This window comes from Trachypithecus francoisi, unplaced genomic scaffold, assembly GCF_009764315.1.
Source record: "Trachypithecus francoisi isolate TF-2019V2 unplaced genomic scaffold, Tfra_2.0 Contig01705, whole genome shotgun sequence".
Lineage (NCBI taxonomy): Eukaryota > Metazoa > Chordata > Mammalia > Primates > Cercopithecidae > Trachypithecus > Trachypithecus francoisi.
In genome coordinates this window covers 161262-283157 of record NW_022681450.1, presented here as the reverse complement: position 1 = coordinate 283157, position 121896 = coordinate 161262, and the positions used below count along the sequence as shown (strand labels likewise).

At 48.5% G+C, this 121896-nt stretch overlaps 3 protein-coding genes and 1 non-coding gene across 7 annotated transcripts; 1 reads left to right on the top strand and 3 right to left on the bottom strand.

The window, feature by feature from the left end:
- Window positions 1-6533: 6533 nt before the first annotated feature.
- Window positions 6534-9736, bottom strand: CNFN (cornifelin). Of its 3 annotated transcripts, none has more exons than XM_033197566.1 (5): window positions 9585-9726; window positions 8847-9027; window positions 8294-8407; window positions 6855-6991; window positions 6534-6757 (listed from the first exon to the last, which is right to left on the bottom strand). In XM_033197566.1, exons 2-5 carry the CDS (start codon window positions 8881-8883, stop codon window positions 6668-6670), a joined length of 378 nt encoding a protein of 125 aa, XP_033053457.1. In that variant the 5' UTR covers window positions 8884-9027; window positions 9585-9726; the 3' UTR covers window positions 6534-6667. The 3 variants fall into 3 exon arrangements, with proteins under 3 accessions (XP_033053457.1, XP_033053464.1, XP_033053466.1); XM_033197573.1 differs by having other exon boundaries at window positions 8847-8926; window positions 9585-9725; XM_033197575.1 differs by lacking the exon at window positions 8847-9027 and having other exon boundaries at window positions 9585-9736.
- An 11748-nt stretch (window positions 9737-21484) lies between these two features.
- On the bottom strand, window positions 21485-47851 carry LIPE (lipase E, hormone sensitive type). Of its 2 annotated transcripts, XM_033197393.1 has the most exons (10): window positions 46716-47851; window positions 30054-30589; window positions 27986-28076; window positions 27730-27875; window positions 27360-27545; window positions 26928-27222; window positions 25915-26142; window positions 25133-25309; window positions 22597-23021; window positions 21485-22072 (listed from the first exon to the last, which is right to left on the bottom strand). In XM_033197393.1, exons 1-10 carry the CDS (start codon window positions 47614-47616, stop codon window positions 21839-21841), a joined length of 3219 nt encoding a protein of 1072 aa, XP_033053284.1. In that variant the 5' UTR covers window positions 47617-47851; the 3' UTR covers window positions 21485-21838. The 2 variants fall into 2 exon arrangements, with proteins under 2 accessions (XP_033053284.1, XP_033053291.1); XM_033197400.1 differs by lacking the exon at window positions 25915-26142 and having other exon boundaries at window positions 21762-22072; window positions 46716-47845.
- LOC117076056 lies at window positions 42031-42137 on the top strand. Its single transcript, XR_004434222.1, has one exon. It is a non-coding gene; the product is annotated as a U6 spliceosomal RNA (small nuclear RNA).
- Window positions 47852-48996: 1145 nt separating the features above from the next.
- On the bottom strand, window positions 48997-67511 carry CXCL17 (C-X-C motif chemokine ligand 17). Its single transcript, XM_033197538.1, has 4 exons — window positions 67216-67511; window positions 55696-55776; window positions 54335-54436; window positions 48997-49436 (listed from the first exon to the last, which is right to left on the bottom strand). Exons 1-4 carry the CDS (start codon window positions 67292-67294, stop codon window positions 49339-49341), a joined length of 360 nt encoding a protein of 119 aa, XP_033053429.1. The 5' UTR covers window positions 67295-67511; the 3' UTR covers window positions 48997-49338.
- Window positions 67512-121896: the final 54385 nt, after the last annotated feature.

The following is a 121896-nucleotide window of genomic DNA, read 5'->3' as shown; positions in this document are numbered from 1 at the left end:
GTGATCCTCTCCTACCTTGGCCTCCCAAAGTGTTGGGATTATAGGCGTGAGCCACCATGCCTAGCTCAGGCACAGATTTTATTCCAGGCCCCCGATAGAAGGGTTCAAACCAGACAGGGCCGAGAATGAAATGAGACCCTAGAACAATGAGCTTTCTCTACTTCGATGAGAGTCATGGCCAAAACCAAAAGCATTGTGAGAGCTGCTTTACCTGGCATGCACCTGGGCAAACAAAAGCCCTGATTCCTCCAAGGTGGGAGCTGGAGATCTCTCTCCTCCATCAGCCTCGGCAGCATAGGCATCTTGCTGGGTGTGTTAAACAATGTATCTTTTCTGCACAACCCGGCTCCTAAGTGCAAGCCATCAGGTGCTCAGCGGAGGACGATGTGTTGGACTCAGAGGGTGTGTGAGTCTCTGTTATGGGCCAGGAATAACACGGTATTTTTTTTTTTTTTTTCGGAGATGATCTTTATCACTCAAGCTGGAGTACAATGATGTGATCTTGGTGCACTGTAGCTTCAACCTCCTGAGCAGACGATTTGCACCATGACTGGGCCTTTTCTCTGGGATGCATAGCCACGCTCCCTGACTCTCACAAATGCCCTGTGGTACGTGTTCCTCCCTCCACGTCAGCCCTCCACCATCACTTCTGCCTGCACATACCTGAGTGCAAGTGGCGTATGTTGAGGCGGGAGAGAGTCTGGGCATGGAAGGCTGGATGCCTGAGTTCTAGACTATGTGCGGCTCCCAACCCCTTGGGGATTTCAGGGGTAGAGGGAATAGTTTACTGAGAGCCTACAGCCCTCCGGACACTGTGCTGGGTGCTTGGTGTGAGTCTTTTTTTTTTTTTTGAGATGGAGTCTTGCTCTGTCGCCCGGGCTGGAGTGCAGTGGCCGGATCTCAGCTCACTGCAAGCTCCGTCTCCCGGGTTTACGCCATTCTCCTGCCTCAGCCTCCCGAGTAGCTGGGACTACAGGTGCCCACCACCTCGCCCGGCTAGTTTTTTGTATTTTTTAGTAGAGACGGGGTTTCACCGTGTTAGCCAGGATGGTCTCGATCTCCTGACCTCGTGATTCGCCCGTCTCGGACTCCCAAAGTGCTGGGATTACATACAGGCTTGAGCCACCGCGCCCGGCCGCTTGGTGTGAGTCTTAATCTTCCCAACGTCATCGCTGGGAGGTGCCGTCTTGGTTTTCCATTTTGCCTATTCAAAAGCTCTGTCGCCTAAGAACTCAGGGCTAATTAAGAGATGATCCAGATTGTGACACAAGCCTGTCTCCGTTGCCCCACGCATTACCTCCAGAGTTGCTTCCCTTTTCTAAGCCAGTGTCTTCTGGTTGCCTACAATGGGCCCTGCATTGTGCTGGGAGCTGGGGACAGAGTAGTGAACAAGGTCTCTGCCCTCATGGAGCTGATAAGCCAGTGTGGTCCCCAATAATAAGTAAATGATGCTGCATGCTGGAAAGTGATAGAAAAGGCAGTGAGAGAGCAGGAGGTTGGCACTTGCTTTTTTTTTTTTTTTTTTTTTTTGAGACGGAGTTTTGCTCTTGTTGCCCAGGCTGGAGTGCAGTGGCGTGGTCTCGGCTCACTGCAATCTCCGCCTCCCGGGTTCAAACAATTCTCCTGCCTCAGCCTCCCAAGTAGCTGGGATTACAGGTGCCTGTCACCACGCCTGGCTAATTGTTGTATTTTTAGTAGAGAGGGTTTTACTATGTTGGCCAGGCTGGTCGTGAACTCCTGACCTCAGGTGATTCATCCACCATGGCCTCCCAAAGTGCTGGGATTACAGGCTTGAGCCACCACGCCCGGCCTGGGACTTGTTATTTAACATAGGTGGGATGGGAAGGCCTCTCTTGTAAGACGACACATGAGCAGAAATAAGGGAGTGAGCCAGAGGGACATCTGAGGGAGGGAGGAGCATTCCAGGCTGAGGGAACAGCCAGTGCAAAGGCCCAAAGGCCCTGAGGTTGGAGTGTGCCTAACATTTGAGAGAAACAAGACTCATGTGGTTGGAGCAGAGAGGGAATAAGGGGAGATAGGGAGACAAGGTCACAGAGGGAACAAGAGCCATGTCCTGCAGGTCCCTGCACCACAGTGAGGACTCAAGCTTCCGCTCTGTCAGGGATGGCACCATGGGAGGATTCTGAGCCTGGGAGGAATGGGCTCTGATGTAGGTGTTCACAGGATTCCCCTGGGAGGAAGATGCTAAAGGGGTAGGAGAGGGTGGGAAGCCCAGTGAGGAAGCCCTGTGTCCATGTTGAAGAGGAGAGTGACTGGAACAAGGTCGGGATAGCAGAGCAGGGAGAAGTGGTGAGATTCTGGATATATTCTGAAAGGAGAACCAGCAGCATTTGTTGACAGATTGGACACTGGGTGAGAGAGAGAGTGACTGAGCAACAGAACGGATAGAGTTCGCTGTTTCCTGGCATGGCAAAGACTAGGCGGTTTGGGGATTGGGGTACATCAGCAGTTAGGTTTTATATATGTTAGATTTGAGATGGTTCTTAGATATCCCAAGGGAAGATGTCACTCAATGACTGGATACAGCTCCAGAGAAAGAGAGAGAGAGAGAATAGCAAATAATAGTAATATATTAGTATTAGAATAGGCCGGGCATGGTGGCTCATGCCTGTAATCCCAGCACGTTGGGAGGCCGAGGCGGGTGGATCATGAGGTCAGGAGATCGAGACCATCCTGGCTAACACGGTGAAACCCTATCTCTACTAAAAATACAAAAACATTAGCTAATTAACTAAAAATTAGAATAGTTGCTATATTATACATATTATAATAATAATAACAACAATGATTTTGGCCAGGTGTGGTGGCTCGCCCCTGTAATCCCAGCACTTTGGTAGGCCAAGATAGGCGGATTGCTTGAGGTCAGGAGTTTGAGACCAGCTTGGGCAACATGGTGAAACACTGTCTTTTTTTTTTTTTTTTTTGAGACGGAGTCTCGCTCTGTCGCCCAGGCTGGATCTCAGCTCACTGCAAGCTCCGCCTCCCGGGTTTACACCATTCTCCTGCTGTGACTACAGGCGCCCGCCACCTCGCCTGGCTAGTTTTTTGTGTTTTTTAGTAGAGACGGGGTTTCACCGTGTTAGCCAGGATGGTCTCGATCTCCTGACCTCGTGATCCGCCCGTCTCGGCCTCCCAAAGTGCTGGGATTACAGGCTTGAGCCACCGCGCCCGGCCAAAACACTGTCTTTAATAAAAATAGAAAAATTAGCCAGGCATGGTGGCACACGCTTGCAATCCCGGCTACTTGTGGGGCTGAGGCATGAGAATTGCTTGAACCCAGGAGGTGGAGGTTGCAGTGAGCTGAGATGGTGCCACTGCACTCCAGTTTGGGTGACAGAAGGAGATTGTCTTAAGAAAACAAAAAGCAATGATTTTGTTTTGTTTTGAGACAGGGTCTCTCTCTGTTACCTGGGCTGGAGTGCAGTGGCGTGATCACAGTTCACTGCAGCGTTGACTTTCTGAACTCAAGCGATCCTCCTACCATAGCCTCCAGAGTAGTTGGAACTATAGGTGTGAGCCACATGCCCAGCTAACTTTTTTTTTGAGACGGAGTCTTGCTGTGTCGCCCAGGCTAGAGTGCAGCGGCAAGATCTCGGCTCACTGCAAGCTCGGCCTCCTGGGTTCACGCCATTCTCTTGCCTCAGTCTCCCAAGTAGCTGGGACTACAGGCGCCCGCCACCATGCCCCGCTAATTTTTTGTATTTTTAGTAGTGACGGGGTTTCACTGTGTCAGCCAGGATGGTCTCGATCTGCTGACCTCATGATCCGCCCGCCTCGGCCTCCCAAAGTGCTGGGATTACAGGCGTAAACCACCAAGCCCAGTCTTGCCCAGCTAATTTTTTTTTTTTTTTTTTGAGACGGAGTCTCACTCTGTCGCCCAGGCTGGAGTGCAGTGACCGGATCTTGGCTCACTGCAAGCTCCGCCTCCTGGGTTTACGCCATTCTCCTGCCTCAGCCTCCCCAGTAGCTGGGACTACAGGCGCCTGCCACCGCGCCCGGCTAGTTTTTTTGTATTTTTTTAGTAGAGACGAGGTTTCACTGGGTTAGCCAGGATGGTCTCGATCTCCTGACCTCGTGATCCGCCCGTCTCGGCCTCCCAAAGTGCTGGGATTACAGGCTTGAGCCACCGCGCCCGGCTTGCCCAGCTAATTTTAAGAAACTTTTTCTTGGCCAGGCGCGGTGGCTCAAGCCTGTAATCCCAGCACTTTGGGAGGCCCAGACGGGCGGATCACAAGGTCAGGAGATCGAGACCATCCTGGCTAATACGGTGAAACCCCGTCTCTACTAAAGAATACAAAAAACTAGCCGGGCTACGAGGCGGGCGCCTGTAGTCCCAGCTACTCAGGAGGCGGAGGCAGGAGAATGGCGTGAACCGGGAGGCGGAGCTTGCAGTGAGCTGAGATCTGGCCACCGCACTCCAGCCTGGGCGACAGAGCCAGACTCCGTCTCAAAAAAAAAAAAAAAAAAAGAAATTTTTTCTTTTCTTTTTTTTTTCTTAGACAGAGTCTCATCCTGTGAGCTCATTGCAGCCTTCACCTTCTGGGCTCAAGTGATCATCCTATCTTAGCCTCTCAATTAGCTGGGACTTCAGGTACACGTCACCATGCCCAGCTAATTTATTTATTTATTTATTGAGAAGGAGTCTTGCTCTGTCATCCAGGCTGGAGTGTTGTGGCGCAATCTCGGCTCACTGCAAATTCTGCCTCCCGGGTTCAAGTGATTTTCCTGCCTCAGCCTCCCGAGTGCTGGGATTACAGGCACCCACCACTATGCCTGGCTAATTTTTGTTTTTTTAGTAGAGATGGGGTTTTGCCATGTTGGCCGGGCTGGTCTTGCACTCCTGACCTTAGGTGATCCAACTGCCTCTGCCTCCCAAAATACTGGGATTACAGGCATGAGCCAGCACGCCCAGCCTCATGCCTGGTTAATTTTTGTGTATTTTTTGTAGACACAGTTTTGCCATGTTGCCCAGACTGGTCTCGAATTCCTGAGCTCAAGAGATCCTCCTGCCTCAGCCTCCCAAAGTGCTGGGATTATAGGTGTGACTGCTCCTGGCTCAAAAATTTTTCGTAGAGATATCTCGCTGTGTTGCCCAGGCTGGTCTCCAAATCCTGGCTTGAAGTGATACTCCTGCCTCAGCTGTCCCAACATTGAGATTAGAGGCAGGAGCCACCACATCCAGCCCACAGTGATTTGAGTTCACATTTTGGCCTTTCCCTCTGTTCCATCTCTTGTTCTCACAATAGCCATATGATATGCTAGGGATTGTTAGCCCCAGAGGGGGAATCAGGTTCAGAAAGGTTTATGAATTCACTAAGATAACACAGCTAAATGTTGGGGAGTCAAGATTAGATCCCAGGTCAGTCCAATTTTGAGACCTGAACATTTTTTGATCTGCTGTTGGTTGCTTTTGCAGGAAAGAGCATTGATTGAAGTACACAGTTCCTAAAAATTCCTTTTTAGGCCAGGTGCAGTGGCTCATGTCTGTAATCCCAGCACTTTGGGAGGCCAAGGTGGGAGGATCACCTGAGGTCAGGAGCTCAAGACCAGCCTGACCAACATGGAGAAACCCCCTCTCTACTAAAAATGCAAAATTAGCTGGGGATGGTGGCGCATGCCTGTAATCCCAACTACTCAGGAGGCTGAGGCAGGAGAATCGCTTGAACCCGGGAGGCGGAGGTTGTGGTGAGCTAAGATCGTGCCATTGCACTCCAGCCTGGGCAACAAGAACAAAACTACGTCTCAAAAAAATAAAAAATAAAAAAACAAGAAGAAGAAGGGGCTGGGCGCAGTTGCTCACGCCTGTAATCCTAGTACTTTGGGAGGCCAAGGCAGGCGGATCACAAGGTCAGGAGATCGAGATCATCCTGGCTAACACGGTGAAACCGTCTACTAAAAATACAAAAAAAAAAAAAAAAAAAAAATCAGCGAGGCGTGGTGGCGGGCGCCTGTAGTCCTAGCTACTCGGGAGGCTGAGGCAGGAGAATGGCGTGAACCCGGGAGGCGAGATCGCACCGTTGCACTCCAGCCTGGGCAAAAGAGTGAGACTGCGTCTCAAAAAAAAAAGAAAAGAAAAAAGAAAAAAAGAAAAAAAAAATTCCTTTTTAGCACCAGAGAGCCTTAAGCTTGGAAGTTCTCTGCTTTGGAGACAAAAGTCCCCGACGCCTGTTCGAATTGTGTGCAGGCCAAACAGTCCATAGGCATGGAGCAAGCAAGGGCGCTCTCCTGTGTTTTTCCTTTGAACTTCAGTGCCCCCGCCCTCCCAAGACTGACTTTCTGGTTTTGCTTATTTTCAGAGTGCAGGCAGCTTCATGCAGGGAGTCTGCAGCTAAAGCGTTAGTGGTTTTACTTTGTTAAGGTGAGGGCGCCTGGGGTTTGGGAGGGATAACTTGCCAAAGTCACACACTGCCTGGCGGGGTCACACGTAGGTATCTGTCGTGTCCCCACCTCTCTCACCAATCCTCTCTCTCCACCCAGATTCCTACCCTGGGACAAAATGGATGTAGGCGGAGTTGGTTTTCAGGTTTTTATTGTGGGTGTATTTCTGGCAGCGAGACAAGAGTGGTGAGGCAGTCCCTCCCAGGAGTGGCCAGAGAAGGCCAGAGGTGAGACTGGTGGAAAAGGACGGGGAAGACAGGGAACTTCCTTACTCTCGGATCTTCAGCTCCCGCGCCATCTGGCAGAGCGCGCAGGGCAGACAAAAGGTGAGGGCTGCCCAGTCGTGCCCGACGGAGCCCTAGAGGGTGAGAGAGAGCGGTCAGGAGCCCTGCCGTGGGTCCCAGGAGGCCAGTCCCCAGTTCCCTGCTCCCGCGGGTCCCCATTCCGGCGCGCACCTGGATGTGGTAGCGCTCCCGCATGCCGGTGCGGATGGAGTGCAGGCCTCCGGGTAGGTAGGGCGCGCAGCAGCACTCTCCGAAGTCGTCGGAGATGCGGCAGGCGAGGCACAGAGGAGCAAAAGTGCCGCACAGACCTGGGCGGGGCGCAGGCGGTTAGGGGCGGGGCCAGCCGGGGCCTCCCAACGGCTCCGCCCCGGGGAGGGGCACGGCTGATTAGTCGCAGAGGGGCATGAGGGTCCCAGCCAAGGAGAGGTCCCGGAGGGAATTAGAGGTCCGAGGAGAGGATGGCTTAGCGATTGGAAGATAGGGTTTTTCTTTTTCTTCTTTTTCTTCCTCTTTTTTTTAGAAATTGGAGGCCGCGCGCTGTGGCTCACCCCTGTAATCCCAGCACTTTGGGAGCCCGAGGCGGGCGGATCACAATGTCAGGGGCTTGAGACCAGCCTGGCCAACATGGTGAAACCATGTCTCTACTAAAAATACAAAGATTAGCCGGGCGTGGTGGTGTGCGCCTGTAATCTCAGCTACTTGGGAGGCTGAGGCAGGAGAATTGCTTGAACCTGGGAGGCGGAGGTTGCAGTGAGCCTAGGCTGTGCCATTGCATTCCAGCCTGGGCAACAGAACAATACTCCGTCTCCAAAAAAAAAAAAAAAAAAAAAAAGAAAGAAAGAAAGGAAGAAAGAAAGTAAGAAAGAAAAATAAAGTCTCGCTCTGTCATCCAGGCTGGAGTGCAATAGTGTGATCACACGGCTCACTGTAGCCTCCATCTCGTGTGCTCAAACAATCCTCCCGCCTCAGCCTGCCGAATAGCTTGGGACTACTGGTGTGCCACTACCCCGGGCTAATTTTATTTTTTATTTTTTTGAGATGGAGTCTCACACTGTTGCCCAGACTGGAGTGCAGTGGCGCGATCTTGGCTCACTGCAACCTCTGTCTGCCCGGTTCAAGCAATTTTCTGCCTCAGCCTCCCGAGTAGCTGAGTTTACAGGCGCCCACCACCATGCTTGGTTAATTTTTTGTATTTTTAGTAGAGACGGGGTTTCACCATGTTGGCCAGACTGGTCTTGAACTCCTGACCTCGTGATCCACCTGCCATGGCCTCCCAAAGTGCTGGGATTACAGGCGTGAGCCAGTGCACTGGGCTGGGAGTTAGGGTTTGAAGAGGGAGTTGGGCGTCACAGTGAGGAAAGCTGAGAGTGCAAGGGGGAGGTTGAGGGCCCGAAAAGTTGAGTGTAGGAAGGCATGAGGTAGTATCCTAAGGAGTGTTGGGAGTCTGAGAAAAGGGTGAGTGTTAAAGAGTGGGAATTCTGAGTCCAAGGAAGGGAGGTTGGAGTGGGGTTAGCAAGCGGTGGGAGGAGGTTGGAGGTGAGCTTCCCTCTCCTAATTTCCCCCAAACCCGCCTTCCACTGGGCCTGGAGAGGGAGCAGGCAGGCACTCACAGACGGGCATGTCGTTGCAGCAGTCCGTGAGACCTGTGTGCCAGTCACTGAGCTGGGTCTGGTAGCAGCTGGTGGTGGCGCACTGGGGCTGACTGGTCACGGGGTAGGACATAGCTGCAGAGGTGGGAGGGTAGGGGTCAGCTGGCAGCCTCGCAGCACCTCCTGCGCCCTGCACTTCTGCCGCCCTTCCCTCTGCCGGGCAGTCTGGGCGGGGCCACGAGGCCGCCACTGAAGGGGCACCACTGTGCCTCCCCCTTCCCTTCTGCCACATCTGGGTACCGGCAACCCCAGTCTGTCCCTGTTGCCGCTGGGTCCTGCACATCTGGTTAGGCTGGGGGTGGGGGTCTCCTGTACATCCAAGAAAGGGTGGGAACCACATCTGGGCGGGGCCTGGCAGTGCCTCCTCCTCCTCCACGTCTGGGCCTGGGTTCTGGGTTGCAGCATTTCTGGGGTGGAAGCAGGCGCCATCTGTCTTCGAAGCAAGGGTGCCCAGGGGAGGGAGGCGGCCAGGTTCCAGTACCGAGAGGGTTGCTGGTCCACCCAGTGATCCCACCTTTGCCTTTCACGTTGTCGTGCATCTCAAACTGCATCTTGCTGGCCCTGAGGAGGTGGCGTTGGGGACGGCAGAAGTGGCTGCAGCGACAGTGGCAGAGTCTGTCCAAGGGACGCTGGATACTGGGGAGGTGGGGGCAAGGGACTGGGGCATAGGGGCTGGTCTCTCAGGGGGAGAGGAGCTGGGGAGAAAGAGGCCAAATCAGCCTGCTGACCAGGAGAGATAAGGAATAGGGAATGGATAGGGTGGGGGCGAGAAACTCGCCCATCTCTTTCCAACTGCCCGACAGATCGCAGAGGACCCTCCCCATACCCGAGGTAGAGCTTGAGAGAGACTAAGAAATGGAGATGAACAGAGTCAGAGACAAGGGGAGAAATATCAGAGCCAGGTGCCCACAGCGATGTCACCAATAATGCCCACATGTGCCCAGCACTTTGACTCCTCTGCAAGCCCATCTCACAGATGAACACTGAGGCTCAGAGACATGAGGAGGAACGCCCCACGTCTGATGGCCCAGGCCAAGGGGGTTCATAGAGGTGATGCTGGGCCACAGGACTTCTAAATTCAGCTCAGCCCACCCCAGTTAAGAAGGAGGGATTTGGGGGCATTGGGAAGGACAGAGATGTCCCGAGAGACAGACAATCAGAGATACGAAAGGAGACAGAGTGATATGAGAAGGGAGATCAGAGCAAAGGCGCCCAACTTCAAAGAAGAGGGCTATGGAGGGGTTGCTCCTACCTGCAGGACCGCGAGGCAGTGATGGAGACAGAGGTATGGAGACACAGGCACTGACTTCTCCCTCTCAGCCCAGAGCCACTTATATGGGCGGCCACGCAGCCCTGGGCGGGGCTCTGACAGAGGTGCCCAGGGAGCCAAGCCGGTCCGGTCGACCCTCTCCCCGCACTGGGATTTCCCGCCCTCCCTCTCCACTCCCATCACCCCACTTCCCCTCCTGCCTCAGCTCCCAGGACTGAGGGGAGAGAAGGCGGCGGGGTGGGGTGGGGGTGTGGGGGGCCACAGCTGCGTCAGTGTGCAGAGACCAAAAGAGAGGGAGAGACAGAAACATAGTGTCAGAAGGGCAGGCAGAGAAGTCCCTCTATACAGAAGGGAGAGAGAGAAGGAGATGTAGAGAGATGGAGAGGTGCCAAGAAACAGAGGAGCACAAAAACGTGAAAAGAAATAACAAGAAGAGGGGAGATGGGCCACGCATGGTGGCTCTCACTTGTAATCCCAACACTTTGGGAGGCTGAGGCGAGAGGATCGCTTGAGCCCGGGAGTTGGAGACCAGCCTGGGCAATAATGGGGAGACCCCATCTCTACAAAAAATACAAATAAAATTAGCCGGGCATGGTGGCATGCGTCTGTAGTCCCAGCTACTTGAGAGGCTGAGGCAGGAGGATTGCTTGAGTCCAGAAGGTTGAGTCTGCAGTGAGCTGTGTTCCTGCCACTGCACTCCAGCCTCAGTGACAGAGCAAGACCCTGTCTCAAAAAAAAAAAAAAAAAGAAAAAATGGGGAGATGGGAGACAGAAGAGAGATGGAGATGGAAAAGTGGAGAGGTAGGTGGGGGAATCACTGAACAGGCTTAGAGGGTAGGGAAATGGGGAGAGGTGATGGGTGGGGAGAGAGAAAGGCTAGGTGGAGTGGGAGAGAGTGCTGTGTGGGACTCCCCTTTCAGGGTCTCTCTCATCAGACTCTCAGTGATGTCCCCACTTTCCTGGGAGAGGGGGACAATGTCCTCCCCATTCAAGCCAGGAGACATATGGGGGGCAGTGTGTTTTGGGGAATGACTCATGTTGGAACCAAAGTAAATAAACACACCTCACCCCAGTTCCAAATTGGAAAGGGAGGAGGCTGGGAACTGAAAAGCCGCAGTTCCTGAAGGACATGGACGTCATCCGGGACTCCTGGGTCCTAATGGAGCAAAGGACTGGCGGTTTGGACCCCTGGGTCTGAGGGAGGAGGGGCTGGGGCCCTGGACTCCCGTATCTCATGAGGCCAGGCACACATCCCTCAGTAAGGTAGGGGTCCTGGGATTCCACACTGCTGGGCTCCTGAGCAGGGAAGGAGCTGGGGGCCTGGGTGCCTGAGTCGCCAAAGTCTCCCCCCAACAGGCCTGACGGGGTTGGGAGGTGACTCAGTGAGGGAAGCAGTGTTAGAGCTGGGTGGGGTTCTCAGCACGGGTGTCACCCCAAAAATGTAGGAGGTACTAGAAAACTGGGGTGTCACCTGCAGAGAAGGTGGTGTCATCATCCTACGGTATGGGGTGATGGCAGGTGGATCGCCCTACTAGCCTGGGATCCCAGGTATCCCCTCCCTGCATGCAACACATTAGGACCCAAGCCTTGGTCTCCCAGCACCACCCAGATGGTTGGGTCTCCTTGTCCCCAGAACTCCCGGCAGCGCTCACTGTCTTGCCGGTGCACGTCCATCATTGGCCCTGGAGCCTGGATGTCTGGGGAACATCTCCTTCCCACTTGTGTCCTAACATCCCTGTCTCCCCATCTCTGAATCTTTGTCTCTCACCCTGCATCTTCACCTTTCCAGCTGTGAATCTCTCTTTCTTTCCTCATCTCTGCAAATCTCTTTCCAAATCTGTCTCTCCATCTCTGGGTCCCTCTCCTTCCAGGCTCTGTGTCTCTATGCCCTTATCCCAGGGTCTCTGTCTCCTAAGTCAAAATCTCTTCTGAATCTCGCTTCCCATCTCTCTTCATCTCCAGACCTGCCCCGTGGAGGCAGCCACAGGGCCCCATCCCCCCTGCTGTCCAGACTAAGGGTGCAGGTGACTCAAGGTCAGTCATTTCCGAGGACCCTAGGGCTCCCAGGATGACACTCTGAGTTGTCCTCAAGTTTCCTCTCTCACTCCTGACACAGCCTGGGGGCCCCAATTAGATCTAGCAATTCATGCAGGTGAGGAAATAGAGAATGGGGAAGCTGTGAGGTGGCCTGCTTGGGGGCGAGGAGGGCCGTGAGCAGGAGGAGGAGCTCCTGGGGGGCTGAGGAGTGATGGTGGCCCAGTCACCAGGCATCGGCCTACATCCTCCTCAAATAGGGTTGCCACATAAAATACAGGATGTCCTGTAAAATCTGAAATTCAGATAAGCAACAAACAGTTTTTTTTAGTATAAGTATGTTTCATGCAGTATTTGGGACATATTATACTAAAAAAAGTATTTGTTATTTATCTAAAATTCAAATTAAATTGGGCTTCCTATAGTTTTATTTGCTGAATCTGGAACCCTACCATCAAAGACAGAGGAAGCCAGGACTCCAGCCCCCTCTTTTCCCAGAATCTAGGAGTCCAGGCCCCAGCCTTCCATCCTCAGGATCTGAGAGTCCAGGTCTCAATCCTCCTCCTACCCCTTAGAAGGAATGGGGCACCCAACCCCCTCCTCCTTTGGAAATACAGGAGTCCAGGCTCCCAGCCCCTTTCTCCCCAGAACCCAGGCATCCAGACCAGGTCTGAGTTCAGTTGCCCAACATGGGTCAGTCATCACTTGGGTTTCACAAGGTGGGTTGTGCCATCTGTGGCCCTGGTGGAACCGGTCGGGCTGAGCAGACAAGTGGGGTGGCCCCCCTTCCCATCCTCAACCTGCTGTTTCCTTGAGGTCCAGCCCAGCGGGGCTGGGAGCGGAACAGGAGGGACTTGGGGAGCTCTGGGTGTGCCCCTGTGTTTCTGTGTGTTATGTCTCTGTGTGTGGTTGTGACCACTTGTCATGACAATCCTCAACTGTCATGATGTGTCTCTGTGCTTTTTCTGTGGTCTGTGGTGTGATATGAGAGGGCCTCTTCTATTTGTGTGTCTGTATTGCCCTCCTGTGAGACCACACACTGTGCACTGCCGTTTGGGTATGTTCGCAGTTACTGTGATTCTGTAATTCTGGTGGATTAAGGCAGCAATTATTTATTGAATGGTAGCCTTATGTGATGGACTCTGGAGCCAGAAAGCCTGGGAAAGCCTGGGTTCAAATTCTTTTTTTTTTTTTTTGAGACCGAGTTTCGCTCTTGTTTCCCAGGCTGGAGGGCAATGGTGAGATCTCAGCTTACCGCAACCTCCGCCTCCCAGGTTCAAGCAATTCACCTGCCTCAGCCTCCCGAGTAGCTGGGATTACAGGTATGCACCACCATGCCCGGCTAATTTTTTGTATTTTTAGTAGAGACGGAGTTTCTCCATGTTGGCAGGCTGGGTCTCAAACTTTCTTTTTTTTTTTTTTTTTTTTTTTTTTTTTTTTTTTTTGAGACGGAGTCTTGCTCTGCCACCCAGGCTGGAGTGCAGTGGCCGGATCTCAGCTCACTGCAAGCTCCGCCTCCCGGGTTTACGCCATTCTCCTGCCTCAGCCTCCCGAGTAGCTGGGACTACAGGCGCCCGCCTCGTCGCCCGGCTAGTTTTTTGTATTTTTAAGTAGAGACAGGGTTTCACCGTATTAGCCAGGATGGTCTCGATCTCCTGACCTCGTGATCCGCCCGTCTCGGCCTCCCAAAGTGCTGGGATTACAGGCTTGAGCCACCGCGCCCGGCCTCAAACTTTCAACCTCAGGTGATCCACCTGCCTCTGCCTTCCAAAGTGCAGGGATTACAGGCGACCACGCCCAGCCTCAAATTCTTTTTTTATTGAGACAAAGTCTCACTCTGTTGTCCAGGCTGGAGTGCAGTGAGTGGGAGGACTCCCTACAGCCTTGACCTCCCCAACTCAAGCCTCCTGAGTAGCTGGGACCACAGGTGTGCACCACCATGCCAGCTAATTTCTAAAATTTTTTTGTAGCGACGGAGTCTTGCTATGCTGCCCAGGCTGGTCTCAAACTCCTGGGCCCAAGCAATCCTTCTGCTTCTGCCTCCGAAAGTGTTGGGATTAAAGGCATGAGCCACTGTGCCCAGCCTGGGTTCAAATTCTGACTGCTGGCTTGGCACGGTGACTCACACCTGTAATCCCAGCACTTTGGGAGGCTGAGGCAGGCAGGTCAGTTGAGGTCAGGAGTTCAAGACCAGCCTGGTCAACATGGTGAAACCCCGTCTCTGCTAAAAATGCACACAAAAAATTAGCCGGGTGTGGTGGCATGTGCCTGTAGTCCCAGCTATTCGGGAGGTTGAGGCAGGAGAACTGCTTGAACCCAGGAGGCGGAGGTTGTATTGAGCTGAGATCGCACCATTGCACCCAGCCACCATTGCATTGCCTGGGTGACAGGACAAGTCTCCATCTAAAAAAAAAAAACCCCACCAAATTCTGACTGCCTGTCAGTGGCTGTGAAACCTTGGGCGAGTCACTAAACTTCTTTGGATCTCAATTTTCCCATCTATAAGATGGGTTGTTGCAAATAAGGTTGTTGAGAGCATTAAATAAAAAGTGTGGCTGGGCGTGGTGGCTCACGCCTGTAATCCCAGCACCTTGGGAGGCTGAGGCGGGCGGATCACCTGAGGTCAGGAGTTCATGACCAGCCTGGCCAAGATGGCGAAACCCCGTCTCTACTAAAAATACAAAAACTAGCCTGCGGTGGTGGTGTGTGCCTGTAGTCCCAGCCACTTGGGAGGCTGGGGCAGGAGAATCGCTTGAACCCAGGAGGCAGAGATTGCAGTGAGCCGAGATCGCGCCCCTGCACTCCAGCTTGGGCAACAGAGTGAGACACCGTCTCAAAAAAAAAAAAAAAAAGTGCTTGGAATTGTGCCTGTCACATAGGAAATATTTTTTGTTGCTGCTGCTGCTGATGATAATGTGTTTTTTCTGGTTGCCGGGGATACAGTAGGGAATTAACCCAGGTCTTTGCTCAGTTCCTTCTGGTAGGAGCTGGATGAGTGGCCTGTCAGTGACTGTTCATGTAATTTCATCCCTGGGGTGTCTGTTTTGCATGTGGAATAGGATATTTCTTGTGTGCTGTGATCACGGGTGATTCTGTGATTGTGTGCCTGTATTTGTGTTTGTGCTTATAGGTGATTGTATTACTGTGTGTGTGTGATTCTTTGTGTGGGTGTAAATGCAAGATCAAATCTAATACAAACTGTGAAGGCATGTGTTTGGTGTGATCTTGCATTTCTGACTGCGGTGCTGGGAGTGTGTCTGTAATTGGAATCTTGAGAACCCTTCTCTCAGCTGTGAGGCCACTCCCTTACATAATGTCCCGTACATGACCCCTGGGAGAGAGATCTTCCAAAATGAGCCTTGGTTTCTCCCTAATGGGGATAGTGGGCCCAGTGGCTCAAGGAGAAAGGTGAGGTTGAAAGGGAAGGTGGGAGGAGACTGGTGAGGCCAGGGGGAGGCTAAGAGACGTGATGGTGACACAGAAAAACGTAACTGGATGGGGACAGAGGAAGAGCTACGCAGAGATGGGGATCTCCATCCATTCATTCCATGAGCATTTCCTGAGCCCCTGCAATGTGCCAGGACCTCTGGTCGGTTCAGGGTCTGGGAGAAAGCAGAGAGACCCAGAGAGATGAATGCCCACCAGGAAAGCTGTTGCTGCTCCAGGGTGGCCCACTGCCTCCACAATGGGCCTCAGTGACAGTTCTGAGTGACGGAGATGCAGCGATGGGGAGGGACAGAAAAGGCCAGATCTGTCCAGATCAAAGAACAGAGGCCATGGGGGAAAGGTCCCTTCCAGGCTGAGGAAACTGTCATGAATCATTTTCTTATCATCTCCTAATAGGCTCATGATGCATCTGCACCTCCTAATCACTATTTTCGACCCCAACCAGGCTCACACCCACAGCCAGAAGGGTTGGACAAGCTTGGTATTATGGATTCGCAGGGGAAAATACCTGGGAGACCCCATCCTTGGCCCTGCCTTCCCTAGGACCCAGGAGTCCGAGTCCCCAGCTCTCCACTCCCCCAGCCCCAGGAGTCCCAGCTCTCGGCCCCTCCCCTTTTGTTTGTTGCCTGCATTTTCTTTTTTCTCTCTGGGCCTGTAACTCTTTGTTTATCTCCATCTGTGTTTTGTGTCTCTCTTGTATCTTTACATCTGTATTTTGATTCTCCCTCACTGGGCCTCAATTTTCTCACTTGTAAACTGGGGATAATAATAATAATAATAATAATCCAATCTCTCAGAGCTGTGACGAGGAAGACATGAGATAATTACGTAAAATGCTCAGCACAGAACCAGGCCACGGTAAACTCAGTACAAGAGAGCTCTATTATTATTACTGTTTTATTTTTGCTATTTCCCCTTTGGTATCTCTGTTTTTCTCTTGGTCTCACGTGAGTCTCCAGTCTCCTCCAGTTCTGGGTTCCTTTTGCACACAGCACCTGCCTCTGACTTCCCTTTTCGGGATGAGGAAAGGGCATATCCACGCCAGAGCTTCCCCTGAGCCTCTTCCTTCTCCCTCTCTATTCCAAGCTCCACCTCATTACCTCCACGTGCCTAGGGGTAAGGCCTGGCTCCCTTCCCATAAATAGCCTTATAAAATCCTGAACCCCAAACCTGTCATCCCTGGGCGGGCGAGTGACTCAAGATCCCGTAGTTTCCGCTCCTAGACATCAAACCTTTAGGTTTCCAGCCCCCTCCTCCCTCTGACCCAGGAGTCCGGGCCCCTAGTCCCTCCTTCCTCGGGTCCCAGGCTTCTCCTCCTTCAGAACCAAGGAGTCTGAACTCTCAAATCTCCAACCTTCCTGAAGACCCAAGGATCGGGTCAGCAAACAGCCTAGGTATTGGGGGCCAGAAACTCCATTCACGGTCACTCGACGACCGTCTACGCCAGGGCTCCCATCCAGACTCAGTCCCTCCGGAGGCGGGTCCGACACGCCAGGCGCCCCTTTGGAGTCTGGCTGCGATAAGCTATCCCTGACGTCAGTCACTATCTTCCAGTCAATGGACACTCGGCCTTCTACCTCCCTGGGCCACTCAGGACCCTTTGCCTAGTAGGCGGGGCCCATAGCCCAACGCGGTCAGCGATAGGCTTTCGGAGACGCCAGTCTCTGCCAGGCCCCATCAGTCGGCCAATAGACCCGGAACCTGAGAGATCGGAATCCGGGTCCACTCCGCAGAGGCCCGAGCGGGCTCGCGAGGGAACCGGTTCTGCGGGTCCGGCCGGGTAAGCCCTTTCCAGCACGCCTGGTATTGGGATTCTGGACATAGCTCGGGTGGGAAACCGTGAGGCTTGGTGAGGCTCGAGGCGGAGAGGGGAGCTCAGTCCCGGCGAACCCATCTTGCTTTCTTGGAGAAACTGAGACCGGGATGCTGGATCTCCGTTATTCATCCGTTCCTCCCACCCTAAGCCTGATTCTCGTCTGCTCCTGCCTTCCTGCTCCTCATCCGTTCAGCCTTTCCTGCCCTCCTTAATTCCCTCACTCACGGATTCCCTCGTCTAGCCACTCACTCACACACTCTCCCACCTATTACTTAGTTAGACAAACATTTCCTGAGGCTTCTGGTGTGCCAAGCCTTGTGCTGGGCGATGCTGGTGACCAAGATGAGTCAGGCGTGGGCCGTGCCCTCAAAGAGCCCGGGCCAGATGGGAGGACGGACATCGATGGGCATGGGTGTGCAGAGATGGTGGGGAGCCCAGGAGAGACTTTTTTGAGTTTGGCGTGGTCGGGAAAGGGTTTCCAGGGGAGGGGCCATTGGGGCTGGATCTTGGAGGAGCAGGAGGTGCCAGGCAAAGTGGAGGTGCCAGTTTGCAAAGTGGTTGTGGGGAGGGTGTTTCAGCGTGACCCAAGACAGGGAGGCATGCAGGAGTAGTACTGTGTGCAGGTGCCCAAGCGGAAGGCCAGTCAAGTCTGTGTGGCCAGCAGGGGAACTGTAAGGCTGGAGGAGGCTGAAGAGATGGGCAGAGGCCACGCTGAGGAGCTTGGAGTTTGTCCTGAGGGTGAGGGGGTAGTGGAGAGCCATGGAAGGACATGGTAGTGGAGAGTAGCGAAGGACAAGGTCGTAGTTGGACCAGAACTGGAGGAATGAGACTGGAAGCCAGTAGCCCAGGAGGTGGCTGTGGCAGGGATTCAGGCAGGAGAGAGTGGAGCCTGGATCAGGGAAGAGGCCAAGGGGATAAGACAGAGATTCAGGAGGCAAGACTGGGTGCCATGGCTCATGTCTGTAATCCCAGCACTTTGGGAGGTTGAGGTGGGAGGATCACTTGAGGCCAGGAGTTCAAGACCAGCCTGGGCAGCACAGTGACAGCCTCATCTCTACAAAAAATTAGCTGGGTGTGGCTGGGCACGGTGGCTTATGCCTGTAGTCCCAGCACTTTGGGAGGCCAAGGTGGGTGGATCACGAGGTCAGGAGTTCAAGACCAGCCTGGCCAAGATGGTGAAACCCCCTCTTTACTAAAAATACAAAAAATTAGCCAGGCGTGGTGGTGGGCACCTGTAATCCCAGCCACTTGGGAGGCTGAGGCAGAAAATTGCTTGAACCTGGGAGGCGGAGGTTGCAGCAGTGAGCCGAGATTGTGCCACTGCACTCCAGTCTGGGCAACAGAGTGAGACTCTGTCTCAAACAAACAAACAAACAGACAAAAAAACCGGGTGTGGTGGTGCGTGCCTATGGTCCCAGCTACTGAGGAGGCTTAGGCAGAAGGATCACTTGAGCCCAGGAAGTCGAGGCTGCAGTGAGCCAAGATTATGCCACTACACTCCAACCTGCACAACAGTGAGACCCTGTCTCAAAAAAAAAAGGAAAAAAAGAAAAAATAGGCTGGGCGCGGTGGTTCACGCCTGTAATCCCAGCACTTTGGGTGGCTGAGGCGGGCGGATCACGAGGTCAGGAGATCGAGACCATCCTGGCTAACACAGTGAAACCCCATCTCTACTAAAAATACAAAAAAATTAGCTGGGCATGGTGGCGGGCACCTGTAGTCCCAGCTACTCGGGAGGCTGAGGCAGGAGAATGGCGTGAACCTGGCAGGCGGAGCTTGCAGTGAGCCGAGATTGCGCCACTGCACTCCAGCATGGGTGACAGAGCGAGACTCCGTCTCAAAAAAAAAAAAGAAGAAAAATAAATAAATAAATAAGGAGATTCAGGAAGCAGAGAGAACAGAAAATGGGGATTGATGGGCGATGGGACAAGGGGGTGTCCAGGATGAGACCCAGAGCTCTGGCCTGGAGGACAGTGGAGCCATCCCTGAGGTGGGGACAGGAAAGAGGAGCAGGTTGATGGGTAGTGACTGTTTTGACAGAGGTGAGCAAGGGGTTCTGTGAGTTGGACAAGGGGAGCAGTGACTCAGGCCAGTGGATCTGGACCTTCAGGAAGAGTTCTGGGCTACAACTCCCTGCCCCAGCACAGGCCCTGACTCAGAAGTCACTTGCCGGGTGAATGAGGACCTCTGAGCTGAAGATCCCTTGCTTCTCACCCACCCACCAGGAAACCGCTTTCTTGTTTCTGCAGCTTCAGTCTCTCCCACCCCTCCAGCATTCAAACATGTCCATCATCTCTAAACACACGCGCCTTGTATCAGGCTCCCTTGTGGTGCCCACTGGCTCAATCCCTTACCTTCCACCACCCTCTTCAACCCACTATGTCTGGCTGCCCAACTGCCATGACCCTGCAGTGGCTCTGGACAAGGTCACTGAGGTCACCTGCTTATTGCTGAGACCTGAGGATAACATTTTAATCCTCATCTGACCTGGTCCACTCCCTGAAACTCCCTTCGCCCTACATCCTCCTTCCTGGGCAGCTTCCTCTCTCTCCGGCTGCTCCTTAGAACCCTCCAGCCTTGCCTTCCACTGCCCACCCTTGCCCACCCCTTTACTGGGGACATGATCCTCAGGGCTCTCTCTGTCCTGGCCCTCTTGTTGCTTGTCCTACCTGCCCAGGCTTCCTGGAAAGGTTCCAGTCCCTTGGCTCCACCTAGATTGCATTGTGTTATTTTTTTTTTTTTTTGAGACAGAGTCTCATTCTTTCGCCCAGGCTGGAGTGCAGTGGCATAGTCTTGGCCCACTGCAACCTCTGCCTCCCAGGTTCAAGCGATTCTCTTGCCTCGGCCTCCCAATTTGTTGGGATTATAGGCATGTACCACCACACCCGGCTACTTTTTGTATTTTTAGTAGAGACAGCGTTTCGCCATGTTGGCTGGGCTGGTCTTGAACTCCTGACCTCAGGTGATCCACCCACCATGGCCTCCCAAAGTGCTGGGATTACAGGCATGAGCCACCACACCCAGCCCCAGGCTGCACTTCTGACCCTTGTTGCCTCCTGGATTGTCTTCCTGAGACCTTCCAGCTCATCATGTCCAGAATGGCCCTCAGCAGGTCTCACCTGTCACACACACACCTGAGCCTCCTCCTATTGAAGAGACAGCTTCACTGTCCACCTGCTCCCATGGCTAGCCTGGATGTCATCTCTGTCCCCTTGCTCTCCTGTAACCTCATCAGTAAGTGCTGTTCTTCCCAGCGTTTATGGCTCTGGGATGCTCCACCTCCACTCCCTACCCTCACAGCTCCTGCCCCAGCTCAGGCCTCCTTCTTGGCCTGCAGGAGTCCAGTTTTGCCCTTCTCTGTCCATCCCCCAGTGTCCCAGCAGGATCTTTCAGTGCCCTGAGCTGACCCTGGCCCTTTCCTGCTCAAAGCACTCCGGTGGCTCCCCACTGCCCTCCAGTTTAGTCCAAATTATGAAGAGTCCAGGCTCTTCAGGCCCTGCTCCTGCTGACCACTCCAGGCCCTTCACGCCCCTCCCCACTTTGCACCTGACCTTCTGGTCAGGTGGAAGCTTTTTCTAGCCAGGTGGCAGCTTTGATCACTGCCAGCTGGCTGTCACAACCTGGAATGTTTTTTCTTCCTAGCAGACTTTTGTTCATCCTTTAGTGTCACGCTCAGATCACCACCTCTGTGAAGCCCTCCCTGACTACCACAGGTGGAACCCCGGGGACTGTGACAGCCTGTGTCTGTTCTTCCCCCATCTCTGAATCCAGGATCAAAAGCCCTTTGAAGTCACGTCCTGGCTATAAATCATCTCAACTCCAAACTCAGGGCTTACAAGGGGCCAGAGAGTTGGTCCAAGAGCTGATTGTCACAGCTGGACAGAGCTCGCATTTCCAGTTTTTGTTTTTTTGGAAAAAGGGTCTCACTCTTGCCCAAGTTGGAGTGCAGTGGTGCGATCATAGCTCACTGCAACCTCGAACTCCTGGGCTTAAGTGATCCTCCTGCCTCACCCTCCTGAGGAGCTAGGACTGCAGGGGTGTGCCACCACGCCCGGCTCATTTTTAAATGTTTTTGTAGAGACTGGTCTATGTTGCCCAGGCTGGTCTCAAACTCCTGGACTCAAGCCATCCTCCTGTCTTGCCTCTCAAAGTGCTGGGATTACAGGCGTGAACCTCTGTGGCTGGCTGCATTTACAGTATTTTGAGCGCCAGTTTGTTTCTGGTTTCCTGCTAACTTTGCTCCAGTTCTGTAGGGTGTTTGGGTCACTGGAGCCTTTGAGACCCAAGACATTCAACTTTTATTTCCCCCGATGTATGCTGAGCCTGGTCTCCCTGGGACCACCAGAGTGAGTCCAGCTAACCGAAGGTCTTCAAGGGGAGGAGCTGAGGACCCAGCATCTCCTGGCAGTGTACCTGGATGAAGTCCGAGGGGAGGTGGGTCTGGGTTACCAGGGAGTCCACTCCCTTCTGGTACCAAGAATCCAGGCCCCCACACTCCTCATTCCAGGTTTCTTGGTTCCCAGCCGCTTGAGTCCGATGCTGCCCCCTGGTGGGCAAATACCCCACCGTATTTGAGAGAGGCCAAACTAATTAAATACTTTTATTTACAACAAACAGACAAACCGACCTGCAAGGGAGGGCCAGTCCCCGTCCCTGCGGCGGTCACAGCAGCAGCAGAAGGTAGCGGTGGTGTGCAGGTCCAGCCGTCTCGGTGACCGGTGTGTGTGCGCGTCCCCCTCCCCGTGGCGGGGGTCTCAGCTTTCGGGCCCCCGCCTCGCCCCCTTGCCATCCCCGACTTAAGTAAGGCACAGCCCGCGCCCCCTCCCGCCCGGCCCGGAGCGCATTCATGACGGAGGCCGGCGCATATGGGAACAGCAGGCTTTTAGTGTCGCCCCCCGCAGCCCCCTTCTCCCCGCGCAGCCCAGATCCGGCAGGCGGCTCAGACCAGAGGCGGGGCGGGCGCGGGCGCGGGCGCGGCGGGCGGAGTGAGGATGAGGCGGATGCGCTCCACGCACAGCTCCGCGGCCTGGCGCGTCTCGCGGCACAGCGCCGCCAGGGTCAGGAAGCCGTGTGGCAGGTCTTCCACCACGCGCAGCGTCACCGGCTGGCCCAGGTTGCGCAGTCGCCGCGCGAACATGACCGAGTCGTCCAGCATGGGGTCCAGCGCACACGCCTACGGGACAGCAGGACGGACGTGGAGGGTGGGGGACCGACAGACCGGGGTCAGGTAGAGCAAGGAGGGGTTTGATGAACAAAGGGAGCAGGAAATATGGATACAGACAGGGGTGGACGGAGGCAGGAGACATGGTGGGTGAGGAGTTGGGGAGAGAATGAGGGAAGGCGGGGAGTGGTGGGAAGGAAGGGAGAATGACTTGAACTGCGCTCCCTGGCCTCTGTCCAGCCTCTCCCTCCCCATCCCGCCAAACCCACCTTTTTTCCCTCTTGATTCTCCAAGCCGAAGGGGCTGCCCCACTGATCCTGTCTCTTGGTACTCAAAATTGCAAAATAAAACGGAGGCCGCCCTGACTCCTGTCCTCCTCCCGTTTGTTTGGGGCATTGTTCTCTCCTGGGCACACGCCTGTCCCTTTCTCCCCATTCCGGAGCTCTTTCCCAGGTGCACCTGTGCACGGTCCCGCTCCTCCCTGGGTGCCCTGCTCCTCTCTAAATGCACCTGTGCCGGCCCCCTCTGGCGCTCACCACGATGTGCACAGGTGGCAGGCTCTTGAGCATGCTGTCGGGTGCCAACAGCGGTGACATGAAGGGGTTCTTGACTATAGGCGAGGAGTAGAGGGGCATCTGTGTGGCACCCTGGCTGGAACGTCGCGGGTGGAAACCCTCGGGGAAGGCGGCATTGACGCCCAGGCCTCTGTCCATGGGGCTCAGCTTATTTTTGGCCTCAGCCTCTTCCTCTGCATCCTCAGGCGGTAATAAGAAGTTGACATCGGAGGGTGTGGAGGGGCCAAGTGTCTCAGCTGACAGCGACATCTCGGGGGTGTCCGACAACATCTCGGAGTTTCCCCTCTGGCTCAAGTCCCTTAGGGTCAGGTTCTTGAGGGAATCCGTGCCCAGTGGGCCCTGGGGCTGGGCCAGCGCTGCTTCAGACACACTGCGGCGCATCGGCTCTGAGAGAGGGGGAGCAGATAGGCCTGGCTCCATTAGTTTGGGTGTGTGTGGCTGGCAGGGAATGCAATGGGAAGGGCAGTCACCTGTGGAGGGCTGTGAAAGGCTGTTTCCCCAGACTCGCCTAGGGAATGGGTGGAGTTCCAGATGCCCCAGGTGGTCATGGCGGGGGTGGGGGTGGGGTGGGGGTGGGGGATCGGGGGTGGGTCTTGGCAGTGGGGCTATGTGTCCTAGTGAAGGATGTGTGTGTGTGTGTGTGACTGGGAAGGTTAGGTGCAGTTTACCTCTAGGAACCTATTTTTTCTTCTAGATCAAGGAAATGAAAATAGTCCTTGGTTCATAGTTGGCAGGACTCAGTGGTTTAAGATGTGGGATTAGGTACTGCTACCCACTGGGAATTACAGTATATCAGTTTTTCATTTTTTGGAGACAAAGTCTCGCTCTGTCACCCAGGCTGGAGGGCAGTGGCTAGAACATGGCTCACTGCATCCTCCACCTCCCAGGTTCAAGTGATTCTCGTGCCTCAGCTTCCCGAGTAGCTGGGACCATAGACATGTGCCACCATGCCCGGCTAATTTTTGTGTTTTTTTTTTTTTTAGCAGAGACGGGGTTTTGCCATGTTGGCCAGGCCTCCCAAAGTGCTGGGATTACACTTACCACAGGGCGTAAATGGATCAAAGTGATTTGAATAGTGAGCAGGCCCAGTGGCTTGAAGGGAGGCTCTGTTCACAGGGAGCTAACAAGTCTCCAGGATGTATCAGATTCCTAGGGGTCTGGCACCTGTAGCCAACATGGATCTGCTTCCCCAAATTTCCTTTGTGTTCTTCAGTTTTATCCCTTCACATGACTAGGCAAGCAAGTGCCCAAATGATGCTAAAGATACACTTCCAGCCCACCTGGTGTGCCCAGCTTAGCCTCAGATCTGTTCATTTTATCAGACCCACACTGCCTACCACGAGGGCCAAGACCCTACAGCTTCAGTTTTTTACTTCTTTTTCTTTTTTTTTTTTGAGATGGAGTCTTGCTCTGTTGCCCAGGCTGGAGTGCAGTGATGCGATCTCAGCTCACTGCAACCTCCACCTCCCAGGTTCAAGTAATTCTCCTGCCACAGTCCCCTGAGTAGCTGGGATTACAGGCGTGCCACTATGCCTAGCTTTTTTTTTTTTTTGAGACAGAGTCTCACTCTGTTACCCAAGCTCGAGTGCAGTGGTGTAATCTTGGCTCACTGCAACCTCGCCTTCTGGGTTCAAGCGATTCTCCTGCCTCAGCCTCCTGAGTAGCTGGGATTACAGGCGCCTGCCACCACACCTGGCTAATTTTTGTATTTTTAGTAGAGACGGGGTTTCACCATGTTGGTCAGGCTGGTCTTGAACTTCTGACCTTGTGATCCACCCGCTTCGGCCTCCCAAAGTGCTGGGATTACAGGCATGAGCCACCGCGCCTGGCCAATTTTTGTATTTTTTTTTTTTTTTTTTTTTGAGACAGAGTCTTGCTCTGCCGCCCAGGCTGGAGTGCAGTGGCTGGCTCTCAGCTCACTGCAAGCTCCGCCTCCCGGGTTCCCGCCATTCTCCTGTCTCAGCCTCCCGAGTAGCTGGGACTACAGGCGCCCGCCTCGTCGCCCGGCTAGTTTTTTGTATTTTTTAGTAGAGACGGGGTTTCACCGTATTAGCCAGGATGGTCTCGATCTCCTGACCTCGTGATCCGCCCGTCTCGGCCTCCCAAAGTGCTGGGATTACAGGCTTGAGCCACCGCGCCTGGCCCAATTTTTGTATTTTTAATAGAGATGGGGTTTCACTATGTTGGCCAAGCTGGTCTCGAATTCCTGACCTCAAGTGATCCGCCGGCCTCGGCTTCCCAAAGTGCTGGGATTACAGGCGTGAGCCACCACACCCGGCTAATTTTTTTGCATTTTTACCAGAGATGGGGTTTTGTCATGTTGACCAGGCTGGTCTTGAACTCCTGACCTTAAGTGGTCTGCCCGCCTCAGCCTCCCAAAGTGCTGGGATTGCAGGCCTGAACCACCATGCCCCGCATCTTCCCTGGGACTTTTGCTGTGCTAGGCTGTCCCTTCTGCCCACCCTGGCTGGGCAGGTGATGGGAGTGAATCACTCACCTGCTATGGGCTCTGACATCTTTTGGGACTTGCGCCCACTTAACTCCAGGAAGGAGTTGAGCCATGAGGAGGCACCCAGACGGAAGTCTCGAAGGAGCAGGGCTGTGTCCCGCCGCACTAGCCCCATCATGCCTAGGGCTTTCTGGTCTGAGTTGGAGTGGTCCTCTGTCTTTGCACCTGCAGAGTATATGTGGGGAGCTGAGTTGTTTTCCTCTCTTTCTGGGCCCAGTCTTAACACGCAGAACTTCAGGCATCTGTGGCCCCAGGGACGTGAGAATATCCAATTGCTTCAAAAGGGATAAGGAGTCTGGGCGCAGTAGCTCACGCCTATAGTCCCAGTACTTTTGAAGGCCAAGGCGAGAGGATGGCCTGAGCCCAGGAGTTCAAGACCAGCCTGGGCAACATAGTGAAAAACACAAAAATTAGCTGGGCGTGGGTGTGGGCGTGGTGGTGCACGCCTGTAGTCCCAGCTACTTGGGAAGCTGAGGCAGGATGACTGCTTCAGCCTGGGAGGTCGAGGCTGCAGCGAGGTGTGTTTGAGCCACTGCACTCAGCCTGAGCAACATGAGACCTTGTCTCTCCCTCTCCCTCTCTCACACTCACACACACACACACACACCACACACACACACACACACACACACACAAAAGGGACAAGGAGTCTTAGATTCCTCCGCCTGGCCTCTCCTTCCTCAGTCACAGGAGTCCCGGTCCCCAGCCCATCCCTGCAGGACCCAGATATCCATGCAGTCCTGTTTCCCTGCTGAGAGTGTGGGCCTCACCAGCATAGGCACTGACACACTTGGAGAGCACGCTGAGGGGTAGCAGGGGGTCCATGAGGCTCAGCAGGCGGGAGGGAGAGGCGGCAGGCTGCAGCATTGTGGCCGGGTAGGCTGCCATTATGCCATCTGGCACCCGCACCCCGTAGGCTGCTGCCCGGAGAGCCACGGTGAAGCAGAGGTTCCCGCCTGCACTGTCCCCCGCAAGGCAGATTCGTTCCCCTGTTGAGCCTGGTTTGGGAGAGGGGTGGTTGGTTACAGCCTGGCAGGGGCAGGAGACTGGGGAGGGAGGGCAGGGAGGAACTCAAGCTGGGAGAACTGGGCTCTCCAAGGTGGGGTGTGGGGCACTCCAAGGCCTAGCAGACTGCAGTTTTAGAGACTGGCAGACTGAGGTACAGATTTGGGCTCATGTGGTAGACAGAGGATCAGGATGACTCAGGACCTGGAGAGGCGCAGGGAAGTGCCGGGAAAGTCTGTCGGGGCTGGAGGTTGGGAGCAGCGAAGGCAGGTGGTGGGGAAGGGGAGCTGAGCTCAGGCCTGTTGCAGGAGGGGGGCCTCAGAGGGTGGGAATGGAAGGTCAGGGTTCAGGCTCAGCACAGAGGGACTGGGCTGCAGGCTCTGTGCTCTGGGGCATGGCCACAACCTGCTCTGTGCCTCAGTGTCCTCCCAAGATGTTGATCTTCAAAGAGGGAGGTCAGAGAAGCTGGACTGTGGGCCAGGAGGCTGGCAGGACAGGAAAGCAGGGCCTGGAGCTACCAGAGGGGGATGGCAGAGGCCCAAGGAGACAGGACGGTGGGTGGGAAGTGGAGGTGGAGGAGATGGAGAGTCTGGGTGCCACAGTCGGGGACAGAGGATAAAGTGGCTGAGGCGGAAGATTGGGCAGGACCTGGGTGAGCAGGAGCTGGGAGGTGTGGGGGTGAGGAAGGTAGAAGGTGTAAGGCTGAGGCTGGAGGAGCTTGAAGCAGGCTGGGCAGGATGGGAGCAGGTGCAGGTGGCTGTGGGAGTCTGAGGCTCACCAAGGAGGGCGCAGTGCTTGATGGCCCAGCAGTAGGCGAAGAAGCACTCCTCCAACGCACGGGGGAAGGGGGCCTCGGGGGCCAGGGAATAGTCGATGGAGATGATGGGGGCACCCAGCTCCTGGGCCCAGCTCTTGAGGTAGGGCTCATGGGATTTGGAGGTCTGGGCCACGAAGCCACCGCCGTGGAAGTGCACTATCAGGGACTGCGAGCGGGGTGCCTGCTGGGGGCGCGGCCACAGCTCCAGGCTCCGTTGGCCGTTGGATTTTACCAGGCTGCTGAGCTCCTCACTGTCCTGGGGGTGAGGAGGGAGGTGGTGTGTGAGGTTGGGGAGAGCTGGCCAGGGCTGCACCCCTCCATGGGCATGCCAAGGCAGGGGCTGCCCGTGCTTCTCGGCTGTGTCCCTATCCCTGGCTGAGGCTGGAACCCTACCTGTCCTTCACGCAGGTCGTAGGAGATGAGCCTGACTAGGACAGGCCCGGGGCCTGTGTGGGCCAGTGGGGGTGAGATGGTGACCGTGAGTGTGGGGTCAGCAGTCAGCGGCATCTCAAAGGCTTCAGGTGGCAGGCTGAGCAGGCGGCTTACTCTCACGGTGGCCGATGCCATGTTGGCCAGAGACTGGAGGGAGGGGACAGAAGGGGTACTGGGGAGGGTCTGCCAGCAGGGGTGCCCTTCACCCCTCCCTCTGATCCCCAGTCTTTCCCCTTGTGTGCCATCCCTGGGCCTGGAGCCCCACAGAGACCTACTGTGGCCTTAGATGGGTCTCTGGGCCTCACTGTCCCCATCTATAACAGGCCCTCACCGATAGCACTTCCATCTCGGTGATGTTCCAGAAGGCTTTCCAGAAGTGCACGTCCAGGTTCTGTGTGATCCGCTCAAACTCAGCCCCACGCAGCTCGGGGTCAATGGCAAAGCGGCCGCTGGTGAAGAGGGAGCTGGCGGCCACACCTGGGGTTCGGAAGGGGTGTCAGGGAGCCCCAGTGGGTCAGGTTACTTGGGCAGGAGTGGGGAGGAGGGCCAGGAGGGTAGGCTGCGAGTAGAACCCGGCTGGGACTCACTGAGGCCTGTCTCGTTGCGTTTGTAGTGCTCTCCGAAGGACACCAGCCCAATGGAGATGGTCTGCAGGAATGGCCGGATGGCAGGTGTGAACTGTGGAGAGATGCGGCGGCGTCACCTACCGCTCAGGAGAGGGATGGGGACAGGGCAGGAGTGAGGCACAGGGATGTGTGGGGAAGACACGTTCATTGAGTAAATGTTTCATGAGCTCCTACTGTGTGCTGGGCATAGCCCTCACCTGGTTCAAGGACCTGATGTTCTCAAACGGAAAACAAATGATCAGCAGATAAGCAAAGCCATGCACAGTATCACAACAAGGAATGATTTGAAAAAAAAAAAAAAGGCAGTAGGTGGAGAGGACACGAGCGATGACTAGGGGTCAGGCTACTTAGCGGGTCTCGGAGGAGAGATCTGACTGAAGCGAGGGGAGGGTGTTCCCTGCACAGGGCACAGAGAGCGTGAAGGCTTAAAGGTGAGCTCATAGGAGACTGAGGCAGGAGAATTGCTTGAACCAGGGAGGCAGAGGTTGCAGTGAGTGGAGATCACTGCACTCCAGCCTGGGCAACAGAGCGAGACTCCGTCTCAAAAAAAAAAAAAAAAAAGGTGAGCTCATGCTTGGTGCTTGACCTGGGTAGCGACAGCCAGGGAGCCAGTGTGGCTGGAGCAGAGTGCGCAGTGGGGAGAGGGGCAGGCGGTGACACTGGAGAGGCAAAGGGGTCTCATGCAGGGCCTGGGCAGAGAAATTCGGATTTCATTCTCAGTGCAGGGTGGTGCCACTGGTAGGCTGTGAGGTGGGGAGTAGGATGGTGCAGAGACTTCCTGAAAGTCAGAGAGAGGATGGATGGGGAGAGGGGGCAGCTGGAAGACAGGAACAGGGAGATGGCCAGAGACAGCCCCCCAGGCACAGGGACCTGAGGCAGAAAGACAGCCAGAGAGGGTGACTGAGGCCTAGACATGGGGCCAGCCGGCCACCACAGGGGAAGGGGGAGACAGTGTCTGACAGAGCAGACAGGCAGTTAAGGAAAGATGGTGGGGGCCGGGTGCGGTGGCTCATGCCTGTAAACCCAGCACTTTGGGAGGCCTAGGTGGGCGGATCAGTTGAGGTCAGGAGTTTGAGACCAGCCTGGCCAACGTGATGAAACCCCATCCCTACTAAACAAAATACAAAAAAAAAAAAAAAAAAAAAAAAGACAAGACAATGGGGACACAGGATCAGAGAAATGAATGGAGCCGCAGGAGGCCAAGGCAAGGGACTGGTGCATTCTTGTGTTCACTCTACACTGGCTAAGGTCCTACTGCACGCTAGACACCGGGCTGGTCCAGTGACCAAGACAGAGGGGGCCTCTGCTCTCGCTAACATTTTAGAGGGGAGACTGCCCTGTACCAAAGCAGAGCTGGGCCCTGCCCCTGGCCAGGTGCCCAGTAGGCCAGAGGGCACCTGAATGCCTGGCTATTATGGCTGGGATGCTGGTTCAGGCAGCCCTGGGATCTCTTTCTCATGACTCTAGGGTCACGGCTGGGACACAGGGAGGAGCTGGCTGGCCCCGCTGGGCTGATCAATACTCGTGGGTTCAGCCCTGGCGAGGGGAGGTTTCCAGGAACACCTGGGCTGGGTTGCTGAGAACAGGCTAGCCCACAGGGAAGCCTGGAGACATGGGGTGGGAGGGGGAGGCTGAGGTGAGGGGAGGCCCAGAGAGGGCCAGAAAGACTACAGGGTCACATGGCTCCAGATCCCTCCCTGAGGGGTCTCAACCTCAAGTGACTTCAGAGGCCAGACAGGTAACAGAGTGGATGTATCTCCCGTGTGTAGGATGACAGAGAGTAGTGGATATCCTGGTGAAAAAAGCTCTGCAAGTTGGATTTCTTACTACCCAGCAGATATGACCTAGGGCCCATGAGTTTGAGACCCCTGGTGCAGCTCTGTCTGAGCTCCAGCCAACTTCCCCTTTCTGTACCTGCTGTTTGCTGAGTCCGATAATGCTGACCACTGTGGTTACTTTACCATATTATAGGCCAGGCCAGGGACCACCAGGTGCCTTCATCGTGGGCCCAGAGGGGCAGGGGGCTCACCTGGAAGCCCAGGCAGCGGCCATAGAAGCATCCCTTATGCAGCGTAACATACTCCCGGAGGAAGTCGGCGGTGAGCCCCTCGTCGCCCTCAAAGAAGAGCACCCCCGGCTGATTGGTAGCCAGCAGGCGCTGGGCGTAGTAGACCAGAGCGCGGAGCTGGGTGAGGGCAGCCAGGTAAGCCTCCAGCTCGGCCAGGTTGTGGTTGGTGCGGAAGAAAATGCTGCGGCGGTTGGAGGCCACATAGCGGGATTTGTGCAGGAGGTGTGCCACGCAGCAGCGGGCTGTGTGCACCAGGCTGCGGTACCCATTGGCGGGTGTCTCTGGGTCCAGGTCAAAGAGGTGCGCCACACCCAGCAGGCGGCCCAGGGCCGGCTCCAGCCCCAGTGCCTGCTCCCGCACACCGGCAAAAACGCCTGACAGCCTCTGGGCCGTTTCCCCAGGACCCTGGCTCGAGAAGAAGGCTATGTTGTCCTCCGCCAGAGTCACCAGCGACTGTGTCATTGTGCGCAGGTCCATGTTATAGATTAGCTTCGAGGCTGTGGGTAGGTGGGGAGGCCTGTTAGGCGGGGCTGGACCAAGCCTTGCTCAGCTGGAGCCCAGGAGTCTGGGCCATAGCTTATCCGCTCCTCCTTCAGACCCCAGCACTGTCTTCTTTCAGTTCCAGGAGCCCAGGACCCCAGGTTCCTCCTCCTTTCGACACAAGAGGTCACCCTCTTGTCTCTAGGAATCAGAAGTTTGGGGCCCCAGTTCCCAGTGCCTTTGACCCTCCTCAGGAGCCAGAAGTTTGGGCCCTCAGCTCCTCCTCCCTCAGACCCAGGAGTCCAAGCCCCAGACCCTTCCTCTTCAGGACCCAGGAGCCCCTGCTGTCACCTCTTTGGGACTCAAAAACTTACTGCCCTGGCCTCCTATCCCTTGGACCCAGGAATCCAGACATTCCCTGAGCCCACACAACTCTGCTTCCCTAACTCATTCATCTCTCCTATGATCCAGGAGGCTGCCGGTCCTTCTTTCTTCAAACTTCCAGGGACCCAAGAGTCCAGGCACCTGTCTCCATGAACTCTCCTGGGGCCCAAGACTCCTTCTCCTAGATTCCAAGAAGTCTAGACCTCCAGTTGGTCCCCACTCTCAGGACTCTGGAGTCCAGGTCCGCCATCCCATCTTTCCTTCTTAGGCCCCAAGTGCTACCCACAGGCCCTTCCCCTCCAACAACATTTGGGAGAGTTTAGCCTGAGTCCTCCCATTCCCATCTCTCCGGACCCTGGTCCCCAAGCGCAGCTCTCCCTGAACTTAGGAGTTCACAATTCTAGACTTCACTGATGAGTCATTCCTCATTCTTCAAGTCTGGCTGTGGTAGCCCCTCCAAATCCCAGTTCCCTCCCTGTTTCTCTGAGAGATCCCAAAAACTCAGTCTTGCTTCTCCCCCAGTGTGGTCCCCTGGCCTTCAGGCTTGTCCACTGGTCCTGGGTTGCATGGCCGGCCCTGCTCCCCTGCCTGGAACAGCGATACTCTTTGCTGTTATCGACCTTGAGCATACCCGCGCAGGTCCCGGGCTGAGAGCTTTCTGTGTGTTTGCTGCTTTAGCGCGCTAACCCGCTGGGACCCATGTCACCTAGGTTCAAATCTCTATTGTTGCCAGCATCCCCATTTTATAGGAGAGGAAACTGAGGGTCAGGTTTTTTTTTTCTTTCTGAGATGGAGTCTCGCTCTGTTGCCCAGGCTGGAGAGCAGTGGCGCGATCTCAGCTCCCTGCAAGCTCTGCCTCCCGGGTTCACGCCATTCTCCTGTCTCAGCCTCCCGAGTAGCTGGGACTACAGGCGCCCGCCACCATGCCCGGCTAATTTTTTGTATTTTTAGTAGAGACGGGGTTTCACCGTGTTAGCCAGGATGGTCTCGATCTCCTGACCTCAGATCTGCCTGCCTCGGCCTCCCAAAGTGCTAGGATTACAGGCATGAGCCACCGTGCCCTGCCGAGGCTCAGGTTTTAAGTGAGGAGGTTAAAGCTGCACTTCAAGTGGCAGAGCTTTTGTAAACCCAGCTCTCTGAGTCCACAGCCACACTTACGTGGGGCTCCCCGCTAGGACTCTGGAAACCACACCTCAAAATTTGCCCTGGACTACGTCTGATTCGCCACACTTCCCGGTCCCCAGTGATCTTCCCTCTGAGATCCTTTCCCAGGCATTCAGGCTGTCCTGTTTCTTGGATGCCTTGTCACTCAGGTCCTGAACAAGCTGCCCTTGGTGGAATGCTACCATCTGCTCCAGGGACTTCCCTCCCAAAGCCCAGCACCTTGCCTGTTCCCCTAGAAGAAGGTATTTCCTTTCCCTTCTAGGTCCTGGGGCCTGGCAGCGGCCATTCCTGTCTCTCAGCTGGCTGCACACTCACCCCTCCTAGGCATCTTCCGAGCTCCCCGGGGCTGAGACTGCTGGTCTGTGGCTAGTGCCAGTAGCAGCCTGGGGCTATAAACCCGGGGGCGGGGCTGGCCTGCCCAGGGTGTAGCCGCACAAGCCACCTCCCACCCAGAAAGATCAGTGAGGACCACGTGCTGTAAACAGAGTAGAGGGCCCAGCTCCCTGCCCTGCCCCCCACCTGCTCCCAGACTCAGCTCAACTGGTAGTCCTGCTACAGGCTCCTCTGCCTTAGAACCCAGGAGTCCACACCCAAGCCCCTCCTCCCTCAGACCCAGGAGTCCAGGGCCCCAGCCCCTTCATCCTTTAGGACCCAGGAGTCCCAGCCCCAGTCCTGAACAAACTGTCCCCTCTCACCCAGCCAGGGGCTGCCCTCTCTCTCCCTAGAGAGGATTCAGGGAGCCAAAGGCCCAGTGATCTCAGCTCCCGCCTCCTAGTCTGGCCCTGGCACAGCCAGCCCCAGCTGTTGGGGGGAGAGAGGAGGTAGCCAGCCCTGCCTGCCCCTCCTGGAAGGACAAAAGCCGATTAACGGCAGTGCCAGGCTCAGCTAGGGGCCTGCCTGCTGGTCCTACTGGGTGGTTGAACACACCGGGTACCCTGGATCTGCCACTTACCCCTCTCAGCCCACCCTGCTGTGATTGGCATCCCCACCTCACACATAGGGAAACAGAGGCTCAGAGAGATGCTTCACCCATGTCATTCACCTGTGTCATTCCACACACTCCTTGTCTGGCCTCAGCTTGTCACCTCAAAGAGGTACTCCCCAGTTGCTCCTCCCCATCTAAGATATGCATGCCACCATTATTTTCTGCCATGATACTTAGTTCTGTTCCATCCTGCCATTTGACACTTTATAATTTGTCTACATGTTTGTTCATCTCCCCCAGGACAGGACTAGGTTTTATGGAGCCATGAAACTTATAAGGTACAGGGGCGTGGCCCTTTGGGAAGAAGAAATACAGAATTACAAATACAAGATTAGGGCCTTGGGCCGGGCGTGGTAGCTCATGCCTGTAATCCCAGCATTTTGGGAGGCTGAGGCGGGCGGATCATGAGGTCAGGAGATCGAGACCATCCTGGCTAACACAGTGAAACCCCGTCTCTACTAGAAATACAAAAAATTAGCCAGGCATGGTGGCGGGCGCCTGTAGTCCCAGCTACTCAGGAGGTTGAGGCAGGAGAATGGTGTGAATCCGGGAGGCGGAGCTTGCAGTGAGCCAAGATCGTGGCACTGCACTCCAGCCTGGGTGACAAAGTGAGACTCTGTCTTAAAAAAAAAAAAAAAAAGATTAGGGCCTTGGAAGGGGCCTGGGTGACTGAGGGGCCCTGAGGCCTCAGGGTCATTTGCTTGGCTGGAGGTGAATCTTCTGTCCCCCGGACTGTCATCCCCCAGGTGGCCCTGGGGCGCACAATGGGATCTGCCACGTAGCAGATGCTCAGTGGATATCTGAAGCAGGAAGGAAGGCATGAAGAGGCAGAGTGAGGGCAGAGGGGCTAGTTAGCTCGGGAGAGGACTGCCCCTTCCCAGGGCTGGCGGATAGATGGATAGACAGAGGCCTCAGGAGTCAGTGTTAGGCTTGCAGCTGTGAAAATGGGACGATGTGGGCTAGGCACGGTGGCTCATGCCTATAATCCCAGTACTTTGGAAGGCCAAGGTGGGTGGATCACAAGGGCAGGAAATTGAGACCATCCTGACTAACATGGTGAAACCCCGTCTCTACTGAAAATACAAAAATCAGTGGTATGGTGGCGCATGCCTGTAGTCCCAGCTATTGGGAGGCAGAGGCAGGAGAATGGCTTGAACCCAGGACGCGGAGGTTGCAGTGAGCCGAGATCACGCCACTGCACTCCAGTCTGGCGATACAGCGAGATTCTTGTCAGAAAAGAAAGGAAGAAAGGAGGCCGGGTGCGGTGGCTCACGCCTGTAATCCCAGCACTTCGGGAGGCCGAGGCGGGTGGATCATGAGGTCAGGAGATCGAGACCATCCTGGCTAACACAGTGAAACCCCGTCTCTACTAAAAATACAAAAAAGTAGCTGGGCGCGGTGGTGGGCACCTGTGTTCCCAGCTACTCAGGAGGCTGAGGCAGGAGAATGGCGTGAACCCGGGAGGCGGAGTTTGCAGTGAGCGGAGATCACGCCACTGCACTCTAGCCCGGGTGACAGAGTGAGACTCTGTCTCAAAAAAAAAAAAAAAAAAGGAAAGGACGAAAGAAAGAAAGGAGAGAAGAAGGAAGGAAAGAAAGAAAGAAGGGGCCGGGCGTGGTGGCTCAAGCATGTAATCCCAGCACTTTGGGAGGCCGAAACGGGCGGATCACGAGGTCAGGAGATTGAGATCATCCTGGCTAGCACGGTGAAACCCCGTCTCTACCAAAAAATACAAAAATCTAGCCGGGCGAGGTGGCGGGCGCCTGTAGTCCCAGCTACTCGGGAGGCTGAGGCAGGAGAATGGCGGGAACCCGGGAGGCGGAGCTTGCAGTGAGCTGAGATCCGGCCACTGCACTCCAGCCCCGGCGACAGAGCGAGACTCTGTCTCAAAAAAAAAAGAAAGAAAGAAAGAAAGAAGGAAAGAAAGAAGGAAGGAAGGAAGGAAAGAAAGAAAGAAAGAGAAAATGGGATGGCCCAAGCCCTTGCTGGCAACCCTGGAAACTGCACTTGGCCGTTCTGCTGGCTCAGGATGGGAGACAGGGTTTATAAGTGGGGCCATGGCTCGTGTGTTCTGCATGCGGTTTGCTTTGTGGGCTCACTCGGCCTTCCTGAGATGGTGTATTGGGTGATTTTTCTCTGCGGCACTTGTCACCGTCTAGCATACTATACAATTTACTACAGGAATACCTTGCTTTACTGTGTGTGCCTCGCACGTATTGCATTTTTTACAAATTGAAGGTTTGTGGCAACCCTGTTTCAAACAAGTCTGTTGGCACCATTTTTCTGACAGCAGGAGTTCACTTCGTGTCTCTGTGTCACATTTGGTAATTTTCACAGTGTTTCACACTTTTTCATTATTATTATATCTGTTATGATGATCTGTGATCAATGATCTCTGGTGTTACTATTGTAATTGGGGGCACCACCAACCATGTCCACGTAAGAGGGCGAACTTTACCGATTAATGTTTTGTGTGTTCTGACTGCTCCACTGACCAGCCATTTCCCCTATCTCTCTTCTCCTCGAGCCCACATATTCCCTGAGACGTACACTATTGAGGCCGGGTGTGGTGGCTCACGCCTATAATCCCAGCACTTTGGGAGGCTGAGGCGGGTGGATCACTTGAGGTCAGGAGTTTGAGACCAGCCTGGCCAACATGGTGAAACCCCATCTCTACTAAAAATAAAAAATTAGCCAGGCATGGCGGTGTGTGCCTGTAATTCCAGCTACTCGGGAGGCTGTGGCAGAAGAATTGCTTGAACCCAGGAGGCGCAGGTTGTAGTGAGCCAAGATCACACCATTGTACTCCAGCCTGGGCAATAGAGTGAGACTCTTTCTCAAATAAATGAAATGAAATAAAAAATAAAAAATAAAATAAAATAAAATAGAAATCTGGCCAATTAACAACCCTACAATGACTTTAAAGTGTTCAAGTGAAAGAAAAGTCTCGTGTCTCTCACTTTAAATCAAAAGCTAGAAGTGATTAAGCTTAGTAAGGAAGACATGTCCAATGCTGAAACAGGCTAAAAACTAGGCCTCTTCTGCCAGTTAGCCAAGTTGTGAATGCAAAGGAAAAATTCATGAAAGTAGTTAAAAGTGCTACTCCAGTGAACACGTGAATGATAAGAAAGTGAACCAACCTTGGCCGGGTGTGGTGGCTCACGCCTGTAATCCTAGCACTTTGGGAGGCCAAGGTGGGCAGATCACGAGGTCAGGAGATTGAGACCATCCTGGCTAACATGGTGAAACCCCGTCTCTACTAAGAATACAAAAAAATTAGCCAGGTGTGGTGGTGGGCACCTGTAGTCCCAGCTACTAGGGAGGCTGAGGCAGGAGAATGGCGTGAACCTGGGAGGCGGAGCTTGCAGTGAGCCGAGATCACGCCACTGCACTCCAGCCTGGGCAACAGAGCAAGAGTCCGTCTGCAAAAAAAAAAAAAAAAACCCAGAAAGTGAACCAGCCTTATTGTGGATATGGAGACAGTTTGAATGGTCTGGATAGAAGGTCAAACCAGCCACATTTCCTTAAGCCAAAGCCTAATCCCGAGCAAAGCCCTATCCTTCTTCAATTCTATGAAGGGTGAGAAAGGTGAGGAAACTGCAGAAAAAAGGTTGGAAGCTAGCAGAGGTGGATTCATGAGGTTTAAGGAAAGAAGGCATCTCTGTAACATAAAAGCGCAGGGTGACAGCCGGGCACCGTGACTCATGCCTGTAATCCCAGCACTTTGGGAGGCCGAGGCAGGCAGATCACCTGAGGTCAGGAGTTTGAGACCAGCCTGACCAACATGGAGAAACCCTGTGTCTACTTAAAATACAAAAAATTAGCTGGGCATGGTGGTGGTACATGCCTGTAATCCCAGCTACTTGGGAGGCTGAGGCAGGAGGATCACTTGAACCTGAGAGGCGGAGCTTACAGTGAGCCAAGATGGTGCCACTGCACTCCAGCCTGAGCAACAAGAGCGAAACTTCGTCTCAAAAAAAAAAAAAAAAAAAAATTGCAAGGTGATGTGGCAAGCGCTGCTGGAAGAGCTGCAGCAAGTTATCCAGAAGATCTAGCCAAGATCATTGATGAAGACGGCTGCCTTAAGCAACATATTTTCAGTGTAGATGAAACCACCACGTATTGGAAGAAGATGCCATCTAGGACTTTCATAGCTGGAGGGGAGGTCAGTGCCTGGCTCCAAAGCTTGAAGGCCAGGCTGACCCCCTTATTAGGGGCTAATGCAGCTGGTGACTCAGTTGAAGTCGGTGCTCATTTATCATTCCAGAAATCCTAGGGCCCTCAGGATTATGCCAAATGTACTCTGCCTGTGCTCTTAAATGGAACAAAGCCTAGATGACAGCATGTCTGTTTACAGCATGGTTTACGGAATATTTCAAGCCCACTGTTGAGACGGACTGCACAGAAAAAAACAAAATATTTCTCAATGACAATGCACGTGGTCACCAGAGAGCCCTGGTGGAGCCATACGAGTGGATTAATGTTGTTTTCCTGTCTGCTAACACATCATCTGTTCTGCAGCCCACCGGCCAAGGAATAATTTCCACTTTTAAGTCTTATTATTTGTTATTATTATTTTTAAAATTTTCAGTTTTAGAGATGGATTCCTGCTGTGTCGCGCGGGTTGGAGTGCAGTGGTGCGATCATAGCTCACTGCAGCCTTGAACTTCTGGGCTCAGGTGATCCTCCCACTGCAGCCTCCTGAGTAGCGGGGACTACAGATGGGCACCACCATGCCCGGTTCATTTTTTTTTTCAGGTTTTTAGAGACAGAGCCTTGTGACGTTGCGTGGGTAGCTGGTTTTGAACTCTAGGCCTCAAGAGATCCTCCTGCCTTGGCCTCTTGAATAGCTGGGATTATAGGCATGTGCCACCATGCCTAGCTCTAAGTCTTATTAAATAATAAAAAATAGAAATACATTTTAAAATAGAAATACATTTTGTAGGCTGGGTGTGGTAGCTCACACTTGTACTTGCAGCACTTTGGGAGGCCAAGGTAGGAAGACAGCTTGAGACCAGTTTGAGATTAACCTGGGTAACATAGTGAGACCCTCCCCATCTACAAAAAAAAAAAAAAAAAATTAAAAAAAGAAATACATTTGATAGCCAGGAATAATGGCAACAAAGGATTTAGACTATGACATAGACTTGGTTGAAAAAGCACCAGCAGGATTTGACAGGACTGACCCCATTTTTTTTTTTTTTTTTGAGACAAGTTTCGCTCTTGTTGCCCAGGCTGGGGTGCAATGGTGCGATCTTGGCTCACTGTAACCTCTGCCTTCCAGGTTCGAGTGATTCTCCTGCCTCAGCCTCCCAAGTAACTGGGACCACAGGCACCTGCCACCATGCCCAGCTAATTTTAGAATTTTTAGTAGAGATGGGGTTTTACCATGTTGGCCAGGCTGGTCTCAAACTCCTGACCTTGGGTGATTTGCCCACCTCGGCCTCCCAAAGTGCTGGGATAATAGGCATGAGCCACTGTGCCTGGCCTGACCCCAATTTTGAAAGTTCTACTGTGGCCAAAATGGTATCAAACAGCATCACATGCTACAGAGAACTGTTTTGTGAAAGAGTTAATTGAAGCAGAAAACTTCATTGTTACCTTATTTTAAGAAACTGCCACAGCCACTTTCCACAACCACCACCCTCGTGAGTCCGCAGCCACTACCACTGGGGCAAGACCCTCCACCAGCAAAAAGATGAGGATTTGCTGAAGGCTCAGATGATCATTAGCATAGTATGGGGCCAGCCGTGGTAGCTCATGCTTGTAATCCCGGCACTTTGGGAGGTCAAGGCAGGAGGCTCACTTGAGGCTAGGAGTTCGAGACCAGCCTGGGCAACATAGTGAGATTCTGTCTCTACAGAAAAAAAAAAAAAAAAGTACATGGTATTTTAAGATATATGTTATTGTACACTTAATGGACTATAGGATAGTGTGAACATAACTTTTCTATGCACTGGGCAACCAACAAATTTGTGTGACTCGCTTTATCAAGTGGTCAGGAACCAAACCCCAAATAGCTGAGACATGCCTGAATTTAGATTGTTTGCTCTCTGTCTTCCCCACTAGATTGTAAGTTCCCTGAGGGCAGAGACTTTTGCCTGTTTTATTCAGCCCTTAGGCAGTGCCTGGTGCACTGCCACCCCTTGGTAAAGTGGTAGCATCCATGCTGGTAGGGATCTTTTAAGGTAAGGAGTGGGGGCTGGGCACGGTGGCTCACGCCTGTAATCCCAGCACTTTGGGAGGCCGAGGCAGGTGGATCACCTGAGGTCGGGAGTTCGAGACCATCCTAGCCAACATGGAGAAACCCCATCTCTACTAAAAATACATTAGCCGGGTGTGGTGGCGCATGCCTGTAGTCCTAGCTACTCGGGAGGCTGAGGCAGAAGAATTGCTTGAACCCAGGAGATGGAGGTTGCGGTGAGCCCCATTGCACTCCAGCCTGAGCAACAAGAGTGAAACTCCATCTCAAAAATAAAATACAATAAAATAAAAAGATGAGGAGAGGTGACATTTCCGACAAAACAAGTGACTGCACAAAGGAGTGGGGAAGGGGCTGGACCCAGGCACTAGGGACTCCAGGGCTCTGCCCTTTGTCCTGTTCCAGGCCGCTCCCTGAGGGCTAGGCTGGGTGGAGCTGGCAGGAAGGGATGTTAAGGCTGCCAGAAACTTGCCAAGAATCCCTGGCAGAGGGCACTGGGGCAGGGGCAGGCCCACCGGGGCCGTGGGTGCAGACTAGGGCAGAGGTAGGGCAGAGGGGATTTGGCTTTGGGGGGTGTCCCACTGACTGGGCACTGGACCTTTCTTTGCCCTAAAGAGTTTCTGGACAGCTGAATCCGATTCCTGGGAACTGAGCAGGAATAAGGTGGGCGGTGGGGAAGGAAGTGGGGTGGGGGTAGATGGGGGATGGAGGAAGGGTCAGGTCTGGGGCCTGGGAGGAAGCAAAGGCTTCTGAAGCCAGGAAGCCTGGAATCAGATGCAGGCGGGGACAATGAGTGGCTGGATAAAAGAGCAAACATTGCACCAACAGTCTCTACGTGCCTAGTGCCTGGTCTCTTTGTGTGTGTGTGTGTGTGTGTGTGTGAATTTAAAAACAGGGATCAAATCTAGCTGTGTTGCCTAGACTGGTCTCAAACTCCTACGCTCAAGCAATCCTCCTACCTCGGTCTCCCAAAGTGCTGGGATTTCTTTTCTTGTGTGTGTGTGTGTTTTTTTTCATTCTTAAAGGAGGTGATGAGATTTCTTTATGTGTTGTATGTGAAGTGACTCATGTCACCTGCCCCACAACCCATGAGGGAGGGACCATTATCATCCCTTTTGGCAGATGACAAAATTGAGGTACAGAAAGGTGACATGATCACTTGGGGTCACACGGCCAGCAAGGGGCAGCTCCAGGGCAGCGCTGCTGATCTCTGCTGTTTCCATGTGCTGCTCCCTCTGTCTGTGCTTCAAAGTATATGCTTTCTGTTAGGTGTGAGGGTGTCTGGGGTTTATGTGTACATATGCACCTCTGCAGGTATGTGTCATGGCTACCATGTCCTGGCCTGTGTCCGTTGGCACTGGTACATTTGAAGGTATGAATGTTTGTAGGCAAGTGTCATGGCCTATGTGTGTTTCTTAGCCTGTGAATGTATCTGTGTCTCTGTTTCTCTTGGCCTGTGAGCTTGTGTGGGCGTATTTGTTTATGTATAAACGGATATACATGCTTGTGCATGTCTTGGTCTCTGCATGTGTGTTGAGAACAAACCTCTCCCCATTTGCTTAAGCTGGAACCCAGGATGTCATCCTGGCCACCTCCCCACACTTCAACTCCCATGTAATCCATTCCCTAGTCCTTCCTGCCCACTCTGCCTACCAAAGGCCTATGGAACCTGACCCTTCTCCCCACCTCCACTGCCTCCTCCCTGGTGCAGGCTGTAGCATCACTATCTGGGTGACTGTGACAGCTCTTTATATAGTTCTGATTTTGTTCTCTTTGATTTGTTGTCTGCATAGCAGCCACAAGATCCTTCTAAAACATGAATCTGTTCACACACTTCCAACCCTTCAACACCCTCTCCCTTGCTTTCAGGATAAAGCCCCCAATCCTGGACATGGCTTGCCAAGCCAGGTACCATCCTCCTCTCTCTCTCTCTTTTTGAGACAAAGTCTCATTGTTGCCCAGGCTGGAGTACAGTGGTGCCATCACAGCTCACTGTAGCCTCAACCTCCTGGGCTCAATTGATCCTCCCACCTCAGCCTCCCAAGTAGCTGGGACTACAGGTACACCCGACAATGTCTGGCTAATGTTTGTATTTTTGGTAGAGATGGGATCTTGCTATGTTGCCCATGCTGGCCTCAAACTGCTGGATTCAAGGGGTCCTCCCACCTTGGCCTCCCAAAGTGCCAGGATTACAGGTGTGAGCCACTGTACCCAGCTACCATCCTCCTCTCTTAACCTGCCTGCACTATTTCCTCTTCCTCTTCCTCCTGGCCCTGGCTGAGCTCCCTCTGCACTGTAACTCAATGCTTCCTCAAGCCTCAGGTCTTTCTCCATCCTGTCCACTCTGTTCCCCTGCCTGCCCCCTGCACACGTAACGCCTGTCCATCCTTGGGTCCAATATTGCCTCCTTGGGAAGCCTCCCAATTCTATCTTTCCAGGGTATTTTTCTCTGTTGTATTTATCACAGTTTACAATCATAGTCTTATTTGAGTAATATCTGTGTCCCCAGCTCAACTGTGAAGCTGTTCTTCTTGCTACCGAGAGCCCAGGCCTGGCACAGCTCAGTGTTCAATGAATGTCTGCTGAATGAATCTGTGTGACTGGAACCTCTTGGGCCCAGAATCAAATTTGGGCCCACAGCAGTTGTGGGCCCACAAACTCCCTGCCTGGAGGAGGCTGGGGCAGCCATCTCTTTGCCCTCACTAGCCAAGTAAGGAAGCCTAGTGCTCGCTTCGGCAGCACATATACTAAAATTGGAACGATACAGAGAAGATTAGCATGGCCCCTGCGCAAGGATGACACGCAAATTCGTGAAGCGTTCCATATTTAAAAAAAAAAAAAAAAAAAAAAAAGGAAGCCTAGGCGGCCTTGGTCCCTCAGAGCCCCAGTGTCGTCATCTGGGAAATGGGATGATCATAAGGACACTAGCCTCATCCAGTTACTGGCAAGATGAAACTGATGACGAGAATTGCTCCAGCCAGCCCAGATGCCCTTGAGGCAGGAGTGAGGTCTGATTAATTTATCTAAAGCCTGGCAAGAGGGCGGGGCCTCAGGAAATAATGACAGGCAAATCTTGGAGTTTGCAGGAATGGGCCTTTGTGAATGGCTCATTTTGCAGGGAGCCCTGCCCAACTGGATTCTGACTCCTCATGACAACCCCAAGGGAAGCATGATTATTATGATCGCTGTTACAGTTCACACATTCCTTCACTTATTAATCCAATAAATATTTGAGTACCTATTTGCCTGGCATACCAAGCTCTGGAAGTACAGGGTAAACAAGGCAGATACAGCCCTGCTTTTAGGATGTTCACTGTCTAGTGAGAACTAACAGTAACAATAACCTTCAGTTCTCCTGAGGGTTTGCTGTGTGCCTGTGCCAAATGCTCTACACTCACTCTAACCTCACAAAAGGAGGTACTCCTATCATCATACCCATTTTAGAGCTCAGAAAGCTGAGGCAGGGAAAGAGGGAGTCTCTTGTCCAGCACATCACAGCTCCCAGCCTGAGGAACCAGATCTTCAACGCCCACGTTTCTTAACTACAGTCTGTACTGCCTCTGGGTATGCTATGCTGGTGTGAGGCTCAGTGTCTTGCTGTGACAGCGAGTGCCCTTGGGCTTCAGTTTGTCTGCCCTCTGAGCCTGTCTGAGCCTGTGTGTGTCTGGAGCCAACTCCAGGTCTATTCTGGGCTAATGATGTGTTCTATGGCAGGGGAAGCAATGAGTTTGGGGTCCCGGGGGGCTGAGGGGTGGTGTTAGTTTCCTTCTTGAATGGGAACTTCCCACAGGTCCCCATGCTGATTGATAACTGCTTGTAACTGAGGACGTGCCCCTGCCTGAGGCTTGCAGCATTTCTGTTGGTCTGTCAGCCTTTGTTCTGCCTTTTGAGACCTGAAAATAATGTGACACCCTACAGAAATCAGGCCTTCCCTTTTCCTGAGGCAGGTGTGCAGGTCTGAAGCCAAGCCAGGGCCACTTGTCCTGGAAAGGGTAGGGGTCAGGGCTAGGCCACAGTGGAGCCGGCTGAAGCAGGTGGGCTGACAATGAATGGATGGATGGATGGACTGACTTGCCGAGTGGGAGGCCGGGACTGCGATGAGCTTTACTGGCCCCGCTGCACTCTCCACTATGGGTACCCCTTCCTCCTACCTCTCCTTGACTCACCCCTAGACTTCCTGTTTGAGTAACACCTGCTAACCTCCTTCCCCCTTATCCTCTCAAGAGCGCTGGAGCCCTGAACATCGGCGCTTGAACCATTCCCCAGGAAGAAAAACACTGAGGGCAGCCGTTGCCCTTGGTCACACGGCGAATATGGAATCCGAGCAGGAACCGTGGTCCACGAGGCTCGCATTCCGGACTCTGCTCCCAAGCCGATCCGGGCGTCAGCTAGTCCCTGTGCCAGGGTGGGCCTCTCGGCTCTCACATCACCCCCTTCTCACAGTGGATCATCCCGTTTTCCCCGCAAGCGGCAATGGGCCAGTCCGCGGACCCCCCCCCCCCACTCCTCGTGGCAGTGGGCCAGTCCACACTGTCCCCACTCCCCCGCAGGATGTACGAGGTTCCTTCTGGGCTGCTGCCGGTCTCCGCGCGCTCACCTTTGGCCTTGCCTTTTCGCCACCGCCGGCGACCGCGGCTCCTCGAGCTCTCTTTGGCATTCTTCGAGGCCGGGGCCATAGCGGCCTCGGCGGGTTCCATGCCACCGGCCGACTCCATCAATTCCCCGCGGTCCTTGCGCGGGGGCCAATTCCAGCCGCGAGGCCCTGCCCGGAGGGCCAATCCTCGCTACACACTACCGTCGGGCCCCCCATTACCCAATCCCGAACTTGCTATTCTCTGGGTCCTGCTCCCTAGCCAATCCTGGTCTCCCTCCGCTGCCGTGCTCCGCCCCCAACCGCCAGAATTTAAGATCTGGCTCCGCCCCCTATCGCGCATTAAAGGGCTCGCGGCCAACAAAAAGGAAGCCCTGGGGGCAGCGAAAAGCGTCCTACCTGCAGGACTGGTGCGGAGCCCGGTGGGGAGCACCCCAGCAGGGAAGTCCCGATCTTCCCACGTGCTGGGAAGCCTCCCATGTGCTGGCTCTGTCTCACCATCCCACTCACCTTCCCAGGGAGGGATCCCCTAGAACGCGGCCCGGCCCACCTTTTGAAGGGGTGAAAGTGGGGCGCCTCTGGGCCTCTGCCTGGGGTGGGGGCGGGCCAGGTCCTCTGCCAACTCAAAGTCGAGGCGGGGCGCCAGCGCTGGAGGCGTGGCTGTGCCTGACAGCCGTTGGAGGAGGGAGCCCCGCCTTCCCTCTCCTGTCTCCTAGTTCTCCTATTGCGCTTTTCCTGGGGGTTCTTTCTCCTTCTGTCTCCGCCCCCCAGTCCATGCTCCCGAGAATGGGGGTGGTGGGTGGTGGTGGCGGCGAGGACGCTCGGCGCCTGCGCACTAGCTTCACGCCGCAGGCCGGCCCAAGAGCGGAGGTAGAGGGAACGACGCATGCCTGAGAAAAGGCGGGAAACAGAGGAGGCTCGAGGCTTGCGCACACGCACACAGCTAACTGCTTCTGGACCGCCTGAGAGGCGGCCTCGCCCGCCGTGGCGGTGTGGAGCGGGCATCCCTTGAGACTGTGTTCTGGAGGCCTGGAGAAACAGCTTTCCATCCTCAGCACTGGGGAGAGCAGGCCTCAATCCCTGTCTTTGCCTGCTGCCCCTCCTCCTTCCCTCTCAAAGCATACCCACCAGCCCCGGCTCTGAGAAACGTGTTATCCTCTTATCAACTCTGGGAGATACAGGACGGACTGGCCTCTGGGCGGTGGGGCCGCCATTGCCTGCCCTCTGGACCAGGGCCTCACAGATGCCCTCAACTTCCGGATTAGGGCTGCGTTGCTTTTTCCCCCCACGTCAGGGGACTTCAACAAGTAACCTCCAGTTCCATAGATAAAACTTGCAATCCTCCCTTCTCCATGGTAGGGGTTTTGAGCCTAGAGAAGGAAGATCGGAGCTTCCTGGGGCTCCTATGAAGCAGGCAGGGGGCAGCACTGGGCCCTGTGAAGAGGCGGAGAAGGCGAGAGAGCGCCTGCAGCGAGCCCAGAGCCTTGGGCCCGTTATCTTCTGATGCTGCTCCCCCAACTTTCCTGCCGTCAGCCCCTGACCTTGCCTGAGACCTTGGCGGCTCCTGCACCTCCTCCCAGCTCCTCCTTGCTGAGAACACAACCTGCAAGGCCATTCCGCCTGGCTGGACTGAGTCCCCTATGGAGGCAACCTGGCAGGAAGCAGGTGTCTTCCTGGCAGCAGAGGACAGATCTGGTAAACTGAGGGACTGCTGATGCCCCGATGTTCTGCCTAGCCTGCATGGAAACTCCAGAAGGGTAAGGTCCCATCTGGCATTGTATTGCTGGGACTTATGCCTGTGTCTGCCCCAGAGCTGGTGCTCGGTCAGTTTCTGTGGATGGATGAATGAATACTGGCAAGAGGGCCACTTTCCTGGTCTCCTGGTCCCTAGCCCAGAGTGCCTTCCCACTCTGGGATTTGATTTTCCCCACATCCTCTGTAGGGAGGGAGCCTGGTCCAGGGGAGAAAGACCCCGGCTTCAAATCCTGACTTTGCCACTTCCTAACTGCATAGCCCTGTGCAAGAACCCTTACTTCTTTATTGTTCTGCCTCAGTGTCCTCATTTATAAAATGAGGATGTTGGCCAGTTGCTCGGTGGCTCATGCCTGTAATCTCAGCACTTTGGGAGGCCAAGGTGGGAGGCTTGCTTGGGGCCAGGAGTTCGAGACCAGCCTGGGCAACATAGCGAGCCCATGTCTCTAAAAAAATGTAAAAATTAGCTGGGTATGGTGGTGCACCTGTAGTCCCAGCTACTCGGGAGGCTGAGGTAGGAGGATCGCTTGAGCCCAGGAGTTTGAGGCTGCAGTGAGCCGTGATCATGCCACTGCACTCCAGCCTGGGCGACTGAGACTGGAATGAGACTTCGTTTTTTCTTTTTTTGAGATGGAGTCTTACTCTGTCGCCCAGGCTGCAGTGCAGTGGGGCGATCTCGGCTCATTGCAACCTCTACCTCCCGGGTTCAAGCGATTCTCTGCTCATCCTCCTGAGTAGCTGGGATTACAGGCACCCGCCACCATGCCTGGCTAATTTTTGTATTTTTAGTAGAGACGGTGTTTCACCATCTTGGCTAGGATGATCTTGAACTCTTGGCCTCAAGCAATCCACCTGCCTTGGCCTCCCAAAGTGCTGGGATTACAGGCGTGAGCCACTATGCCTGACTTTTTTTTTTTTTTAAAAAATAATGGGGATGTTGATCTTTATCTCAGGATTGTTGAAGGATGACCAGAGCTAACCTGATACACCATACGTTTTTAGTATTTCTTACGTAAATGAATGACTGTCCCTGAGAGGCTTCAATTCCTCCAGGTTCAAACTCACCTGTATCCTGGTAGTGTCTGTGATTCTGGGCACTGGTTTTCTTATGTGGCGATGTCCCACCATATCCTGACATCACTTTATAACCAGATTTTCTTTTCAAGGGTAGCTTCACTCCCTGGGCCACCATTCCACCCATCGTGGCTAGAGACTCTGTGTCTGAAGATGATCCCACCTCTGATTCTGACTCAGAATCTGTGACCCACTCAGAAAGTGCCTTCCACTCTAGGGCTGATCGCTGTTTGGATAGTTCCTGCAGTTTTGTTAGAAATCCCAGCTCTATCAAAGATCCTTGCTTGGATTTGGCTCCCTGGACTGGAGTTGTTTGCTGGTATGACTGTTCAGGTGTCTCTTGGGATATAGATTCAGTCGGAGCAGATGGCTCCCTTTTGGCTGCAGGTTTAGCCTGGGCTGCAGGTGTTGATTCAGCTTCTTGTTGAACTGGAGGTGGCTCTCCTGGCCCAGACCCTGGCTGGGCTACATGTCTTTCTCTCAATACTGGCTCCTGTTGAGTTGTAGATTCTTTTCCTAGCCCAGGTCCCTGCTGGGAGGCTGGTTCCTGTTGAGTGAGGGGCACCCTTTTGACGTGAGGTGATTGCTGTGGTGTAGGCTTCTGTGGGGCAAGAAATTCCTCTTGTGAAGCAGATTTTTGTTGGGCTCTAGGATCCTTCTGGGATTCAGCATCATGTTGTGCAGGGGTCTCCTGCTGGGTGAGGGGTCTTTGCCTTGAATCAGGCTCCTGTTGGGTCTTCGATTCTGGCTGGGCTATGGGTGTCTTTTCTGGCTCCGGCGTGGTTATAGGCCTCTGGTGTGGCTCAGGTTGCCAGTCTGGCCTAGATGCTGACTTAGAACCTGGCTCCATTGTTACTTCCCTCACGGGAGATATTGATCTTCCAGGTTTCATCCTTCTGGGCTCCCACCCAGCCCTCTCTCTTCACAGATATCTCATTGATTCCTCATGATGGCATGTACCCTTGGGTTTCACTCCATCCTGGCATCACTGGTCTTCCTTTTTAAGGCAGCTGGCAGTGGGCCGATCACAGCTGGCCCCCACTAAGTAGTGAACTCTGTGCCTCTTTCTTTGGTGGGAGGATTAGGAATAGGAGGAGGCTATGTGCCCAGCACTCTCTTACAAGAAGGGAGGGGCTTGCTCTCTTGTGTCATAAATAGGGCCCCAGGGCCCCACCCCACCCACCACTCAGTTAAAGTGTTTCTTCTCATAAGACAAGCACCCCAGTTTAGGCTTCTGTGTCATCTGGGATGATAGAAGCCAGATGCTGGATAAGTGTTCCTTTTTTCTCTCTCCTGATGTTTGAGGAAAGCGTCATTCGGGGGCAGTCTCTGTAGTTGTTGTAATAATTATTTCCTTCTTTGTTCCTTCCTACAAATGGTTGCCAGATTATTTATTTATTTATTTATTTATTTATTTATTGAGACAGAGTCTTGCTCTGTTCCCCAGGCTGGAGTGCAGTGGTGCCATTTTGGCTCACTGAAACCTCCACCTCCTGGGCTCAAGTGACTCTCCTGCCTCAGCCTCCCAAGTAGCTGGGACTACAGGCACACACCGCCACGCCTGGCTAATTTTTGTATTTGTAGTAGAGATGGGGTTTTGCCATGTTGGCCAGGCTGGTCTTGAACTCCTGACCTTAAGTGATCCACCTGCCACCCTCCTGCCCCAGGCCTCCCAAAGTGCTGGGATTACAGGTGTGAACCACCACGCCCAGCCAGGTTGGCAGTTTAATTTCCTTATATTGTCACTCTGATCATTTAACTCCCATGCTAAAAATTAATGTCATGCCCTCCCATCTTTATAGCTTGAGGCCCTTCTGAATGACATTTGAGATACTCCATGCCATCTCTCTAGCCCTGAACTATGATCCTGTACTAGATTGGAAACTCGAAGACAGTGACCACTGATGACGATAACTGATAATGATGATGGTAATGGTGATGATATTAGTTATAAATACCAAAGGCTGCGTAAGTGCTAAGAAACTGTGCCAAGTTTTTTTTTTTTTTTTTTTTTTTTAAACCTATATTATCTTTAGTAAGACCAAGTCTGGTTCATTGGTATACTTTTTTTTTTTTTTGTCCCACCTAGCTCTTACCTCACAAAGATTTGTTGAATGAGTGAAAGATGAACAAGTAGGCCAATGGAGACAGAGTGAGGGTCTTGGTGGGGAGAAGTATGTGTAGAATCTGCATTCAGTCTGCAGTGAATAGAGTAAAATGGATCATCTGAATGTGAATTGGCAGACCCCATTTGAAAGAAACAATTTTGATCTGTTACATTTAAAAATATTTATTGACTTCTGTTTGCTACTTTCCTGATTGTATTTAGGTTAAATGACACCAGCTAGGAAGCTACACTTTCCTGGAATCTTTCAGATAATTAAGCCTAAGCCTGGGTAAGGGGTGGGCACAGGATAAGACTGACGAGAGAAGAAGGTACTAGAGAGAGCAACAACCAAAATGATCTTGAGAAACATGCTTTTTGAGAGCACTGGAATGATTTAGGGGTGGGTACAGTGGAAGAGTGAGGTGGGAGAAGAAGAGTGTCTGGTAGGTGTGCTCACTGTCTTCTTGACTGAGAATGTTTAATAGGAAGAGTGGGAGCTCAGAGCTCCTACAAAGGCAAAACAAAACTTCTTAGCTGACATTGTTTGAGAAATTGCTGGCAGGCTCTGGAATGCTTGTTTGGCTTTCTGTGGTGCCTTTGGTGTCCTAGGGTGCAAATAAAGGGGAGAGGCTAGTGTTAAAAACATTTTTAACATTTATTTCTTTTTATTTTTTATTTTGGAGACGGAGTCTTGCTCTATCGCCCAGGCTGGATGGAGTGCAGTGGCACGATCTCAGCTCATTGCAACCTCTGCCTCCCGGGTTCAAGTGATTCTCCTGCCTCAGCCTCCTGAGTAGCTGGGATTACAGGTGCCTGCCACTATGGCTGGCTAATTTTTGTATTTTTAATAGAGACAGGATTTTACTATGTTGGCCAGGCTGATCTGGATCTCCTGACCTCAAGTGATCCACCCGCCTCAGCCCCCCAAAGTGCTAGGATTACAGGGGTGAGCCACCATGCCTGGCCTTAACATTTTTTTTTTTTTTTTGGAGACGGAGTCTTGCTCTGTTGCCCAGGCTGGAGTGCAGTGGCCAGATCTCAGCTCACTGCAAGCTCCGCCTCCCGGGTTCACACCATTCTCCTGCCTCAGCCTCCCGAGTGGCTGGGACTACAGGCGCCCGCCACCTCGCCCGGCTAGTTTTTAACATTTAATTTTTTTTTGTGATGGAGTCTCGTTCAGTCGCCCAGGCTGGAATGCAGTGGTTCGATCTTGGCTCACTGTAACCACTGTCTCATAGATTTAAGTGATTCTCCTATCTCAGACTCCCTAGTAAGTGGGATTACAGGCACCCACCATCATGCCTGGCTCATTTTTGTATTTTATTTTATTTTATTTTATTTTATTTTTTATTTATTTATTTTTTTCATTTTTGTATTTTAGTAGAGACGGTGTTTCACCATGTTGGCCAGGCTGGTCTTGAACTCCTGACCTCAGGTGATCCGCCCGCTTTGGCCTCCCAAAATGCTAGGATCCACTGTGCCCAGCCAACATTTAATTTTTATGAGAGTTTTAAAGATTATAAAAATAAGACTCGGGAGGCTGAGGTAGGAGAATGGCGTAAACCCGGGAGGCGGAGCTTGCAGTGAGCTGAGATCCGGCCACTGCACTCCAGTCCGGGCGACAGAGCAAGACTCCGCCTCAAAAAAAAAAAAAAAAAAAAAAAGACTCATCCAGTGGAAAAACATTTTTAAATCCCCACCCCAGCCTCTACAACACATTTTCCAGGGCTAACCACTGTTAATAGTTTGCTACATATTTTTCCATACCTTCTGGTATATAAATACAATGGTTTATTTTAAAAACAAAAATGAGATTATACTATACGTATTGCCTTAGTCTGACCTTTAAGAAATCTGGCCGGGGCCGGGCGCGGTGGCTCAAGCCTGTAATCCCAGCACTTTGGGAGGCCGAGACGGGCGGATCACGAGGTCAGGAGATCGAGACCATCCTGGCTAACACGGTGAAACCCCGTCTCTACTAAAAAATCCAAAAAACTAGCCGGGCGAGGTGGCAGGCGCCTGTAGTCCCAGCTACTCGGGAGGCTGAGGCAGGAGAATGGCCTAAACCCGGGAGGCGGAGCTTGCAGTGAGCTGAGATCCGGCCACTGCACCCCAGCCTGGGCAACAGAGCGAGACTCTGTCTCAGAAAAAAAAAAAAAAAAGAAAGAAATCTGGCCGGGCATGGTGGCTTACGCCTGTAATCCCAGCACTTTGGGAGGTCGAGGTGGGCAGATAGCTTGAGCCCAGGAGTTCAAGACCAGCCTGAGCAACATGGCGAAATCTTATCACTACAAAAAAACACAAAAATTAGCTGGGCATGATGGCGTGTACCTGTGGTTCCAGCTGCTGGGGAGGCTGAGGTGGGAGGAACATTTCAGCCCAGGAGGTAAGCCGTGATCATGCCACAGCACTCCGGCCTGGGTGACAGAGCAAGACCTTGTCTCAACCGTGCCACCCCCCCCAAAAAAACAACTGAATCTATTATTGCCAAGTATTATATTTCTATAGAAGTTCACACAAACTTATACATACAATTCAATAAATAGTTATAAAGCAGATATTCATGAAACTACTACCTAGGCTTAGAAATAGAATATTGCATCCCGGCACGGTGGCTTACGCCTGTAATCCCAGCACTTGGGGAGGCCAAGGCAGGCAGATCACCTCAGGTCAGGAGTTCGAGACCTGCCTGACCAACATGGAAAAATTCGTTTCTAATAAAAATACAAAGTTAGCTGGGCGTGGTGGCGCATCCCTGTAATCCCAGCTACTCAGGAGGCTGAGGCAGGAGAATTGCTTGAACCCGGGAGGCAGAGGTTGCAGCCAGCCGAGATTGCGCCATTGCACTCCAGCCTGGGCAACAAGAGCAGAACTCCGTCTCAAGAAAAAAGAAAGAAATAGAATATTGCCAACAGCACCCCCGCTTTTCTGATCACTGCTTCCTCTCCCCATCACAGTGACAATCCTGACTTTTATGGTAATTATTTACTTTCTTTTCTTTATTGTTTACCACCTATGTGTATAGATTCCTAAATAACTTAGTTTATTTTTTGCTCATTTTTTAACTGAGATGGAGTCTCACTCTGTTGTCCAGGCTGGAGTATAATGGCGTGATCTTGACTCACTGCAACCTCTGCAGTGCAGGGTTAAAATAATTCTCCTTCCTCAGCCTCCTGAGTAGCTGGGAGTACAATTGTGCACCATCACACCTGGCTACTTTTTTTGTATTTTAAGTAGAGATGGGGTTTCACCATGTTGGCCAGGTTGGTCTTAAACGCTTGACCTTAGGTTATCCCCCTGCCTTGGCCTCCCAAAGTGCTGGGATTACAGGCATGAGCCACTGCACCTGGCCTCACTTTAGTTTTAATTCACATTTTCCTTGTAAAAATAAGGTTGAGTGCCATTGCATGTTTATTAGCTGTTTGGGTTTCATCATCTGTGAAGTGGCCATTCAAGTATTTTTGCCCGTTTGTTGTATTTCCTGCCCTCCTCTCACTGGTCTGTAGAAATTCCTTATATAAGTATTCTGACTACTAATCCTTTGAAGGTTATATATATTACAGATATCATCTCCTAGTAGGCAGCTTGTCATTTTATTCTTTTGATGATTAAAACTTATTAATTGCAGTGAAGTCAGATTTATTTACTCTTTTACTTTATGGTTTATGCATTTTGTAATTTGTTTAAGAAAGGCTTTTAGGCCGGGCGCGGTGGCTCAAGCCTGTAATCCCAGCACTTTGGGAGGCCGAGACGGGCGGATCACGAGGTCAGGAGATCGAGACCATCCTGGCGAACACAGTGAAACCCCGTCTCTACTAAAAAATACAAAAAAACTAGCCGGGCGAGGTGGCGGGCACCTGTAGTCCCAGCTACTCGGGAGGCTGAGGCAGGAGAATGGCGTGAACCCGGGAAGCGGAGCTTGCAGTGAGCTGAGATCCGGCCACTGCACTCCAGCCTGGGCGACAGAGCGAGACTCCGTCTCAAAAAAAAAAAAAAAAAACAAAAAAAAAAAAAAGAAAGGCTTTCATACCTCAAGGTTGTGAATATATTCTCCTGTGTTTCCTTGTAAATTTGTTTTTCAAATTTAGATCTGTAATCCACCTGAAACTTATGTTAATGAAGGATGTGAAATAGGGGGTCTCTACATCGTTTTTTTCATTAATATATTGTGGATATCTTTCCAGCCAACACATAATGATTTATCTCATTATTATTATTATTATTATTATTGTATTTATTTTAGAGATAGGATCTCGCTATGTTGCCCAGGCTGGTCTTGAGCTCCTTGGCTTACTGGGTCCTCCTGCCTCAGCCTCCTGAGTAGCTAGGATTATAGGCTTGAGCCACTGCCCCGGTTTACCTAATTATTTTTGACAGTAATTAGGTTTTCCCAATTTGCCTTTGAAGAAAATTTCCCCCATTTATTTGTCAATACAAATACTGCTATAAAGTAATATTCTTGTACCTATATCTTTGAGCATCCATGCTAGTATTCTACTGTTGAGATTTCTTAAAGTGAGATTACTAGATTAAAGTTATTATACTCATTTACAATTTTGATACAGCCAAATTTATTTTACTTCTGTCAATAGTGTATAAGGATCCTGGTATATCCCATTCTTGATAATATCATAATATCAATCAGTTTAACGTTTGCCAATTTAGTTTTTTTGTTGTTGTTGTTTTTTTGAGACAGAGTCTCACTCTGTCGCCCAGGCTGGAGTGCAGTGGCGTGATCTCAGCTCCCTGCAGCCTCCGCCTCCTGGATTCAAGCAATTCTCATGCCTCATACTCCCGAGCAGCTGGGATTACAGGCATGCACCACTATGCCCAGGTAATTTTTATATTTTTAGTAGAGACAGGGTTTCACCATGTTGGCCAGGCTGGTCTTGAACTCCTGGCCTCAAGCAATCCACCTGCCTTGGCCTTCCAAAGTGCTGGGATTACAGGCGTGAGCCACTGTGCCCAGCTGCCAATATGCTTTTTAATATGACACTTAAAAACTGGTAGACTAAACTGGGTATGGTGGTGTGTACCTCTAATCCCAGATCCTTGGGAGGCTGAGGTGGGAGGATCACTTGAGCCCAGGAGTTTGAGACCAACCTGAGCAACAGAGCAAGACCCCCACTCAAAAAACAGAACAAAACAACAAACACAAAACTGCTAGACTAGGAAGGAGTCAAATTCTGTTTGATGCTGACACTGATGTAATCTTCAGAGGTTAATGACCAGGTCTCCAACAGCCCCATCTACCCCTACTTTGGTAAAAGTGAGGTTTTAAAATCTAAGAATTTGGTTAAACCTTTCCAGTATCAGGAGAATTGTATCCTGCTTTTCCTGCTCTTCCTATTTCCTGACAAGTTGACATTGAGTAGAAAGGGCTGAGTTGTGTACTTATCCTGGTCTTAATTTCACCTCTTTTTTCTATTCTCAACCGTGCTTCATCCCTAGTGATTCCACGGAGTGACTGTGGTATAAGGAAAATCATCCTCTGCAAACTTACTTGTTTTCTTCACATTGCCCTTGAAATGATCACAGGGACACTGCTTCTTTGGCAGCCCAGAAACTGTCATGACTTTTCTTCTCCGGGCTCTCAGGAACCAATCTGAAACAACAGCACTGCTGCTTAGACGGGAGAGTTAACACATATGATAGGAGGGAGTAGGACGAAGCTTTTTTTTTTTTTTTTTTTTTGAGGCGGAGTCTCGCTTTGTTGCCCGGGCTGGAGGGCAGTGGCCGGATCTCAGCTCACTGCAAGCTCCGCCTCCCGGGTTCCCGCCATTCTCCTGCCTCAGCCTCCCGAGTAGCTGGGACTACAGGCACCCGCCACCTCGCCTGGCTAGTTTTTGTATTTTTAGTAGAGACGGGGTTTCACCATGTTAGCCAGGATGGTCTCGATCTCCTGACCTCGTGATCCGCCCGTCTCGGCGCTTTAATCGCCATCTTCTGTGCCTTGAATTTCTTTTTCTTTTTCTTTTTTTTTTTTTGAGGCGGAGTCTCGCTCTGTCACCCAGGCTGGAGTGCAGTGGCTGGATCTCGGCTCACTGCAAGCTCCGCCTCCCGGATTTACGCCATTCTCCTGCCTCAGCCTCCCGAGTAGCTGGGACTACAGGCGCCCGCCACCTCGCCCGGCTAGTTTTTTTTTTTGTATTTTTAGTAGAGACGGGGTTTCACCGTGTTAGCCAGGATGGTCTCGATCTCCTGACCTCGTGATCCACCCGTCTCGGCCTCCCAGAGTGCTGGGATTACAGGCTTGAGCCACCGCGCCCGGCCTGTGCCTTGAATTTCTACTGCAATGGAGTGGGAAAAGGGATCAACACAGAACAGTGTCCATCCAGCTATTTGAATGCCAGTATTTCTGAGTTGTTTTTCCTGACCTGTTTGGGCAAGGGTTTGGTGGCAGGTTTGCAGGGTGCATCAGAATATCATTACTCCAAAGAATGAGGAGTAAGGCTTGGGTGTCTGCTTTTCAGTGGCTGCTTTCCCTTGGGGAAGCCATTTTGCCGCTCTGCTTTTAGTCTTACCTATGAGTAAAATAAGGCTGAGAATAGGATTCAGGAAGCTTTTGGAAGGCCAGGAAAAAATATAAAGCCTTTTGGGCGGTAGCCTTGGGTTCTTTAGGAAAAGGATAAGGGGCAGGGGGCAGCCTGACATTGGCTGGCTTTCCCCCTAGACCTTGGAGAAGTCCAGTTTTTGCCTGAGAGTCAGGAAGAAAGCGGGCACGGGTTCTACATGTGGCAGGTTGTGGAGAGGGGAATGGGTGAGGTCAGCTGAGATAACATCTGCATTGGTCTCAGACGGGCCCAAGGGAAAGAGCTGGGGTCATGGTGATGCCACCGCTGTTGTTGATGCTGAGTTACTGACCTTTGCACTCACATTCTTGGCCGCCTTCCTGGAGCCACCTCCTAGAAGCCTGGCCTTGGTCCCTATGGCCTCTGGCGACCCCTGTCGGAAGGAAACAGGTCACATCTAGACACTGGAAAGGGAACAGAAATGATCTTCCCAGCATTGTGCTACCTAGGTCAGCACAGTTCCATTTTTCCATTTTTACTTCAAGAATCTAGGTTACTTCAAGAGACGAATATTTTATTTTTATTTATATTTTTGAGATGGGGTCTTGGTATGTTGCCTAGGCTGGTCTTGAACTCTTAGGCTCCAGTGATCCTCCTGCCTTGGCCTCCCAAAGTGCTAGGATTATAGGCATGAGCCACTGTGCCCAGCTGAGGGGTATTTTAATCAATAAGGAATTGAGGTTTAAAATCTGGCCTATACGTAAGCCTATTAAAAAATTTAATGATTAAACAACATCTGGCCTAGGGAAAAGCGTAGCTGAAGGTAGGTGGAGAAAGAATGGCTTCTAGATGGAAGAGAGGATAAAAGGTAGGGCTTTGTCAAAACCTCCCGACGTCTCCCCATACCTCACACTAAAATCCTCATGACTTAAAAGAGTGAGAGCAAGGAGGAGATTATTCCATAAACCAAGATTTTCCCTTGACCTCCAAGTTGCTGGGTTTGTTTGTTTGTTTGTTTGTTTGTTTGTTTTTTGAGACAGAGTCTCACTCTGTCATCCAGACTGGAGTATAGTGGTGCAGTCACGGCTGCAGCCTCGACCTCCTGGGTTTGGTTGGTCCTCCCATCTCAACCTCCTCGGTAACTGAGGCTTCAGGCATGCACCACCACTCCTGGCTAGTTTTTTGTATTTTTTGTAAAGATAGGGTTTTGCTACGTTGCACAGGTTGGTCTGGAGCTCCTGGGTGTAAGCGATCTGCCTATCTTGGCCTCCCAAAGCGCCGTTATTATAGGCATGAGCCACCACACCCACCCCAAGTAGCTGTATGTGAATCCAGAGTCCCAGTTCAACTATTTTTTTTTTTTTTTTTTTGAGACGGAGTCTTGCTCTGCCGCCCAGGCTGGAGTGCAGTGGCCGGCTCTCAGCTCACTGCAAGCTCCGCCTCCCGGGTTCACGCCATTCTCCTGTCTCAGCCTCCCGAGTAGCTGGGACTACAGGCGCCCGCCTCGTCGCTCGGCTAGTTTTTTTTGTATTTTTTAGTAGAAACGGGGTTTCACCGTATTAGCCAGGATGGTCTCGATCTCCTGACCTCGTGATCCGCCCGTCTCGGCCTCCCAAAGTGCTGGGATTACAGGCTTGAGCCACCGCGCCCGGCCCCAGTTCAACTATTAAACGATGGTATTTACCTTTGTTCCTCTGGAACAAATACATTCTTCTTTTGGCCTCTATCTGAGCCTGTTTTATCTTCTGATTCTATCTTATCTCCATTTTTTGATACTTAAAATATTCCTATGACAGACCGGGCTCGGTGGCTCACGCCTGGAATCCCAGCACTTTGGGAGGCCGAGGCAGGTGGAACATGAGGTCAGGAGATCAAGACCATCCTGGCTAACACGGTGAAACCCCGTCTCTACTAAAAATACAAAAAATTAGCCAGGTGTGGTGGCGGGCGCCTGTAGTCCCAGCTGCTCAGGAGGCTGAGGCAGGAGAATCTTTTGAACCCAGGAGGTGGAAGTTGCAGTGAGCTGAGATTGCACCACTGTACTCCAGCCTGGGCGACAGAGCAAGAGTCCATCTCAAAAAAAAAAAAAAAAAATTCCTATGACAATCAAGGATGGTGGTTTATAGACTTGAGATTCTTAAGTAAGAACTTGGCTCAGATGACACCTCCTTTATGGTGGTTTCTGATACTTACTGTCAGAATGAATTATGCCTTCATACGGTTCCTATTGTATTTGAATGCAGTTCTGTTATTGCACTGTAATGTTGTTGTTTGAAATCTTTTATGCACTGAATTATGTCTCCTGAAATTCACATGTTGAATCCGTAACCCCCAGTACCTCAGAATTCCTGTATTTGGAGATAGGGCCTTTAAAAAGGTGATTAAATCAGGCTGTTATGGTGGGCCCTACTCCAGTCTGGCTGGTGTCCTTATAATAAAAGGAGATTTGGGCTGGGTGTGGTGGCTCACGCCTGTCATCTCAGCACTTTGGGAGGCTGAGGCGGGTGGATCACAAGGTCAGGAGTTCAAGACCAGCCTGGCCAACATAGCGAAACCCTGTCTTTACTAAAAATACAAAAATTAGCTGGGCATGGTGGCGTGCGTCTGTAGTCCCAGCTACTCGGGAGGCTGAGGCAGGAGAATCACCCAGGAGGTGGAGGTTGCAGTGAACTGAGATTGCATCAGCGGACTGCAGCTTGGGCCACAAAGTAAGACTTCGTCTCAAAAAAAAAAAAAAAAAAAAGGCCCTTATGAATGGGACATAGGCCAGGTGTGGTGGCTCTCACCTGTAATCCCAGTGCTTTGGGATGCTGAGGCAAGGGGATTGCCTGAGGGCAGTAGTTCAAGACAGCCTAGGTAATATAGCGAGGCCTTGTCTCTACAAAGTGTATATATATATATATATATATATTTTTTTTTTAAAGGTAAGGTATCCTAGGCTGGGCATGATGGCTCATCCCTGTAATCACAGCACTTTGGGAGGCTGAGGCTGGCGGATCATTCGAGGTCTGGAGTTCAAGACCAGCTTAGCCAACATGGTGAAACCCTGTCTCTAATGAAAATACAAAAATTAGCTGGGTGTGATGGCGCATGCCACCTGTAATCCCAGCTACTGGGGAGGCTGAGGCAGGAGAATTGCTTGAACCCAGGAAGCAGAGGTTGCAGTGAGTCAAGATCATGCCATTGCACTCCAGCCTGGGCAACAGAGTGAGACTCCGTCTCAAAAAAAAAAAAAAAAAAAAAAAGTAGGAGGGATCCTAGAGAGCTCTTTCATTCTCTTTCCACCTCTTGAAGATAAGAGGAGAAGTCCGCTGTCTGCAACCTGGAAGAGGACCCTTGCCAGAACTCAGCTGTGCTGGCACCCTGATTTCATATATCCAGCCTGCAGAACTGTGAGGAATAAATTTCTTTTGTTTATGCCACCCAGTCTGTGGTATTGTGTTAATGCAGTCCTAGCAAACTAACATAAAATCTTTCTCCTTCACTAGACTCTGAACCATTGGCTCAATAGTCATTCAGCTACGTGATTCCTGACACATGGTAGGCATTTGGTAAATGTTTGTTCAACACGTGGATGGATACATTGCTTGGAGAGGACCCTTAGAGATCATGTGGCTCAATTCAGGCCTCCTACTTCTCAGACTTCTGCCACACAGATGGAGGGGGTTGCGTCATTTCCCCGAGGGCTGCTTTTCCAGTGTTCTCATGTGCTGTTTTGAGTGTTATCAAAGTAATTTAACCTGGCATAGCCCCTGCCATGTAAACTTCTCTAACATTTTTACTCTTGCCTGACCTCTACTCCTAGTTCCAGAGAAAAACCACAGAATATTAGGCCCTGAAGGAAATCCTGGAGATTATTTAATTGAATTCCTTAATTCTGAAGTTTTTTTTTCAGTCTAAATGTAATTTAACTGTTGGAGAAAATTTTGAAAGTACAAGCAGAGAAATTACTATTCTTACCAACTGTTGGTATTTTGGCATATTTGTTACCTGCATATGCTTTTTATTAATGTAGTGATAACCATAGAATGTAAACACATTCTCTTTTTCCATTCATAGGCGTGTTGCTGTGTTATCTTTATAACACATTTTCAATGAATGCATAATACTCTCAATAATTATGTATTCCAAATTATTTAACTGCTTTCCCATTGCTGAATATTTAGAAAGTTTTATTTTTTAGAAGTTGGTAAATTTCTTTGTTGTTACAACTGTTTTCCAAATTTTAGATTATTTTCTTGGGAGAGAGTTCCCAAAGTGGAATTACTGGGTCAAAAGTTAAGAATTGCTTTCAAAAGAGCTGTACTAATGTTTAAATTTTATTTTTTAATTACTTTATTTTATTTTATTTTATTTATTCTTTTGAGAAGGAGTCTTGCTCTGTCGCCCAGGCTGGAGTGCAGTGGTGTGATCTCAGCTCACTGCAAGCTTAGCCTCCCGGGTCATGCCATTCTCCTGCCTCAGCCTCCCAAGTAGCTGGGACTACAGGCACCTGCCACCACGCCTGGCTAATTTTTTTGTACTTTTTAGTAGAGACGGGGTTTCACCGTGTTAGCCAGGATGGTCTCGATCTCCTGACCTCGTGATCTGCCTGCCTCGGCCTCCCAAAGTGCTGGGATTATAGGCATGAGCCACCACGCCCAGCCTACTTTTTAATTTTTAAAAATTAAAAAAAAATTTTTTTTCCTTTGAGACAGAGTCTCACTCTGTCACCAGACTGGAGTGCAGTGGCGCAATCTTGGCTCACTACAACCTCCTACTCCCTAGTTCAAGGGATTCTCCTGCTTCAGCCTCCCCAGTAGCTGGGATTACAGGCGGCATGTGCCACCACGCCCAGCTCGTTTTCGTATTTTTAGTAGAGATGGAGTTTCACCATGTTTTCCAGGAGGGTCTTGATCTCCTGACTTCGTGATCTGCCCACCTCGGCCTCCCAAAGTGCTGGGATTACAGGTGTTAGCCACTGTACCCGGCCAAGGGCCGTACTAATTTCATTAAATCACTATCTCCTTTTTTTTTTTAAGATGAGGAAACAGTCCCAGAGAGAGCAAATGAAATGCCCAAGTTCATAAAGGTAATGGGGACATATCTAGGGCTGAAACCCAGGTCCAGGATTTTATTTTATTTTTAGTGACCAGGGTCTTGCTATGTTGCCCGGGCTAGAGTGCCATAGCTGTTCACAGACATGATCACAGCACAGTGTGGCCTCAAACTCCTGGGCTCAAGTGATCCTCCTTCCTCAGCCTCCCAAGCACTACCACACCCAGCTACAGGTACAAGATTCTTAGTCTGTTGTTTTATTCTGCACTGCTATGTGACCCTAGTTTCACAGAGGAAACTGAAAATGAAGCTGCATGGTGCTATAGTATTATGTCTCCCAAACTTCAGACATTTTTAGACCATCTTTATGATTTTTTTCTATAGCTTAAACCACCCTTAGTATTATTTACTTCATGCTTTTTCTTTTTTCTTTCTTTCTCTCTCTTTCTTCCTTCCTCCCCTCCCCTCCCCTTCCCTTCCCTTCCTTCTTTTTTTGACAGAGTCTCACTCTGTCGCCCAAGCTGGAGTACAGTGTTGCGATCTCGGCTCCCTACAACCTCTGCCTCTCGGGTTCAAGCAATTCTCCTTCCTTAGCCTCCCAAGTAGCTGGGATTATAGGCACCCACCACCCATGCCTGACTAATTTTTGTATTTTCAGTAGAGGCGGGTTTTACCATGTTGGTCAGGCTGGTCTTGAACTCTTAACGTCAAGTGATTACAGGCATGAGCCACTATGCCTGGCCACTTTATACTTTTTCTTTTTTCTTTTTTTTTTGAGGCGGAGTCTCACTCTGTCGCCCAGGCTGGAGTGCAGTGGCCGGATCTCAGCTCACTGCAAGCTCCACCTCCTGGGTTCATGCCATTCTCCTGCCTCAGCCTCCTGAGTAGCTGGGACTACAGGCGCCCGCCACCTCGCCCGGCTAGTTTTTTGTATTTTTTAGTAGAGACGGGGTTTCACCATGTTAGTCAGGATGGTCTTGATCTCCTGACCTCGTGATCCGCCCGTCTAGGCCTCCCAAAGTGCTGGGATTACAGGCTTGAGCCACCGTGCCTGGCCTTATACTTTTTCTCTACATAAATTTATTTTACAAAAATCCTCATCCTATGCAATATTATCTGTGAAATTACAGGTTTGATGTATGCTTAGTTTTTTTCCTAACATGCATTAAACTAAATACAGAAGTATTAAAGTAAAAAGAAGCTTATTTACATTCCACGTAAAATCAGTTTTGGGAACCACTGATACAGTGGCATAAGCGTGCACTTTATATCCAGATAGGCCTGGGGTCAGCTATTGGCTCTATCACTTAACTATGTCAACTTGGGAAGTCACTTGGCTTCTATGATCCTCGATTCCCTGATTTGTAAAAGGAGGATGGTAAAATCCTCCTCGCAGAGTTGTTGGGAATAAGTGAGCACTGTGGGAGCCCAGTGCCCAGGCGGGTGTTGAGTACATGATGGTTATCATTGTGGTTATTGCTGTGGAATTCTGGTTATTTTCCAAAGAGAGTGTCTATCTATGCTGGAATATTGGGCTTGTGGCTTTCTGCTGATGCCGATGTGTAAATAAGTTACTTCCACTTGTTAGGATTTATGATGCATCTATCACTATTTTTATTTCCCAGATCCACTACATACTTGCTTTGTGATTTTGGACAAAGTTATATAACTTTTCTATGCCTCATTTTCCTAATTTGTAAGATGTGGTTAATAACAGTACAGTAGTCCTTCCTTATCCACAGGACTTCCAAGATACCTAAAGTCTCAGATAGTACCAAAACCTATATATATATTTTTTTCTACACATATACACTTATAAAGTTTAATTTATGAATTAGGCACAGTAAGAGATTAACAATAACTAATAGGATAGAACAATTTAAAAAATATACTATAATAGGCTGGGGTGGGGGCTCACGCCTGTAATCCCAGAACTTTGGGAGGCCAAGGCAGGCAGATCACGAGGTCGGGAGATCGAGACCATCCTGGCTAACACGGTGAAACCAAGTCTCTACTAAAAATAACAAAATAGTAGCCGGGTGTGGTGGCGCATGCCTTTAGTCCCAGCTACTCGGGAGGCTGAGGCGGGAGAATGGCATGAACCCGGCAGGCAGAGCTTGTAGGGAGCCGAGATCGCACCACTGCACTACAGCCTGGGTGACAGAGTGAGACTCTGTCTCAAAAAAAAAAAAAAAATATATATATATATATATATACTGTAATAAAAATGATATGAATGTGGTCTCTCTCTCTCTCTGTTTCTGAAGATAACATAACAATATCATAACAATATTTTGGGGCCACAGTTGGCGGGTAACTGAAACTGTGATTAAGTGGAGACTACTGTACATGAGTGTGCGTGTGTGTTATTTCCCAGCTCTGACCACTAGAGGGCCTAGAAGCACCAGCACCTACTAGCAATGGGCCTATCAGTCAGTGCCCATTGTCTGCAAATATCATTCTCCCATGAAAGGAACCAGGGCTTCCAGGAAAAATAGCTGATCCAGGGCTGGGACAGAAAAACACAAGAGGAGCCCGAAGCTTCTTGTGGTGTCAGAAACTAAGGAACTGCTCAAAAAATGATGGAGACATGTCTAAAGGTCATAGAAGCCAACTGGAAGGAGTTCCCAGTGGCCAATTTTGGGACAATATGAGCAACATAATAAATAATGATAGTAATTGATTCCAACCCATAAATACTCATGAGTCCATGCTGATATAAATAAATAACTGACCAAATAAATAAATCAGGAAGAAAAGGCTGGGCATGGTGACTCACGCCTGTAATCCCAGCACTTTGGGAGGCGGAAGTGGGGGAATCACTTGAGGCCAGGAATTAGAGACCAGCCTGGCTAACATGACAAAATCCCGTCTCTACTAAAAATACAAAAATTAGCCGGGTGTGGTGGTGTTTGCCTGTAGTCTCAGCTACTCAGGAGGCTGAGGTGGGAGGATCGCTTGAGCCCAGAAGGTGGAGGTTGCAGTGAGCCAAGATCACACCACTGCATTCCAGCCTAGGCAACAGAGTGAGACTCTTATCTCAAAAAAAAAAAAAAAAAAAAAAAGAAAGAAAAAGAAATAACTCTTTCTTATGGCAGAATTCTGATTAAATAAATGTAGAAGGAACAATGGAAGTAGAAAATCACTATTTGGCCAATACCACAGTAATAATTCTTTGTAGGAAACAATCATCCATAGATTCTAAAAATTAATGTTAAAAGTATAATGATGCTGTTAACTGGTGAACAACAAGAAAAAAAGGTATGATGAGAAGAAACAGGCTGTTTACATATTTCCAAAGTGTCTCTCCACAAGATACTTATTAATTACAATGAGACGAATAGTAACTTTACAGTAGAGAAACCCGGCAGACACCACCTGAACCAAGTGCTTAAAGTGAACCCCATCAGTAATGAGAGATACCGACATCCTGGGGCTCTTGCTGGGATGTCCAGAGAAGGATACATCACTTCTGAAGTATTCTTGCCTAAAATACATAGCTGGAAATATCAGACAAACCCATATTCGGGGGCATTCTACAAAACAGCTGGCTAGAACTCTTCAAAAGTGTCAAGGTCCTGAAAGAGAGGGAAAGACTGAGAAACTATCCCAGGTTGGAGGAGACCTAGGAGATCTGACATTTTATTCAGTGGGATCCCGGATTGGAGTCTGGAGAAGAAAAAGGACATGAGTGGGATGATTAGCAAGATTTGAACATTTGTAGATTAGTTAATATTATGGTATCAATGCTAATCTCCTGGTTTTGATAATTGTGTTATGGTTACATAAGATATTGTTTGAAAACAATTGGATGAAGGCTATACTGGAACTCTATTTTTATAATATTTTTCAAAGTCTGAAAAATGAAAAGTAAGAAAAAGTAAGAAATGCATTAGATTTGTGAGGACAAATGAGATAGTAAGTATGAAGTGCTTAAAACAATGCTTGTGATATAGGAATTCTCAATGTGTCTGATATAAGTAATTTTATAATTAAATAATATTACAATTAATGAATAATCTGTTATTATAAGTAATTTATTTCCTAATGACCTCATAGATTCTCACTTATTTTTATTTCCCTTAACCCTGTGAAAAGCATATTGAGCATGTATGTGATTAAGAGATAAAATAAGATTAGACTTTATTCTGAGATTTATTTTGGGGATGGAGGAGCTATTATTTCCTTTAGCCACTAAGTAGCTCAGACTCAGGCCTACACTGCAAAACTTCGCTTGCCTGGGAAACAAGGCTTGAGCCCGGCTGCCACCCCCGCGACGTGGTTTGTGATGGTGCCTCCTGGTGGCGCAGGGAGCTTTCCCCAGTTCCTCACCCTCGTCCTTTAGGAGCGACTTAGAAATTTTACTCAGTCCATTTATTAAACCCTTTCTAGGTCACACTGCGGATCATTTAATCTTCACAAGTGTGTGTGACAAGTGGTATTTTCTTCATTTTAAGATGATAAAACTGAAACTCAAAAAAGTGAGGTGACTTGTCTAGGGTTGCAAATTGTGTGGCAGAGTCAAGATCTAGGTCCCCCTGACTTCCAGGCTGAGTGTAAAGGTCTAGGTGAGTCTAAAAGTGTGGCCATGCAGAGAACTATTGGTGTAGAGCAGTGGTTGTTGACCAAGGGTGGTTCCCTTGGGGGACATTCGGCGATGTCTGGAGATATTTTTGGCTTCCATAACGGGTTTGGATGAGGGAGAGGGAAGGCTGCTATTGGCATGTAGTAGAGAGAGGCCACGCGGATGCTGCTGAACATCTCACAGTGCACAAAACAGCCCCCACTGCAAGGAACTGTTCAGCCCAAATGTCAGTAGAGCTGCTGTGAAGCCCTGGTTTGATTTAGAAACCTGAGGATGCATTCTTGAGGTTAGCTAATGTTTGCTGAGTACTGAGCTGAATAGCGTGAGGGATATGGAAACAGTGCACCAGTCCGTGCCACCAAGTAGTTTGCAGTCGACGCAGGGGGTAGAGGCAGGAAAGGCACATGAAGGCCCCTCAATATAAGGCAGCAGATGATAAGTGCAAGAAGAGAGTGTCCAGCAGGGCTAAGCTGGCTCTCAGGAGGGAGACCACATGTCTGGCTGTGGGAGGAACTGAAGGAAGCTGTGGAAGGTGGTTTTGAGTTGGGTGTCTGAGCAAAGTTGAGCTGATGGGAAAACATAATACGTGTTCAGGGAAGGGCAAATAGGTTAGTTTGGGTGGAGAATAGTATTATTTAGTGAGTAGAGGGAGGTACACTGGAAAAACAGGTTGGGGCTAGAGCTTTGAGTTCAGGCAGAGGACTGTAGCGTGGGTGTCTGTCATAGTGATGGAAAAGTCTTCCCTTTTGGAATAGTGGTCTAAGCCCTAGGGCTATGGGGCTTAGCAGCTTCCAGAGCACTCTCTCTACAAAGGAAGGGATGTTGGAAATTGGAGTGGAGAAGGGAGAATGCCTCCTGATTTTAGGACCAAGTTGGTGGTGAGTATGTAGCAAAGCCATTTCACCTCAAAGTGGCCTTTGGGGAGATGGTGCCCACAAGCAGAAATATACATGGAGGTCAGGTCTGTTCTTCGTGGTTGCTCTGTGAAGGGCTGGGCTACTTTATAGTGAAAGCTGGAGCAGATTTGGAACCCCTAAGCTAAGGTCTGCTTCCCAAAATGTGAGCTGTTACAGCAGGGCTTGCTACGGATAAAGCTTCAAATATGGACACTACCTGGTGACAGGCTTTTTCTAGTTTATTACATTACCAGTAAATAGCATTAAGACATGTTGGTGGCGTTCCGGTGCACTGTAAAGAATATAAGCAAGGACTTCCTGATCTTCTGTAAAGGTACCATTGCCTTCAGCACCCTCCCACCACCATCATTAAGTTTAGCCATGATAATTATGTTACTCTTTTGGAAAAGGATTGGGGGAGAAGGCATGGGAGCAAATCTTTGTTGAGCTAGTATATATATACATACATGCATACATATCTGTGTGTGTGAGGGGGATCAGCTACAATTACAGATATTTTCTTTTTTCTTTTTTATTTTTGAGACGGAGTCTCGCTCTGTAACCCAGGCTGGAGTACAGTGGTGCCATCTTGGCTCACTGCAGCCTTTGTCTCCCGGGTTCCAGTAATTCTCCAGGCTCAGCCTCTTGAGTAGCTGGGACTACAGGTGTGTGCCACCACACCTGGCTAATTTTTTGTATTTTTAGTAGAGACGGGGTTTCACTGTGTTAGCCAGGATGGTCTCGATCTCCTGACCTTGTGATCCACCCGCCTCGGCCTCCCAAAGTGCTGGGATTACAGGGATGAGCCACTGCGCCCGGCCAGTTGCAGATATTTTCACATACAATATCTCATTTAACTCTGTCAACGTCGTTTGGGTGTAAGTACAGTTTGCTGTTTTTTGTAAAGGAGGAAACTGGCATTGAGAAAGGCTCACTCGGCCGGGCGCGGTGGCTCACGCCTGTAATCCCAGCACTTTGGGAGGCTGAGGCGGGTGGATCACGAGGTCAGGAGATCAAGACCATCCTGGGTAACACAGTGAAACCCCGTCTCTACTAAAAATAAAAAAAATTAGCCGGGCATGGTGGTGGGCGCCTGTAGTCCCAGCTACTTGGGAGGCTGAGGCAGGAGAATGGCATGAACCCGGGAGGCGGAGCTCACAGTGAGCCGAGATCGTGCCACTGCACTCTAGCCTGGGCGACTGAGTGAGACTCTGCCTCAAAAAAAAAAAAAAAAGAGAAAGACTCACTCACCCCAACACCCCACAGCTAAGAGAAGCTGCATTTTGATGTGTCTGTGGCCTGTTTTGCCACATTTCCTCCCCTCATTTTCCCCTTCATAGACATTCTTGTTTACCTGGATTCAGGCTGCTAGAGACCATGGACATCAGCATCAATGGCAGCAACAGGAGGAGGGAAAAGATTAGAACTTTCATTGCAACTGTTGGTGCAGCTGTTAAGTTGCTTGAAGAGTATAATGGAAGGTTCCCTGTTGGAGGCTCCTGATCTCTGGGGATGACTCAGGTCAGGGTACTCAGCCTGGCGGTCTACGCTTTAGTCCCAGGCCAGCGTTCCCATTTGAGGGCGAGAACAGGTGAGGTGACGCTGTTTTGCTCTTAGGTAACAGATTAGACCATGTGCTTTATGGGAATCTGGGAGGTGAAACTGGTCAAACAAAAGAAGTTCAGGATTCTTAAGAACATAAGAAGGTGACTGATAACTTGGCAGCCGTGCCAGTTCTCTTCTGTACTCTTTCCCGCCTCCTCACACCCCACGGCCTCATGATTTCTTCCTCAAACCTTTTTTTCTTGCTTGGATTTCCTTATACCTTTCAGTGAACCTCTCTCTCTGAATATTTGACAGGAAAGTGGCTGCTAAGTGTTGGTAGGCAAGACTTTGACAAGGTCTCTTTCCCCTCCTGCTCCCATCCTTTAAAAAATATTGGCAATTGTAGTGTTGTTGCCTGGGAAGTTGCCCTGTCCTCTCTCTGTTCACAATTCCCTCCAATTCTGTAGCCACATGAGGTAGCAGCAGAGCAGGATCCTGGACAAGAGGCAGCTCCCCTGCCCAGAACACCACCCTGGAGCAGTGGGTGACACCAGACCTCCTTGTGTGTCCATCAGAAAGGAGGCCATGGCTTAGTTGTTCTGGTCCAAAGGAGAGGGAACTGGGTTGGGGGAAGAGACCCCCAGAGCTGCAGGTCCCAGAGGGTTTGAGAAACAGGAGCCACAGAAGGGAAGGAGCCCTGAAGTGTGTTTGCCCAGCTGCTGGGGCGCCTGGCTCCAGCCCTTGTTTGGAAATGGCCCCGGGCAAAAGAAGAAAGGTAATAATACTCGAAGTAAACATTAGGGGCATAGAATATCGGCACTCACTAAACTTGATATTTATTTGAGACTTTAGGAAATGTGCGCAAAGGGAGAGGAGAGGCTGAGCTTGAATGCTGGGTGATATTCCTAGGGGCTGAAGGGAAGACTAACAAGGGAGCCCTCCCAGGAAGCCTCCAGGCAGGAGTGAGAGCAGGGGGTGTGACTTTATTTCCCTGAGAGGAGGAAAGAGGAAAGGCATGAGTCAAAGCCCTTTGCTTTTGTTTGACCATTCTTTTTTCTCCATGTTTTCAAATTATCTCGGCCTGTTGACTTGTCACAGAGTTGATTGTGGACTTTGCTACTGCAGTGTTTATAAAGCACTGCAGGGGTCAGGGATTGCTAGGACTGAGCCTGTGTCCAAGTTGAAGGCTCAGGCTGGGCCTAAGCTTGTTCTGATGCAAATCACGGGTGTGGCTTCTTTCTAGAAAATTCTAAAAATGGTCTCTGCCTTCAGGAGGCTCAAGTCTAACCAGGGAGATGACATCCATTTCATAAAGCCTAGAGATATGAGTGCAGTCATCTCTCAAAGTGGCAGGAGTGCAGGGGGACTGAGAGGGACTTGGTCGGGTGGAACTTGAGCTGGAGATGGGGGAGGATTTGGGTTGGTGGAGGGCAGAGAGGAGGGCTGTGCAGAGCAGGGGTGTGTTGTAGGAGAGGTGCCCCCTGGAGCTCAGTGGATGGGGATCTTAGAGGACAGGAGCTGTTTGTGTTCATTTTTGTATTCCCTGAACTCACACAGGGTCTGGCACTTTGGGAGTATTCTATAAATGACTGTTGAATGGAATGATGGTTTTGTAGCCTATTAACTGGGCCTGAAGTATTAAAAAGTGTGTGAAAATGCAGCCCATTAGCAGAAAAAAAATGTTACTGAAAAACCATCCCATGTACAAATGGAGCCTGGTGCGGCCACTTTACTTGTGCTGCTGAGTTCTGCATCAGTCCACACCGAGGCCACCACAGGGGCCGGAAGCTCCTCCTCAGACCTTCCTCCGGGTGCCTCAGTCTCTTTACCCACTGTTTTCCCAGGTCCTGCTCCCTGTCAGTTCACTCCATCTGGTTTCCCCTCCATGCACTTGGGGTGGGTGTTGCATCCTGTGTCCCATTGGAGGGGGCTTCGGGTCCATTAGGTCTATTAATATAAAACACCCCCAAGATAAATGGACTTTTTTCTTGTTAACATGACAACTTCTTATAACGCATTTCAAGAACATTATTTGTGTCAAGAGTCTCTCTGATGTACAGAGGCCCTCCCTTCCCCAGGAAGGAGGTAAGGGGAAGTTAGGAGAAAACACCGTCCTATCTGGGTTACTTATTTCCCTATTGTACAGTGTACTTGGTAGACGTTCAAAAATATTTGTTGACTTTGACCATGATCCACATGGCTCGCATGTAGTCATTTATTCACACATACATTCAGTGAGGCTTTGCGCGCCTAGTGTGTGCCTGGTATTTGCTAGACGGTGGATGCTGAGATCAGGTGTGCTGCTGTCTCTGAGGAGCTCTCACTATACAGCTGGCACCTAGGGTGACTGAATCCACCTGCCCCACTTTACAGACGTGGAAATTGAAGTTCAGGGAAATTATAGGATTAGTTCAACAACACAGTCACTAGCCTCAAAGTTACAGGAGTAAATCAAGTTTCCTGACTTGCTGGATTTTCTGTTAGTGTACAGCCACCTGGCTGCTGCAGGTGCAGATGTGGTGAGCTCCAATAGGAGAGAGGATGTTCAGAGGGAAGTGGGAGCCCTGAGCACCCTGGATTAGCCAGGAGGACATGCCGGGTCTAGCTGTGACTACACAAAGGACCATCAAGGACATTTGCATTCTCTTTTTCACTTTGAGCTTGAAATGAAAAAAACTGATCCCAGGAAACCAAGAGTGGAAGATTACTCACAGGGGATTAGTGAGATGAGTCAAAAAGCCTGTGTTGGATGGGTGCCTGTAATCTCAGCACTTTGGGAGGCTGAGGTGGGAGGATAGCTTGGGCCCAGGAGTTTGAGACTAGTGTGGGCAACACGGTGAGACCCTGTCTCTATAAAAAGTTTTTTTTTTTTTAAAGAAAACCCTTTTCTGATGTCTGTCACAGTGTTTCTCACTGAATGGTAATGGTCTGACTTTGAGTGGGTTCTGTCCATAGCCTGGAGCTCTGTGAGGCAGGCCCAGGTGTGATTTCACCTTTGTCTCTCCAGTGACAGTACACAGCAGGCTCTGATAAATATTTCCTTTTTTTTTTTTTTTTTCTGAGACGGAGTCTCACTCTGTCGCCCAGGCTGGAGTGCAGTGGCCGGATCTCAGCTCACTGCAAGCTCCGCCTCCCGGGTTTACGCCATTCTCCTGCCTCAGCCTCCCGAGTAGCTGGGACTACAGGCGCCCGCCACCTCGCCCGGCTGGTTTTTTGTATTTTTTAGTAGAGACGGGGTTTCACCGTATTAGCCAGGATGGTCTCGATCTCCTGACCTTGTGATCCGCCCGTCTCGGCCTCCCAAAGTGCTAGGATTACAGGCTTGAGCCACCGCGCCCGGCCTCCGATAAATATTTCTTACAAAATAAAACGGAATAAAAAGTAGACACCTGCACACATGTGGGATGATTGAGCAGCAGTAGAAACAGGAAAAGTCAGCGTCCCCAGATCAGCTGATGTGGCGTTCAGCTTCTACATAGGGGTGAGGTGCCAGGATGGGGATGGGGGGCCTGTGGCTCTACTGCCCTGGGGACCACTCCGAGGATTCGGAGTGTCAGCTGTGGTTGCTGCTCTTCACTTACCTGTGGGAAAGTGAGCAGAGGGTGTGGGGCTTCAGGTGAACCCACATGGGAAATGGCTGAGGGAAGACGGGGTAGGTGGCACATAGAGGTTGTTTTTTATTTTTTTATTTTTATTTTCGAGAAGAAGTTTCATTCTTGTTGCCCAGGCTGGAGTGCAATGGCACAATCTTGGCTCACTGCAACCTCCGCTTCCTGGGTCCAAGCGATTCTCCTGCCTCAGCCTCCCCAGTAGCTGGGATTACAGGCATGCACCATCATGCCTGGCTATTTTTTGTGTGTGTGTGTGTTTTTAGTTGAGACAGGGTTTCTCCATGTTGGTCAGGCTGGTCTCGAACTCCCGACCTCAGGTGATCCGCCCATCTTGGCCTCCCAAAGTGCTGGGATTACAGGTGTGAGCCACCGTGCCCCGCCAAGGTTGTTTACCAATATTTGAAGGTCGGTTGTATGAAAAAGTGTTAGACTTGGTCGGGCGTAGTGGCTCATGCCTGTAGTCTCAACACTTTGGGAGGCAGAGGCAGGCAGACCACCTGAGGTCAGGAGTTTGAGACCAGCCTGGCCAACATGGCGAAACCACGTCTCCACTAAAAATACAAAAATTAGCTGGGTGCAGTAGCGGGCACCTGTAATCCCAGCTGCTCGGGAGGCTGAGGCAGGAAAATTGCTTGAACCAAAAAAAAAAAAAAAAAAGGAAAAGAAAAAATGTTAGTGTCACACGTGTCCACGTGAAGAGACCACCAAGCAGGCTTTATATGAGCAATAAAGCTTTTAATCACCTGGGTGCAGGTGGGCTGAGTCCGAAAAGAGAGTCAGTGAAGGGAGTTAGGGATGGGGCGGTTTTATAGGACTGGGGTAAGCAGTGGAAAGTTAGAGTTAAAGGGGGTTTTTCTCTTGCAGGCAGGGGCAGGGGTCACAAGGTGCATGGTGGGGAGATCATAAGACTCATTGTCCAGAAGAAGAATGTCACGAGGTTGATCGATCGATCAGCTGGGACAGGGCAGGAACAAGTCATAATAGAATGTCATAAGGTTGGTCAATTGGTTAAGACAGGAGCTGGCTGTTTTCCTTCTTTTGTATTTTTCGGTTGCCTCAGGCCATCTGGATGTATACATGCAGGCTTGGGCTCAGAGGCCTTACATTCCTGTCTTCTTATATTAATAAGAAAAATAAAATAGTGTTGAAGTGTTGGGGCGGCGAAAAAAATTTTTTTGGGGTGATATGGAGAGATAATAATGTTTCTCAGGGCTGCTTCGAGTGGGATTAGGGGCTGCGTGGACACCCTAAAGAAAATTTTATAATGGATTACATGGAATAGGAGTTTAGGCTGTGGGGAGATCTTGGGCAGAGGATGGTACTGTGGGGTTGTTAAAAGTAGCATTTGTCGTATGGAATGATCGGTGATGGTCTGAATGTGGTTTTGTATGAATTGAGAAACCAAATGGAAGACACAAGGCCCGAATAAGAGAAGGAGAAAAAGAGGTACCAGAGGACTAAGAATTGGGAGGACCCAGGATGTCCAATTAGAGAATGCCCAAGGGAGTTCAGCATAATTACTTGCTTGGTTGGTGAGTTTTTGAGCTCTATCCTTGAGTTTTTTTATGTTGTCATATACCAGGCCAGATTGATTTAGGTAAAAGCAACACTCTTCATTTAAAAATATACAGAGTCCTCCTTTTTCAGCAGTAAGTCAAGGCCTCAGCGGTTTTGGAGGACAACTGCAGCTAAAGAAAGAGTCAACCTGGGCCTGAAGGACTCATAGAGTTTGTGCTATGTCTGCGATGCTAGCAGAGAAGTCATTAGAGAGGCTATGGAAGGTCGTGACAGAGGTTGAAATGCCTGCCATTCCAGTTCTGAGTGCAATAGTGGAGGCAGAAAGTCCTAAACCGACAAGTAAGGGAATTAGTGGAATAACCTTTTTTTTTTTCCTGTCGTGTCAGTGTCATGAGGGGAACAGGAAGCTTTTCCGTCCCATTCGCAAATAGAATTTTGGGAGTAAGGAAAACTAGTGTGCATGTGCCTGTCCAATTAGCAGGTAGACACATGTAGGTAGAGGATCCACAGAGGAAGAAGAGACCTTGTGCAAGGCACAACTGGAAATGCAAAGTAAAGAGATGAGAAGGAATACTAGAAGAGGTGTCTTGTACTCAGACTCCTAGGGATCCAGCTAGGGTGGCAGCCATCAGAGGTTGTAATGGGGACGGATGGGGTAACTGCATAGAGGGGGAGGTTCGATTTTCATGGCGTATGAGAAAGCGTTGGGTATCTACGAGCAAACTTTAACTGTTATTTACGGGGCTGGGTATAAGCAAACAAGAGGGAGGAGAGTCTGATGAGCAAGGGGAAGGTAGCCAAGGATGGAGTGAAATACAGGATAAGTGTCTTCCTAAGCAATAATAACTGCTAATGTTTTTAAGTTTGCCAGTATTCATAGAGGGCTTATCTGTAATACGGAGCTGGAAGGCCCCAATTGTTTCAGTGATATGTGTAGTTGGGCTTTGGAGATGAAGAGTGAAGGAACATCGAGAAGATGAAAGGTTACCTAGGGGAATTCCAGTGGGTCTTTGCCAAGAGATACATAAAGGAGTGACTACAGGAATAGTAGTTTGTGTTGTGAGGGGTCCAAATATGGGGGGAGTAGAGTTAATATAAGGAGAAAGGTTTTTTAAGTAAGTGCGGAGAAGGGTGGTAGCTTGCTGATGTGAAATGTCTGGGAAGGTCTTGCTGGACTTGTCTAGAAAGTAAAGAAGGGCTAAGGTGGGCTAAGGTGGGCTTCAGGAGGGCTAAGGTGAAGGCTATTAAAGGAAGTTCGGAGGTGTAGGGAGACAAGAGGTGTTGCTTAGTCTGTATGTGAGGCGGGGACAGCTGTGTAGGCACAGGAAGAAAGGGAAATGCAAAGCCAGCAATTGTTCTCTAAGGAGGGATTAGAGATGGCTAGGAGAGAGTGAGTGAGATTGATAGTGTGGTGGAGATAGCTGGGGAGAGGTAGAGGGTGGCATAAGAATGAGAATGAGAATAAGAGTGAGTATAAAAGTAAAGAATAGAACTTCATCAGGGTGGAAGTATTGGAGGGTGCCCTGCCAGCAAAGATCATCTATTCACTCTAAGAAGGAGTTAAGAGTGGTGGTTTGGGTATAGCACCAGGAGATATCAGCGTGATGGTTTGGAGAAACAGTGTAAACCGGCAGTGTAAACAAGAGCAGAACATTTATGAGTAGTTGAGAACGGTGAATAGGAGTATGACTAGACAGAAGATAGTAGGGATGACAAATTTTTGGAGGCTCAGTCCAAGTAGTGGGGGTGACTGCGTAAAGCCCTGTTGCAAAAAGTAGGGTAAGGATGAATAGACCTAATAGAATGAAGGGACGTATTAGGCTCATGAGGGTTATTACTCTTCTTCAGAAATACAAGTGAGTTTAAGGGAAGTAGGGGAGAGTACTTGCGACTTCCAGGAGGAAGAGGAGAGATTAGACTGGCTGTCCGATGGACACAACTTTATTCTGGAACGGTGAACCCAATGGGGAGGATCCTGCAGGTGGACGGCAGTTAGGGTACTACAGATGACTAAGTAGGGTCCGGTCCCATTGAGGTTGTAGAGTTTGAGGGGTCAGATTCTTAACAAGAACTGATCTCCAGCTAGGGTGTCTTCATATGGCTGGGAATCTGGAATAGGCAAGAGAAGATTAGCAGCCTGGCAAATTTCCTGTCTAGCCTGCTGGAGGACTGGAAGATAGTTGCCTAGAGGACTGGTGTCTGGGACGAGGTTGGGGGCGAGCAAGAAAGTGCGTCCATATAAAAGTTCAAATGGACTGTACCCTGTAGCATCTCAAGGACAGGCTCTAATTCTGAGAAGGGAAAGAGGTAAAAGTACTGTCCAGTCCTTTTTAAGTTGGAGACTGAGCTTGGTGAGGTGTGTCTTTAAAAGACCATTAGTCCGTTCTACGTTTCCTGAAGATTGAGGACGGTAAAGGGTATGAAGTTAGACTTATTTCAGCCTACGGAGAGTAGGATGAAGATTGGTGAGTGTATCTCAGACACATTTTGGCTCAGGATGGAAAAGAACTGTCACAGTAAAGTAAATTTCCTTGGGAAATTATAAGTTTACTGGTGGAGTTCAGGCCTGAGCTGGGTATCTGAAAATACCTGTTGGAGTGAGTGATTTCTAAGGTTACAAGGGCAGAGCTTGGCTTGAAACCAGGTTTCTCACTGATACCACATATTAGGTATTATACAAACTGTCCTTTGCAATGAGACACCGCCCTATAATGCAGGATGAGCTCTCTGACAGTTACTTCCTGTCTTTGTGGGCGATTGTGATTTTATCTCCTCTGTGACCTGGACTTTGCCCCCTACCCTTTGCGCTTGCCAGCCCTCCCACTTCCTTTACTGGCGACAAGGGTTAAGTGCATTTCCTAGTAATGGTCACAAGGTGGCAGCACTGCCTCACTGGTGTTTCCTAAAACCTCTGCTCGGACGTGGGCCAGTCTAAAGGTCCACTTTATTTTCCTTTTTCCTTTTTTATCTAAAGGCTAAAGGTAAACTTTATTTTCCTTTTTCCTCCTGTGAAGTAACAGAATTTGAGGTGAGTGTGAAGTAATTGCATTTTAGAACTGGAAGTGCCATGTGCAATGGCTCATGCCTGTAATCCCAACATTTTGGGAGACTGAAGCAGGAGGATGGTTTGAGCTCAGGAGTTCCAGACCAGCCTGGGCAACATGGTGAGACCTCATCTCTACAAAAAATTTAAAAATTACCCGGGCACGGTGACACATGCCTGTGGTCCCAGCTACTTGATAGCCTGAGGCAGGAGGATTCCCTTGAGCCCAGGAGGTCCAGGTTGCATTAAGCTATCCAGCCTGGGTAACAGAATGAGACTCTGTCTCAAAAAACTCCAAAAATGAATACAAATAAAAAAGATCTGGAAGAAATGCTTCACAAACTTTAATGTGCTCACAGATCACCCAAAGATCTTGTTTAAATACAGATTCTGATTCTTCTGGTGGGGCCTGAGATGCTGCATCTCTTTTTTTTATGATTGGCATTTTCACAAGATTCTGCATTTCTAAGGAGCATTTGGATGACGTCATTGCTGCTGGTTGGTGGACCATAGGTTGAGTTACAAGGCTTGAATATCATTTAGAGATTAATTCTCACTGCATCTGATTTATGGATGAGGAGAGACTGAGGTGTGGAGAAAGAAGAGAACTTGCCCTCCATAGCCATGACCTCACTGCATGACGTTTTGCATTTGAACCCAGGGCTTCAGCCTCTTTGTCCAGTCCTTGTCTCATGCATCACATGGCCCCTTCACTGTTGTTGGTGGCATCTCTTTAGCTTAGGAACTCAGAACCCCATTTTTATCACCCACTCTGGGCTTGGCTCAACATGTCACTTTGACTGGTCCTGCCCTTACTCAAAACCTTTAGTGACTCTTCGGTAATTCACAAGATCAAGTTCAAATGTCCGTGTCCAGTGTTCAGGCCTCCACAGTGTATGTATGATCCCCCTTTAGCAGGCTTACCTAACTTTCCCGCTTTTTTTTTTTTTTTTTTTTGAAGACGGAGTCTCGCTCTGTTGCCCAGGCTGGAGTGCAGTGGCGCCATCTCAGCTCACTGCAAGCTCCGCCTCCCGGGTTCATGCCATTCTCCTGCCTCAGCCTCCCTAGTAGCTGGGACTACAGGTGCCCGCTACCACGCCTGGCTAATTTTTTGTACTTTTACTAGAGACAGGGTTTCACTGTGTTAGCCAGATGTTCTCGATCTCCTGACCTCGTGATCTGCCCGCCTCGGCCTCCAAAAGTGCTGGGATTACAGGTGTGAGCCACCGTGCCTAGCCACTTCCCTGTATTTTAACCATCTCTTTCTGCTCTAGCTCTCCCTGCTCCTTCCTGTTCCCTACACGTACTCCGTTCTGGTCTCTCTCGGTGGTAGTGGTGGTGGCATGGGCTTAGACTTACTGAGTTTCTAATCCAACATCCACCAACAACCTTGGCAAGTTACTTCACCTTTTTTTTTTTTTTTTTTTGAGACGGAGTCTTGCTCTGTCACCCAGGCTGGAGTGCAGTGGCCGGATCTCAGCTCACTGCAAGCTCTGCCTCCCGGGTTTACACCATTCTCCTGCCTCAGCCTCCCGAGTAGCTGGGACTACAGGCGCCCGCCACCTCGCCCGGCTAGTTTTTGTATTTTTTAGTAGAGACGGGGTTTCACGGTGTTAGCCAGGATGGTCTCGATCTCCTGACCTCGTGATCCGCCCGTCTCGGCCTCCCAAAGTGCTGGGATTACAGGCTTGAGCCACCGTGCCCGGCCTACTTCACCTTTTTGAGGATCAGCATCCTCCTGTGAATAACCCCACATGGTGGTTGAGAGGGGTAAATAAAAAAAAATCTGTACCTCATAAATATATATACCTACTATGTACCCCCAAATGTAAAACTAAAAAAAAAGTAAAACAACATCTACAAACCCACTCTTATTCCTGAACCCTCTTCAAAGCTAGGATCTACAGTGGTGCCTGCCACCTGGTTCCCTTGGCGTGTGTTTCTCCTTGTCTCTGCTTTCCTAAGGTTGAACCATTCGGGACCTCCACTGAATCCCATCTGTTCCATGAAACCTTTCCCAGCCATTCCTGACCCAGTTGATCCCTCGCTTCTGTAAGTTATTTTACCCATGTATTGGCATTTAATTATGTGCCAGCCCTCTCAGTGAGACTCCATAGGGAGGCTGGAAGGGTATTGGCTGTGTGAGAATTGAAGGTGAATTGAGTGAATTCTTCTTTTTACTACCCACTGAGTATTAGAGCTGCTGTCTCTTTTTTTCAGCTAGTGCCAACAGCAGTTTCTCCTGCACCCGCAGCACCAGACCCTGGCAGGCATGTGAATACCTCAGGGATTGCTCGTCAGGGTCCTTCCTGCCTCTGGGTTTTGGTTAAATTGGTGTTTCCTTTTTGCACGATATCTGCGGTCTCTCTAAGGGAGAGATTGATGATACCTCTTTATGGAAATGCCAAAATAATAACTGAGGAAGTTGAACCCATTATCTTTTTGCTTAAACAGCCTGGTTACAGGAGATGTGTACACACTTTCCTGTTTCATTAAAATTACAACAGCCTTTCCTCTCTTACTTCAGAAGAGATTAGGGACAGAAGACCAAGTGGGAGCGTGGGCAGTATAGTGAGACCCCATCTCTGTGAAAAAATAAAAAATTAACTGGGTGTGGTGGTGCGTGCCTGTACTCCCAGCTATTCTGGAGTTCGAGGTGTGAGGATCATTTGAGCCCAGGAGCTCAAAGCTGTAGTGAACTATGATCACGCTATTGCACTCTGGCCTGGGTGATAGAACAAGAGAAAAAAAAAACACAAAAAAACCCAAAACCACAACGAATTGGGAGGACAGGATGGTTTAGGGAGTTAATGTACCTCTGACCTGGATTCTGTGAATTGTTCTTTCAATCATACCTGGAAGTGTACATCTTTGCATGTGTGGTCATATATTTATATCACATGACTCATTATTCCCTCCCTGTCGGTGGCAATTAGGAGGTCGTGTCAGTCAGGCTTAGGATATTAAAATTATATAGTATGTACTTTCACTGGAGCAAAAGTTTCTCTGACATCTGGAGAGAAAATGGACCAGAAGGGCTGGACCCTTTACTTGGGGTCCTGCCTTCTCTTTTTATTGGACAGCAGCCTACTCACCCATCACTTTCCCAATCAGGGGCTTTTTTTTTTTTTTTTTTTTTTTTAGATGGAATCTCATTCTGTCACCCAGGCTGGAGTGCAGTGGTGCAATCTCGGCTCACCACAAGCTTCGCCTCCTGGGTTCACGCCATTCTCCTGCCTCAGCCTCCCTAGTAGCTGGGACTACAGGTGCCCGCCAGTACGTCCGGCTAATTTGTTTGTATTTTTTTTTAGTAGAGACAGGGTTTCATCGTGTTAGCCAGGATGGTCTTGATCTCCTGACCTCGTGATCCGCCTGCCTTAGCCTCCCAAAGTGCTGGGATTACAGGCGTGAGACACCGCACACGGTCAATCAGGGGCTTTTTAACCTTCCTATTTTCCTACAAAGGGGCCATGCCCATGTTCAGATATATTTATTGTGCCTGTAACTGGATGTTCTTTTAAAAAGTGAAGCCCAAGGATGGCTTCCTAGCTGATTTCCAGGATTCTAATCTTCACTGTCTAAGCTATGGGTTTCCAACCTTGGATACTGATTAGAGTCACCTGTAGGGCATTTAAAACCTACCAATGCTTGTGACTTCCCCTAAGAGAGTTTGATTTGATTGGTGCATGATGTGGCCCAGGCACTGGTTGTTTATGAATGCTTCCAAGGAAAATGGTCATTTTACAGTGGGGAAACTGTAGCCCAGTGCTCAAAGTTAACATCTCCAGTAATCAGAGATATCGACATCTTAGGGCATTCTAATATGATGGATGGAGAAGGCACAGCATCACCTCTGTAGTATTCTTGCCCAGTGTATATAACTTTAGTTTCATCATGAGAAACAACTAGAAAAGCCCAAACTGAGGGTCATTATACAAAATAACTCACCAATACTCTTTGAAAATGTTAAGGTCATGAAGGCAAGAGAAATTCTGAGGACCTGTCCCAGATTAAAGGAGACTGGGAGGACAGAGCAATGAGATGTGATGTCTGATCCTAGATTGGATCCTGGTCCAGAAAAAGAACATTAGTGGGAAGATAAAGGCGATTTGAATAAGGTCTACAGATTCATTCATTGTACGGTATCAGTGATCATTTACTGATTTTGATGATTATACTGTGGTTATCTAAAATGTTAACATTTGGGGAGGCTGAGTGAAAAGTATATGAGGACCCTGACTATTTGTAGAAGTTTTCTGAAAGTCTGAAATTATTTCAGATGAAAGTAAAGAAAGGGCCGGGCACAGTGGCTCACGCCTGTAATCCCAGTACTTTGGGAGGCGGAGGCGGGTGTATCACGAGGTCAGGAGATCGAGACCACGGTGAAACCCCGTCCCTACTAAAAATACAAAACATTAGCTGGGCGCGGTGGCGGGTGCCTGTGGTCCCAGCTACTCGGGAGGCTGAGGTAGGAGAATGGTGTGAACCAGGGAGATGGAGCTTGCAGTGAGCCGAGATGGCGCCACTGCACTCCAGCCTGGGTGACAGAGCGAGACTCCATCTCAAAAATAAATAAATAAATAAATAAATAAATAAATAAAATAAAATAAAAAAGAAAGTAAAGAAAGGAAAATAAAACTTCCAGGTAATTCTACTGAGTTGCCAAAGCTGAGAACCACTTCTCCAAGTTATCTTGCCTATTAATACTATCAAGAGTAATCCTCCTAGAAATACCATATGGTCATGTTTGTGACCTTCTCAAAGCTTTCCGGTGATTGCTGTCATCTAGGATCAGGTTCCTGTTCCTTAGGCTACCATTTAAAACCTCCATAGCATGGCCTCAATCTACTCCATTGATCTACGTGGAAGAACTTAACCTACATTTTACTTTCTCATGCCTGAGCTTATTCTAATTCTTTTACTCCTTCCTGTATAACACCCTTGCCTTCCTGTTCAGCCTCCTGAGCTATTCTGTGTCTTACAGCCCATTTGAGACCCTGTCTCTTCATTGAAACCTGTATAGTTATTCCTGTTAGAAGCAGTCATCCTTCCTTTCTTTGAATTCTGGTAGCTACCATGGTATGGAGTGAACCGTGAACTTTAGATTCAGAAATATGTGAGTCTGAATCCTTTGAGCAGTTCCACCTTTAACCAGTTCTGAGATAAGGGACAAGTTTATCAACATCTTGGAATAGAGGGGTAATAGTACCTGTATCAAAGGGTCATTGTGACCCTTAGATCAGATGCAAACATAAAGGTCCCCAGCACAGCATATAGCAGATTCTTTCCTCATCACTTTAATAGCTCAGTGATTCCCAGAAAGTATGTGGGTGGTGTGAAGGCTCTTATCAAAATTTCCTGCAGAGCCTTTTAAAAAGATTTGTGCCTGGTCATCACTAAGAGGACAGACGCTCTTTAACGGAACCGAATACTTGGATCTTTAAGAAATTTAACTGAGATTTTGTTTTTTCCTTGGAATACAACTGAGTAAATAAGGGCAGAGGAATGTAACTGGACAGAGGGAGAAGGGAGGGACAGTGGGTTTTGAAACAGGAAAAAGCTGTGATGCCTTCCACACCTACTCTGTTGCTGGCAGTGAGACAGCAGTGAGGAAGTACCACTCCCTAGTACAATGCCTTAAACCATGAGTCCTGCACAGCCCTTCACTCTTCCATTCCCTGCCCAGGTGATGTATACCTGGGTGAATCAGGTCCCCCTGAATCATTTTTCTGCCTCTTCAGCTCTTCCATCCCCACCACTCAGTGCTATGTGCTCTGGCCTGGCCCCACCTCCCAGGCCATTAGTATTGGTCTAAGAAAGCAAGGTTGGGAGGGGCAACTGAGAAGGAAGTCAGAGGCCACTAGGCATGGAAAGAGGCAGGTGGGACTGTCATTGCTCAAAGGCCACACACTCTGGGTGTGTTTTATGACTGTTTCTGGATTTCAAATCTTCTCCCCTTTGTGATCATTCCAGTTACTCTCCCTCCTCCTGCTTCCTTCTCATGACACTATCTGTCCCTAGTGCACCCCTTTTACAGCTAGAGAATGACTGTACAAATAGTTAACAATTCAGCAAAAATTACAGCTGGATGCGGTGGCTCCCACCTGTAATCCCAGCACTTGGGAGGACAAGGAGGGTGGATCACGAGGTCAGGAGTTCAAGACCAGCCTGACCAACATGGTGAAACCCTGTCTCTACTAAAAATACAAAAATTAGGCCGGGAGCCGTGGCTCAAGCCTGTATTCCTAGCACTTTGGGAGGCCGAGACGGGCAGATCACGAGGTCAGGAGATCGAGACCATCCTGGCTAACACGGTGAAACCCCGTCTCTACTAAAAATACAAAAAAAACTAGCCGGGCGAGGTGGCGGGCGCCTGTAGTCCCAGCTACTCGGGAGGCCGAGGCAGGAGAATGGCGGGAACCCGGGAGGCGGAGCTTGCAGTGAGCTGAGATCTGGCCACTGCACTCCAGCCCGGGCGACAGAGCGAGACTCTGTCTCAAAAAAAAAAAAAAAAATTAGCTGGGCGTGGTGGCATGCACCTGAAATCTCAGCTACTGAGGAGGCTGAGGCAGGAGAATCGCTTGAACCTGGGAGGCAGAGGTTGCAGTGAGCCAAGATTGCACCACTGCATTCCAGTCTGGGCAACAGAGTGAGAATCTGTCTCAAAAAAAAAAAAAAAAAAAAAAGACTTTTTATGAGAACTGGGAACCTGGCCTTCCTTTTTGCCAAAAGAGATTGAGGTTCATAAAAGCCAGCTTTTATTCAGGGCTGCATAGTTGTGAGTGTGGTGTTAGGGAACAGCTGCATAAGTGAAGGGTGAGACAGAAAACAAAATGCTGGCTGTTTGTCAAATCCTGAGAGTAGAGGGGGCAAAAATCATTCTGAAAGGTGGATGTCATTCAGGAGACCTTGGAAATCTTAGGATGTCCTCTGCCCCCATGGGGAGGAGGATGAGGTTAAATTATGGAGTTGAGTGACACTCGGTACGTTACTAAACTTCTCTGCTTCAGTTTTTTTTTTGTTTGTTTGTGTTTTTTTTTTTTGAAACGGAGTCTCACTCTATCGCCCAGGCTGGGGTGCAGTAGCATGATCTTGGCTCACTGCAAGCTCTGCCTGCCAGTTTCATGCCATTCTTCCTGCCTCAACTTCCCAAGTAGCTGGGACTACAGGCGCCCGCCACCACACCTGGCTAATTTTTTTTTGTATTTTTAGTAGAGACGGGGTTTCACCGTGTTGGCCAGGATAGTCTCGATCTCCTGACCTCGTGATCCACCCGCCTCAGCCTCCCAAAGTGCTGGGATTACAGGCGTGAGCCACCGCGCCCAGCAGGTACTATCCTTATTTATAAGATGTAAAGAGAAAGACTGGGCCAGGCTCGGTGGCTCATGCCTGTAATCCCAGCACTTTGGGAGGCGGAGGTGGGCAGATTGCCTGAGGTCAGGAGTTCAAGACCAGCCTGGCCAACATGGCAAAACTTCATCTCTATTAAAAATGCAAAAATTAGTCAGGCGTGGTGGTGTGTGCCTGTGATCCCAGCTACTCAGGAGGCTGAAGCAGAAAATCACTTGAACCCAGGAGGCACAGGTTGCAGTGAGCTGAGATTGTGCCATTGCACTGTAGCCTGGGTGACAAGAACGAAACTCTGCCTCAAAAAAGAGACTGAAGAGTGAAATAAAGAAATGCATATATGAATTAGCAGGGCAGAATTGGGACTGGTATGTGTACGTTAAGAGGAAGCATGTAAAAATTTTATGTGAACATGAAAAGGACTTCTTGTTTTAAACAGGTCCTTTTAAATAATGTGGACTGTCTTGAGTAGATAGCTCCATACAAATAATGTGGACTGTCTTGAGTAGATAGTGGACTACATCACAAGAACTTTCCAGCAGAATGACAAGAGAATGGGTAGTGTGGCTGCTTTCTAAATGGTAGTTTAGAGTGAGCAAGTTACTGAAAAGAAAGGAGACCAAGAAGATGGGTGAGGATGAGAGAAATGGGATGGCAAAAGGAAAAGACTGAAAGAAATGTTTACTGAGGGCTCACCAGGTACCAGGCTCTGTGTCTAATGCCTTACACATCTTTTTTTTTTTTAGATGAAATCTCGCTCCGTTGCCCAGGCTGGAGTGCAGTGGCGTGATCTTGGCTCACGGCAACCTCCACCTCCCTGGTTCAAGGGATTCTCCTACCTCAGCCTCCTGAGTAGCTGGGATTATAGGCGTGCTCCACCACACCCAACTAATTTTTGTATTTTTAGTAGAGATGGGGTTTCACCATGTTGGTCAGGCTGATCTGGAACTCCTGAGCTCGTGATCCACCTGTCTTGGCCTCCCAAAGTGCTGGGATTACAGGTGTGAGCCACTGCGCCTGGCCAATGCCTTACACATTTTAATTTACTCTTTTATTGTCATCCTCTGATGGAGTAAGAGTCATCTTTGTGCTGCAGATGAGTAGAGGCTGAGGGAGGCGAGGTGAGTGGTCGGGATCATCCAGCCAGTTCGTAGCAGTGCTAGTGTATTTCACCTCAAAGTTTATGCTCTTGCCTGTGATTCAGAGAGAAAAGTGAGACACAGAGGGAAGGCAAGGCAAATTTTTGTTGTGGGGTGAAGTTTATAAAAGGTACCTGTATTAGGCAGAATAATGGCCTCCTGAAAATATCCACATCCTAATCCCTGGAACCTGTGCATTTTACTTTATTTGGTAGAAAGACTTTGCAGATAAGATGAAGTTAAGAATCTTGAGTTGGGGGAATTATCCTGCCACTCAGAGAGTGGGCACATTGTAATCAGAAGGATTCTTATAACTGAAAGAGGGAGGCAGGAGAGTCAGAGTGAAAATGATGTAGTATGAGGAAGATTCCACTGGCCACTGCTGGCTTTGAAGATGGAAGGGGGCCATGAGCAAAGGAATACAGGTGGCCTCGAGAAGCTGGGTCAGGCAAAGAAGAGGATCCATTCCTTAAACCTCCAGAAGAAAACCTCCAGAAAGAACACCGCCAATGCCTTGATTTTAATCCAGAAAGATCTGTTTTGGACTTTTGACCTCCAGAACTGTAAGAACTGGGAAAAATGTATGTAGTTTTTACATTCCAGGAGGTTACAGTCTGCTACACAGAAAAAAGGAACTGGAAAAAATAGGCCAAAATGTTAAACAATGATTAGGTCTAGATTATGGGTGGAAAATAGAATACAAGTGATAGTTATTTTTTCTTTCATACTTTTTGTCTTAATTTTCAAAGGTAAGAAATTAAAGATAATTACTGTCAGGCCTCTGAGCCCAAGCTAAGTCATCATATCTCCAGTAACCTACACATATACATCCAGCTGGCCTGAAGCAACTGAAGAACCACAAAAGTAAAAAGAGCCAGTTCCTGCCTTAACTGATGACATTCTACCATTGTGATTTGTTCCTGCCCCACTCTAACTGATCAATTGACCTTGTGACATTTTTTTCCTGGACAATGAGTCTCATGATCTCTCCACCGTGCACCCTGTGACCTCCACCACTGCCCACAAGAGTCTTGAAAACCACCTTTAACTGTAATTTTCCAATACTTACCCAAATCCTGTAAAACTGCCCCACCCCTATTCTCCCTTTGCTAACTCTCTTTTCAGACTCAGCCCACTTACACCCAAGTGCCTGTATAGTAGACTCTTCACATGGACGCGAGTAACAATTACATTGCCATGTTATAATAGAAGTATTTCAATGTACCTGTGAAATCCTCTGGAAGATCACTGAGAAAGCATGCCTCTGAGTGTAAGGATGAATTTGCCAAGGACAGGAGTGACATTATAGGCATAGTTTTTGCAAAGGCAGAAAGAGGGGGCCTTATCCTTCATTCTAAATGGTCCATCATTTCCATGGATCAAACTCAAAGGAATGACTAGTCATCAAGGAATGTGTTCAGTGACATCTTATGGGGTAAACTGAGACATTCCGGGAGCCTGGAATCAATATGAAGGAGTTTCAGACTCGGTGGCAGGGGAGAATGTGCTCCTAAAATCTGTTGTTTAGGGTTCAGCCTTTTCTGCTTTTTTCCTCCTATTATTTCTTAACAATGCTGAGGTGGGCAGGGCCCCAGTCCCGGAACAGGTCACCTGTACTTAATAGGAAGGTTTGTTTGTTTCCTTTGTTGAAAGGGGGGATATATAGCCCTGAGTTTTTTTGTTTGTTTGTTTTTTGTTTTTCTTTACTAGCAATTAGGGAAACATAGAGTGGCTCCTTTCTCTACTAATAGCCTCATAATGGAATCATCTAAATCTCTTCTTGATTCCTCTATCCTCCAGGGAGCCACACCTTTCCCCAACCCTCCTAGATCCTGGGGGAATCATAGTGCTTGTATAAAGCACTATGTGAGGAAACAAGCAAAACCTAGGGGTAAGAACTCTTGTAATTGCCTCTATTTTTTAAATTTTCTTTCAAAATATTTTAAACTTTTATTTTCGGTTCAGGGCTCCATGTACAAGTTTTTTGTTTTTGTTTTTTGAGACAGAGTCTCGCTGTGTCACCCAGGCTGGAGTGCAGTGGCGCGCTCTCTGCTCACTGCAACCTCTGTCTCCTGGGTTCAAGCAATTCTCCCGCCTCAGCCTCCCAAGTAGCTGGGATTACAGGCACCCACCACACCCAGCTAATTTTTGTATTTTTGTTAGAGACGGGGTTTCACCATGTTGGCCAGGCTGGTGTCGAACTCCTGACCTCAGGCGATCCACCCTCCTCGGCCTCCCAGAGTGCTGGAATTATAGGCGTGAGCTACTGTGCCTGGCCTGCAGGTTTATTATATAGGTAAACTTGTGACTCAGGGGTTTCCTATACAGATATTTTGTCACTCGGGTACTAAGCATAGTACCCAACTTTTTTTTTTTTCTGCTCCTCTCCCTCCTCCTACCCTCCACCCTCAAGTAGGCCCCAGTGTCTGTTGTTCCCCTCTTTCTGTCCATGTGTTCTCATTTAGCTCCCACTTATAAGTGAGAAGACACAGTATTTGGTTTTCTGTTCCTGTATTAGTTTGCTAATCTATCTTATTAAAATATATGTCCCTTTCACCCCTCCGCCCTCCCCATCCTAATATTTTAGGGCTAAGTCCTCATCACTGGACACAAAGGTTTCTTAGATGCTGCTATGCTTTAGTTCCACCCACCAAGACAATGGGCCTATTTTTTTCTATAATCAAAGGCCCTGTGTTTAGCCCGTACAGTTCTACCTTGAACTGGTGCCAAAGCTCACACCTTCCTGTTCTGTTCCTTCCAGGTCATCTCAGAATCTGCAGGCTTGTGGGGCAGGGTAGGGAGTCCTGAGTTGACCACAGAAAGGGGAAAGCTGTGGGAATCCAAGACAGTTGTTCTTGAGAGAGTCTTCTAGGCCTGCTGGCAGAAGAAGCAGAATTGTGGGCCAGGACCTGGGTCGTGGTGTTGGTGACTGAGCTCTGACTTTGAATGAGTAGATTTGCCTATCTAGGCCTTAGCTGTGCCTTCTGCAAAATGAGATTTGAGATTAACTCAAGCCCTTACAGCTTGACTGCTCTGGCCATGCATTTTCTTTCCTCTTCCTCATTGAAATCTATATCATTCCTTCAGGGCCCAAGGACCCATGCTCAGAAGAAATCAATTTGGCTAATGTCCTTATGAGAGGGGACCAACCCTCAGGCTTTATGTGCTCTTTGGCCTTTTAGGCAAGAGTGGAGAGGGTGGATATTTTTGTTCTGGTCTTGTTTTGGTGCTCTTTGATAGCAGGAAGGGCAGAGTCCTGCCAGACTGTGAAAGTCTTGACCACCAGCTTAAGGTGTCTGGACTCTTGTGAGTGGGGAACTACCAGAGGCTTTAAGTGGGAAGTGACCTGTGTCTCAGGACACATACTCTAGAAGTGTGGCTGTGGAGAGTCCACATGAGAGACTCAGGTCTGAAGTGAGAGATCAGAGGGCATGGAGAACAGGGGGATAGGCATGAGCCATTTGAGGAAGAGTTGGAGGTCTTTGTGAGTGACCAGAGGGGAGGAGATGGGAAGGAAGGGTCTGAAGATGGCTCTGAGCTGTGTCTAGTTTAGGCATTTGGGTAGACCAGATGTCATTAGCACCAAGATAAGGGCGGGGCTAGGTTGGTTAGGGACTGAAATGCTAAACCCAGTTTTGGATGTTAGATAAGATGCCTATGGGCCATCCAGGTGGAACTACTATGTGGGGAGTGGGAAGAATACAGCTGGGGCTGGAGCCAAGGAGGGGTAGAGGATGAAGAGGAAAGAGGGAGTGAGCTGGGGAGGTCTCTGCCTCTGTGGGAACTTCACACCTGCTCTCCTGCATTGAGCTCATGGCTGTTTTCTACTCTTTCCCTCCCTGTTCTCTGATCAGAGCGATTTTTCAGGGTTTTGGCCGGATAGATATTCTTAGCCCAGGGGTCACATATTTACTACCAATAGGTCTTTTGGAAAATGCGGACTGTGAATCAATGAATGGAGAAGTGAAAAGAGGACAGTGAAGGAAGGACTTTTGGAGAAAGATAATAGGGAAGAGCAAGCAGGTGAAACACATGCTCTAAAATATGTTAGCGTTCCTTGTAAACTATAAAAAGCACAATGCAGATGTACAGTTTTGCTGAGAACACTGTATCCATGGGTTGCAAGGGGGAGAGGTGAGACTAGGAGGGTAAAGGGGAAGAAGTAGCTTAGAAGGATGAAGCCAAAAGCCAGGCTACCAGATCTAGACGTCTCCTTGGAAGGCTCTCTACTGCTTAAAAATTACTTGGCCTATCCAGTCTCTTGGGTGTAATGAGTTTTTTTTTCTTTTCTTTTTTGAGACAGAGTTTTGCTCTTGTTGCCCAGGCTGGAGTTCAATGGCACAATCTTGGCTCACTGCAGCCTCCACCTACCGGGTTCAAGTGATTCTTCTGCCTCAGCCTCCTGAGTAGATGGGATTACAGGTATGTGCCACCACGCCCGGCTAATTTTGTATTTTTAGTAGAGAGGGGTTTTGCCATGTTGGTCAGGCTGGTCTCGAACTCCCAAACCTTAGGTCATCTGCCCATCTCAGCCTCCCAAAGTGCTGGGATTACAGGCGTGAGCCACTGCTCCCAGCCTGGGTGTAATGAGTAATGAGTTTTATATGTTTATAGGACAATATTAAATGCTAATAGCCAACAAATATTGTATGTTTACAATTAGTACATCTAACACAGCTAGTGTAACTAATATTGTGTACTAATAGTACAATGAGTGGCCAACAAATATTGTGTGCTCAGTACATACCAGGCAGTGTGCTAAACACTTTAACTAAATGACCTCAATTGATCCTCACAACAGCACATGTGGTGGGTACTTTTATTGGCCCCATTTTACAGATGAGGGGAGTGAGGTATAGTCATTTGCCCAGCCAGGGCCTTGCAGCTTGTATGCTGGAGCCAGAATATGAAGCCAGGCTGCCTGGGGGACTACATAGCATGTGGTCTTAATCACTCAGCAGTTCAGTGTAGTTCAGTATATTCTATACTTTTCTGTTGTTGTTGTTGTTGTTGCTGTTGTTTTTGAGATGGAGTCTTGCTCTGTCGCCCAGGCTGGAAGTGCAGTGGTGAAATCTCGGCTCACTGCAGCCTCTGCCTCCCAGGTTCAAGAGATTCTCCTGCCTCAGCCTCCCAAGTAGCTGGGACTACAGGCACGCACCACCACGCCTGGCTAATTTTTGTATTTTTAATAGAGATAGGGTTTCACTGTGTTGGATAGGCTGGTCTTGAACTCCTGATCTCATGGTCCGCCCATCTTGGCCTGCCAAAGTGCTGGGATTACAGGCGTGAGCCACCACACCTGCCCTTTTCTGTGTTTGTTTGTTTTGTTTCCTTTTAATGCAGCTCAGGTACAGAAAGTGTCAACTTTCAGGTTGACTCCCAGATCGACAACAGGGTAGGACTTCTCATAGAGTGGTCTTTGGATCATCTGTATTGGAATCTTCGAGAATGTTTATGAAAAACCGAGATCTAGGTGGAGCGCAGTGGCTCATGTCTGTAATCCCAGCACTTTGGGAGGCCGAGGCGGGCAGATCACAAGTTCAGGAGATTGAGACCATCCTGGCTAACACGGTGAAAACCCGTCTTTACTAAAAATACAAAAAATTAGCCAGGCGTGGTGGCGGGCACCTGTAGTCCCGGCTGCTGGGGAGGCTGAGGCAGGAGAATGGCATGAACCCAGGAGGCAGAGCTTGCAATGAGCCGAGATGGCGCCACTGCACTCCAGCCTGGGCAACAGAGTGAGACTCTGTCTCAAAAACAAACAACAACAACAACAACAACAAAAACCGAGATCTAGGCCAGGCGCGGTGACTCACGCCTGTAATCCCAGCATTTTGGGAGGCCGAGGTGGGTGGATTGCTTGAGGTCAGGAGTTTGAGACCAGCCTGGCCAACATGGTGAAACCCTGTCTCTACTAAAAATACAAAAATTAGCTGAGCATGGGGGTATGCACCTGTACTCTCAGCTACTCAGGAAGCTGAGGTGGGAGAATTGCTTGAACCTGGGAGGCAGAGGTTGCAGTGAGCCGAGACTGCGCCACTGCACTCCAGCCTGGGCAACAGAGTGAGACTGTCTCAAAACAACAACAACAACAACAACAACAACAACGACGACGACAACAAACAAAACAAAAAACCTGAGATCTCTAGTTCTCACTTGGGCCAACTGAAAGAAGAATTTCTCAAACATTGATATTTGAGACCTACTGAGTTCAGGCTGAATGTCTGGTTCTGGAGGGAAATGGAATCTTGGCTTCTTCAGTCACCACAGTTTTGGTCTTTTTCCTCTGTGAAATTAACAATGTAGGCCGGTGCAGTGGCTCACGCCTGTAATCCCAACACTTTGGGAGACCGAGGCGGGTGGATAACCTGAGGTCAGGAGTTTGACATTAGCCTGGCCAACATGGTGAAACCCCGTCTCTACTAAAAATACAAAAATTATCCGGGCTTTGGTAGTGCATACCTGTAATCCCACCTACTAGGGAGGCTGAGGCAGGAGAATTGCTTGAACCCAGGGGGTGGAGGTAGCAGTGAGCCAAGATCACGCCACTGCACTCCAGCCTGGGCACAAGAGTGAGACTTCGTTTCAAACAAACAAACAAAACCCAAAACAATAATGTGGTCCATGCTCTCTTTCTTTCTCTGGGCTCTTGGAGGGGTGGGGTGGGAGGACCAAGAGTGGATACAATTGCACTTGCCTTTATGCTAGAGGAGGCACTGTGAGGCAGCACCTCTTACATTTGCCTTTCATTTGTTTTTCTCCCCTGAGATGGGTTTCATTTCTCTCTCTGTCCTGTGGGGGAACTTCCCAGCTGAGGACCTCCATGTGGTTTGGTGCTCAGTTGGGCGATGAGCACTGGGAGGGGAGCAGTTGTAGTTGTGACTTCTCTCAGGCCTGCCATGCTCTGCCATGGAGGTGGAGTGGCATGAAGTTTAGCTGCTTCACCTCAGTCTGCTCAAGAGTGGGGACTGCTGAGAGCAGTGGATGGGGGACAGTGGAATTGCAGCCTGGGATGTGAAACGGGGATCCTGTTACCTGCAGCTGCAGTCTTCACGTGTCCTCATCTTTTGTGACTGCCCTAGGGCCCTGAGCTGAGCAAGACAGACAAACAGGAGGAAGTATTAATCTTTCTGCTTCTACCTCATCCACTAGGAAGTTTGGAGGACCAATCCAGTTATACCCACTGCCTTGGGTGAGGACATCAGAGAGTTTTATGCAGCTCAGTTTTGGGGAAGTTCACACACTCTGGCTTCAGGAAGATCCAGAAGTGAGGGAAAGGCTCTGGGCTGGGAGTGAGGAGGCCTCGTTCTGTGTCAGCTAAGCTACCAACTTTCTTCGTTACCATGAGAAAGTCACTCGCTCACTTTGGATGGGAGTTTTCTTATCTGTAAACTGTTGGATTTGAGTGAGATCATCTTTTGTGTTCTCAAGTTCTGATTTTATGATTAGCAGTGGTAGGTTGCAGCAGGTGTGGCAGAGCCCCAAATGCTGCTTTTTCTGTCACATGTACTTCCCTCCCCCGAAAAGAACAAGTTGTGAGTTTTATTTGCATCTCTTCTTAAATAGCTCTGTGTTTCTGTGGGCTGAAGAGGCCCACTGTGGGTGTAGTGAGGAGAGTCTCTGGAGGCAGGAGCTTCCCTTGGCTCTGGGGAAGGAGGTCCAGTTGGTAGCTTCCCTGCCATTGCACAGACTTCTCATATGTTCTGGTAATGACATGACTTCCCTCCCTGTTCTGCCTGCCTCTCTAATATTCAGTTTCTAGAGTAGGCTATAATTGTTTTGATAGATTTCCTGTTTCCTGCCTATGGGTCTTTGAAGCAAATAGCAGGAAATTCTCTTCATAGCCGTCAGGGTCTCTGTTTCATATTTCCCCTTTTCCATAGAACCTGACAGATCCAGGGCACAGAGAGACACATGTGCATGCTCCAGCTCCCAGTATTCATACAGATATGGTGAAGGGTGGGTGGAGTTATATTCTTACAGTTTGGTAAGTATTGTCTGGGGAGCTCCTGTAACACATGTGAGACTCTGAGTGCTGTGATAATGTCTTGGATGTCACTGCTACTTAAGAGTTTAAGGTGAAGCTTTATGAGTGTATTGCATGTGTCTGGTGCATGTGTGTGGGTCAGAATGTGGATCAGTGGCTGCTGATGTGCTGATGCTGAGAGAAAGTGATTTAGGAGCTGGGCTTGCTCTCTGTATGTTTCTGCTTTTTGTGCAATGTCCTGGTAACTTGTCAGAGGCTGGATAAGATGTTAGAGATTTTCTTAATCCAGTCTGAAATCTGCCTTGTTTTATTCCTGGGTATGAATCATGTGAGGGGTTGGGAGGTAGAGGATGAAATTCTCAGACCTTCTGAACAGCGCAAGGTCAGTTCTCAGAAATCAGATGTTGGTTGTTTAGCCATCACACCCTTGGATTTATGAGTTGGACCTAGAGGATTTGATCGTTTCTGTGACAGAGGTATCATCCTGTTCCCGGAAAACTGGCGACACGTTGACGTGCAGGAACCTGGTCAGATTTATGGCTTGTTTCTAACCAACGTTTAGGCATTCCGCCCTTTAAAAACAAATTTCACTGATTTTTTCATGTATCTAACAAGGGCCAGGTGCTGAATTCTCAAAGATAAATAAAATAGGATCCCTTTCCTCAGGAACGAATGGTTTATCTTTTCTTGAACACGGTCTTCTGGGGCTAATTCTCACAGTACCCAACTCTCTCTCTTGCAAGCCTTTGGGAGCTCTCGGAACCAGGCAGACTAGCTCAGACACGCAGCAGCTGACACAGGAGAGTGGGGTGTGAGTCCAGCCCCTTGCCACTTTCTGACCCTCCCTTTTAGGACACAGTGGCCACAGGAAGGCAAAACACTGGGCTCCTTAAGAAAGGCTGTGGCGGGGAATGTGGTGGGGGTGGTAACTGCAATTATCCCTCAGCTTGCCCCTCAGCTCTCCAGATACAACAGCATGGCCTCACGCAGACCCAGAGGTGGAGAAAGGGTGCATGTTCCCTGGGGGACCAGAAGTGGGATTTGTTAGTTGTTCTTACAAACAGTAGTAGCGAGATGGCAGGGCAATTTGAGCCTTGTGGAGTCATCTCTAGGGAACTGTAATTACTTCTCTCCATTCAGACTGGAATGCTGGGCAGTAGTTAAAGGGGGCAGGGCCAGGTATGGTGGCTCATGGCTTTAATCCCAGCAATTTGGGAGGATTGCTTGAGGCCAAGAGTTTCAGACTAGCCTGGCCAAATTGGTGAAACCTTGTCTCTACTAAAAATATAAAAATTAAGGCTGGGCACAGTGGCTCACACCTGTAATCCCTGTACTTTGGGAGGCCAAGGTGGGTGGATCATCTGAGATCGGGAGTTTGAGACCAGCCTGGCCAACATGGTGAAACCCCCATCTCTACCAAAAATACAAAAATTTGCCGGGCGAGGTGGCGCACACCTGTAATCCCAGCTACTCAGGAGGCTGAGGCAGGAGAATTGCTTGAACCCGGGAGGAGGAGGTTGCAGTGAGCCGAGATCATGCCAGTGTACATGCCTGGGTGACAGAATGAGACTCCATCTCAATAAAAGGGGGGAAGGGGTATTTGTGGAGAAAGTTGCACAAGAAATGCTCAGGCCAGGCACGGGGACTCGTGCCTGTAATTCCAATCATTTGGGAGGCCGAGGTGGGAGGACTCCTTGAGCCCAGGAGTTCAAGATCAGTCTGGGCAACATAGCGAGACCTTATCTCTTAAAAAAGAAAAATTAAAAAATTTAGCTGAGTATGGTGACACATGCCTATAGTCCCAGCTACTTGAGAGGCTGAGGCAAGAAGATCACTAGAGCCTTGGTGGTCGAGGGTGCAGTGAGTCATGATTGCACCACACAGCACTCCAGCCTGCGTGACAGAGGGCAGGGCCTGTCTCAAAATAAAAAATTAAAAAAGACATGCTCAGACCAACTGGTGCCAAATTTTTGTCTGAGGCTCGTACATTAAGCTGCTGTCCCCTCCACCACACAGAGGCACAAAGGCAGTGGCAGCTGGGACTTCCTTCCCTGTTTTCTCCCATTCTTCTAATTCTTCATGATGCCCTTTTGTGACTTCTTTCCTCTTTTAATACTGCTTTTGATATCATTTCAGCGTGATGTCACTTATGTAAAATCACTGGGGGTAGGGTGAGTGAAAATTTTCCAAACCACACATTCTTTTTTTTTTTCTTTTTTGGGACAGAGTGTCACTCTGTTGCACAGGCTGGAGTACCCTGTCACAATCATGATGCATGGCAGTCACGAACTTTTGGACTTAAGTGATCTTCCTGCCTCAGCTTCCAGAGCAGCTGGCTCATGCCACCACATTTGGCTAATTTTTTGTAGAGACAGGGTCTCACTTTGTTGCCTACACTGGTCTCAAACTCCTGGGCTCATGTGATCTTCCTGTGTCAGCCTCCCAAAGTGCTAGGATTATGTACAGACCTGACCTGCTGTGCTCAGCCCAAACCCCACATTCTTTTTTTATTTTTATTTTTTATTTTTTGAGACAGGGTCTGGCTATGTCACCAAGGCTGAAGTGCAGTGGTGTGAACACACCTCACCATAGTCTCAGCCTCCTGGGCTCAAGCGATCCTCCCACCTCAGCCTCCTGGGTAGCTGAGACCACAGGTGTGTGCCACCACATGTGGCTAATTTTTTAACTTATTTTTGTAGAGACGGGGTCTTGCTATATTGTTCAGGTTAGTCTCTAGCTCCTGGGCTCAAGTGATCCTCCTGCCTCAGCCTCCCATAGTGCTGGGATTATAGGCATGAGCCACTGCGTCTGGCCCAAATCCCACATTTGTTTTTCTTTTTTTTTTTGAGATGGATTCTCTGTTGCCCAGACTGGTGTGCGATGGTGTGATCTCGGCTTACTGTAATCTCTGACTCCTGGGTTCAAGTGATTCTCCTGCCTCAGCCTCCCAAGTAGCCAGGATTACAGGTGCCCACCACCACACCCAGCTAATTTTTGTTTGTGTTTTTAGTAGAGACAGGGTTTCACCATATTGGCCAGGATGGTCTCAAACTCCTAACCTCAGCTGATCCACCCACCTAGGCCTCCCAAAATGCTGGGATTACAGGTCTGAGCCACCATGCCTGGCCCCAAACCCCACATTCTTAATGGCAGCTCTGGGCCCTACATATTTTCACTTCTCCAGGGTGACCCTGGGAACTTATTCTAACTTGGGTCCTATGGTAGCTCTTTTTTTTTTTTTTTTTTTTTTTTTTTTTTTTTTTTGAGACGGAGTCTCGCTCTGTCGCCCAGGCTGGAGTGCAGTGGCCGGATCTCAGCTCACTGCAAGCTCCGCCTCCCGGGTTTACGCCATTCTCTCGCCTCAGCCTCCCGAGTAGCTGGGACTACAGGCGCCCGCCATCTCGCCCGGCTAATTTTTTTGTATTTTTTTAGTAGAGACGGGGTTTCACCGTGTTAGCCAGGATGGTCTCGATCTCCTGACCTCGTGATCCGCCCGTCTCGGCCTCCCAAAGTGCTGGGATTACAGGCTTGAGCCACCGCACCCGGCCTGTGGTAGCTCTTTAACCACCCCAACAGCTCCGTAAGTATAGTTCAGCTTAAGAGAAAGAGACAGAGAGGGAGACTTCAAGCACTGGGGGTTTGGTGCCTTTGGAGTCAGACAGACTGGACCTGGATTTAAATCCACTTTGTTTTCATTATCTGTGTGATCTTGGGCAACTGACTTAAGCTCTCTAGGGCTCAATTGCAACATATGTAAAATGAAGATGATACTATGTAATAGTTATAATAATAGCTACTGTATTGAGCACTTTACATTTATTCATATAGTTAATCCCCGTACATCTCTAGGAATTAGGTACTATTGTAGTTGTCATTTCTCAGATAAGAAAACTGAGGCATAGAGAAGTTAAGCAGCATGCCCACATTAACACAATTCTTAAGTTGTGGAACTGGGATTCTGAACATGGAAGCCCGACCTCAGAGCCTGTGTCCTTAACTACTGCACTGGACTGTGGTCCACAGAATGTTAACATGGATGGGGGGGGTGGGGCGGAAACAACAACAACAACAACAAAAACCCACAAAACACAAACATTTAAAGTACCAGGTATAGAGCTTGGCAATCAGTTATTAAATTAAATAACTGATGGCAATAAATGGCAGCTGTTGCCACCAGGGTAGAAAAGCCTATTTTCCAAGCTGTGCTTCCCCACGGGCACATGGAGGATGTGGCCCTCAGTCATGGCAAGGCAGGAGAGAGACGGGTCTTCCCACTGTCCCAGGGTTTGCAAGGTGTCAGGGCTTCTTTCACTCCAACTCTGTTAGACACAGTTTGTTGGCAAAAGTCTTGTTTCCCTAATCCCAAAGTTGCCTGACAGGCCTAACAGGCCCGGAAAGGAAAACACAGGAGCAGGGTGGCCATAGGAAAGGGCTCCCTTCCAGTGAGCCAGTTGCTCAAGAATCACTTTTCTCACTGCTTCAGAGGAATCTGGCTTTTTGTATCCTGCTGTCTTACCCATTTGGTTAGCGCTCCCAGATAAGCTACCTGGGGAACAGAGTGGGGCCTCTGCCTAAATTGGCACAAGATGAACAGTCAGTGCCAAGAAACTAAGGAGACCCTGCAGGGACCTGGGGAAACCCAAATCTGGGCTTCAGAGGAAGGGAGCATCAAGCCTGCTCTGATTCCTTGTCGTGTATACTTTGGCGCTCTGCCTGGGCTTATGAATGGCTTGGTCAGTCACTGAGCAGTTCCGGTGCACCTGTCCCATTCAAGTCACCAACTGGGTTAGAGGCAGCGTGGTTTTTGGCTAAATGTTTTTTTGGAAGCTGAGGAACCTGCATTTCACTATAGCTCTGCCACTTTTTAGTTAAGTTGTGTGATCTTGACAGTTTACTCTTTTCTGAGCCTCACTTTTCTCATTTGTGAGAAAATTATGAGGATCTTTTTTGAGACAGAGTCTCGTTTTGTTACCAGGCTGGAATGCAATGGCTTGATCATAGCTCACTGTAGCCTCATCTTCCTGGGCTCAAGCAATTTTCCCATCTCAACCTCCCAAGTAGCTTGGACTACAGGTGTGTGACACCATGCCTGGCTAATTTTTAAATTTCTTGTGGAGACGAAGTCTCTCTGTGTTGCCCAGGCTCATCTGAAACTCCTGGGCTCAAGCAGTCCTCCCACCTCAGCCACCTAAAATTCTGGAATTACAGGCATGAGCCACTGTGCCTGGCTGAATTATGAGGATCAAATGTCATCACGTACACAAAGGCCATAGAACAGCAACTTACACGCTATAGGTGCTCAGTAAACACAGTCACAGGTTAGGTGCAGTTGGGGGCTGTGGAAAAATATAAAGTGCAATCTCTTGCCTTTAAGGAGGTTGCAGTCTAGATGGGATGAGAAGTAATAAGATAGAAAATCATGTAAATCACAATGTTGGGAATGCATGTAACATAATACTGGCTGGTTGTGCGCAGTGGTGCTATTGAAACCAATGATGTTTATCTGAGGTGCAATTATTGTGAATGGGAAACTTTCGCAATAACATCAGCCAACAAGTGTCATGGACTGTGAAGGCTTTGGGAGTTCAGAGGTATGAGAGCTGCCCTATGGGCTAAGCCAGGGAAGGCTTTCTGACCAAGTGAGTGTTGCAAACCTGCAAAGGCTGGAGAAGAAGGTGGAGGGACACTCCAGAGAAAGAACAGAATGAGGCCAAGTAGCATCAGTTCAGATGATAGGGAAGAAAACAGATTGGAACCAAGGGCTTATAGGGGATATGAGAGGGAGATGAGATTGAATAGGTGGGTTGAGGTCAGGTTGTAAAGAGCTTTGAATGCTGTGCTAAGGAGTTTGGAATTTACCTGAAGGTTTTTGAGGAGGGGAATGACATTCATATGATGACCTTGATTTGGTCACATATTCTTTTAATTTCTCTGTACCTTAGATCCCTCATCTATACAGTAAGAAGTTTGGATCATGTGATTGTAGAGGAGTTTCTCTAGCTAGAGAGTTTATGATTCTATGGTACAGGGAGACTATTTTATTTTTATCTTTATTTATTTATTTGTTTTTGAGATGGCGTCTTGCTCTGTCACGAGGCTGGAGTGCAGTGGTGTGTGATCTTGGCTCACTGCAACTTCCTCCTTCCCGGGTTCAGCAATTCTCATGCCTCAGCCTCCTGAGTAGCTGGGATTACAGACACATGCCACCATGCCCAGCTAATTTTTGTATTTTTAGTAGAGACGGGGTTTCACCATATTGGCCAGGCTGGTCTTGAACTTGTGATCTTCCCATCTTGGCCTCCCAAAGTGCTAGGATTACAAGCGTGAGCCACCACACCTGGCCAGGAAGATTATTTTAATGATAAAATGCAGAATTGGTATGAAAGGGAAAAACTGTAGGTGGAAGATTGTTTAGAAAGCCAGTGCAATATCAGGGAAGAAGCCTCTTGTGAGAGACTCTGTGTGGATGAGGAAGGCCTTTATTGTATGTTATAGGTACTTTGACATTATAACTCTATTAACAGTTTGAGTTCTGCAAGATACATCTCAGGAGACACCTAACTTGGGGCACCTGGAGAAGTGAATAAATTGATAAAATGTTTCAGGAAAGGAGTGATTATTTGGTAGGCTTTAGATTTATACCATTCCTGTTCTGAAATTACCTAAGAAGGGCAGAAATAACATTATTGTTTCTCTTTAGGTGTTTTGTATAGTTTTTCAATTTACAAAGTAGTTTCACAGGCATTATCACATTTGCTTTTCACCAGAGTCTCCTGAGGGAGGTTAGGCAGGTGCTTTCTCAGTTTTTTTTTTTTTTTCCTCCAAATTTAGGCCTCCTCATTCTTTCGTTTCCTTTCTCTTTTCTTTTCCTTTTCCTCCTCCTTCCCCCCTCCCCCTCCTCTCCCTCCTCTTCCTCCTCTTCCTCCTCCTTCTTCTCTTTTCTCTCTTCTTTCTTCTTTGTAGAGACAGAGGGTCTCCTCATGTTTCCCAGGCTAGTCTTGAACTCCTGGGCTTAATGATCTTCCCACCTGGGCCTCCCAAAGTGCTAGGATTGCAGGCATGAACCACTGCACCTGCAGTTACTGATTTTTTTAGTATTTGGCCAGATACTATTTATATTATAGATACGTATAAACCAAAAAGTGCCTGAGACAGATCTCAATCAATGTAGAGGTTTATTTTGCCAAGGTTGAGGATGCACCTGGAGAAAAAGAGACCTGTTGCAGTAGAATCTGTGGCCTTGCTTTTTCCAAAGATGGTTTTGAGGACTTCAATATTTAAAGGAGAAAGAGGGCGGGGGCGCGGTGGCTGAAGCCTGTAATCCCAGCACTTTGGGAGGCCGAGACTGGCGGATCACAAGGTCAGGAGATCGAGACCATCCTGGCTAACCCTGTGAAACCCCGTCTCTACTAAAAAATACAAAAAACTAGCTGGGCGAGGTGGCGGGTGCCTGTAGTCCCAGCTACTCGGGAGGCCGAGGCAGGAGAATGGCGTAAACCCGGGAGGCAGAGCTTGCAGTGAGCTAAGATCCGGCCACTGCACTCCAGCCTGGGCGACAGAGCGAGACTCCGTCTAAAAAAAAAAAAAAAATGAGAAAGAGCAGGCAGGAGGAGGAGGAAAGAAAAAGAAAAAGGAGGGTAGGCAGTGAGGCAAACAATTACATTCTTGGGAGGCTCCCAAGTGAATGTAACTGTTTTACATTAGCACTCAGTGAATTCACATTTTACATGTGAAAAAAAAGGAATGGGGTGGGGGAGTCAATTATGCATTTATCTAGTGCTCAACAGATCTACATTTTACATAAGATAATGTAAGCCTGTGAAATTACAGCTGTCTGTTTAGGAACAAAAAGAAGGCAGTTTCTGCATGACTCAGTTCCCAAGCTTAACTTTTCCCTTTGGCATAGTGAATTTGGGATTCCAAGATTTTATTTTCCTTTTGCAAACTCAATACATTGATTAAGTTTAACACTTTACCATGTGTCTCACACATGGAATCCAGTAAATGTTTGGTACTATTTTTTTTTTTTTTTTGAGGCGGAGTCTCGCTCTGTCGCCCGGGCTGGAGTGCAGTGGCCGGATCTCAGCTCACTGCAAGCTCCGCCTCCCGGGTTCACGCCATTCTCCTGCCTCAGCCTCCCCAGTAGCTGGGACTACAAGCGCCCGCCACCTCGCCCGGCTAGTTTTTTATACTTTTTTAGTAGAGACGGGGTTTCACCGGGTTACCCAGGATGGTCTCGATCTCCTGACCTTGTGATTCGCCCGTCTCGGCCTCCCAGAGTGCTGGGATTACAGGCTTGAGCCACCGCGCCCGGCCGTGGTGCTATTCATTCATTCATTGAATTCCTTAATAAGCATGTAGTTTCCTGAATGCCTACTAGATACAAAGCACTATATTAGGTACTGAGTATATTAATGGGAATAAAAACATGATGGCCCTTAAGGAGCTCATAGTCTTATAAGGGAGACAAGTCAAACATTTACAGAATAGAATGACAAGCATGGGCTGGGCACAGTGGCTCATGCCTGTAATCCCAGCACTTTGGGAGGCTGAGGCAGGCGGATCACCTGAGGTCAGGAGTTTGAGACTAGCCTGACCAACATGGAGAAACCCCGTCTCTATTAAAAATACAAAAATTAGCCAGGCGTGTTGATGGGCACCTGTAATCCCAGCTGCTTGGGAGGCTGAGGCAGGAGAATTGCTTGAACTCGGGAGGTGGAAGTTGCAGTGAGCTGAGATCGTGCCACTGTACTCCAGCCTGGGCAACAAGAGTGAGATTGTGTTTCAAAAAAAAAAAAGAATGACAAGCGTTATGATTAAAGGACAAAACAAGTGTTATAAGAGCACAGGGGAGGGCTCACTAACTCATCCTGGGATGAGAATGCTGAGAACAGTGAAACCTTTTCTTTTCTTCTTTTTTCTTTCTATTTTTAAGAGCTAAGTTCTGAAAGAGGAGTAGAAATTGAAAGGAGGGCTGTCTAGGCAGAGGGAACAATACATGCAAAGTCAAGTGATGTGAGGGAGTGCAAAGTCAGTGATGTGTTCGGGGAACTGCAAGTAGCTGAGCCTGTTGTCACAGATAGTACACAGGGACAGTGATTAGGAATAATCAGGGACCAGATTATGAAGAGCCTGGTATGCTTGGTGAAGAAGTTTAGATTTTATCCTCAAGGTGATGGAGAACTACACCTAGATTTTAGGCAGGGGATTGATGTAACCACCCAGTGGGTTCTTCCTGCCCGCTGCACAAATAATGACCACAGCATTGCAATAAAGAAAGAGTTTATGGGGGTGGGACAAAAAAGTTTAATTGACACAAGGCTGGCCACACCACATGGGAGATGGAATTGTTATTCGAATCAGCCTCATCTGCAGCTCATAGGTTTTTCAAAGGCAGTTTAGGGGAAGGGGTTGGAGTGGCCATGTAATGGGTGCTTGCTGCTGATTGGTTTGGGTGGGGATGAAATCATAGGGTCTTGAAGCTGCTCTCTTGAGCTGAGTTGCTTCTGCGTAGGGCCACAGGAGTGGAGTTGGCGGGTCCAGGTGGAGCTCTGGGTGTCAGACATGCAAAAAACCTGAAAAGATACCTCAAAAGGCCAATTTACAACAGTGATGTTATGTGCAGGGCATATCTGGTGACCAGTCTACAGCTTAGCAGAATTCAGGTTCCTCTCCTCCCCCTAGCCCGATGGCCGTTCATAGGTGGTTGAGTTTTGGGGAAGGTTTCTTATCATTTAAACTATAAGCTAAAAGTCTCCCTAAGCATAAGAATGATTAAGGTAAAGGCAAGATGGGGGAGCATGGGTTAGATAAGATCTCTTACTGCCGTATTTTTTTCGCTGTTATAATGTTTCCAAAGGCAGTATCATTGACATTAGCAGACTTGTGTTTTCGGGTGATCTCTTTGACTGTCAAAGTGGAGGACAGATTGAATCAGTGAGTTGGGGGAAGATGAAGCCCAGAAGCAGGATAAGTTGCGTTAGCTGTGATTGCTGCTTTCTTCTCTGGGATGCCCCTTTCCATCTTTAGGGATCTTGCCTGTGGTACTTGCCGTAGCACCAGGCAAACAGAAAGCATTTTACATCACGTGTTGGTTAGCTCCACTGCTGTGGCTTGCACTAACAGTGACTGGGCATTGATTTGAAAGTAAAGTGAGCACCCTTTTTCCTGTGGTCACAAATCAGGCAAAATTGCTTTCTTGGTTAGAACTGACATGGAAGATACACACACACACACACACACACACACAATTTTTTGAGACAGAGTCTCAATCGCCCAGGTTGGAGTGCAGTGGTGTGATCTTGGCTCACTGCAGTCTCTGCCTCCTGGGTTCAAGCAATTCTCCTGCCTCAGCCTCCTGAGTAGCTGGGATTACAAGTGTGCGCCACCACGCCCAGCTAATTTTTGTATTTTTAGTTGAGATGAGATTTCACCATGTTGGCCAGGCTGGTCTTGAACTCCTGACCTCAAATGATCCCCCTACCTCAGCCTCCCAAAGTGTTGAGATTATAGGCGTGAGCCACCGTGCCCGGCCAGAAGATATGTTTGGCTCTTCTCAAGATGTCTCCAGAGGCATTTTCCATTTTGTGAAGAGTCTTTGTTCCAAAGTTGACAGTGGCTTCCTTTAGGGCAGGAAACATATTTTTACTCATTTTTGTAGTCCCTGGACTTATCACAATACATGATACATGCTAGGCAATGATAGATATTAGTTTCATGAATTTGAAATTCATTGTTTTGTATTTGAAATATGTTTCATGAAATATGCTGTAAATGTGGATTAGATGCTCAGATTCCTCTTCAAAAGCCTTTTAAATCTAGAGCCTAATGGGGTACTGGGCATATCTAAGGCCTGAGAAGGAGGGAAGCTCTAGGAAATGGCAGGAATTAGCAGAATGGAAGTAAGTTACTTCCCAGAAGTATTTAGCAGTTGAACTGAAACAGTTTCAGAAAGATTTTGGGCCAAAGGTTTTTAGAAAGACCTACTGGGGAGATTGGGAAGTTCTGAAATCCTTTTGCTATCTCCTGTTATACAAATCGCTTTTGTTCTTCCTCATATACTTTAAAATACATTTGGCTGGCACAGTGGCTGATGCCTGTAATCCCAACACTTTGGAAGGCCAAGGTAGGAAGACTGCTTGAGGCCAGGAATCCAAGAGCAGCCTGGACAACATAGCAAGATCTCCATTAAAAAATCAACCAGGTGTGGTGACATGCACCTGCTGTCCCAGCTACTTGGGAGGCTGAGGTGAGAGGATCACTTGAGCCCAGGGGGTCAAGGCTGAGTGAGCCATGATTGTGCCACTACACTCCAGCCTGGGTGACAGAGTGAGACCTTGTCTCTGGAAAAAAAAAAAAAGAATAAAATTGGCATGGTGCGGTGGCCCACACCTGTAATCCCAGCACGTTGGGAGGCTAAAGTGGGAGGATCACTTGAGCCCAGGAGTTCTAAAGCAACCTGAGCAATGTAGTGAGACCTTGTCTTTTTTTTTTTTTTTTTTTGAGACAGAGTCTCGCTGCATCGCTAGGCTGGAGTGCAGTGGTGCGATCTCGGCTCACTGCAACCTCCGCCTCCTGGGTTCAAGCGATTCTCCTGCCTCAGCCTCCCCAGTAGCTGGAACTTCAGGCATGCACCACCACACTCAGCTAATTTTTGTATTTTTAGTAGAGACAGGGTTTCACCATGTTGGCCAGGATGTTCTCGATCTCTTGACCTCATGATCCGCCCACCTCGGCCTCCCAAAGTGCTAGGATTACAGGCGTGAGCCATCATGCCTGGCCGAGACCTTGTCTTTACAAAAAATAAACAAAATTAGCTGGGCATGGTGGTGCACACCTATAGTTCCAGCTACTTGAAAGGCTGAGTTAAGAGGATCACTTGTGAGCCCAGGAGGTCAAGGCTGCAGTGAGCCGAGATCGTATCACTGCACTCCAGCCTGGGCAACAGAGTGAGACCCCATCTAAATATATATAAATAAATAAATAAATAAATAAATAAATAAATAAATAACAGTTAAACTAGATGACTTGCCATGGTTTCCTGATTCTTTGTCTTTTTATGTTTCCTTTTTTCGTTAGAATGTTTTCTCCTTTATGCCATTATCTCATTCTTCAGTGCCCTGCTGAAATGCTTTTCATGAAACCTTATGGAAAAAGTAATCTCTCCCTATCCAAGTCATCTCAATTTTTAGACCCCCTTGTGGTACTTAATGTTCTCTACCTAGAATTATATATGGGTTATCATTCTTACACTAGAAGGAAGGAATCATATGTAATTTAGCTATGAGTATTCCAGAGTGTCTAGCACAGGTCTTTGTAAATGTTGAGTGGACAATGTGGCTGAGCTGTATTACTACCTTAGTGTTATGGTTACTTTTACTTGTCAACCTAGCTGGACCATGACGTTGCCAGGTATTTGGTCAGACACTATTCTGGGTGTTTCTTTCTTTCTTTCTTTTTTCTTTCCCAAGATGGAATCTTGCTCTGTCACCTAGGCTAGAGTGCAATGGCGCGATCTCAGCTTACTGCAACCTCCACCTCCTAAGTTCAAGCAATTCTCTTGCCTCAGTCTCCTGAGTAGGTGGGATTACAGGCTCATGCCACGACGCCTGACTAATTTTTGTATTTTTAGTAGAGATGGGGTTTCTTCATGTTGGCCAGGCTGGTCTCGAACTCCTGACTTCATGATCCGCCTGCCTTGTTCTCCCAAAGTGCTGGATTACAGGCCTGAGCCACTGCTCCCAGCCTATTCTGGGTATTTCTGTGAAGATATTTTTGCGTGAGATTAAAATTTAAATTGATAGATTGAATAAAGTAGATTGCTCTCCCTAATATGGGTGGGCCTCATCCAATCAGTCGAAGGCCTGAATAGAACAAAAACTTATCCTCCCTTGAGTAAAGGAATTCCTCCTGCCTGACCACTTTCCAACTGGGATATTGGCTTCTTCCTGTCTCCAAACTCAAACTGAATCATCAGCTCTTGAGCCTTGCTGGCCTTTGGACTGAAACTGAAACTATACAACTAGCTCTCTTGGGTCTCTAGTTTTCCAGCTCATCCTGAAGCTCATGGGGCTTGTCAGCCTCCATAATTGTGTGAGACAATTCTTTATAATGTAGCTCTTTTTATACACACACACACACACACACACACACACACACACACATACACACACACACATCTTGTTGGTTCTGCTTCTCTGGAGAACCCTACTACACTTGGGTTCTAAATGTTAGAAATATCCCAGGGAAGGGAAAAGAGTTATCTACCATTCCTGGCACAGGATTAACATGAGGCACACTTTAAAATGATGCTGTTCTTATAAACTCTTCTCCGTCTTCTAAGATTTAAGGTATATAGGACTTTGATGCTACCCTTATCCCTCTACTTTGATATCTGATCCAGGCCTATCTTATTCCTCATTTATGGCTGAAATTTCCTTTGCTTTTGAGTCATTTTCCCAACCCTACCCCACTCCCATTAAAGCTCCCAACTCAGTGTGTTAGATAGAAACTAGGTGGTGGGGGGGTAAAGCAGTTTGTACAAGTGATTCATGTATAGCTGAAAGCTCTGCAATCTTCTCAGAACCATTTGCTAAATGAATTAGATGAAATATCATGTAGTTTAATAAAGTGGGATGAAAATTTTAGGCAGAGTGGGGGCAAAATCTTTGAGTAACTGCCCAATGGGAGTTACTCAGCCCTACCTGGAGTCAGTCCTAGGGTTAGCATTCCTGTGCACTTACTGCTTTGACAGATTCTTCCCTTTTCCATCTTTGAAACTGCAGTTTCGCCAGGTGTGGTGGCTCACGCCTGTAATCCTAGCACTTTGAGAGGCTGAGGGGGGCGGATCACCTGAGATAGGGAATTCGAGACCAGCTTGACCAACATGGAGAAACCCTGTCTCTACTAAAAATATGAAATTAGCTGGGCGTGGTGGTGCATACCTGTAATCCCAGCTACTCAGGAGGCTGAGGCAGGAGAATTGCTTGAACTCGGGAGGCAGAGGTTGTGGTGAGCTGAGATCGCACCACTGCACCCCAGCCTGGGCAACAAGAGACTCCATCTCAAAAAAAGAAAAAAAAGAAAAGGAAACCATAGTTTCTCTCAAAACATTAACAAACAAGCACTCCCACAGAAGTAGCAATGGAGAGTCTACTGCTAACATAAGAAGAGAGAAAGTAGGAAACCATTTGCAGTCTCCGCTGGATTTTTCTAAGTTAGCAACAATTTATAGTTTTGAAAGTCGTATTTTAGAAGAATATGATTTGTTTAAAAGATGATGAGCAAATCAGTAGTTTTATATTATATGTGGTCATAAGCAGAGAAAAGACCTGGTTATAGGAGAGCAGATTTTAACGTGGTATGGAGGCAGTATGTTTGAAATGTTGGTAAGTCAGGACCTCTATGTTGGTCTGCCTTAAAATACTTAGGATCTATCTTATCTTCAGCTAGCTCTTCCCTTCCAGATTTTGAAACCAGCACAACTGTCCCACAGGACTAATATTTACAGGTTTTTTGAATAAACATAGAAATTGACCTTTCCTAGTCTTAAAACTCTAAACTTATATTTGTCTCATCTGAGTTCCTTCCTTAGGAAACCTACCCTCAGGCAAGGAACTGAAACTTATCAGATCCTCACACCCAGACAATAAGATACCAGACTCATCCATCGTGACTGTTTCCCTACCCCTCCCTAATTCCTGTTCTCCTACTTTCCCTGCTATATAAACTCCCCAATTTCAGTCCGTCAGAGACACAGATTTGAGACTTTATCTCCTGTTGTCCTTCATTGCAGCACCCAATTCAAGCCCTTCTTCCTGGCAATACTTGTTGACTCAGTGACTGGCATTCTATGCAGCAAACCGCAGGACTAGGCTCAATGCCTGGTATTTCGGTAATAATTTCCTGTGAGAAGGAAGGAAGTAGTTAGAAGAAAGAGCATGATCATAATAGGAAACTAAAAACTCTGCATCTGTTTCAATATTTTAATATTTAAATATATTTAAGCCTGTCTTATATTAAAAATATCCTCTTTTGAACTCTACTTCTCTTACTGGCTTCTACCGTATCACTCTCTTCTTTTTTTTAGAAACTAACATTTATTTATTTATTTATTGTTGTTATTATTTTTTTTTGAGATGGTATCTCACTCTTTTGCCCAGGCTGGAGTGCAGTGGTGCAGTCTCGGTTCACTGAAACCTCCTCTTACTGAGTTCAAGCAATTCTCCTGCCTCAGCCTCTCAAGTAGCTTGGGACTACAGGCATGTACTACCATGCCCAGCTAATTTTTATATTTTTAGTAGAGATGGGGTTTCACTGTATTGGCCATGCTGGTCTCAAACTCCTGACCTCAGGTGATCACCCGCCTCGGCCTCCCAGATTGCTGGGATTACAGGCTTGAGCCACCGTGCCTGGCCTAAACTAATACTTAAAAAGAGTTTATAGTTACTATCTCCATTTACTTATCTCCTATCTACTCCTGAGCATCCTGGAGTAGATTTATTCCTGTTGTGCAACCAAAACTACTCTTACCAGGGGCACCAATGATGACACAGTTGCAAAATAGAATGACCCTTTCTCACCCTTGTTTTACTTGGCGTTGCAGCACACTTACCACAGTCCGCCAGTGCTTTGCTTTGGAACTGCTGCTCTGGCCCTCATGCTGTTGGGTTCTCTTCTACCTCTCTGGCTGTTCCTTTCGAGTTTTCCTTACAACCTTCTCTGATGTCAGTGGTCTTTAGGGTTCTGTCCTTATGTCCTCTTCTCTTTCTATATACTGATGTTCCCTGTGTGACTTCAGTTATAATTGATACCTGATGAGTGGCCCATCTCTCTCTCTCTCTCTCTCTTTTTTTTTCTTTGAGAGGGAATCTCGCTCTGTCGCCCAGGCAGGAATGCAGTGGTGCGATCTCTGCTCACTGCAACCTCTGCCTCCCGGGTTCACGCCATTCTCCTGCCTCAGCAGGCAGGAGAATGTAGCTGGGACTACAGGTGCCTGCCACCACGCCCAGCGAATTTTTTGTATTTTTAGTACAGATCAGGTTTCACCATGTTAGCCAGGACGGTCTTGATCTCCTGACCTTGTGATCCACCCACCTCAGTTTCCCAAAGTGCTGGGATTACAGGTGTGAGCCATCGCACCTGGCCATCTGTCTCTCTCTTTGAATAGAGATGGGGTCTTACTCTTTCGCCCAGGCTAGAATGCAGTGGTGCGATCATAGCTCACTATAACTTTGAACTCCTGGGCTCAAGTAATCCTTCCACTTAAGCATCCCAAAGTGCTGGGATTATAGGTGTGAGCCACTGTGCCCCAGCTAATTAAAAACTTTTTTTTTTTGGTAGAGATAGTGTCTCACTATGTTGCACAGTCTGATCTTGTAACTCCTCTGGCTTCAAGCTATTCAGCTACCTAAGCCTTTCAAAGCACTGGGCTTATAGGTGTGAGCCACTGTGCCTGTCCTCCATCTCTCTTGCTCTCTCTCTCTCTTTTTTTTTTTTTTGAGACACAGTCTCCCTCTATCGCCCAGGCTGGAGTGCAGTGGCATGATCTCTGCTCACTGAATCCTCCGCCTCCTGGGTTCAAGTGATTCTTATGCCTCAGCCTCCCAGGTAGCTGAGATTACAGGTGCCCACCACCACACCTGGCTAGTTTTTGTATTTTTAGTAGAGACAGCATTTCACCATGTTGGCCAGGCTGGTCTTGAACTACTGACCTCAAGTGATCCTCCTGCCTTGGCATCCCAAAGTGCTGGAATTACAGGCGTGAGCCACGGCACCCAGCCCTCCATCTCTCTTGAATTGTATATCTCAACAGTTTATTGGGCATCTATTTTTGAATATGCAACATGTCCAAAAAAACTGAATTTAACTTGCCTCTAAACCTGATTGTTTAAAATGAAATTTTAGCCAGGTGCAGCAGCTCACACCTGTAATCCCAGCACTTTTGGGAGGCTGAGGCGGGAGGATTGCTGGAGTCCAGGAGTTTGTGACCAAGCAAAGAGTAGGACTCCATCTCTATTTAAAGAGAGAGATGGCCAGGCACGATGGCTAACACCTGTGACCTGGGCAACATGAGACCTCATGTCTTAAAAAATAAAATTAGCTCGGCATGGTGGCATGTGCCTATATACCAGCTACTCAGGAGGTGGGGATTGTTTGAGCCCCAGAGGTTGAGTCTGCAGTGAACTGTGATCACACGACTGCACTGTAGCCTAGGTGGATGGTACCCTGCAGTGATCCACCCCAGAAATCTGGCCACCATCTTTGATTACTCTTTTATCACCCCCACATCTAGTCAATCACTCAGTCTTGACAATACTACCTGCTAAATATCTCTCAAGCTGTCCACTTCTTTTTCCAACCTTACTCACACTACTGATTCAGGCATTTCCTTTTCCAGATCACTGCAACAGCCTTCTCTCTGATTCCACTTTTTTGTCTTCAGTCCAATTCCATGCCACTCTAATTCATTTTCTGCAGTGTGAGTGGAATGGGTGTATGAAACAAAATTCTAATCACATTTTCCCCCAATATTAAAGCCCTTTAAATGGTTCTCTGTTGCCCTCAGGATGCACTTTGATCTCTTCAATAGGGCCCCCAAGCCTTTTTTTTTTTTTGTCATATTACAAGTTTAAAAGAGCTCAGTCTTCTCCAGCTTCATCTGTGCTAATCCTGCCCCCACCTTACCCCCATTCTTGTACTCCGGGTACACAACACTACTTTAATTCCTTAAATACCCCTGTTCTCTACTGTGTCTGGGCCTTTGCACTTATTCTGTCTGCCTAGAATGCTCTCATTATGTCTCTTTCTTATCAATGTTAGTTATCTTTGGTTTAGACATCACTTCTTTTGTGCTATGCTATGCTAACACCCCAACCCCAGGTCATGCTTCTAAAGTACCCGGTACTTACCGCTGTGTAGCGCTTACCATGCCCTCTCAAGATTACGTGGTGAATGTAGCGTAAGCATTTTGTATACAGGGACTGCATGTCTCACTGTTGAATCCTGGGTCCTAGAAAAGTAGCTATCACATAATAGATGCTCAGTAAATACACATTGTTACTTTGGGTATGTTTCTCATTAAATCAATTAAACAAGTGGTACAGAGCTAGTAGAGAATGACCAAAAATGAGGTCCTAGGCCTCAATGTTAGTTTTTTTTTTTTTTTAAAGTAAAGCCAAAGTTCAGATTATTACAGTTTTACAGGTTGGCTATGGGTCTTAATCGGGTTATGGGATATTACAACTGAATCTAAACTCCGTCCAGCTGGTACAGTCTTTATCCCGGCTTCAATGTTCTTTTTTTTTTTTCCCTTAAAAAAAAGCTTTATTGAGATATAATTTATATGCCATACCACTCACCCATTTAAAGTATATTCTATTCCTCAATGATTTTTTTTTCCAGGGCAAGAGTGGAAGTTTATTTTATTTTATTTTTAAGATGGAGTCTTGCTCTTGTCGTCCCGGGTGGAGTGCAATAGCGTGATCTTGGCTCACTGCAACCTCTGCCTTCCGAGTTCAAACGATTCTCCTGCCTCAACCTCCTGAGCAGCTGGGATTACAGGCGCCTGCCACCATGCCCAGCTTTTTTTTTTTTTTTTTTTGTATTTTTAGTAGAGACGGGGTTTCACCATGTTGGCCAGGCTGGTCTCCAACTCTTGACCTCAGATGATCCACCCGCCTCAGTCTCCCAAAGTGCTGGGATTACAGGTGTGAGCCACCGCGCCTGACCAGAAGTTTATTTTTAAAAGGCTTTAGAAAATGAAAAAAGAGAAAGTATGCTTGGAAGACCCCCAAGTGGGTGACTTGAAGAACAAGTGCCTGATTTTTAGCATAGTCACAGAATTGTGTAACTGTCACCATAATCAGTCTTCAGAACATATTCATCGCCCCACCAAGAAACCCTATACCCATTAGTAATCGCTCCTTTTTTCACGCCACCCTTCAGCCTCCTTTCTCCAGCCTCTGAGAACCCTAATCTACATTTTTGTTTCTGTGAACTTGCCTGTTCTCAATATTTCATATAAATGGAATAATATGTGTTCTTGTGACTGGCCTCTTCCACTTAGCATAGTATTTTCAAGCTTTATCCATGTTGTATCATATATCAATACTGTATTTCTTTTTATTTTTTACTTAAAATTTTTTTCCTATACAGATGAAGTCTCACTATATTACCCAGGGCGGTCTCAAACACTGGGCCCAAGCGATCCTCCCACCTCGGCCTTTCAAATTGTTGGGATTATAGGTATGAGCCACTGTGCCCAGCCCCATTTCTTTTTATTGCCAAATGATCTTTCATTGTATGTATATACCACATTTTGTAAATCCATTCATCAGTTGGTGGACATTTGAGTTGTTTCTGCTTTTGGCTATTACAAATAATGCTGCTTATGAACATTTTTTTTTTTCCCTAAGAAATAGAGTGTTGCTCGTCTCACTGAAACCTCTGCCTTTCCAGTTCAAATGATTCTCCTGGCCCAGCCTCCTGAGTAGCTGGGATTACAGGTGCACACCACTACACCCAGCTAATATTGGTATTTTTAGTAGAGACAGGGTTTCACCATGTTGGCCAGGCTGGTCTTGAACTCCTGAGCTCAAGTGATCTGCCCACCCCAGCCTCCCAAAGTGGTGGGATTACAGGGGTGAGCCATCAAGCCCAGCCATAGACATTTGTGTGTGAGTTTTTGTATAGACATGTTTTTATTTCTCTTGGGTATATACCTAGGAGTGGAATTGTTGGGTCATATTATTACCAGAATGGGGTCCTGATCGAGTCCCCAAGACAGGGTTCTTGGATCTGACACAGGAAAGAAGTCAGAGTAAGTCCATAGAGTAAAGTGAAAGCAAGTTTATTAGAGAAGAAACAAAAGAATAGCTGTTCCATAGGTAGAGCAGCCCTGAGGGCTGCTGGTTGGATATTTTTATGGTTATTTCTTGATTATACGCTACATATGGAGTGGATTATTCATGAGTTTTCCAGGAAAGGGGTGGCGATTTCTTGGAACTGAGGGTTCCTTTTCCTTTTTGACCATTTAGGGTAACTTCTAGACATTGCCATGGTATTTGTAAACTGTCATGGCACTGGTGGGAGTGTCTTCTAGCATGGTCACCATTATAATTTGTGTATAAAGAGCAATGAGGACAACCAGAAGTCAGTTCCATCTTTATCTTGGTTTGGGCGTGTTTTGGCCAGCTTCTTTACTGCATCCTATTTTATCAATGGGTTCTTTGTGACTTGTATCTTGTGCCGACCTCCTGTCTCATCCTGCAACTAAGAATGCCTAATCTGGGAATGCAGCCCAGCAGGTCTCAGCTTTATTTTACCCAGACCCTGTTCAAGATGGAGTTTCTCTGGTTCGAAGACCTCTGACATATTTCCCCCCTCCTTTTTACAAGGGAATCTTTAATCCTAAGGGTTGCAGAGGGGCAAAGATCCATCTACTGTAACTTCTTTAGGCTGAATAGGGGCAATGATATTCCTGCCTATTAGGGTCTCTTGTATCCAGGGTAGAGAGGAGCTCAGTCAGAAAGCTTCAGTATGGTGAGGGCCCTTCATAACTCTGAGTTCTGACAACAGGTGATATCTGAAACATAATTAAGTACTCAATTTAAGAAAACGTTGAATAAGCTTATCTTGCATTTTTACACAAAGAATATGAGAGCAATATATTCCACAAAAGTAAAGCAAAATAAATAAAATTATTCCAAGTGAACTAAATAAGAAAGTGTTTCATGAATGGGGCAGTTGTTGGAACCAAGCTGATACAGAGTCACTGGCTGATTCCAATACATGCCCAGAATTAAGATATTGATCCAGATTTTTACATTACCTTCCCTTTTGTTTCTTCTGAGCAGCAGCCAGAGATCACTGGTTGGTTCACAGGAAGAAGCAGAGTCAGTCTAAAATGCAGAAAAAACTTAAAAAGCAACAGATGAGACTAGAGTCTAATAACAGGTGTATCACAGTTTTTGAAAAATAATTTTTCTCTAATTCCCATTTTTATTAAAAACAAATCATGATAGGACTCATTTATTTGCAAACTAAGTTTTAGTCTTATTATACCAGGTCTGATTATTTGTATATAGTGCAGCAAGAGTAATTATTTCCCATATAGGCTCTTTTTAAATTGGGTTTGATGGAACTTTGTTCCATAAGGAATCTCAGATTAGAGCTTTTAAAGCACTGAGCCCAGCCATGGGTTTGTACCTTCAAATACTTGTATGACTTTGGTACATTTCTCTCCTCTCAATTTCCCAGGATAATTGGGACTCCTGGGCCAGAAAGTGACATTTTTGGCCAGGCGTGGTAGTCACACCTGTAACCCCAGCACTTTTGGAGGCAGAGGTGGGTTGATCACTTGATGTCAGGAGTTTGAGACTGGCCTGGCCAACATGGTGAAAACCCTGTCTCTACTAATAATACAAAAAAATATTTAGCCGGGCATGGTGGCACATGCCTGTAATCCCAGCTGCTCGGAGGCTGAGGCAGGAGAATCACTTGAACCTGGGAGATGGAGGTTGCAGTAAGCCAAGATTGTATCACTGCACTCCAGGCTGAGTGACAGAGTAAAACACTCTCTCAAAAAAAAAAAAAAAAAAAAAAAAGTGACATTTTTTAGAAAGTGACATTCTTTACTTACCACAGGTCAGGATCCCTGTACAAGGATTGCATAGACAAGGCACGAGGCCAGTTTTCCCAGGGGGCTTTTTCTGACTCTGTAAGTCAACTTTTGATTCCTTAAAAGTAGTCTTTTTGCACCTGGCATGCCATTCCAGTCAAAGCCTTCATAAAATAACCATTGTCTCCAGTGGTGTCCTGTTACAAAAGAAAACAGATTCTTATTGTACTTGTGCAAATATTGCCATAGTTAAGAATACTTACAGTTTCCAAATTTTGGAGAAAGGAGGTAGAGAGAAAGAAATATGCTCCAAATTTTGTTTATAGGAATATATTTTACTTGTTAAAAGCTGTAAATAGCTCAAAAGAAAAGTATTCTTGACTCTGAAAAGACAGAAAGGATCAGCAATGTTTTAGGCAAAAAGTCATAAAAAGATTATTTTTGTCTTTTGTTAGTTCAGTCTATGCAATTAATTCCTGTTTCACAGGCCGGGCGCGGTGGCTCAAGCCTGTAATCCTAGCACTTTGGGAGGCCGAGACGGGCGGATCACGAGGTCAGGAGATCGAGACCATCCTGACTAACACGGTGAAACCCCGTCTCTACTAAAAACTACAAAAAACTAGCCGGGCGAGGTGGCGGCGCCTGTAGTCCCAGCTACTCGGGAGGCTGAGGCAGGAGAATGGCGTGAACCCGGGAGGCGGAGCTTGCAGTGAGCTGAGATCCGGCCACAGCACTCCAGCCTGGGTGACAGCGCGAGACTCCGTCTCAAAAAAAAAAAAAAAAAAAAAAAAAAAAAAATTCCTGTTTCACTCAACATTTATGTACACATTAGTTTTCCAAGAGAGTCTTTGAAGTTCTTTCCTCTCTATTTTAATGGTACACTTTCCAAAGTTATCAAAGGCCTGCATTTAAGAGTACTCGTCAGAGTCCTATAGCTGATTATAAACTGCCCTTTAAAGAGGATCAAAATAAGACAACAATTGTCTGTGGATGACAAAAATTCTTATGGCAGTCATGCTTCTTCTGTGGCATACAACAATTTTACAAAGCAATTATAATTATTACTGATAATATACACTAAGTCATATCAGTATTATAGGACTATAGCATAATTTTGGAAAACATACCAATAACACATTTATACAAATACAGCCCAAAGAAAGCCAAACACTATTTCATATTTGACAATGCTTCCTGTATGATTTTAATATACCAAATAAGCCAAATATGTCTCTTTTGGACTTTAGGGTACCTAATACCTAAAGGATTAATCAAGTCAGAAACAGGCAATTTATAGTTTGATTTTGGAAAGTTTTCAAATGTCAAAGGTTTAAAATACTTGATATAAAAAAGAATCCCGGCACACTGTAAGTCATTTAGCCAAAATGATAACTCAAAGATTTCAAAAAGGGAAAAACCTGGCTGGGCACGGTGGCTCATGCCTGTAATCCCAGCACTTTGGGAGGCCGAGGTGGGTGGATCATAAGGTCAGGTGTTTGAGACCAGCCTGGCCAATATGGGGAAACCCTGTCTCACTAAAAATACAAAAAATTAACCAGGCGTGGTGGTGCATGCCTGTAATCCCAGCTACTTGGGAGGCGGAGGCAGGAGATTTACTTGAACCTGGGAGGCGGAGGTTTCAGTGAGCCAAGATTGTGCCACTGCACTCCAGCCTGGGTGACAGAGTGAGACTCTTCCTGAAAAAAAAAAAAAAAAAAAAAAAGGGGAAAAACCTTTACTCCTTAACAGAGGAAGACTTAGCTTTCCAAATCTTTCTCTTTTCTTTCATCCTTTTTCCTGTAGTTTATTCAAAAGGCAAACCAAAATCTTTCATTAAAAAAAAATTACACAAAAATTTTGTTCAAGAGAGAAAGCCAAATCTCACCTTTACGTTAGTGTACTATTGATGTTAAATCTAGTTCTTAATAAAACCTAACAGACAAATCTGGTCAGGTGCAATGGCTCATGCCTCTAATCCTAACACTTTGGGAGACTGAAGCAGGAGAATCACTTAAGCCCAGGAGTTCAAGACCAGCCCCCCCTTTTTTTTGAGACGGAGTCTCACTGTGTCACCAGACTGGAGTGCAGTGGTGTGATCTCGGCTCACTGCAAGCTTAGCCTCCCGGGTTCATGCCATTCCCCTGCCTCAGCCTCCTAAGTAACTGGGATTACAGGTGTGCACTGCCACACCCAGCTAATTTTTGTATTTTTAGTAGAGACAGGATTTCACCATGTTGGCCAGGATGGTCTTGATCTCCTGACCTTGTGATCTGCCCACATCAGCCTGCGAAAGTGCTGGGATTACAGGTGTGAGCCACAGTGCCTGGCCAAAAAAAAAAAAAAAAAAAAAAAAAAAAAAAAAAAAAAAAAATTATACACAAATCTGTCTAATCTTAATCATTTGATCATAAGGTAAGATTCTTATAAACCTTTTATAACACTTTACAGGTTTTTTTTTGGTTGTTAAAGAATAGAACCATGCTCTAAGAAAGCCATGTCATGCTTTTATTCCAATGTTCAATTTACAGATAAATTGAATAATACCCCTTTAATTTTAGCCAATATCTTCTCATAATTTTTTTTACAACACTAACCTTTCATAAACCTTTCACAACTTACTCAAACATCAGCTTTATCCTATCCTTTAACTCTCTAAATTAGGGAAAGAAACATATCCCCATACTTTCTTATAATCTTTTACCAAAAACACATTCTACTTTCCTTATATACCTTGCATGTAAAACTGTTTCTCCAGTAGTCTCAATTACATATGTTACAATGTTAACTCTTAGCAACTTTTATTTTTGGTGAAAGACCTGGTAAGTAAGCAATTTTATTTATGTACCAGGTGTGTAGCCTAGGACACCAGACAGAAATGCAGATAAGGTCTCACTATTTCCAACATAGTTGGGGGTATGTATAACTCCATATGTCCCCAGGCCTTATCTAGAATCTAGCTACAAAGTAGGTAAGTTGCGCAAGTATCAAAAGTCAAAGAAGTAGTTTATAACCTGAAACCATCTAGCAAAAACAGTATTTGACCTGACTAATTTAGACTAAATGTCTAAGTTTTGAAGATGTTTGTGTTTTACCAATAATCTTGAAAAGTTTCTTTATTTCATAAAGATTACTAAAGTCATGTGAATTAAAAGGCATTAAAGTTTTTATTTTTCTGACAAAATATTTGATTTCAGCACTTATTTTTCTTTAAGCCAATTAATTAGAGCTTTTTATATAAATACCACACACACAACACATATAAATACACAGACAAGAAAAACAAAAACAGGAACAAAAAACAAAACTTAGATACACAGACAGAAGCAGAACCAATAGTTGTAAGATTTTTCATTTGCCAGTTTTTAAGTTTTTCTTTCCCATTTTATGAACCCTGTCATGACCGTGTGTGACATGCTTAGACTTTCTAACTTGTCTTATATTTCTCTCTTTCCTAAATAATCAGTCATTCTACTTTAGGACAAGGATTTACCATATAAGATCTTTTCTCACATAATATTTCTTTTCTTTATAACTTCCCTTACCAAAAATACATCTTCATATTCATAGCTTTCTTCACACCTCTCTCCTCTACTGTTTTTTTCTTTCTACCTTGTTTCTATTTTCTTCTGTTCCCTGTCCTAATTGTCAGCTAAGCAATGCTAAATTACATTTCCAAAGGGCCAACTCTTAGATGAAACAAAATAAGAATTCATATTTTGTTCAAACCAAGGAAAATGGTGTGAATAACAGTTCAGTTAAGACAGCCAGGGCCAGATGCCGTGGCTTATGCCTGTAATCACAGCACTTTGGGAGGCCAAGGTGGGTGGATCACCTAAGGTCAGGAGTTCGTGACCAGCCTGGCCAACATGGTGAAACCCCACCTGTAATAAAAATACAAAATTAACTGGACATGGTGGTGGGTGCCACTCCAGCCTTGGAGACAAGAGCAAAACTCTTGTCTAAAAAAAAAAAAAAAAAAAAAAAAAAGCTAGGAAAAGCATACACTCTTACACATAGAGATTTCTCCAAGGATGTTAATTACTGACTGGCTTTAGGGTGGAGCCTTTTAAAGAAGGATGCCAGAAAAGCATGTGGTTTCTAGGGCCTAATAAGGAAACACAGCTGGAAGGCAAAACAGATCCCCAATAATTAAGGGGCCCATTTTTATACTGGATCCTGGATCCCAAAAAAGAGATAAACAGCCCATCTCCCATGGGAGACTCATCTCTCAGTGGGAGTTGCAGATGTTTCCATACCTTTTAGGTGGCTGAGAGCATGTTTCTCTGGTCCAAACATGCGAAGAGCTGAGTATCCCCCCATAACTGCCATTAGCCGTCCCTTAAGTATATTTCCTACCTAGTTATTACACATGAAGGCTAAAAACTCTCTCGTAATGCAAAGTAATTTCTTTTTTGTTGAGACAGAGTTTCACTCTTGTTGCCCAGGCTGGAGTACAATGATGTGATCTCGGCTCACCTCAACCTCTGCCTCCCAGGTTCAAGCAATTCTCCTGCCTCAGCCTCCTGAGTATCCGGGATTACAGGCATGCACCACCATGTCCAGCTAATTTTGTATTTTTAGTAGAGATGGGGTTTCTCCATGTTGAGTCTGGTCTCAAGCTCCTGACCTCAGGTGATCCGCCCCCCTTGGCCTCCCAAAGCGCTGAGATTACAGGTGTGAGCCACCACGCCCTGCCAATGCAAAGTAATTTCTGATACCCCCCAAAAGTCAAAATGTCAGGTAATGCAATGCAAAACAGAACAGAGCCTTAGATTTTGAGAGGCATCTATCCACTTTTATTTTATTTTTTGAGACAGAGTCTTGCTCTGTTGCCCAGGCTGGAGTGCAGTGGTATAATCTCAGCTCACTGCAAACTCTGCCTCAGGAGTTCAAGCAATTCTCTGCCTCAGCCTCCCAAGTAGCTGGGATTACAGGAACCTGCCACCATGCCCAGCTAATTTTTGTATTTTTAGTAGAGATGAGGTTTCGTCATCTTGGCCAGGCTGGTCTTGAACTCCTGACCTCGTGATCCACCCACCTCGGCCTCCCAAAGTGCTGGGATTACAGGTGTGAGCCACCGCGCCTGGCCTATTCACTTTTAATTCCTGGGGTTCTATGAGGAAAAGAGAAGTTTTCCCCAAAATGGGGTCTGTGTCACCTCTTCGGTTTTTCCCAAGGAGTCCCAGGCTATTAGAAATTATCTTAGGTCCTCTTATATAGGCACGAAGGTGGCAAGAATAAAAACTGGAGAAAAAGAATTCAGTCATCTGAGAAGAAAAAGTTTTTGTTTTTGTTTTTTTCCAGGAAAGTAAGATCCAAGGAAAAAACATAAAGACCTTTAAAACGTATGCATAGCTTGGACTTCTGCTTTAAATTAAGCTGGCTTTTAACCAAACCTCTTATTACTAGACTCTAGTTAAGACAAACAGTCAATATTTCTGGCTTTTGGACTTTACCAAAGGTGACTTCCCAGATGAAACCAGTAAGTTTTAACTAAGGTTATGATTTAACTGTGGGTGTACCGGGTATTTCCAAAGAGCTGGTAAGCAGTTTTTACAAGATCTGGAATCTCTTAAGGTAGCACAGAGAAAGGAAAATTTGAGAAGGGAAGTCAGAAGTTGTTCATGGACGGGGGCACATGTTCTCAGGATCTCCTGAGGGTTATGTCATGGGCAAAAAATAAAAAATAAAAATAAAAATTAAAAAAGAAGTTGCTCATGGAGAGGCAGATAATTAATAAATGGCAAAAGTCACACAAATAAACCAGAAAGGACTTATTCCTCAGGCTGGAAATTGAATCCTGGCCACCATTGTGAAAAGAGAGAAATCTTAGCTACTGAGCTACAACATTGGGCAGTTTCTGTTACTCTTCCCAGAAGGAGCCTAGAGCAGCCAATTTTGAACTTGCTAAGGCTTTTAACTGCTCAAGATAATTTTTAGGGCTATGACATGAGCCCCCAAATTCCTGCCCTCCAGATGGCAGAGACCAAGAGAAAGTACCAGGGTTACAATGTCAGACTCCCAAGGACATAAAACAAGATGAGGGAGAAACCTCATCCAGGTTTTTTGTTTGTTTTGTTTTTTGGTTTCATTAACCTGCAGTGTTTGTAACTAAGCAGCTTTCTGGGGCGGCTTGAACAGAGGGCTTACAGGGGTCCTTGGGTGGCATTCTATCCTATGGTATCTCTTTTTATGACAGAATGACACAGAAAGACAAATTCGTAGAACAAATTACACTGGATTTGTTACAGCCTAAAATGAGCTTCATAAATCCTTTTTCCCAGTAATGAAAACTTTGCAGAGGAGATAAAAAGTGATTTTTACCATACATTCAACTGGTTTGCACCCGGAGAGAGAGAGGAAAGGGAAGGGAGAAAAGCATTGCCTGCAGCAGGGCGGGAGAGGCAAGGAGCTCAGAGGGGCCAGGGAAAGACCCACCCATTGCAGCGACACTGGATCAAACATTCAGGCAGCTGAACGTCAGTTTTTTTTTTTTTTTTTTTTTGGAGGCGGAGTCTCGCTCTGTCGCCCGGACTGGAGTGCAGTGGCCGGATCTCAGCTCACTGCAAGCTCCGCCTCCCGGGTTCACACCATTCTCCTGCCTCAGCCTCCCGAGCAGCTGGGACTACAGGCGCCTGCCACCTCGCCCGGCTAGTTTTTGTATTTTTAGTAGAGACGGGGTTTCACCGTGTTAGCCAGGATGGTCTCTATCTCCTGACCTCGTGATCCGCCCGTCTCGGTCTCCCAAAGTGCTGGGATTACAGGCTTGAGCCACCGCGCCCAGCCTGAACGTCAGTCTTGATGGGATCTTTTCTGGTAGTCTCATTGGCTCTCAAGTCTCCCCCTTTAGGGAGAAAAAAAGTCCCTGTGTCCCACGATCCTGTACATGCCTAATCCTGTAATTTATAGCCTTCAGCAAAGAGCGCAAGGCAGATTAATCCAAAGAAAATAGTGGTTAACATCCTGTAGTACCAAATCCATTTTTAACCAAGAGGAATGTTACCAAGGGAGACCTCTAACTCCCTGTGTCTTAGGAGAGACTCTGACCTTCCTAAGTTGAGCCTTTAGCCCAAGTTCAGACAAGCATCCTTGCCCTTTACTGTGATGGGCCTTTTAACCCCTTATGCCTGCCTGTCTTCCTTCCTTCTTTCGTTCGTTCCTTCCTTCCTTCCTTTGTTCCTTCCTTCCTTCCTTCCTTCCATCTTCCTTCCTCCCTCCCTCCCTTCCTTCCTTTTCTCTTTTAATATATAAAAATTTTTAGCTAATCTTCTCTGTATCATTCCAATTTTAGTATATATGTTGCTGAAGCGAGCACAACCCGCTATGTCTTAGGAGGGATTCTAACCCTTTCAGGTTGGGCCTCTAACCCAACTTTGTCCTTGCACTTACCCAAAGTCAGCCAATTGGTGCTGCGTGGATAATTTTCCTTTGGATTGTGAGGTCTCTCCAGTATTGTCCCTTCATGGTTCCCGGGAAGATGTTATGGGAAAGGGGTCCCAATCCAGACCCCAAGAGAGGGTTCTTGGATCTTGCACAAGAAAGAATTCAGGGCAAGTCCATAAAGTGAAAGCAAGTTTATTAGAGAAGTAAAGAAACAAAAGAATGGCTACTCCATAGGCAGAGTAGCCCTGAGTGCTTTCAGTTGGCTATTTTTATGGTTATTTTTTGATCATATGCTAAATATAGGGTGGATTATTCATGAGTTTTCCAAGGAAGGGACAGGGATTTCCCAGAACTGAGAGCTCCTCTTTTTTTTTAGATCACGTAGGATAACTTCCAGATATTGCCACGGCATTTGCAAACTGCCGTGGTGCTGGGGGGAGTGTCTTCTAGCATGCTAATACATTCTAATTAGTGTATAATGAGCAGTGAGGGCAACCAGAGGTCAGTTTCATCGCTATCTTGGTTTTGGTGGGTTTTGACCAGCTTCTTAACTGCATCCTGTTTTATCAGCAGGGAATTTGTGACCCGGATCTTGTGTTGACCTAGCTCATCCTGCAACTAAGAATGCCTAACCTCCTGGGAATGCAGCCCAGCAGGTCTCAGCCTCATTTTACCCAGCCCCAGTTCAATATGGAGTTGCTCTTGTTCTAACGCCTCTGACAGTATGGAGGACTTACAATTCTTAAGAAGAGAGAGGTTGCTGAGCTTTAGAGAATAAGCTGAAACATGCATGAAGCACTAATAACTCTTGCCCTGTACTTTGTTAATTTAGTGATAAATTTT

Excerpts from the sequence above, each read along its gene's own strand:
- CNFN (XM_033197566.1), bottom strand. The coding sequence starts at position 8,883 with ATGCAGTTTGAGATGCACGACAACGTGAAAGGCAAAG. Across the intron at positions 8,408-8,846 it reads CGACAACGTGAAAGGCAAAG|CTATGTCCTACCCCGTGACC; the intron begins GTGGGATCACTG and ends CCACCTCTGCAG. Across the intron at positions 6,992-8,293 it reads CTGCAACGACATGCCCGTCT|GTCTGTGCGGCACTTTTGCT; the intron begins GTGAGTGCCTGC and ends CGCCCCGCCCAG.
- LIPE (XM_033197393.1), bottom strand. The coding sequence starts at position 47,616 with ATGAAACCTGGAAGATCAATATCTCCCGTGAGGGAAGTAACAATGGAG. Across the intron at positions 28,077-30,053 it reads GCCGCTGCCTGGGCTTCCAG|TTCACACCTGCCATCCGGCC; the intron begins GTGAGCCCCCTG and ends ATCTCTCCACAG. Across the intron at positions 23,022-25,132 it reads GATGTCAGAGCCCATAGCAG|AGCCGATGCGCCGCAGTGTG; the intron begins GTGAGTGATTCA and ends CCCCTCTCTCAG.
- CXCL17 (XM_033197538.1), bottom strand. The coding sequence starts at position 67,294 with ATGAAAGTTCTAATCTTTTCCCTCCTCCTGTTGCTGCCATTGATGCTG. Across the intron at positions 55,777-67,215 it reads CTCTAGCAGCCTGAATCCAG|GGGTCGCCAGAGGCCATAGG; the intron begins GTAAACAAGAAT and ends TCCTTCCGACAG. Across the intron at positions 54,437-55,695 it reads CCAAGAATGTGAGTGCAAAG|ATTGGTTCCTGAGAGCCCGG; the intron begins GTCAGTAACTCA and ends CTGTTGTTTCAG.